This window comes from Malus sylvestris, chromosome 7 (assembly GCF_916048215.2).
Source record: "Malus sylvestris chromosome 7, drMalSylv7.2, whole genome shotgun sequence".
Classification (NCBI taxonomy): domain Eukaryota; kingdom Viridiplantae; phylum Streptophyta; class Magnoliopsida; order Rosales; family Rosaceae; genus Malus; species Malus sylvestris.
The window spans coordinates 18,024,765-18,167,999 of record NC_062266.1 but is presented as its reverse complement, the minus strand read 5'-3'; the positions used below and the strand labels follow the sequence as shown (position 1 = coordinate 18,167,999).

The 143,235-nt window shown below is 37.7% G+C and overlaps 9 protein-coding genes and 1 long non-coding RNA gene across 25 annotated transcripts; 2 read left to right on the top strand and 8 right to left on the bottom strand.

Moving 5' to 3' along the window:
* Nucleotides 1-10,089: 10,089 nt before the first annotated feature.
* Nucleotides 10,090-11,993, bottom strand: LOC126630436 ((+)-neomenthol dehydrogenase-like). Its single transcript, XM_050300570.1, has 4 exons — nt 11,752-11,993; nt 11,402-11,648; nt 10,982-11,053; nt 10,090-10,809 (listed from the first exon to the last, which is right to left on the bottom strand). The coding sequence occupies exons 1-4, from the start codon at nt 11,769-11,771 to the stop codon at nt 10,258-10,260; spliced, it is 891 nt and encodes a 296-aa protein (XP_050156527.1). The 5' UTR covers nt 11,772-11,993; the 3' UTR covers nt 10,090-10,257.
* A 17,197-nt stretch (nt 11,994-29,190) lies between these two features.
* LOC126629316 (NAD-dependent malic enzyme 59 kDa isoform, mitochondrial-like) lies at nt 29,191-35,740 on the bottom strand. Of its 2 annotated transcripts, XM_050299331.1 has the most exons (19): nt 35,320-35,739; nt 34,897-34,993; nt 34,612-34,730; nt 34,350-34,517; nt 33,974-34,102; nt 33,780-33,840; nt 33,212-33,315; nt 33,046-33,129; nt 32,820-32,926; nt 32,600-32,702; nt 32,224-32,331; nt 32,023-32,088; nt 31,355-31,427; nt 31,177-31,263; nt 31,017-31,071; nt 30,860-30,931; nt 30,216-30,278; nt 30,004-30,118; nt 29,191-29,527 (listed from the first exon to the last, which is right to left on the bottom strand). In XM_050299331.1, the coding sequence occupies exons 1-19, from the start codon at nt 35,452-35,454 to the stop codon at nt 29,456-29,458; spliced, it is 1,818 nt and encodes a 605-aa protein (XP_050155288.1). In that variant the 5' UTR covers nt 35,455-35,739; the 3' UTR covers nt 29,191-29,455. The 2 variants fall into 2 exon arrangements, with proteins under 2 accessions (XP_050155288.1, XP_050155287.1); XM_050299330.1 differs by having other exon boundaries at nt 29,474-30,118; nt 35,320-35,740.
* Nucleotides 35,741-39,858: 4,118 nt separating this feature from the next.
* LOC126629355 (uncharacterized) lies at nt 39,859-44,866 on the bottom strand. Its single transcript, XM_050299379.1, has 3 exons — nt 44,712-44,866; nt 44,363-44,577; nt 39,859-40,163 (listed from the first exon to the last, which is right to left on the bottom strand). The coding sequence occupies exons 2-3, from the start codon at nt 44,543-44,545 to the stop codon at nt 40,089-40,091; spliced, it is 258 nt and encodes an 85-aa protein (XP_050155336.1). The 5' UTR covers nt 44,546-44,577; nt 44,712-44,866; the 3' UTR covers nt 39,859-40,088.
* Nucleotides 44,867-45,506: 640 nt separating this feature from the next.
* On the bottom strand, nt 45,507-49,012 carry LOC126629354 (uncharacterized). Its single transcript, XM_050299378.1, has 6 exons — nt 48,479-49,012; nt 47,829-47,988; nt 46,738-46,925; nt 46,424-46,547; nt 46,142-46,272; nt 45,507-45,883 (listed from the first exon to the last, which is right to left on the bottom strand). The coding sequence occupies exons 1-6, from the start codon at nt 48,716-48,718 to the stop codon at nt 45,749-45,751; spliced, it is 978 nt and encodes a 325-aa protein (XP_050155335.1). The 5' UTR covers nt 48,719-49,012; the 3' UTR covers nt 45,507-45,748.
* A 10,456-nt stretch (nt 49,013-59,468) lies between these two features.
* LOC126628903 (ribosomal RNA small subunit methyltransferase, chloroplastic-like) lies at nt 59,469-66,306 on the top strand. 7 transcript variants are annotated; one of them, XR_007625619.1, is made up of 12 exons: nt 59,473-59,790; nt 60,076-60,225; nt 60,367-60,423; nt 60,642-60,740; nt 60,891-60,986; nt 61,371-61,455; nt 61,751-61,803; nt 61,969-62,052; nt 62,442-62,552; nt 62,675-62,858; nt 62,985-63,127; nt 65,625-65,897. XR_007625619.1 is itself a non-coding variant. In XM_050298765.1 (10 exons), exons 1-10 carry the CDS (start codon nt 59,515-59,517, stop codon nt 66,077-66,079), a joined length of 1,110 nt encoding a protein of 369 aa, XP_050154722.1. In that variant the 5' UTR covers nt 59,471-59,514; the 3' UTR covers nt 66,080-66,306. The 7 variants fall into 7 exon arrangements, 3 of the variants coding, with proteins under 3 accessions (XP_050154724.1, XP_050154722.1, XP_050154723.1); XR_007625621.1 differs by lacking the exon at nt 65,625-65,897 and adding an exon at nt 63,198-63,231; XR_007625620.1 differs by lacking the exon at nt 65,625-65,897 and having other exon boundaries at nt 62,992-63,231.
* On the bottom strand, nt 63,164-67,427 carry LOC126628910 (uncharacterized). 5 transcript variants are annotated; one of them, XM_050298782.1, is made up of 4 exons: nt 66,531-67,427; nt 64,900-65,772; nt 64,658-64,780; nt 63,164-64,446 (listed from the first exon to the last, which is right to left on the bottom strand). In XM_050298782.1, the coding sequence occupies exon 1, from the start codon at nt 67,166-67,168 to the stop codon at nt 66,629-66,631; it is 540 nt and encodes a 179-aa protein (XP_050154739.1). In that variant the 5' UTR covers nt 67,169-67,427; the 3' UTR covers nt 63,164-64,446; nt 64,658-64,780; nt 64,900-65,772; nt 66,531-66,628. The 5 variants fall into 5 exon arrangements, with proteins under 5 accessions (XP_050154739.1, XP_050154740.1, XP_050154742.1 ...); XM_050298783.1 differs by having other exon boundaries at nt 63,164-63,694; XM_050298785.1 differs by having other exon boundaries at nt 65,290-65,772.
* Nucleotides 63,164-117,711, bottom strand: LOC126628914 (uncharacterized). The gene is made up of 2 exons (XR_007625624.1): nt 117,649-117,711; nt 63,164-64,398 (listed from the first exon to the last, which is right to left on the bottom strand). It is a non-coding gene; the product is annotated as an uncharacterized LOC126628914 (long non-coding RNA).
* On the bottom strand, nt 70,297-73,857 carry LOC126628906 (protein-ribulosamine 3-kinase, chloroplastic). Of its 2 annotated transcripts, none has more exons than XM_050298770.1 (9): nt 73,610-73,854; nt 72,845-72,998; nt 72,634-72,724; nt 72,454-72,528; nt 72,283-72,371; nt 72,043-72,161; nt 71,741-71,881; nt 71,222-71,298; nt 70,297-70,504 (listed from the first exon to the last, which is right to left on the bottom strand). In XM_050298770.1, the coding sequence occupies exons 1-9, from the start codon at nt 73,710-73,712 to the stop codon at nt 70,358-70,360; spliced, it is 996 nt and encodes a 331-aa protein (XP_050154727.1). In that variant the 5' UTR covers nt 73,713-73,854; the 3' UTR covers nt 70,297-70,357. The 2 variants fall into 2 exon arrangements, with proteins under 2 accessions (XP_050154727.1, XP_050154728.1); XM_050298771.1 differs by lacking the exon at nt 70,297-70,504 and adding an exon at nt 70,803-70,862 and having other exon boundaries at nt 73,610-73,857.
* Nucleotides 75,239-78,139, bottom strand: LOC126628909 (RING-H2 finger protein ATL39-like). Its single transcript, XM_050298781.1, has 3 exons — nt 77,435-78,139; nt 76,150-76,247; nt 75,239-75,950 (listed from the first exon to the last, which is right to left on the bottom strand). Exons 1-3 carry the CDS (start codon nt 77,591-77,593, stop codon nt 75,593-75,595), a joined length of 615 nt encoding a protein of 204 aa, XP_050154738.1. The 5' UTR covers nt 77,594-78,139; the 3' UTR covers nt 75,239-75,592.
* On the top strand, nt 109,123-113,350 carry LOC126628907 (serine/arginine-rich splicing factor RS41-like). Of its 4 annotated transcripts, XM_050298775.1 has the most exons (7): nt 109,524-109,659; nt 110,505-110,687; nt 110,771-111,011; nt 111,213-111,325; nt 111,733-111,965; nt 112,327-112,737; nt 112,981-113,350. In XM_050298775.1, exons 3-7 carry the CDS (start codon nt 110,987-110,989, stop codon nt 113,015-113,017), a joined length of 819 nt encoding a protein of 272 aa, XP_050154732.1. In that variant the 5' UTR covers nt 109,524-109,659; nt 110,505-110,687; nt 110,771-110,986; the 3' UTR covers nt 113,018-113,350. The 4 variants fall into 4 exon arrangements, with proteins under 4 accessions (XP_050154729.1, XP_050154730.1, XP_050154732.1 ...); XM_050298772.1 differs by lacking the exons at nt 110,505-110,687; nt 110,771-111,011 and adding an exon at nt 109,123-109,282 and having other exon boundaries at nt 109,527-109,659; XM_050298773.1 differs by lacking the exons at nt 110,505-110,687; nt 110,771-111,011 and adding an exon at nt 109,136-109,282 and having other exon boundaries at nt 109,534-109,659.
* Nucleotides 117,712-143,235: the final 25,524 nt, after the last annotated feature.

Sequence of the window (143,235 nt, the reverse complement as noted above, 5' to 3'; positions counted from 1 at the left end):
TAGTAATCCTAAATTGCTAATTGGTAGTTCAAAAAAAAAAATTGCTAATTGGTACCAGTGGTTCCTTTGGGTACCATCTGGTACGTGGGACGGGACGGGACGGAACGGGACGAGCCGTTCCGTCCCACGTTTGGTGCGCCTAAAAACTGTGGAACGGGTTGTCCCATGGGACGAAATTTGGCTAATTTTTCGTTCCACCTCTTCTCCTTGGAACGACCCGTTCCACATCCGTGGAACACAAATTTATGACATTTTATGGCAAAATTTCTCCTTTATCTTTTTCAATATTTAAATCATCTGTTCCGTCCCGTCTCGTCCTGTTCCGTCCCGTCTGCGTACCAAACGGTACCTTGGTGTCAGTATTTAATATTTATAGATGTATTCATAGACGTAATTAATTTTGGGTCCGAATGTCGTGTTTTTCGTGTTCATGTCATTCTCATGACATACCCAATATCTTAACGGTGGTTTCGTGTGACACCCTTTAAATGAACGGATAATATGACCCGACCCGCACTAGACCCGCCAATATTAACAGTAAAATGACTCAACCCATTATCCATTAAAGAAAAAATATATTCTAAATAAATAAATAATCAAGAGCGATTCCAAATTTTTTGGGTTTGTAACGTGCCGACCCGAAACTCATTATTTTTGGGTAGTTTCGAGTCGGGTGAATCTGTCGTGTAAGAAATGTCAGGTCTAAGAGCGATTCCAAATCTAGGGTTCACATGATATAAGGTTCAAGTGATATTTTTTAGACTATTACAGTCCGTGTGCTAAGATTTTAGCAAATATAACATTCCGAATCCTTCTTTTAAAATCATATATCCAACGAAACTGATTTAATTTCAATCCGGGTATGCCAAGAGTTGTAATGAGATTAACATTATGTTACATCACTAACGATATTTAGCGATGTGACTTCTTGTGAAATTTAATGTTGATGGAATGGTACGTAGCACGGATTAGTGGAGTGCAATTTATAGCATGTGAACCTGACCTTAGCGTGGTGGTTCTGTAGTCCTGGTTTATGACTCAAAGGCGATGAACACGGTTTGGCCATGACTTCAAGTCACGACGGGTGCCATATTTTGTACTAGAAATAGACCATCAATAAAGTGGATCTAAGAAAGTTGTCTGAACTGCCAACTATATGGAGATCGAGGAATAAACCATTAATTCGAAAGGAATGGATAATCGTGACTTACCATCAGTTGTTCTCCTTTTAAAGAAAAAAAAACCCCCAAATTCCTCATGCAACATTACGCTATGGCCCAACAATATGTGGCCAGAATTTGCTACATTTTTCTTGAGCAACGTATGTAATATTAATCAACGTGAGAAACATCAAGATTGCTTCCTTGCTAGGCCAGAAGCTAGCTTGTAAGTTAGCTTGATATGAGATTAGGAAAATAAGATTTTATAGTATATACTCCGGGCACTCTATATACTCCGAGATTTTTAACTATTATATCATTGCTCAAAGATACAATGACAAATATTTAACGGTTAACAATTTAGAGTATATGATAATCCGGAGCATCATAAAATTTTCAGAATATTATTAACAGAATGAGATTGCTTTGGGTTGGAAACAATCCTAGAGCTTCTGTTCATTTTTCAAATAACCAGTTAATCACCAGCCTCTTGGGAACCAAAATCTCATGATGGAATTCAAAACCCGCCATGATAATGGGAACTTCAATAGTACAAAGGCACAAAATAGTAGTTCAAACATTTGGTCCAATAGGCTACCTATGCCTTTTATATTATAATCATGCATGCTAGGTCTTTCTAAATTGTTGTAGTATTTTTTTCTCTCCTTACAGTCTCTTTTACAAGAAACTTTTTAGTATATTAGAAATACGGCTTGGTACACCAAGTGTTATAATACAAGTAATTGAAAGTTATTTTTCTCAAGTATCTAACTACTTGTATTATAACAGTTGGTGTACCAATTGCGTCCCAGCACACTGAATATCTCTCTTCTTTTACAGTTATACTACCAAATTTTGTTTAAAATTTAAGTTTGGGTAAATTACATTTTACCCCCTCAGGTTTGGGGTCAATTTCAATTCCTTACAACATTTTTAAAACATTTCAATTTCATACATTTACTTATCATTTTATTTCAATTTCATACATCCGTTAGAAAATCCGTTAAGTAAACCATTAATTGATGACGTAGCTGCCAAATTAATGCCATGTGGCAAAAAATTAATTTTTTATGCATTTAAAATATTATAATAATTTATCCTATTAAAAAAAAAACCCATCTTCTTCCCGAGCACATCCATCCCACCCCACCCCACATGCAACCCCCCCCCCCATGTCCCCCACCCTCGGGCACCGGAACGCCATGTAGAAAACGGAGTTGAAAATCTGTGCATCACTTCTTACGAATATGGCCAAACTTGTAAATATTGAAATTTCGGCGAAATAATTGTTCATCAACAAATTAGATTTTGACCCGGCAAAGGTTATGTGGCGCACATCATGGGTCCCACAAATTACACACATGAGATGTGACTCATCAAAATTGAATGAGTTATCAAAAGTGACATGTGTCAACATATGAAACTTTCTCAAGCAAATCAAATCAAAAATGTAATTTACCCTTTAAGTTTTGATATGTTGCACTGTACATAGAATTTTCTTTTGTTTGTTCTGATCTCTTGATATTTAGTTTTTGAGGGCCTTTTCCAACATGAATAAATCACTCTTTGAATGCTACGTATTGAGATCTTTGCAGTGCCCTCTTCGCTTTTAACTTTGTCGTGCTTATGTTGTTGGGCAAAGAGCCAGGAATTATTTGTTGCGTGGGCTAAATTAAAATTATTATTACGAAATCAAATTTGAAGTAAGAAATTATATTAGATGTCTGGTGAGGATCATGAGGCTGCTCAGTTGATACTGGTGCGATATCATTAGATGCAAAAGGTATATCACTCTCTAATTTATCATCATCATCTCTTTTTCTAAAGAATGAATCAATAGTTCTTAACCTCTTAACAGACATTGACCTAACAAATTGAAAAACAATAAACAAGTTTATATAATAAATTATATTTTTAAGAAATCTATCAGAAAAAAAATATATTAAATTTGAGATTGAACTTTTCAAGTACAAACTCTTAAAATTCAAACAATAAACAAATAAACTCATCAAGAATTAAGAATAAAGTAGTAAAAAAATCAATAAACTTTCACAATTGTAGGCTCAGTTTCTATGAATTGTACACGAATATCACCAAAGCTTTATGAAAAGTGAAAAAATTGGCTACTATTATAGCCTTCAAAAGCCAAAAATACAGTATTAAGAAACGTGTAAGTACTCATTAAAATGAATAAAATAATAAAAGTTAATAATTACTCCTAAAAACCTAGAACCGTGTGTGATTACTCCCAATGAAACCTAAAATAATAAAATATTAAAACCTAGTTTTTAAAACCGTGTGACTACTCCCAATGAAACCTAAAATAATAAAATATTAAAACCTAGTTTTTAAAACCGTGTGACTACTCCCTAGGAAATCTATAAATAATAAAATATTAAAGCTTATAGACTACTCCCTAGCAAACCTAGAAAACGTGTTTAGAACTTTCACTAAAGCAAACAATTTATTTAATATTTTTTAACTCTTTCTTTTTCTAAAAGTAGTCTTACTGTCATAACTTTTAGTTATTGGGTGGGCTATAATAATTAAAAATAATAAAATAGTCTAAACTATTAGTATTTTTAAGTCCAAACAATTAAAACTCTCCCTATGCTAAAGCGCAGCCTAGCCTTGTTACTACCTCCGCCGTTGAGTAGGTGGCTTTCATTTACTCATCAGTGTGAAGTGACTTGACTCGTAGCCTGTAACGGCCCGTTCCCAATTTTACGGTTTTTATAATTTTAATAAGTGAATTTACAAAAATGCCCTTTGAGGCAAATACGTTGACTTTTGTTGACTGCCATGTCGTGCCACGTAAGACTCATTTTCTTGGCGTATCCTCGTAGTACTCGTCGCTACGAACGCGTAGGCGCAAACAGAGCATAATTTGGAGTTATAACGAAGACTCTACGAACCTTTAAACGTCAAGAGCATTTTGGTAAATTGACAATTGAACATGTGATATTGGTTGTGTGCCACGTGGGACCCACAGATTGATCCCCATTTTTCTGGATTCTTCTTTTCCTCTTCTCCTTCTTTCTCCCATGACTCTCTTCTCAACTCACATATCTCTCTTTCACCCTCAACTCCCTACCCATGACACTTAAGTACTAATCCACCTTCCTGATGAATTAACGACTTGAAAATCACCATATTCTTACTCTCCTCAGACCTATAAGCCTGAATCAAAATTTGGTTTCTCGGAATACTGTGCACAAATGCCATTTCAAGAACCTTCATTGGAGTCGTGGGTTTCCCTTCAGTTTCAAACAATTTCAGCCATCTTTTGAACTCAAAACAGGTATAAATCGATTCCTCTCGTCGATTAGATAAATTTCCATGTTTGGATTGTTTAATTTAGTGAAGAAATGAGAAAGTTATAACGATTTAAAGTTTACCCAGTTTCCGACGACCTCCGCCACTTTCGAGGCTTTTTACGGCCAAACCATAGCTATTTATCAGTCGTGCAAGGTACCAATCTCTTCGTCTCGTTGAGAACTATGATTTCCATTTTGAATCACTTGATTTCTTTAAGTATTGACAAAGTTATGGACGTTGAAATGTTACCCAAAAAGTCTAGCGAATTTCCCTGTTTCCAGCGGACAGCAGTCTTTCAGGCCATCTCTGACGACCATTTGGACTCCAAGCAAGTATAATTTTGTTCTACACTTCTCTAGCTTCAATTTGGTATATTATGGGTCGAATTTGGTTGAGAAACAAGTGAGATATGGAGTTCTAAAGATTGCCTAGGAAATCCGCAAAATCTGCAGAATCCGACAAAATTTCATTAAGGACCGCCACTTGAATAGTATAGAAATCGACGATCCAACTGTTGGATCATCACTAAATGTTAATACATTATAGCACGTAATATTTCAGGACCATAGGAACTTACAAATCGGGAATTCGACGTACGGATCTTCCCAAATTGGATTTGCAAATTCGTAAAATAAAACGTCGGCCGCCACTTAATTTTGGCAATTGGCGAGGATCCGACTGTCGGATCATGGTAAGATTTTAGTATGTTATTCTAGAAAACTAATGTGGATCTTTGGAAGTTATGGATCACAAATTTGAGATGCAGATCTTCCGGATTGAATTACGTAGGGTTATGGACCCTACTGTCGATCTTTGATCAACGGTTAACTTTTGGTCAATGGGTCTCAAATCATTCTAGAATGTCCTTGGGGATGTGTTTTATGTAAGTTACATGTTCTATTGATAAGGATTATGAGACGTGGGTTGATAATTGTTCTAGGCACCGATCGTTCGTGACGCCTCGATATTTGTACTAGGGAGTTGTAGCGCAGACTCTAGGTGAGTAGGCTTTTGGTTTTCTATATATACGTATATATGTTTTCCATTTTCCCAGAAATGGTTTTAAATGGATTTACATTTTTAAATGTCATGTCAATTGCATTATATTTTTGTATATGCATTAGTATAGATATACATATTATTGCATGACGCTGCGGATGCCCAGGTAAGCTTCAGGTGAGTGCATATTCATGATAGTAATTGCAGTGTGTATGGTTATGTTTAGATGCTCATTATCCAGCACCCCCGTGTTAGTGCTCCTGTTCGTGGCCAGGGCATAGTCGTTCACGTGATGTTCACCTCCTGCACTGCACGCTCACCTTGGATCCAAGTTTGGTGCATAGCCTTATCGTACATACCACATTAGGTGGGTCCGACTCGTAGGTGACCCGCGATTATTCGCATAGCCTTCACGTGATCGTAGCACTTGAGAGTACTTATTTACATCCAGCCCTGTCGTACATACCACATTAAGTGGTTTCAACTCGTGTGCAGGAATTGGTAAATGAGCTATAGGCTCAGCCGTACAGGTCACGTTAGGTGACTCCGGCTGACATATCAGTTTACATTGATTTATTTCACCTGGTTTACTTATTTCATTGCTGGAATACTTGACATGGCATATACTTGGTTTTCACTACTCTCGAGCATGATTTCTACATACGTATGTATTACTATTTTATGGGAAATTATACGGGTTTTACAGTGAGGGGTTATTATGTTCAGAAAAGAGAAATGTGTTTTCAAACATTTTGTTTTTGCCCACTCGCCCTTCTGTTTTTCGCCCCTTCAGGTTTTAGCTGCTGAAAGTTTGTATTGACGAGGATTCTTGGCGAATCTCAGTATAGGTGGTTACCTCTGAAGGTACGATCTTTACCCATACTACTGTACTTTACTTATGTTATGACGTCGAGTATGAAATGGGTTCATTCCCGCTCACAACGCACTCTTGTCTTTAGGCACTTTTAGGTTTAAATTTATTCACATTTTCCACATCACTACACTTTATGGCTTCATCACCTTTCAGGTGTCGGCCAGCACAGTTCGATTCGAAGTCCTAGTGGACATACCGAGTTGGGGTGTGTCACAGCCTCTTCTGCACACAATGCAAATGCAAAGTTGTAAAAGATTTCCTACATCAAATAAAACAAGACACGTGTACGAAACAACTTTTTGTATTAATGAATGTTTAGGGTTACATTTTTATGGTGTAATCTCTTAAAAGAATATTTCTCTAATTTGTATTTCCAATATTGAGATTTGATCCCATGGTGCCAAACACTTGATCTTGAACCAGGATGTGATTTGGTCAAAAACCGTCGAGACTTGATCTTAAACAAATTGGGACCACAAGTAGTGTCATGTGGTGGGCGATCTTCGGTTTTAGTGGTTAATGATTCGGAACGTGTTTGTTGCGCTCGTTGATTCTCCACAAGTTTGATGAAGAACACAAGAGTGTTTGTGAGTTTGGAGTTTGCTTTGGCAAGAGAGCTTTCTAGTTCCTCCAAAGGATTGGACTTGCTTCGTTTCTCTCTTTCATAGCTTGAAAATGAACATAGTATTTATAGGCAAGGGATTGAGTCTTAGTTTAGAAATCCCAATATGAATCCCGTGATTTGTGGGATTAAATTTATGATTTGATAACTTGAGCTAATTATTTAATTTAGCTTTTAATTTTATCAAAATCTTTAATAGGAAATTAAATCTTAATTGATATAATTTGATCAAATTAGGTTAATTTGTCACCTTTTGTACCTATTACTGGTGTAGGATTTACATAGAAAAGTGTTCAACTATTGGGATTACATATTGACCCAAAAGGTGAATAGCTATATAATGAATAATATTTGCAACACTCCTCCTTGGATGTTCACCAATCAATAATAGTTGCCTCGATAAAACCTTGCTTGGAAAAACCAGTGGGACAAACCAAAGCAAAGGAGAAAAATCAAGCACAACTTAGAAAACATTGATAAGGTTTTGGGCACGCAAAATGTTGCCTCTCTAAAATTAATCTTGACAGGAAAAACTTAGTGGGATAAAAACCTAGTTGAAGGGAAAAGAGCACAAAGCGCTTGTATGTCCATTATAGCATATTGTTGAAGATTCCCTTTGATGAATAAATTTGCTAAATAAGTGACTCCTCCTAATGGTCTTGATTCGACTAGTCATCATTGTCAAGTGTGAAGTAATGTGCTTCAGTATTAAGTTTGGTTAGGGCTTGACCTGGGGAAGTGGGAAGTTTATCGGCAGTTGAGAAAGACCAAATACAAAATAAAAACTAGGAATTAAAATAAACAAAGATTAGTATAAAGCTCCATGGTAAATGTAAATTATATGTACAAATATCCTTGAAGGCTCTTCAAGAGTCATACTAAAACTCTTAACTCTTTTAAGGGTATGTTGCAACAATATAATTCAGTTCAAACTAACAAATGTACTTGTTGAGGCAATTTATACCCAATTTATCTAGAATAGGTATCGAGTACATATTTTGAGCTTTATGCTCTTCATTTGAAATCTTTGATAAAGAATTTCATGGCACTCTATTCTTTATGAAATTGCTCAGAGAGAGAGAGATCAAAACTTAAAATCTCAAGTATTATGCAGTCTCCACATGCTAGAAGTCTCACGTTTCAAATAACACTGCACTTATAAAAATGTGGTTGCTCCTACAATAGTAGACTATGTCTCTACCAAGAAGCGTTATGCCATAGTGATTTATTTCACTTCATCACATGCACCCAAGAATACCATTTGGGTTTACTATAGGTTTCCTTATTCCACATTTTTCAGTGGCTCTCAAAAATGGATTATGCATCTTTCCAATTTGACCAACCCTTTACTTTGTCGACATTAATGGTAAAACGTGATTGAATAGCCCTTGATGATATGAGTAACTACTATAATCAAAATTATCGAGTATCATTAATTTGTGATCCAATCATTCTCATTTTCATGCGGATGCTTAATTTATAAATATTCTCAATGCTTGAGTACAAGTGCCTCTTCGGGGCTTACACAGTCATGACAAACAAATGGAGATGAATTACTTAGAGAATTGGATCACAACCTATGGAGCGTCATTTAAATCGGACTTGAAATCATCAATCTTCACTTTTGGGGATTTTAAAGTTTGGAACCTATATATTTGTCATGTTTCAAGCATGCAACAGATTAATCCACATCACTTATGAGACAAGAGCGGATGTATCAACGCTGATTCATGACATTATTTGAATCCAATTTGTCACACGGTGCGAAAAATTGTCTCATCAAAAGTCACAAGCCACAAAACTATGGTGAATATATATAAGCACAACTGAAAAATACATCGACTTGAATTCATTTTTAATGGATGAAAACCATCTTTTTGTACACAGTTACTTGTTGGTTGAAAAATATAACCAAGCAAATCATGATGATGCATATGATCAAGATGCATCTCCCAAGCAAAAATCAATTAGCAATGAATAAAATGCTTAGAGCTTCTGGTGAGCCATGAGAAGTTGTGTGCTTAAATCGATAGTATAACCGGCAGTATTTGTCATAGAGGTATATAGGTGAAGCGAAATAAGATCTACTAAATTAATTTGTTAACCAAGAAAACTGTAATATGAATATTAGTAGAAACATAAGATGTAGACGCAGAGAGAGAGAGAGAGAGAGCATACTCTTTGTGGATTAATACCTGCTGCAGCAAACATACATATTAAGTTTTCCAATGGAATTCCAATTCCCTGAACTCCAAGGTCCCCTAGGCCAAGGATACGACTGCCATCTGTGAGGACGATCATGTCTACCTGCAATATAGAGTGGAAAATGAAGACCAACTACAAACTGAAAGGACTTAGAAACATAGGAAACCTTCAAAATCAAGAATAATCCCAACAGAGAAGCATCAAGATATGCTGCATTTTGACAGCACAACAGAGAGTTTGTGTGTCTTTGGACGGAGATCTCAACCACATAATACAAGCTATATAGATGAGGTGAAAGAGTGCATCGGTATGTTGTGCAACCATCGTAAACCACAAAATCTCAAGAAAAAAGTTTATAGAACGAAAATAAGGTCAACAATGCAGCACGGAATGTTAGGCGGTCAAGCATAAACTCGTGCAAAAAATGAGTGTTGCGGAGATGAGAATTCTTCGTTGTATGTGTGGGCACACGAGAAATGACAGGATTAAAAATGAAGATATCTAAGGTAAGTAGTAGGAGGGGTCGCAATTGAAGATAAGATTAGAAAAAATCGGTTAAGGTGTTTTGGAACGAAACCTACACATGTTTCAGTTAAAAAATGCAATTATGAGACAAGCTCAGAGAAAAGAAGTAGAGGATGACCTAGGAAGATGTGGACAAAGACTTCAAGAAAAAATAGAGTTCTTGGAGCTAATCCAAGACTTGGTGCAAAACCGAACAGTGGTATTATTCTAGAATTCATAAGTCTACCTCATTTAGTGGGATAAGATTTTGGTACTATATGAGTAGAGTGAGACTAAATGAAAATTCTGAAATTCAATCATATTGCAATGTGAGATGGAAATGGTTGCACGTCAGACTGAAAATGTATTCCAAGTAGGAAAAAAATAAAAAATAAAAAACATCAATGTTGCACAACTGATTGAATATATATTCCAAGTAGGAAATAAAACATTATACAGAAGGTACTTTGTTACAAATATAGATTGTTCCAAGTATACTTAACAAGTTCAAGCTGCTACCCAAATAAAGGACATACATTGGCAACATTTGCATTATAATATAAAATCTTCTTCAATCAAAAATCTGTCACTTCATTCTGAGAAAAGAAGGAGCCAGAGGGGCCATCATTGGGCAGGAATGCTAACTTCACAACCCTTGCTGCACCTTCTTCGACAGGCAAGACGCCGGAATTGGAGTTTATATCTGTTTTGACAAATCCAGGGCAGACACAATTGATACGAAAATCGGGGTACTTCCTGGCTAGAACACGTGTATATGCATTCATTGCTGCCTTTGAGAGTATATAGCTAGACATATGAGAAGGCCAGCCCTTGCTCTCAAGTGAACCCTCCTTGTAGTCTTCTAGAAACTGAGTCAGCATCTCGTCTATTCGCTCTTCTGTTAGGTTCTCGACATCACTGAAAACTCCTTTAACCCTGTCACTAGGTATTCTGTTTAACATGCCCATGGAGGATGAAACGTTAACAATTCTTGGTGATTCGGATAACTGGAGGAGTGGAATAAGCGCTTCGGTTGTTCGTTTAGCACCGTAATAGTTTATTTGCACGCATTCTTTTGCTAACTCATAATTTTCAGTCATCACTTTATCCCAATCAATTGTTTCTTTCTGCATCACACACGCCCCAAACATCAGTCATCAATCTATCACAGTGAAAATATTGTCCAGAATAATATTACACATAATCATTTAATTTGCTAGTAAAATGGCTAGTATGTTATCCAGTGCAATTCTAGCCACAAAAGGTGGCCTTGTGAGAAGAATTATGTCAAACACTTACCCAACCAGAAGCTAATGCAGCTTTAAAAGCATCACCATCCAGAATGGATCCACCAACCCCTGCATTGTTCACCTGTGCAGAGCACAAATCTTTCAATATTTGTTTTACTTCAGCAACTCAAACTATTGAAAAGTAAGAAATTCTAGAAAATGGAAATTAAAGGGTCAGTTTGGGTAGATCCTTAGATGTTCTTTATAACCAACTCAAAATCCAATGCCATTTATAGAGCCAGCTTTGAGGCCTAAGGAGTATGCTACACTGCAAAACCCTAAAGTCCAGCGACTAATCTAATTAATGAGTTAGAGAAACTTAATTTGATTCAAACGATATTCTAATTAATCTAATCTAAAAACTTGGCTACGCCCAAAAGCCCAAGTGTTCAAAGACAAAAACTTTTTAAGAAATGAGCTATGATCGTACCAAGATATCGAGTTTCCCGAACTGGGTTTTAATGAACTCCGCGAGAGGAGCAATGGTTGAAGGGTTAGCCACATCAAGTTGATGAAAAACCACTTCACCTGCCAAGCCGGACTGTTTGAGTTTCTCAACAGCTTCAAGACCCCTCCTCTCATCTCTAGCTGTTAAGACCACTGTTATTCCGTCTGATGCCAACTGCTTGACAATCCCTAATCCTATTCCTTTGTTTGCCCCTGTCACAACTGCATACCTGAAAAATTCACACGCATAACAAACACCAAATTCACAACAAATTCACAACAACAAAATAAGAAACAAAAACAAAGAGCGAGAAATTGTTATCGAGTGGCCACCGCTTTGTTGCTTCTGCCATTGATAATGATTCGATATCGATCGGGTTGATCAGTAGGTAGTTAGATAATCGTTTGCGTGCTTATATAGAGTGTTTGAGTTTTGTTTTGTATGTTCAGATAAAAATTAGAAGAAAATTGTTCGTTGGCATCTTCCAACTACTGAAGTATTGTATATAGCAGAAAGTGGACTTTTCTTTGCACAACGAAAAGAACCTTGGGTGATGCAATTGCCCACGTTATCCAAAATTTTTGTGGTGTAAGTCGAATGAGGGGTTCCTTTTCGGATTCTTTCCCGATAAATCATGAATCATATTTGTTTATTGTACAGTAGAAGAAAATTGTTCGTTGGCAACTACCGAAGTATTGTATCTAGCAGAAAGTGGACTTTTCTTTGCACAACGAAAAGAACCTTGGGTGATGCAATTGCCCACGTTATCCAAAATTTTTGTGGTGTAAGTCGAATGAGGGGTTCCTTTTCGGATTCTTTCCCGATAAATCATGAATCACATTTGTTTATTGTACATTATACGGCTAATTTTCATCAGATACTATTTATGTTCAATTTTAAATAAAATTTTTAAAATTTTCTTTTATCATACAATATATAATGAATAGACACAATTTACATATCTTCGAAATCCTTACAAAGATTATCTATAGAGGATCCTCATTCGTGTTAATCAACCATCAGCAAAGACAATTGGAATTTTAGTGTTGACTATTTGTAAATACATATTCCAAAATATCCAATCAATTTGATTCTCGATGCATGAAGAAATTTTTTTATGTGCTTGAAACATAAGCCGGTACATCAGGACCGGCCCTGAGGGTGTGCGAGGTATGCAACCGCACAGGGCCCCGTTTTTATGGGGCGCGGAAATTTTAATAACCTATATGGTAGATACATATATTAAAAATAAAAACGTAAACATAATTAACAAAATTCCCATAGCGGAGTTGGCAGATGCTAGTTTTTCTAGTTACATAGCACGGGTTCAACCCCTACTTAGACCTAGTAGTTTCTGATACGACATGAAAATAATTGGTTTCAGATCAACACGATAACTAATCGGATCATTATCAGGTGACCCGTTAAGAACCCATTAATAACAGATTCTTAACGGGTATACACGCGAGTAACACGTGGGTAACCCGTTTCGATCTATTAAGAACAAAATTATTTTGATAATTTTAAAGTTTAATTACTAAAAGATTTATTATAAATACAACAGTCGTATGAATATATACAATATATTCTATATTAAATATATAGTTTTGTGTTATTATTCTATATAAATTTTAAAAAAAAAAGTTTTAGTCATTATTTATTTTTATTATGAGAGTTCCTTGTTATCATTACTAGGATACATTTTACTTAACATGTTGTTGTCCAAAATTAAAATAAACTAGTATAGTATTTGTATAGGCAAGAACTAAGAAGACATACAAGTATGAAAAATGTAAAAGAATATATAAACACTCGTGATTCATCATTATTCATCCACGAGTAGATAATGGTTACATTTACATTATCATTTAGATTTTTAAAATCCTCCAAACCCTCATGAATAATGTTTTTTATTTAAGGGAAAAATTAATAAAATTAATAATAATTATTGTAGAAGTGTAAAAAATGGCTTCGAAATCTAACACTATAATCCATAAACCTTAAATTTATATTTAATCGTCGATTGTCATTTACGCTTTATTCTTCATACTGAATTTCATTTTTAAAATTTTCTTTTTTGAAAACATGATCATCTGGCGGATATAAGAAGATGAACAGTTCAGATCTTTGATATCACGTTTCGATATTTACGGTAAATTGAAATATGAGTCGGTGTCATATAGTTTGTAGAAACTTTATAAACATCAAGCAACATTTTCACTAACCGTAAAACTCTGAATATAATATCAACGATCCAAACCGTTCATCTTCCTTCATCCTCTAATAGATCATGTTTTCAAAAAAGAAAATCCAAAAAAAACAAAATTTGATCAGAAAAATGAAGCGTAAATGTAAACAACAATCAACGGTTAAATTTTGATCTATGATTTATATGATTATAGTGACAAATTTCGAAGTTAAGCTTTTCATGAAAATTGTAAAGCTTGTCATTACGAATGTTTATATATTTTTTTTCTATATTTTTTTTACACTTCTACATTAATTAAAAAACTATTAAAGACTTTAAGTAAGTGAAAATATACTTGAAAGAAAAATATGATTTTATGTTTTGACTGTGACAATATGGTATGTATATACTTATTTAGTATTATGTTTTTCATTTGATTATTTATTGATTTAAAATATAGGGGTGTGCTATCCACACACCCCATTTTATTTCGAATTTAAGCTCTCCACGAAAGTTGTAAAGCTTGTCATTACGAGCGTTTATATATTTTTCCTATATGTTTTACACTTCTACATTAATTAAAAAACTATTAAAGAAAATGTGCAAGGTTCCAATGTTCTAATGCTCTAATGTTTTTTTTTTATTATGCTCTTATTTTGGGTATATAAATATATACCTAAAAGAAAATTGCGTTTTTATGTTTTGAATGTGACAATATGGTATGTATATACTTATTTAGTATTATGTTTTTCATTTGATTATTTATTGGTTTAAAATATATTTTCCTTAACGGGTAAAGGGTCAGATCATATTACATGTTAATATTATCGGATAGATTTCAGGTCGAGTCATTTTACCCATTTATTTTAACGGGTGTTACACGACACGACTCGTTAAGATATCGAGTATAACACGAAAACGACATGAATACGAAAAACACGACACGAATGCCAGGTCTACCTTTACCTTCACATATCTTTTAGGGTAAAAAACTATTTACAACCCTCATATTTTGTGGTTTTCAACATTTAGTACATCAAGTTTTTTTCGTCTCAGATTTATACTTTAAGTATAAATTTTGGGACAGTCTCGTACATCCGTTAGTAAAACTGTTAAATCTGTCGTTAATTGTGACTGGGCGCCACGTGTCATCCATGTTTTTTTTTTCTTCTACCTTCTTCTTCTTCCTTCTGCAATTTTTTTTTTCTTCCTCCTCCTTCTTCCTTCCTCCTTCTTCCTTCCCCTTCTTCTCCTTCTTACTTCTTCTTCCTTTTCCTTCTCATTCTTCTTCTTCTTCCTCCGAATCTTGGGAATTTTTTTTTTCTTCTTTCTTCTTCTTCCTCCTTCTTCCTCTTTCTTCTTCTTCTTCTTCCTTCGACTGCAACTTCTTCTTTTTTTTTTCTTCCTCCTTCTTTTCCTTCTTCCTTCCCCTTCTTCTCCTTCTTCTTTCTTCTTCCTTCTTCTTCTTCCTCGAATCTGGGGAAGATGAAGGTTTTTTTTTTTTTTTTTTGAGGAAGATGAAGAAGAAGGAAGAAGGAAGAAAGAGAAGAATGGGAAGGAAGAAGGAGGAAGAAAAAAAAAAGTTGCAGTCGGAGGAAGAAGAAGAAGAAGAAGAAGAAGGAAGAAGAAGGAAGAAGAAGGAAGAAGGAGGAGGAAGAAGAAGAAAGAAGGAAGGAGAAAGAAGAAGAAAAAAAAAACCTTCATCTTCCCCAGATTCAGAGGAAGAAGAAGAAGAAGGAAGAAGAAGAAGAAGAAGGGGAAGGAAGAAGGATAAGAAAGAGAAGGAGGAAGAAAAAAAAAAAAACCTTCATCTTCCCCAAATTCGGAGGATGAAGAAGAAGAAGGAAGAAGGAAGAAGGAGAAGAAGGGGAAGGAAGAAGGAGAAGGAGGAAGAAAAAATAAAAAAATAAAAAAATAAGTTGCAGTCGGAGGAAGGAGAAGAAGAAGAAAGAGGAAGAAGGAGAATGAAGAAGGAAGAAGAAAAAAGAAAAAAGAAAAAAGAAAAAAAGAAGAAGAAGAAGTTGCAGTCAGATGAAGAAGAAGAAGAAGAAAGAAGAAAAAAAAAATTCCCCAGATTCGGAGGAAGAAGAAGAAGAAGGAGAAGGAGAAGGAAGAAGGAAGAAGGAGAAGAAGGGGAAGGAAGAAGGAGGAGGAAGAAAAAAAAATTGCAGAAGAAGGAAGAAGAAGAAAGAAAAAAAGAAAAAAAAACGTGGATGACATGTGACGCCCAATCATGGTGCCACGTCACAATTAACGGCAGATTTAACAGTTTGACTAACGGATGTATGAGACTGTCCAAAAATTTATACTTTAGGTATGAATCTGAGACGAAAAAAACTTGATGTACTAAATGTTGAAAACCACAAAATATGAGGATAGTAAACAGTCTTTTACCCTATCTTTTAATTATGAGTTTTATTTGGGGGTAACCATTCTGGGCCTTTTTAGCTAGACTCTTTTCATGCTACACTTTTACCAAAAGAAAAATCTTTTTCTTGCTACACTATTTTTTTTTCTTCTTGTTTTAAATATAAGCAGTTAATTTCTTTCATTATAAAAGATCACTTTTGCTAATAAATGTATAATTAGGAATATCATAATAAATTAGAATTCTTAAAAGATTGAAGATATAATCTTTAAAAGCCCCCCATTTTTTTATACGATATCATTTAATCGTTTATTTTGTCATTGTTTAAACGTCACACCCCTAAAGTCCCCCATTGATTACCGTTATGTTAATTTGGTTTAATTGATTTAAGACACGAATTCGAAATTTTGACAAATCTAACAACAATCAACTAGGGCGGGGTGAGAAACATCCTTACTTTAGGAGGTGAGCAAAAATGCACTAAAAAACCGACAATTCATCATAAGCATGCTACTTATATCATAATCTGTGATTTGTTTAATACATAATTTTTTCTTGAGATGAACTCTAGTGATAATAAAAGCAAGAATGGTCCTATTACAATATTCGTACAGTAATATGTTTGCTACATAGCCACCACACCATGCTTTTTGTACTAAAAACTAAGGAGTTTTGAACCCAAAAACATAGGGGAAGCACATAAGTACATAGCCACCACATCATGCTTCATTTTTATTTATTTTATTTTGCACTATATCAATTTATACACAATGAAATATAAAAGAAAATATAGCAACAAAAATTCTAGACCATGTGAGGGCCTCTATTTGAGTTTTACACAGGGTCTCTAAAATCTCAAGACCGGTTCCTCCACTTACCGACTCATATTTCGGACAGATTAAAAAAATTCTCCAACGCATGAGATCCTGTAGTTGGATTTTTTCTCTCAATATTACTTATCGAGGCGTTAAGAACATGTTTAGTTGTTTAGTACGGGGTTAAGATTGGTTTCGTTTTCAATGTTACTTGTAGAATTAATATAACTAGAGATTTTGAACTAAATTATTTTTTAAATTTAACTTTATTCATAGGTCCATGGAATTGAATCATCGAGAATAAAATTCAATCGGTTATTGTTCTATGAAAATCTTCAACCACTCCAAAAAAAAATATGTTTGAATTTTAAGTAGATGTAGCATGCCAAAAGATGTTTGGAAACATAGACACTGAAATTATGAATTTAGTAAGTAGAAGGCCTTCTTTCTGGACAGGTTTTTCAATGTACGGAAAACACAACTGGTACATCAAGTCGTGTTCTCAATACATTGAAAGTTTTCTCTTATTTATGTTGCATTCAATGTCTTTTAATTCTTTCAGCTTGTAAATTACAAGGGTAAACCAAAAATAAATAGGTTGCTAGACTACAAAACTATTATAGCCTATTTGGTACTCTACTTGAATCCAGCTTTTTAAACTCAAAAACAATTTTCAGGTTTTGTGTCTTAAAACTTGTTTGGTATGACTATTTTTAAAAACTAAACTCAAGACTAACTCAAAAATATAGTCTATTCTCTAAAAACAAGAAGTGAGTTTTGAGAGTGTTTAAACTTAAACTCACTCATTTCTTTTCTCTCCCTCATCTCCTCTTACTTCAAATCTATCTGTCTCTTTTCTTCTTTCTATCTCCCCCTTCTCTTTCTTTTTTGTACCTTTTTCGTCTCTTCTTCAATCCGCTCTCATCATTCTCTCGGTTCTTTCTCTCACTCGTCTTCCTCTCTATCTCCTCCGATCCTGTCTCTTCTTTTTCTTTCCTCCAATCATGTCTTACTTTCTTTTCTTCCCTCTCCTCTTTCTCCTTTGACCTCTTCTTTTTGGATCTCTTTGTCCAATTTAAGTTGTAAGATTTAAAATTTTTAAATCGCATACCAAATAAATTTTTGAGTTTTAAAGAAAATTGCTTTCAAGAAAAATTCTTAAGAAATGTTTTGAGAAATGATAAAAACTTTCAAATAGGATACCTAACAAACCTCTAATGTCTGAGTTGCAAAAAATATAGCATTTGACCACGACGTATCGCCGCTATCGCGTGTGGTGGAGCACCGATGCCTCATTTTTTTTATGAACAAGAGGACCGTAAACTGGAACACATTGCGAGTCACATTCAAAATAGATTATGTTTAATAACTTTCGGGAACTCACTTGTAGTTTGCTGGTTTTAATTACTCTCTTTGTGAGAGTTTGTTTAATTTGTCTCTGTAGGAGAGTTCTTTCATTTTAATTTCATTTCAGTTTGCAAAACCTTTTTCATATCTATGTGTGAAGGTTTAAGTTGTTTTCTTTGGTGAATCTACTTCATTTGGTGTTCTGGGATCTTGGTTGATGATTACGTGATGCGACTAGACCCATGTGCATTGTACTCTTTGTCTTAATATGATTTGAGAGTTTTTGTTCTCATATGATCTCCATGTAATACAAAGACTTAAAACGGTTTTATTAATTTCTGTAATCTTGTGGTTCCCCCAATGAGCTTGGCTTTTAGCGATTGCTTGAAGCATGCAACATTATAATTTTTTAGATCTAGTTTGCAAGTACCCTTTTGGAACTTAAATCTTTATGAATATGTATATTAATGCCTTTTCTTCAATAAATGGAATTTCATACTTCTTTAAAAAAAAATGCTCATTTGATTTGTTCAATCTATGGGGCATAATAAACAAAAATTAGTAGAGAAGAAAATTAGTGTATGAAAATCAAATAGAAGCCATTTGTTTTATTCAATCTAGGGGACATAATAAACAAAATTGAACAGCAAAGAAAAATAGTGTATAGTTGTGATATTAATTTTAGGGTAAAAGACTGTTTACTACCCTCATGTTTTGTGGTTTTCAACATTTAGTATATCAAGTTTTTTTCTTCTCAGATTCATACCTAAAGTGTAAATTTTGGGACAGTCTCATACATCCGTTAGTCAAACTGTTAAATCTGCCGTTAATTGTGACGTGACGCCATGACTGGGCGCCACGTGTCATCCACGTTTTTTCTTTTCTTTTCTTTTTTTTTCTTTTCTTCTTTCTTCTTCGTCCTTCTTCTGCAACTTTTTTTTTTCTTCCTCCTTCTCCTTCTCCTTCTCCTTCATCTTTTTCTTCCTCCGAATCTGGGGATTTTTTTTTTTTTTTCTTCTTTCTTCTTTTTCCTCTTTCTTCTTCTTCTTCTTCTTCCTCCGACTGCAACTTTTTTTTTTCTTCCTCATTCTCCTTCTTCTTTCCTCCTTCTTCCTTCCCCTTCTTCTCCTTCTTCCTTCTTCTTCTTCTTCTTCTTCCTCTGAATCTGGGGAAGATGAAGGTTTTTTTTTTCTTCCTCCTTCTTCTCCTTCTTCTTGTTCTTCCTTCCTCCTTCTTCCTTCCCCTTCTTCTTCTTCTTCTTCTTCCTTCTTCTTCCTCCAAATTTGGGGAAGATGAAGGTTTTTTTCTTCTTTTTTCTTCTTTCTTCTTCTTCCTCCTTATTCCTCCTTCTTCTTCCTTCTTCTTCTTCTTCCTCCAACTGTAACTTTTTTTTTCTTCCTTCTTTTTCTTCCTCCTTCTTCCTCCTTCTTCTTCTCCTTCTTCCTTCCCCTTCTTCTCCTTCTTCCTTCTTCCTTCTTCTTCATCTTCCTCAAAAAAAAAAAAAAACCTTCATCTTCCCCTGATTCGAGGAAGAAGAAGAAGAAGAAGGAAGAAGGAGAAGAAAGGGAAGGAAGAAGGAAAAGAAGGAGGAAGAAAAAAAAATACAAAACTTCCCCAGATTCAGAGGAAGAAGAAGAAGAAGAAGAAGGAGAAGGAAGAAGAAGGAAGAAGGAGAAGGAGGAAGGAAGGAGGAGGAAGAAAAAAAAAATTGCAGAAGAAGGAAGAAGAAGAAGGAAGAAGAAGAAAGAAGAAAGAAGAAAAGAAAAAAAAAAGAAAAAAAAAGAAAAAAACGTGGATGACACGTGGCGTCCAGTCATGGCGCCACATCACAATTAACGGCAGATTTAACAGTATGACTAACGGATGTATGAGACTGTCCCAAAATTTACACTTTAGGTATGAAGACGAAAAAAACTTGATGTACTAAATGTTGAAAACCACAAAACATGAGGGTAGTAAACAGTTTTTTACCCTTAATTTTAACATGTGTGATTGTGTAAATCACTAGTATATTGTATTTAAGATACTAGAAGATTCTATTCCTTTATGATTGTATTACTTTCAAAGCAAGAAATCTTATCTAATTTATTACAAATAAATGCATATAGGATACTAGATTATATTAATTATAGCAAATGTGTGAATCACTAGTAGCTTGCATATAGGATTCTAGATAATGATCCCTTTATGATTGTATTACTTGCAAGGCAAGAAGCCTTTTCCACTTTACTTAACTAAAGGCACTAGGCATGAGGAATAAACATAATTCCTCGAGCTCTTCTCCATTCCTCTTTGTTGTGCTTTCTCTCTCCCTTCTGTAAAATAGACCCTAACATGTATGAAAATCAATTGGGGTTTTCTTTGACACAATTGTCATCACTACATTGTAGTAGACAAGGATTAAAATATTGGCAAAATTTTCAAAATGTTGGAAATTTCCGAGTAATGACGAAGGAAACAGGTGTAATGCAATGTTTGTCCGACTTTCGATTAAATTTGGACGAAATATTGGCTATGTCTGTGATGTTGCTCAAATATTCTGTGCGGATCAGTTTCAGTTTTGCCTAATGATTTGTTCTCGAGTTGACGAAGAGGTAGAAGTTCAGACCACTGTGATTCCATCTGATGCCAACTGCTTGACAACTTCTAATCATATTCCTTTGTTTACTCTGGTCACAACAGCAAACCTAAAAAATATTCACCGAAACTACAAATTTAGAAACAAACACCAAACAAAATACAAAGTAAGAAACTGTTGTGGAATTATGGACCTATCACAACTGCATACCTGATAAATACCTCAAAAATATGTATTTAGTAACAATGTCTCTTTGTTATTTGCATATTATCTCTTAATGTAATTTTCTTTACATTAGAGGGAATTATGGACCTATCATAACTCTAACTCGTTATCGGACCCTCTTTTGTCATTTAGATGGCTCAACTCAAACGTTACCCTATGTTTGGATAAAAGTTTCATACAAATAAGGCTAAATTTGTTAGAAATGTATTACAAAAATTAGATCAACGTCTTGGATAACAAATTCCTTTTGTTTGGTGGTGTCTTTATAATGCATTTTCAATGTTTAGGTCGTAGTTTTTTAGCACTTCGTTAATTCATTGGTTGGTAATATTCTTATAATATATTTTTAACAAATGACTGTAAATATTCCTTGGCACTTTAAGTCCTCATCCAAATGGTAACTGTAATGGAAATGTCAAATATTATGGTTTACACCTCTGGTCCGTGATTCATTGTTCAAACCTTTATCTGAACATCCTCCACATGAAATATGAACCTTCAAAGATTTTATCAAACTTTACCATTTTCTCTTCCATGGTATGTGATTCAAAAAAATCCAACAATTCGATCTTGCATGTAAGGATCTAATAGATCTTTGCAACAGTTAAATCTTTCTTAGAACCTATATCACTATGTGGTACATACTAGGGCTAAAAAAAAAGCAAAAAAAACAAAAACTCAAACCTGACTTGTGAAAACCAAACCCAAGAATCCAGAACCATTCGGTTGCCAAAAGCGAACAATTCTTGAAATTTTGGTACGGGATCGAGACCACAGTGATGTATGTTCAGTAATACCGAACTGAACAAAATATAATTATATGTCTATATTTTTTAATTATAATTATATAAAATAAAATTTTAAATAATTCTAGTCTTCGAAAGTTGAGATTAGATCTCAACCGTTCATAAAACATAAAACTCACTCTCTCACTCAGAATCCTCCCAAACTCCCAATCCCTCTCCTTGACGACTCCGACCCTCTCTCGTGACTCTAACCCTCTATCTCTCTCTTGTTCTTCTTCGGTCACACCACACCTCCAAAATTCATCTTCTTCGGCGACATCGCACCGTCAAATTCATCGCCTAGTCCCACAAAATTCATCTTCCATCTTCAGCTTGCACAAACTCTCTCTCCTTCTCAACCCTCCACCACTCATTCCTCTATAAGGTAGTAGTCGACCAACTCTCTCTTCATCAGCCCACAGCTCGCCAAAAACCACTTTCATTTTAGCCGTCGAGGTAGAGCTCCATCAATTCTCAACTTGATATGCACCAATTCTCAGGTTTCCTAACTCAACCTGCAAGTAGCGATAGCAATGGCAAAATACAAGTAAGGAGAAGCTAGAGAGAGAGAGGTATTTGTAATATATTTCTTTCTTAATATAACAGTTGTCCATTTTATTTCACAATTGGCTACATATATTGTTCCCCAAACACTCGCCAGCTGGCATAACTAAGCATTTAACAACTTAATTAAAATACTTATTTAATAGCTAAACTGCGATTAAGATAATCATAGCTATAACATTGCCCCACTCTTCAATTAAACCTTGTCCTCAAGGTTGCAATTAGAACTTGAAGTCTGAAAATCTTGCAGTAAACTCATCAGTCTTCCCATGTCGATTCTTCAACATTTTTGTTCTTCTAGTGGATAAGCAATTGAACCCCATGCATTGTTCTTCTTGTAAACCCTTCTTTGTAGCACTACTTCAGGCTTTTGAGCTTGTAGACCATCATTAGTAACCAATGGTAATAGTGGCACAGGATTAACATCAGGACCTAAATGTTTCTTCAAGCAACTGACATGGAAGACTGGGTGTATCTTGGAAGTCTAAGGTAACTTCAACTTGTCGGCCACATTACCAATTTTCTAAAGCACTTCAAATGGGCAATAGAACTTAGGGTGAAGCTTGTGATAGGCATGAGTTGCAAGTGACTGCAATTGATAAGGGATAAGCTTCAGGTAGGCCAAATCTCCCACATTAAAAGTTCTCTCACTCCTATGCTTATCTACTTTCACTTTCATCTTGTTTTGAGCAATGACCAAGTTAGTTTTAAGCATCTTCAACATTCTGTATCTAGCAATCAGGTCTTGTTTCACGCTCTTTAATTTAGCAAAACCACGTTCATAAAAGGCAATGTGTGGAGGAAGGAAGTCATAGACAATCAAACGGAGTGAACTTAAAGGCGGTGTGAAAGGAAGTGTTATAACTCCATTCAGCCCAATGAAGCCATTGGAGCCACTTCTTGGGTTTACAACTTGTACAGCATCTTAGATAGGTTTCTAAACACCTATTAACCACCTCTGTCTGGCCATCAATTTGGGGGTGGTACCCCGAACTTATGCATAATTTTGATCCTTGTAGTTTAAAAAACTCTCTCCAAAAGGCACTAAGGAAAATAGTATCCCTGTCACTTACAATGGTCAATGGAATGCCATGCAGTTTAAAAATGTTTTCCACAAGTTCTTGGGCTACCATGCTAGCAGTGTATGGATGTCCCAAGGCTGTAAAATATGCATACTTCAATAGCCTATCCACCACCACTAAAATCACATATTTCCCTTTGCAAGAGGGCAAGCCATAAATGAAATCCATACTTATATCCGTCCATGCTTACCGAGGTATTTGAAGAGGCTGCATTAACCTAGGTGGTGAGATAGTCTCATACTTATTCTATTGACAAATCCTGCATTCAACTACCCAAGCTTTTAGGTCTCTCTTCATTCCAATCCAATAGAAGCCTATTTTCAATCTTTGGTAAGTCTTCAACACCCCTTCATGACCTGTCATGGGTGTGGAGTGGTGCTCCTCAAACATTTTTTTCCTCCAAATAGAATCAACACCTAGGACAATTCTACCCTTGTATTTCAAAAAGCCATTGTCAATGTGGTACTTAGAGGCAACAACATTAGTTCCCGGAGCTTGATCTTGTGCTTCTATTTCTTGCTTCTTCACTTTAACCCAAGTATCATGTCAACCAACCAAAATATGGATAGGTGATAGCTAGAACCTTTCCCTTATTTTCCAAAGGTAGCTCGGAAAGAAGCTTAGAACCTGGTGCTATAGAAAGAGCATTTGCCACAATGTTCTCCTTGCCATGTCTATATTGCACTTCATAATCAAACCCCAGCAGCTTGGATACCCAATTTTGTTGAAATGGGGTATTTGTTCTTTGGCTCAAGAAATATTTCAAGCTGTTGTGGTCTATTTTAATAATGAAATGGCGCCCTTGGAGATAATTTTGCCATTTTTTAACTGCATACACAATTGCAATCAGTTCCCCTTCATAAGTTGATAAAGCCTAGTATCTTGGGCCTAGAGTTTGACTTGCAAAAGTAATAGGTCTTCCTCCTTGCTGCAAAACTGCTCCAATGCCTAAACTATAAGCATCACATTCTACAATGAAAGGTTCTGCAAAGTTGGGTAAAGCTAGTAGTTGGGGTGAAGTCATGGTTTGTTTTAATTGCTGGAAAGCTACCTCGGTTGCTTGTGTCCAAATAAACCCTTCATTACCAGTGAGTTCGTACAATGGTTGGCAAATTTTGCCATAACCAAGTACAAACTTTATGTAATAACCAGTTAAACCTAGAAATTCCCTCAAATCCTTCACATTCTTAAGGGTAGCCCAATCCACTATAGCTTGAATTTTGGCAGGATCTACAGAAAACCCCTCATTGGAGACTATGTGGCCCAGGTACTCTACTTGGTGCTACCTAAAGGAACATTTCTGTTTCTTGAGAAACAGTTGGTGCTTTTGTAACAACTTCATTGTTTTCTACAGATGAACTAGATGCTCCTCCCAATAGTGACTATAAATTAAAATGTCATCAAAGAACACAAGGATAAAATTTCTCAGATAAGGCTTGAAGATGTCATTCATGAGATTTTAAATGTTGCAGGGGCATTAGTGAAGCCAAAAGGCATTACAAGGAACTTATAGTGCCCTTCATAAGTTCTAAAAGCTATTTTTTCAATGTCATCCTCGCGCATCCTAATTTAATGGTAACTGAACCTGAGATCAAGCTTAGAAAAATACTTAGCCCCATATAATTCATCAAGAAGATCATCAATCAATGGAATAGGATACTTGTCCTTGATTGTAAGGATGTTCAATTCTCTATAATCTATGCATAATCTCCATGTTCCTTCGTTCTTCTTTACCAACATCACTAGAAAGGAGAATGGGCTATGACTAGGCCTGATGAACCCTGAATTGAGAAGTTCTTACACTGCCTTCTTAATCTCATCTTTTTTGTGCAGGTCCATAATGATAGGTTTAATACTTGGGGGCTTAGTACCTGGGATAAGTGGAATTTTGTGATCATATGCCCTATGTGGAGGCAACTGTGAAGGTAATTGAAACAATGTCTTAAATTACTTTAGAACTGCTTGTAACTCCTCCATTTGCTGAGAACTAAGGGTGCGTTTGTTGCATCGGACTGTCTTGTACTAGACTAGCTGTAGGGACTAAGATGGATTAGCTTGGCTTGGACTAAGATGGATTAGCTTGGCTTGGACTAAGTTGGATAAGAATTATGAAGCGTTTGGTGCAGCACCAAACTAAGAAACAGGACAATAAAATGTTCATTTTATTTATTATTAAATTATTATTTTGTAGTTATTTCGATAGTCTAAACATCTAGTTAATTCTAAAAAATATTGTTTGACCATTTATTAATTTACTTTTGTCCTTAGAAAAACTAAAAAGTAAGGAAAATAAATAAATTAACACTAGTCATCAGCCCTTCTTCCTTGTAGAGAGATACAAAATCATGTCCATTAAGCAAGACCATTGTTTCTTTCTCAAAGTCGTTCTTCTTCTTCGGGAAGCAAAACCCATGAAAATATTTGATTACCATGGAACAAATGGGAGAGAACCTAGAAACTAATCAAACCCAAAGTCATCCCATAAAATTTCTTGCCATAGAACATAAGATAGAACATTTTCGTCATTCTGCAGTATTTAATCAATGGGTTTCAGAGTTAGTAATGAGACAGAAAAAAGTTGATGGTTGATGGCTTTCAGATCTAGGGTGTAAGCAACTTTCAGTCTGACCTGGTTCTACAAAAGATCATAAAGGAGTCAGTGATGTTGAAGTCAACAGCAGAGGACTACAACAAATGCTGCTCTATGCGAAAGCATGAAGTTGTAAGCAAGGATGGTCCTAGCTAATACCAAGCATTCACTCCGGATTAGCTAACGCAACTTAGTGAGGCGTTTAGTCAACACGAGTCGGACATAGCATCATTTATGTCAGTCCCGTCTTACGCCAAACGTGGGATTGCTGTCCCAGCTAAGCTAGTCTCCACTAAGAATGCCTAATAAAGGAGGCCTAAGTGTACTAGTATCCCTTGAATTAGATTCCAAGGAGTACAATAATACCCCCAAATTGGATTGATAGAACTCCCTGTCAAGTTGGTGGAATGACATTTCTTGCACTGCAAGTTGTGGTGGTGTACTATGGGACAATTTAAACTCGTCTTTGCCCACTTAGAACTCTATTGTGAGCAACTAGAAATCCCAGAGTACAGGACTCACTGTGGACAACCATTGCACTCCCAATACCAAGTCACAAGCCCCAATGGGAATGCAAATAAATTAGTGTGACAATGATATCCTCCCACATCCAATGGTATGCGCCTACATTACCCTTGGCTTTTGATTTTCCCTCAATCGGCAATCATCACTTCAAAAGGTTTGGTTGTTTTCAAGGACCACCCCAATGTCTTAATAAGCCTAGAATCAATGAAATTGTGTGTAATTCCCGAGTCTAAGAAGATTCTCACAGAGTGGTGGTTGGCAATGCTAAAAACCTTCATAGTTTGTAAGGACTGTGTGGCATGCACCCCATAAAATGCACATTCACTTAGTGTCATTCCTTGTAATTCAGCATGTACTACTTCATCAGACTCTTCACAGAAGTCTCCCTCATCACTCGCATCTAACAAAAGTAACTGTTTATGGACGCACTTATGCCCCCTTACCCACTTCTCAATGCAAAACCAACATTCCTTTTTTTCTTTCTTGCGCTGAACTTCCTCAGGAGTAAGCTTGCGATATGGTAACATAATGGTTCTAGGCCGAGGAGGCAATATGGGTAGTAGAGTTATTTTAGCTGCATATAGGGTTCTAGGATTGAAAACCCGTAAGCTTAGCATCACCTTGAATAGCTATAGATATGGCATCATGGACCGTTACATGCCTTAACAACTTGACATCATAAATCAATTCCCATTTTAAACCTCTAAGGAAGCAGCTCTTGAGGAGCATATGACCAACATCTAAAGCACAATTAGCAAGCTTACGAAATTCAGTCACATAATCTTTAAGTGTACCTATTTGGCGCAATTTGAAGAGTGCCTCAGTACAATCCTCGAACTCGGAGGGCCCAAACTCCTTACAGAGTGCATTGGTAAATTCCTCATAAGGATGTAATTGCGCCATTTGAACCACTACATCGCTTCGTTTTCCAAGTAAAAGGAGGCTGTAAGGACCTTCTGAGGATCTGGAGTGTTGTAACAAGCAAAGTATTGGTCAGCCTTATAGATCCAAGTGAGAGGATGGTCGCCATCGGAAAATTAGGGAAAATCTTCCCGTTATTGCCATGGAGGCCTTAGAGCTCCGCCTCCGGTGTCAAACTAATCGCGACGAGGTGGGCGAGAAGTCTCCAAATGAAAATCGGTGACGATCGGCTGGATTGGAAGATCCGACACCCCCTAGAAAGAATTGTACATGCCAAAGTTGTTCAAAGGAAAAAAGCTAACTTAGCCTCGAAATCAGCGGAGAGTTTGGCCGAGACCTCAACATTTGCAGTGGCGATGGACGTTCGAAGGAAGTTGGGAAGGTCCGCCAGAGTTTCTTCAACAGTAGTGAGACGGGCATCCATGGTGGTTAATCGAGTCGTCGGAGCGTGATGGGGCATACAAGAGGGAATCGAGGATCAAGAAGGATGATACCAATTGATATAAAATGATATGCACCAATTCTCATGTTTCCTAACTCAACCTGCAAGTAGCAACAGCAATGGCAGAATAGCAAGGAAGGAGAAGATAGAGAGAGAGATATATATTTTTGTAATATATTTCTTTTTTAATATAACCGTTGTCCATTTTCTTTCCCAATTGGCTTCATATATTGTTCCCCAAACACCCTAAGCTAGCTGGCATAACTAATCATTTAACAACTTAATTAAAATACTTATTTAATAGCTGAATTGCGATTAAGATAATCACTACTATAACATAACTAATTCTCATGATTCTACCATCAATCTCTCTCTCTCTCTCTCTCTCTCTCTCTCTCTCTCTCTCTCTCTCTCTCTCTCTCTCTCTAACTCGCTCCTGCTCTTTCAGAATTTATGGTTTTGATTTTCAAACTGGAGGATGATTTTCAAATTGCGCAAAGGAATTTCAGTTTCCCAAACCTGAAAAAATAAGGAAAAAATAAGGAATTACTGATTTTTTCGGTTTGAGAGTTTTTTTCTCTTACTCCAATATTTGAGGCTGGGTTTTCAACATGGTCTAAAATATCCATATTATCCCGATATTTCCATCGAAATTTCCGTGTTTTTGAACTACCGATATTTTTTTGGACTACCAATATTTCCGATATCATCGATATTTTAGACCTTACTAAGTCACTCATGTATTTTACCATGTAATGTATAAAGTGTAAAATATTGTACTAATTCATTATATATAAATGGTTATGGTGTGTTTAAACTTCTTTCATTAATTACTACATATTTTCTACACTTACAATGTTTGCCAACTCGTTATATAATCAACTTAAATCAATTATATCTATCATGCAATGTATTTCCTTCCAATTTTTTGTGATAAACTAATAGATAATTGACTAAATAAACATCCTGCAAAGTTTCAATAAAAATTTCCAAGTTTTTCTTACAATTTCCGTAGTTTTTATTCAATTTTTATCGATATTGATAATATCCCGATATTTCCATCGAAATTTCCGTGTTTTTTTACTACCGATATTTCCGATATTATCGATATTTTATACCTTGGTTTTCAGTAATCGGTTCGTTTACCAAACCGAACCAACCCTACTTGATACCATGGTGGCCCGACCCATTTATTCATAGGTCAGTGAAATTAAAGAATCCAGGATACATTCCAATCAATTTACTTTTGTACGAAAATCTTCACCCACTCGAGAACCGAAGATGTTTGAATAGTAAGTTGACGTGGCATGTCAAAAGATGTTTGGAAACAAAAACACACACTGCTCTAATATTTTTTGATCACACAAATCACTGCATACGTTCAAACAGATTGGTTTGTAATTTCTATGTTCTTATCAGTTTAGTAAAAGGAGTGCTTTATTTCTGTTCCCTTCACTGTCTACTAATTCTCCGAGCTTCTAAATTATGAATTTACAAAGACAGAACAAGAATAAGTTGCTTGACTGCAGAACTACCGATGCCTGCCTGAGCTACAAAAAATATAGCCTCTGACCGCAACGTATCGAGCGTGGTACAGCACAAAGCCTCATTTTTCGTGAACTAGAGGGCTGTAAACCGGGAACCACATACTGCGACTCACATACTCCACAGTCTCCTCCTGCGCGGAAAAGATAAAAACAAAATAGATTCAAGAGACTTTAGAACTTGCATTTGAAATCAGCCTCGGTAATAACAAGAGCTTGTATGAATATGTACTAGGCATTAAATTTTCCATCTAGATTGCCAGCTCCTGAGTTCTATGATTCCGACATTCCTTTGATTTCAACAAAGAAAATTTAATTTTTTAAAGTCGTGAGCAGGGGCTCGACAGAGTTCGTTCTAATCAAGATATACTGAAGGCAATGAGGGTTTGGGACCCTACATGCTAAGGTACTCGGTTATGGTTGTTCTATTAGATTCTTATTAGAGTAGCATTATCCGGATGTGTGTGTTTCCACCTAATTTGTCCTCTTTTCTTTATGTTAAAATTGTGTAACATTTTCGAGTTTGCTTTCTAAATCTACTCACTTTCCTTGTGCAACTGTTTGTAAAAGATCGTTTGAATTTTGTATATGATAGAAGATCAGTTCTTACTTTGCACATGTTCATGAGCTCTTTGGGCCCAACTTCACAGTGTCCCTCTGCCAGTTCTTCTGCAACAGCTGCCCGCAGGACAGCAGCTCCAACCTCCGCGGTTATATTCCGGATACTGCACAATGTTTGATATGAAGTCAGACCAATTTCCCATCCTGTTTGACATGCTATAATAATAAAACGAAATGCGTAAATAAGGTGAGAAATATTACCAATCAATAGATGGGTACAAGATGCCCTTCTGGATATCTACATCTGTTATGTATGAAGCGAGGCTGGACAGAATCAATGTGTCAGAAATTAATTGCAAAATCAAGCTCAAATGATGTTCTCGTTTAACATTTCTTATTGCAGCGACACTTAATCAGTTTGTAATGTGAGGTATCATATTGCTTTTAATTCACGGCACAGTAACGAGTTTCCTGAATGCATGCAAATTAGAGATTGGGAATAAAACATTACAAACCACCCCCAAATTGACATATACCCTACCACGTTACAGCCTACGGGATATAATTAGGTGCAAGATGCAATGAGAACGGAAGAAGTCTTATAACCAGAATCCTATGTATACAATATAACTGGCCGTGGAGTTCCATATCGCTTGGCTAGTAGAACTAATAATTCCAGCTATTCAGGTGCAGACAACCAAATGCATTTTAATTTCTTTAACCGGTAAAGAATTACTTCCTAAAGACTGTTACGAGGCCATGTTCATAAATCTTCAAGACCACCGTTTTATGTGATCTTGGACTCAGTCTGATGGAACATTGTAAACATGGATGAAAAGAGAGTACAGAAGCTGCTTGTAACATGCCACGTTTAGGTTCGAGCTAGGAAGTAGCCAAGTTATTACCATTCAGAAGCTGCTTGTAACATGCCATCTGATATAATACGAGCTCCTGAGAGAAGTGCTCCTAAACCAATCCTGAATTGAAGGCAACCAAAATACCATATTAGTATCTTGAAGTATAAGCATAGTTAGTTCAAATCATATGATATAGGAAACTAACCCTGGAAACAGATACATGTTATTTGCTTGATTTACATGGCCTACTTTTCCGTTGCCTGCCAACATAATTAGAACAGTTAATGGTCAAAATACTCAGGTAGAAGAAAAACAAATATTCAGAAGTTGCGGTACAATAAGGACATTTCTAACAAGGAAAATACCAAGGTCAACATTATCAAGGGGGCTTCCACTTCCAAAGACGATGCTTTCACCAGCATGCTTAAAAGCATCTTCAGCAGTGCATTCAGCTGTTCCAATTTTAAAGGGGAAAAAGAGTCAGCCACAAAGCTAGGTGCCATAAGGTAATTGTGAGGTTTGATGAGGTGCAGAGGAACAAACCATTCATGGTTGGATTTGACATAGCAAAAATGGCAGGTTTAGTTGAATCTGATTCTTGCATTGCTTTAAGTACCTAAATGAATGTCAAGCAATACCTGTAAGAAACTAAATTACAAGAAATGAAACCACAACATTTTCCATAAACAAAGAGTAGAGCAATGAATTTTTCAAATGTTATGTAATATAAACCATCATGTATCTATATCATGATTAGAATAAAAAGTACTGAGTCATCAAATGATAAATCTTAGTCTGAATCAGTAACACTGAAAATTAAAGTCTGATTTCGAGGGAAGAAACTTGGAAATCTACGGCATGTACATGCACAAGCTTATCTCTCTTGGATTCTACTATTCCAAAGAATTGTTTAACAACATACCAATTAGTGCAAGGCCGGATGGTCTCAAAACAACAAACATTAACAGAATCAAATCATCTTTAGTAAACTGATCTATTTTAAGAGATGATTATAAAATACAAGAAAAACTAATGAAAAAGGCTTGAAAACTTTGAGTTTTAATTATAAGGACAAAATAAAGGGTAAAGTGAATAGTACCAGGATTGACCTTTTAGTGTAAAAATGTGGTTTTTCGTTAAAGTGAACAGTACCGGGTGCTTTTCGTTAAAGTTCCCTAAATATAACCAAATGTTATTGAGAAAGTATCCACCTCATGATTGAAAACACCACCAACTCCAGACAAACCAAGAAGCACATGTGGCTTGACCTTCTTAACCTGCATGAAATTGAGCTCTAGACAATTAAAGTGTATAATTATGATATATAAGCTAAGCAAGGTGATCCGACTCTCTTATATCGAAATCTTTTCGCTTTCTGTAATAGAGGGTACAATGAAGTCCTTGAGATTTACCACTTCAAGTAGACTAGCTCCCTCCCTAAGTCCATCAATTGCTCCCGGTTCTTTAGCAAAGGGTGCAGCCATGGGGTCAAGATTATTTCTCTCTTTTGTAACTAGACCCTGCAGCCAAACAACTTTTCTTAGTGATTCCTCAGATAAACTTAGACTTCAAATACATTCAGAGGGCAAAATAGTTTCAAGAACACAGCTGATTCTATGTCACTTTTCTTTATACCAGGAGGGTAGCAATATCGACAAAAATGTGTGTGTAACTATAGTAAATAGTTGACAAAGCCATAAAGTTGTCATATAATAAATTTGCTGCACACGTATGTAATCTGTTTAACATAATGGTGGTTAATCTTAAAGCAAAAACATAGAGCCATACATCTTTATCAATCAGGAAAAAATTATTTTTTGCAGCAGCTTCACCGTTCCCTGACATTCTTGCAACAGCCTGTACAGCCATGTTAAGAACTCCAAGTCCCGCACTGAAAAGCAAAAGAACAGTGGATTAAAAGGATGAACAGAGAGCCAAGAACATGCACAGGCAACCAGTGAATAGCCTATATATGGATCATTCAGAGTGAGCGAGCCGTGTCAAGTACCTTCCGGCTCCCACAACAACTATCTTTTGTTTAGCAAAGTCACTCAATGGTCGACCTTGCACTCTTACAGTTCCTAATAGTCCTGCAAGTGCAACACCGGCAGTTCCCTACAAGACATGGAAGTGCTACCATCAGAGGTACTTTTTAGGTCAGCAGAAATCTGTATTCCACTGCATATACCTCTCAAATCCATAAAAGACAGAAAGCCACCACAATATGTAATTACCTGTATGTCATCATTGAACGTGCAAAACCTTTTACGATAGCGTTGCAGTGTTTCAAAAGCCCACTTCATTTGAAAATCCTCAAACTGATGAAAGTAAAAACAATCAAGTTACTAAAGAAATAGAAACCCAACTGAAATAAAAAGTTCATACACCTCAAAAATAGACCTGCACAATGGCCTTGGGCCAACGTGTATGAACAGCTTCCATGAATTCATCAACAATTGATATGTACTCTTCTCCTTCCAACCTAGGTTGTCGAAGTCCTAAATCTATCAAATTAAAATCATGAGAAAAGGTATCCTCATGATGTAAACTATAAAACTTTGAAGCATTAAGTCCGGTCCTCCAGTGTAAAGATGGAAAATAAGCCAGGAATAAATTCGGAAAATATATATAACAATAATATTATTAACAGAAATGCATTAAATATTAAAAATTTAAATAAATATTGATAAACTTTAACATGAACTAGTCAAACTACATAATTTTTATGATTCATATTTTCAGAGTATAACTTTTAATAAGGTAAAGTCAGGCTTGAGAAAAAGTAAAAAGTTGCTATCATTACAATTTTCCCTCAAGGACTTAAATGTTTTGAAACACTATAGCAAGAGTTGTGTTTGGTTGAATATAATAATCAGGAAATACAATATCAAAATATTTTAAAACAAAGGAAGAAAGAATCACGCTATTAACAGAAGATCTTGAATTCAGATATCAGTATATTACTTACAAAGACGGTCTTCAAGTAGCTTTTGGTTGTTAGTACCAACATCTAGCATAACCGGTAGTATCTGTCATAGAGGAGGTATATAGGTGAACCGATATATGATCTACCAGAATAATTTATTAACCAAGAAAACTGTAACGTGAATATTAGTAGAAACATAAGATGTAGACTCTAAGAGAGAGAGAGAAAGAGCATACTCTTTGTGGATTAATACCAGCTGCAGCAACATACATATCAAGTTTTCCAATTGGAATTCCAATTCCCTGAACTCCAAGGTCCCCTAGGCCAAGGATACGACTGCCATCTGTGAGGACAATCATGTCTACCTGTAATATAGAGTGGAAAATGAAGACCAACTACAAACTGGACTTAGAAACATAGGAAATCTTCAAAATCAAGGACAATCCCAACAGAGAAGCATCAAGATATGCTGCATTTGGACAGCACGAGAGAGTTTGTGTGAGTGTGTATTGGGTCCTCTAACAGACCAACAAGATTAAGGAGTTAAAATTATAGATCATGGGAGGTCATCAGAATTTATAAGGGAGAAAAATAAAAGATGGTAGCATTTACCTGATGTGCTGGCCAGTTGTAGATCATAGACATCATCTCCCCTTTATCCTTTGCACTGAAATACATTCCACGGGGACGTCTAAATAAACCAGAATAATTTTGACATACTAATCCTACTGTAGGAGTGTAAATTATGGGAGCAAAATCTTGGATGTTGTCAATAAGGACCTGAAAATGAGAGTAATCCAAAACCACATCAGACGATGATAGATTACACAAAGTTGTTCATATCAACAAGCTGGACATTCAAAACCAAACTTACACGGTAGTACAAGGTCTCGTTCCTGTCATGCAGTCTATTTAAGATCCTCCATTTAGCCAAGGCCACAACACCCTCTGGCTGGCCCTTAGTATTTTTCTCTAGGGAACGATAGGACTCCACTACAAATTATGCCACATGGTAATGTCATTACATAAATAACGCCTCAACGCCAATAATAAAGAACTCACAAAAACATCTCCTCAAGGGCTAGAACATAAGTTTCACAGTCAAACAAGGTACAAATATGTTCTACTTGGAGAGAATATGTTAAAAAAAAAAACTCACTGAAACGAGCATATTGCTGCTCGAATGATATGACACGAGGTGGGAGGAGACCGCGAAGTCCTAATCGATCTCTTTCAGTCAACGGAAATCCAGTGTCCTGCTCTTGGCAAAACACCAAAACACCAAGAACAGAGAATTAAACAATATAGAAAACAAAAAAATTCATCAAATTCTACAGTTCAACAAAATTCAGCAAATTTTGAGCACCCTCCACTTCACCAATTGAAACAAAAAGCATCCTTTCAATCCATTCAACTTCTACATCATTTCCAGAACTCAAATTTCTTCGAACCGACACGAAAAACTCCACCTTCACTATATAATATCATCACAAAGACTGTTCCTTTTTTTTTAAATAAAAATTATTCAACTCAAATCACAGTGCAGAAAGTTTACAAATAAAAAACGGTGAATCGAACCAACCTTGTTAAACCATGGATCGTGGAGAATATCGGCGCCGCGCTTGTGAACGATACAGGGGGCGGGAATCGCCGTCGAGAACCGCCTCGTCGACCGGCTGCTCAACCGCGAGGCGGCGAATCGCGCTGCCTTCCACATTATGCGAACCCAAACAAACGAACAAAACCGACGCTTTCTTACTACTGAGTGCCACTTCAGATCAATTTATAGGATCACAAATTTTTTTTTTTTTTAATTTTCGATTTATTGAATTATTTTTATTTCCATTTTTGTCTGTGGAAAAGAAGCTGTTGAAGAAGCCGTTGAAATTGAAAGAGGAGAATGTGTGAGCGCTGGACCGGGATTTTCGGGCAGCGGGGAGTGTACGCGGAAGTGCGACTGTGAGTGGCCACGGAAGAGCGGGGAAGGCTGCCCAGATGGACAGCGGGCAGCGAGGGATATTTATACAAGGAACGTGGGGTTTTTATTAAGTGTGGGGTAGGGAGGCAAGTGGACGAGTTTGACTAGTGGGAATTGGGGATCGGGTTAACAGGTTCCGGTGCTTTTGGACCACTGATCATTGGTGATCTCCTTGTTCGGATTTTGCCACGTGGACGTTCCGTTTACTATTGAGTATGTGCGACAATATGATAGCGTCGGCTGCCAGTGATGTTCTTCTATCCGCTGATTATTGAGAGTCTCATGATGATTTTTACGATGAAATTGTCTCAATAAGGATGTTGATGATTAGGAAATAAAAAAGTATTTTGAGATTGATCACTTACATAGTATTATACTTTATGTCCTAAATTATCTCCTAAGTCTTTATGAGGGAATAATATCTAGATTTTTTTTTATCTAGTGGATTTATATTTTCTTGTTCAATTATGATTGATTTGTTTTTCTATTTTTAGTTAGTCTTGTATCTTATTTTCTCTTAAATACCTCATTACAACGAAGAATGAAAAAGTATATGTAAAATTATGAAAAAAAAATATTCAAATACTTGGATAACTCAACAAATACCAAAAGGTAATCAACCAACATAAAGATGACCATGCGCTTCTCACGTCTTTAATTTTAACAAACAATATTATCTACATTAAGGAGGTGAGAGAGTGGGTTAAACCTCCTCATGGGCTAGCAATAATGTGGTTCAAATTCACCTTTGGCAAAAATCGAACCTAAAACATCTCACTTATAAGTGAAGAGAAATATCAATAAACCGTAATACTATGTGACATCTCATGTATGTAATTTAGACGAAAAATTTTCTTACATGCGTAATCTAGACGATGAAACCGGGTAGGACCAAAACTCTAATTTAATCATAATTCAGACTCATATTTAGTTGATAATCAAAAGGTATAAAATGTGAAAGTTGTTTTTTCTAAAATTACTTGCAGTAACTTGTGTAAAGTATGTTTGTGTTGGCAAATACAAGAGTTGAATGATGACAACGAAGGGAGAAATGTCAAATCAAACTTTGTTGCTATTTTCGTAAGTCTCGAGTCAATAAGTCATGACAAGTTTAAAATCAATAATGATAGACAATGATCGGATCGAATTGACAAAAGACCAAACTAACTATGGTGGCTTTTTTTTTTTTTTTTTTCTAACAAACAATATTATTTAAATTAAAGAAAATAAGGTGACAATAGCGATTTTTAGGCCATTTAAATAAATTATTTCCCCATTTGGAATAATAAGTTTTTCGTTTGATCCAAAACTAGAAAATAATTTTACTATGTAAAGCTAATTATTCTTTTCGCCATGAAAATGCTTCTCTAAAATCTACTTTTATTTGTAAGTGTTAAGAGAATGTTCATCGGTTGGTGGAAGGCAAGGTTAAGGGTCCAAAAGATGATTTCTAACTGAAAAAGTCATCTCCGCTAGTCCAAATTAACAAGGACAACCCGGCAGTTTCTGACACGACACGAAAATAACGGGTTTCGAATCAACACGATAACTTATCGGGTCATTATCGGGTGATCCGTTAAGAATCCGTTAATAACGGGTTCTTAACGGGTATACACACGGGTAACATGTGTGTAACCCGTTTCAACTCGTTAAGAAAAAATTTATTTTGATAATTTTAAAGTTTAATTACTAAAAGATTTATTATAAAATACAATAGCCATATTAATATATACAATATAATCTATATTAAATATATAGTTTTGTATTATTATTTTATATAAGTTTTAAAAAAAAAGTTTTAGTGAGTATTTATTTTTATTATGAGAGTTCCTTATTATCATTACTATGATAAATTTTACTTAACAAGCTGTTGTCTGAAATTAAAATAAACTAATATAGTATTTGTACAGGCAAGAACTAAGAAGACATACATACAAGTATGAAAAATGTGAAAGAATATATAAACACTCGTGATTCATCACTATTCCTCCACAAGTAGATAATGGTTACACTTACATTATCGTTTAGATTTTTAAAATCCTCCAAACCTTCATGAATAATGTTTTTTATTTGAGGGTAAAATTAATAAAATTAATAATAATTATTGTAGAAGTGTAAAAAATGTAAAAAAAAAAAAAATATACAATTACTCATAGTGACAAACTTTACAATTTTCTTGAAGGAGTCAGCTTCAAAATCCAACACTATAATTCATAAACCTTAAATTTATATTTAACCGTCGATTGTCATTTACGCTTTATTCTTCTTACTGAATTTCATTTAATTTTTTTTTTTTTTAAAACATGATCATCTGGCGAATGTAAGAAAATGAACGGTTTAGATTTTTGATATCATGTTTCGATATTTTATGATTAACTGAAATATGAGTTGATGTCATATAATTTCTAGAAACTTTATAAACATCAAGCAATATTTTCACTAACCGTAAAACTCTGAATATAATATCAACGATCCAAACCGTTCATCTTCCTGCATCCTCTAATAGATCAAGTTTTCAAAAAAGAAAATCCAAAAAAAAACAAAATTTGATCAGAAAAATGAAGCATAAATGTAAACAACAATCAACGGTTAAATTTTGATCTATGATTTATATGATTATAGTGGCGAATTTCGAAGTTAAGTTTTTCATGAAAGTTGTAAAGCTTGTCATTACGAGCATTTATATATATTTTTCTATATTATTTTACACTTCTACATTAATTAAAAAACTATTAAAGACTTTAGGCAAGTGAAAATATTCTTAAAAGAAAAATACGTTTTTGTGTTTTGGATGTGATAATATGGTATGTACATACTTATTTAGTATTATGTTTTTCATTTGATTATTTATTGGTTTAAAATATATTTTCTTTAACAGGTAACGAGTTGGATCATATTACCTGTTAATATTATCGAGTCGATTTCGGATCTGGTCATTTTACCCGTTTATTTTAATAGATGTTACACGACACGACCCATTAAGATATCGGGTATGACACAAAAACGATACGAACACGAAAAACACGATACGAATGTCAGGTCTACGGTTTAGCACTGCCCATCCAAAGCCCGAGCAAGCTAAGCTCAGCCTTGTGCAAGGGGAAGATGATGTCAGCATGATATCATGCTGACACCAACCACTTTTTTAATTTTTTTTTTTTTATGTTAGGCACGCGTAAGTGTAACACACGCGCGAAAATGATGAGTGGCTAACATCAACAGACAAAGATTGTCTGCCCTCTTTGTTTCCGTGCCATTCTGTTTTGAGTGATCACGTTAAACCACGTCAACATTTTATATTGTTTTTTTTATAAAAATAATAAGATAAAAATAAATAGTAATATAAAATATTAACGTGTCTTAACGGCAATGATAGATCCTGCTGCAGGCTGACTCTACTGTAGGGGTGAGCCCTGCTGCGGCATGCCAATAGCAGAGACCCAACAGCTGGCGAACGTGGCTCTGTGAGGGCCGTTCCAAACGTGGCTTTGAAATCAGACAAATATTTTATTTTCATAGCATAAATTACAACGCATGCATATATATATATATATATAGATTTATTTATTTGTGATTGGTAATTTCTCTTGCTCTTGCCCTTTTCAAACGGGGAGAGTTGCACATAAGCAAGTACAGTAAGGGCAACATTACTACGGCATGTTTCAAATTGCTCATAAAAGCGTTTTATGGAGAAGTACTTTCCAAATGCTTTTCTAAGAAGCACTTTGATATTTAACAAAAATTCCAACGTGTTTATTCCAAAACCTGCCCAGATAGACCGCAAGCGATGGATTTTTGGAGGAAATCTAAAATAAAAAGTGCAAGAACCTCCACAAAAAAGTAATATAAAAACCAAAGAAAGTAAATCTGGGAATAAATCCAGGAGGCTTCATATGGTCAAAATTCACGTAACCTACCCATGCTGCCAAATCAAAGGCAAGAAAATTGGAATTTGATTCCATTTCCATTTGAGCGCTTCAAACAGAAGAAAGGACTTCTTCCATCTTACCTGGAACAAAATCTTTCGGCATAATTCGCCCCCTGTGGCAGCCAGAAATCGTGTAATCCCTTTCACTTAGATCGACACAAGGATGGAACAATATCAGCAAAACAAGTATGACCGAGATCAAAATATTCAACGAATCGCTAGAAAAAGAGTCAGACAATTTATTATGGTGATTGATAGAATAGCAAGCCAATACCTCGCAAAACAATTGAGTCATGGACTCGATACTATGAAAACATGAACACAAATGTCTTAAAAGGCTGCTCATAATTCTCCACAAACATCTACAAGGAATAATTCGCATTCCAGAAGATTTAGATATCCAACCTCCATGGGTACTTCTTTCACCGGATGGTCCTAAAGAAACTCAGTAATCTTTCTTTCCAAAGTTCTTGCACCAGAGTTGTGAAGGAATTGGGCGAACAGGATTATGTGGCCGTTGCTGCAATAAATATACAAGTCCTCTTAGAACTAATCATGACCATAGTTATGCAAATTTCAGTCATTCGACCATACAAAGGGAGTGGCACAAATCAATTCAAGATGAACAGCATCTAATCCCACCAGAACTGTTTGCCTTTTTGAACAAGTAATTAAAAAATTTCAGCTCATGTTCATGCATTGTCAAGGAATATTTTTAGAATAGTAGCAATATTAATGAATATCAAGTATAAGGAGCATCCGAAAGAAATAATATAACAAAGACAACTTTTTGCAAATACAAAGGAACTAAAAAAGCTAACAGACAAGTAACTTCCTTTAGTTGCACAAAGTTTCATGACATATAAAAAGTATGTGTTGACCCTAGAAACTACCAAGCCTACGTGGCGCGCAGGCCGAGTAATCTATAAGCTAACTACGTCCTTCGGTGAATGCGGGGCGTGCCAACTCGTCGGCCGAGCTCAGCCGAGGAGTAAATTTTGTTGATGTTGCGTTGGGTGCGCGGCTGACTTCTGCGTCTTGCGATTGCGGCCGAGAAAGGAACACGTCTCGGCCTCTTGGGCTCTCGAACCTGAAGACAAGGTTACTATTCTTACGAAGTTCACGAGTCGTCGTCGTCGGATTCAGTCACAGTGATGTTATTCGTCAGAGTAAACTCACGCCGAATCGACACCAGAGTGTAAGGGCACAAATACTCAAAGCAAATATAAGTTTTAATGGTGAACGTGGTTCGGCCGTCCGAATGCCGAACTCTAAATCCCACTCGGGAATCCAATCATAAAATAACTCGGCGAGCAAAGCGCCGAGCTCGATATACCGTAACACCTCACTTCGCCGAGAAGGCTAATGAGATGACCTCAATCAATAAGGATCCGGAAATCCTCCTTGACCGAGACTTGGATAAGTAATCAACCGTTCTCGCCGCAGTGCTGTTGATGCCAACGGAAGATACTGCGAGATCGACTGATTCTACGGTGACAGAGCTATCTATGCCGACTTAAGATATCACCGGTTGCTTTCACAGTGCTGTTGATGCCAACGGAAGATGTGTCAGCGAAAAAAAAAGAAAAATCTCAAGTTGTTGAGTTTGCGCAGGGCAGTTTTGTATTGATTTGCAGGGGCTTTGAATGATGCGCAGCCTCTTCTATTTATAGCAAAGGCTCCCCCCAAGGTCGAGTTAAAAACCTACTCGGACTAGGTCTTCTTCTCCTGATCAGCACCAACTCGACCAGTCCTACTTTCACTAGGATTGTGAACCTAGTCCTTAACCGAGCCGGATTCGCTTCCGGGTCCTGCCGAGACTCCTCATTGCACTAGGACTCGACTTCTTGCGTTATGACCTAGCCGACCTAGGTTTGGAGGCCCACGTACTGAACGATCCATGGTATTCTTGTCGCAAGGCCTTCCGGGCCAAGAATGATTCTATACTCGGCCCAAACTATTATTTTGGGCCCAAACAGTATGACATAGCTAACTGACTAACAAACAATTCCTTCGATCCCGCTATATCTGAGGCACTAAAAATCTGTATGCAAACATGGATACATCTTGTCACACTTCAAAAAGGCCATGTATCTGCATAATCCTTAGCCTAAGGGCTTCAGCTAGAATGCACCATTTATTATTGACTGGCAGTCTAAAGCACCACATAAGGTTTACTCCCATGACAAGGAAACTTGCACTTTAGCCTAATTTTCAATAGCTTAAAGTATCAAACAAGCCTCGTAATTACTATTAGCAAGGTTTTGTATTTGAGTTTTCAACAGTTTAGCATACTAACCAAGCATAATGACCCCAAAATTGTCACATGTAAACTTCCAAATATGCAGAGAGTTTTTTTCAGAAACAAAAAAGAAAAGAGGATAAACCGCAACACCAGTACATCAATTAGAGGCATTTAATAACCAAAAAAATTAACCGGGCACATAGTTATGAACATAAGCAAGAAGCAAGATAATTTATCTAAGTCACAACTCACAAGTTACATCTTTGCGCACAATGTTTTTTATACTTAAAACAGTTAGTGACAGAAAATTTGCTGTTCCTGAACGTAGGTAATTAATGAAACTCAAGGCTTCATATGAAAAATAGAAAGGAAGAAACTAAACTATTCTTCTGGCCAATTGTCTGGAAAAAATAAAATAAAATAAACTTAGGGTGCGTTTGTTGCACTAGACTATCTCGGACTGGATTAGCATCAAGGACTAACCTAAACTAGCTTGGCATGGACTAAGTAGTACTAGAATTGTGAAACGTTTAGTGCGGTGCTGGACTAGGTAGGACTAGATTTTTATTTTTAATTATAAGAACTTCCACTTTCTTGTCTAAAAAACTAGAATACACTCTATAATAAAAAAAATAAAAAATAAAAAATAAAATCAAAGCCAAAAATCAGATCTTATGCTGAATACCAAAGAATCAAAATCTTGAATTTTCTATCTTTCCCGTCAAAGAGTTGAGTTGCAGCAATATACAAGGCCAAATTGACAAATAATTGCAGTGAAAAAAAATTAAAAAAATGCAGAGACAATGCTACATCCCATAAAAAAACAAAAGTGATGGGAGAGGTTGCAGAAGAAGAAGAAGAAGAAACTTGGAAAGGATGGAGCAGTTTTCTTGACGGATTTGATCAGAAAAAATTGTTCAGGCGTGTTAAAAATGGTGGGGGAGACCAAATTGGGAGTGGGTATTGGAGGCCTTGATGCATTGTGGGCTGAAGCATTGGGATTTGAAGCTTGCAAGAGCTTGGCATCCATGGCGGTCACGACGACGACCGAAGCAAATAGTTGCCACAACGCCCTTTTCCTCCCAACAATCTGCAGATCCGACGCGAATCCCATCTGAGATTCAAAAACAACAAAGACCAGAACTCGCAGGGGGTGAAGCAAGGAGGAGGAAGAAGCCAGTTTTGAAAATGGATGTCGAAGTGGGGAAGAAGAAGTAGATGCGAGGGGCGAAGCAAAGAACCAGAGAACCAGAGATGGTCTTAGCAAGTCCCGTGGTCTGGGGAGGGAACTTCTAGCGAGGCCTCTAGTCCATGCAAGTTCCCTTTAGTCTCATTTAAGTTAGTCCCAACACGGACCAAACATGGGACTATATTAGTATGTAGTCCAATCCAGTCCAGTCAAACTTAGAGAGCCCAAACAAACACACCCTTAGGGCTTAAACATCTTCTTTTTTTTTTCCACGTACAGAGGCTTAAACATCTTACGGTTCATTAAAAAAGGAAAATCATTTCTAGTATAAGGGTATCTCACACTAGGCTTGTTAACAGAGCATACTTATGTAGAAAATCATTAAGGGAAACCCAAGAACAAATAGACCAGACCAGCTTCAAGTTACAAAACCTCATATCTTCAAACAAAAAATGTTATAAAAAACATTTCACTGCAAAGCCAACTTAAGTAAAGAGAAAACTAGGTAATCCTTTTAAGCGGATCTTAACCCAATTCTCTAAATTATCTCAAACGCTAGTTTTCATGGGTTTTCCTTCATGTTTGAGCATTGTCAATTTCTGAATCCTTCATCACAACCTCTACCAGCATCTTCTAAATCATTCAAAACACTCTTCTCATAACAATCTGTATCTAAGACACAGTTGTAGTATTGTACCAAACTCACAGCTGCTATGAATATTTCAATTGACCTAATCCCTTGTTAGTAGCCCTTACTTAACCTAAATTTACTGTTTTCTCAACATTTTAAACCAAGGGCCTCCCACCCACAAGTTAACAAACCTACAGTGCCAGATCACAATGGCGATCTTCAACCCTGAATAGAATCAGTAATAACCAAAATCTGAAACACGTTGTATATAATCCACTATAACCAAACAACAACAAAGCTAAGTGGGGTCGGTTATAGGAATCCTAGAACGCCACTGCGCTCAATTTTGTGCCATGTCTTCAATATAATCCACTATAACCATGGAAAAAAGCAGCTGAGAGTTTCACCAAATATATCTGAAAGGTACGCTTAATTTCACAAAGTGAAAATCTAAACCTCAACTAAATCCAAACAATTCATGAGAACCTCAGTTCAGTCAAGCTTATAGTGCATTCTGATCCTAACAATTTTACAATCCAAGCTCCAAAACTCTACCTTCTTAAATTTTCTCGGTAACCAAACGAAAGTCTAACAAAATGAATACCAACAAAATAACAGAAACATAAAGCGATGAATGAGTTGATTGAGAAAGACCTCGAGCTCGGCAGATTTCATGGCGATAGGAATGCAGACAAGGAAGATGCCGGCCATGGCAATGGCGGTGTTGCGCTTCCAGTGCTTGGGCCTACAGTATGGCCCACCACTCATGCTCCACACCTTGGCCCTGAAGTCACCGCCGTGGGCCCCATCTCCGTGTGCGTGCTCACCTCCTCCCATGCTCGATCACAGATACTCTCGCCTCTCTTTCTCTGTTGCGCAATTACAGGAAAATGGATCAGATACGAAACAATTGAAACCCTAATCAGACCAAATACACAAAAATATATATAGGTTGTGAGTGCGAATGGAAGGATTGGGGGGTTTTGGTTGAAAGTGAACGAACCAGAGTGAAAGGGTTGTGAAGTTTGATTCAGGCGAAGAAGATGACAGAGGGCTGTGTTTGGCTGCTCAGTCTCAGTGTTATTGGTCGTCGTTTCGAACTATGGATTGGAAGTTACAAAGTTTCGGGTTGGCCCAAATGTTTTGATGGGTTAGGAGCCCAACTGGTTAGGGTGGCAAATGTTGAAATATATCACATTGACCGTAACTATGAGAAAAGAAGAGTTTAAATATCCTAACCTTACTCTAACGTATCTCTGGGAAAAGAAGAGTTTAAATATCCTAACCTCACTTTAACTAATACCGAGACTTTTTGTGATAAAACCTCACACCTGACAACCAAGTTGGGGACAAACATCGATGTTGTTGCAAGTGGTCATTTGGCCCATCTCTGATAATTTGACCACAAATTGAGGTGTTTCGTGTTTATTTTCCTCGAATACTTATAACTCTAAGGTGAGAGAAACAACTTGTGCCACTTCCACATGACATCCTATGGCAATGAGATAAAATGTGTGTAAATTTTTGTTCACAAATCCTTATTTCATTTGCACGGGAATGCTACCATGGTCATATACCCGGTCCATGTAAGTCCTTCTCATAAGGTGGAGGCTTTCGAATTTGAGAGCTCTTTGACTATGCAGTCTAACTGAGACATTATTGTCGAGTTTCTGACCAAAACATTAGGCATTCCATCCCCAGAGAGAAGTGCTTTGTCGTGCTGAGTCAGTGATCGCCAACTCACCGACATTCTGTCATTAGTTGACCCCAAGAAGGATTAAATAGAAGCGATGAACAGTGAGAAGAAAGGTAACACGAGTTATATTTCGTTTCATCGACCACGTATCTTGTGAGCCAGAAATTCAGAAGTAGCAAATTTGGTACAATATATTGGTAGTATAACATCTCAAGTTTCTTGGGTTGAATAATAGTTGCTCTCTCAACAATTTGAACAGCATTTCTTTTCCAATCAAGTATGGCAGAAAGGGATGATTATTCCTGGTGCTACAACTAGGAAGCAATTTACAGTACTTCAGGCCATCAAGACGACTTAGCCTCAGTTTCAAGCGTCAATCTGACACCGTCTCTAAATGAAGTTGGAGCAATACCAAGTGTCCGAACCAGCTTAGTTATATCCATGGATATGTCGGCAGGAGACATTACTCCACGATCGACCTGAAATTACAAATGCAATACACCGCTATCCCGTAAGTTTGCAGAAAGAGGAGAAAGAAAATGGCTGGACAATATAATTGTGTGTTTTTTATGTTATTTATCGTTGTCAACGCAAGGCAATGTGGAAATCAAGTCATCAGAATCAACTTGAAACTGATGGGCCATATATTTGTCATTTAGAAAGTGATCTAATAAACGTGCTGATCACTACGTAACTCACACATAGCAAAAACAACAAATGGTATAAGCTCTACGTACTGATGATGCAGACACTGATTTGATTAATGAGGGGTTGTATCCTCCAACATTGGCAACAATCTCAGCCATTTGAAGGCGGGATACCCTATCTGGTCCACCGACATTTAGTAGCACCTTTGTTTGCTTACTTTCTGCGGATTTACCACACATACCACAACCATGGAGACATAGGTAAAAGCCCCAGAGAGAATAGAACGTAAAAACACCATAGAAACATTTTATAGGTCCACAGATTTTGCCGGTTCAACAAGTATGAAAGCATGAAAGTTAGGAACTTCATACCATATATCCATCTCTTGGACAAAGCTAATATGACAGCTACAACATCTTTTACATACACTGGACACCGGAACTCGTCATGGAAAAACTCGCTCGTCTTTCCTTTGGAGAGGACACCATCTATCCACTACATTCACATGCAAATCATTGATTAGACTCAAACATAACCTATCGATCGAATTTATTACGCTGTCTTTATCATCTTTATATTAATTTGTATTCTCTGGTGGGAATTTATTAGTTAGGTGAGCTTGTAAACTACAACAACAAACTAGCAAAAATTCAACCTAAGGAATGTCTTCTATGTACCTGCCTACCTGGATTGGAAGAGATTTTGGAACCGGTGAGATTGTCTGTGGCCCAAAGATGATGCTGCTTCTCAAAATTGCAAAGTTTGAGCATTTTTCGGATATGAACTGCTCTGCTGCCACTTTCGAATTCCCATATACATTTACGGGAGCAGTTTCATCATCTTCCTTGTAAAAGGACTTCACCCCTTCATAAACTGAGAGAAAATCACGTCAGTCATGAATCACGATCTAGGAATAGATGACTCATATGAGCATAAAAATAATAATACAAGGATAAGTGGCTCAATTAGAGAAATTAATGTCTTAAATGTGGATGCATATATGCTGAAATAACAAAGAGAAGTACCAGATCGTGAATCGAATGTTGAAAAAGGTCCTGCATGCTAAACGTTCTCGTACTGAAATAAGTCGTTCAGGTCATTAAGCCTAACTCATAGAATAGAAAGTGGATGAAAACCGCCATAATTAAAAGGTTCTTCCATTCAGGGATTAATTTATGAGATGAACAACTTCAGATACCAAAGATTCCTTTTGCAAAGCATAAGGAGGCTGGAAAGTCAACCCTTAAAAATCATAATCATCTGACACGGATACCCATGATCCTCAATATGCAGGACCTATTTCTTCACTTGGGGACATTTGAACATCGATTTTAAACAATGAAGTTTTTATAAATACAACAATTCATCAAAAGTAACCCCTCCCCCCGTTTTGTTCTCCATCTAGTGTAGACAAAGAGCACACTTGAATACAAGTCCTAAAGTATACATATAGTGCATGCTTTAACGCAACAATATCTATCCTAATTTGTAGACATTGTCTGCCTCAACTGGCAAACCACAAGAATCTCAGAATACAACACTTTCACGACTGGGGAGAATCAAAGTGTCGTTTAGATTTTTATGAATGCTCTTAAAAAAGAAGTTGTGTTGGCAGCAGTGGAGACTACTATCTGCTATTATTGTTCCTCCATTTCCATTTTCTTTTCTTATTTTTTCTCTTGTCTGGTTTTGTTGAGCCATTCTTACTCACAACAGCTTAAATAGATATGTATACTAATACGAATCTAACACTGAAACAGCTAAGAGGGACTTAACCTTGATCAGTTGACAAATGGATCAGAAGAGAACTACTCTCTTCAAAGCTTGATAACCAGTTCACAAGAGAAGATGGAACATTCACAGACATAGCAGCAGCAGGATCCATTTCACAGGCACGAGGTACGGATAGTGCAGCGCAGTTTATGACCACATCAGGCTGCAAATTCAACCAATACACTCCTCAGCATTTAAAGGTTCAATATTTGAGTTAAGTACTTGAAATCTAACTCATATGTTCATTCAACAACTATACAAAAGCGTGTATACAAAGACGAGCTGTTTGATATTTTTAGACATTGTAAGTTTCCCTAAACAATTAATGGCTTCCACATGGACAGCGTCCTAAGCAATTATCTCAAAGATTCAAAGACCCCGTATGATAGCCAAGTAAATTTAGCAGCAAAAATGAAAAAACAGTGCAACCCACAACAGGAAAAAGCAAGAAAAACCCATTCAGCAAGCACATTGCATTTTAGCTGAAAATTTTGAAACCCAGTTTACCAAAATTAATATTCCATAGAACCCACTACTCCAAATTGCAGATTCCCCAGATTGAAACTTGAAAACCACGGATCAAAATCAGCATAATTAAGTAAAATTAAATTAACTAGTATTTAAAGAAGTGGAGTAGTGGGACGAGAACTGACCCGGCCAAACGTCTGAGAAATGGCTTGAAATCCATGGCCGGTCTTCAAATCGACTTGGAAAGGCAGCAAATGTGCGTCGAGCAACGCCTGGGGGGGAGGATTGGAGTGGTGGGTAAAGGCCAGATCGAAAGGGGAGGTTGATGTGATCCCTTTCCCTTCAATCTGTGAGAACCCTTGCAGTACATGCTGGCCCAAGTAACCTGTTCCCCCAACTACCAGAACTCTCTTCTTACTCGTCATGAAATCCCACTCTCTCTCTTGGTGTGGAAATTGGAAATGGTGGCGATTTGGGTTTTGGAGGGAGTGGTGGCGGGTACGTGTTCTTGGGTCGGAACTTGGAAGGTGGTACTTGTACGGTTTATGAGGAAATTTCTGCTGTCGGTTGTCACTTGTTCGAAAGAAGCATATTTTCCTCTGTTTTCTTCGTGTGCTTGATTTTAAAGCCGAAGAAAACGAAGTTTGAGGGGTGGGAAGAGCCGCTTGCTTAAAATGAATCACAGTAATATATTGTCGCGATTCATTTTAAGTTCTTGATGGTGAGATTCAACATTCATTGTTTTCTCGTAGATGATTTTAAAACACTTATTTTCTTATATGTGCACTCCTTTTCTTTTTCTTCCGAACGAAGATTTTGTTAGATTAATTATTGTCAGAGTTCGAATACACATCATCTTGCAAAGGCTTAAATCAAATTCAGAAATAAATAAGGATCTGCACCTTTAAAAAAAAAAATAGCAATATGAGCTAAGTTTTATGCCATTTGCCTAAGCAATGAAGCAATGTCAATATGCTCACCTGTACATGTATCTTGACCAATTAACAAAATTTCTAAACGATGGCATATATCCTAAAGAGATTCTTCCATTTGAACTTCTCTCCAATCCATACTAGATGACTACAACTTCTCCTTTTTGTCTTTTCTTTTTAACAAACGATAGCATTTACACTAAGAGAGTGAGGAAGTGAATTAAGTCTTATAATGAGCTTGCCATAATAATATGGTTCAACTTCGCATTTAGCGATAATCGAATCTAAGATCTCACTTATAGTGAAGAGAAATATCACTCAACCGCAGTACTAAGTGGCTCTTTCATGTCTTCTTTAATCTTTCTAGTGTGTTTATTTATTATTTTTTTTTTAGAAAGTATATGTTTCTTGTGAGAAATACAAAATGAGATTTTAAAGAGCTAATAATTGTTTTCTTCTTTTAACGTTGATAATTTTACTTAATAAACTAATTTGTAGCCGAAAGAAGGAAACGAAATAGTGATGGTGAGAGAAAAGGTGAGATAATGGAGAGTTCTAGTAGTCAGGTTGGGTGTGAAAGTCATGAGAAGGAAGAAAAGTCAAGCAACCAACAAGAAAAACAACAACCTCTACTTTGCAATAAGAAATGCTCTCATTCACACGTCCAAGAAGGGTCGATCATGAGAAATTGGGGGCTCTACGCGAGCCTTTGAAGTGGGATTCTAAAGTTCTTTGATATCCTACCCATTGTACATTTATATGTATATAAAATAAATAAATAAAGTTTCGTTAACTACATGAAAAAATTTATTTCTGCATAACAAATCATTAGAATTAATATCAAAAGAAGAAATATATGCAAATATTATTTAAATATTGCATTTCTCGAGTTTTTAGATGTAAATATTCTAATTAAGTTTACATAATCTAACTTTTCAACTAATTCTTTTTCAACAGACAAAATAACCAACCCATGCAATCTTTCTTGTGACATAGTTGATTGAAGATACGATTTGATCAACTTTAATTTTGAGAAACTTCTTTTTGTAAAGACAATTGTAACTGATACGGTTAACAAAATACGATAACCAACCCATGCATACAGAAAACAACCATCAATTTGTCTCAAATATTTCAACACATCCGTTGCCCGATTTATTTCCTTCGGTAAAGTTTCTCCCAAGATTCTTAGCTCTATAAATAATTATTTCCCATCAATATCAGAATGCTTACCATGATTCAGAAATCCTTCAAGATTGATACAAAAACTCTTCAAGCTATTATTGTCTGCATCTTTTAACTTCTTCAAATTAAACAAAAGCCCAAAAATTTCTTTGTATTTCTGAAATTGTTCAAATCTAATATCAAATGAAGTACAAGCTTGATCAACTATATAAATGAAGTAATCAACTTTAAAAGCTTCAATAGCTGATTGTTTTACCACTTCACTATCACTCTATTCAACTGTTTATTTCTTCGAATAATGTGTTTCTCACAAAAAACAGGTTCATTCCCCATCTCTCTTGACATTTTCTTAGCTTCAGTTGTTGCCTCCTCAAATCCAATTTCTTTGTACTGATCAAGAACGAATATAAGTCATTTCAATTAATCAGTAGCAACATCAATATGCATGCCTTCTTTTTGAAGAGTTTCGCTAACAATATTAATAGCAAACAACAAGTCATGCCTTCTCCAACTCATGAATTGCTAAGGATTTGACTTCACTCTTTAACTTAGGATCTTCATTAGTATTTGCCAAGTGAATTAAAGCATCTCTTATCTGTTGAGCGCTTTCTCTTATGGGTTTAACATTTTTGATATGACTTTCCCAATGAGTTTGTGACAACGGTTTGAGGGTGTGATTTCCTTGCACATGATCTGTAAAAACTTTTCATCGCTTTGTAGAGGATGAAAACTTCATAAAAAACTCAAAATCAAAATCAAAATCAAACATGCAAGAATAAAAATTAAATAAAATATGTTGATGCACAAAATCGGAGGTCTTAGAACAACGTAAATCCGACTGTGAATCTGCAAGAAATGTAAATAACACAAGAGTTATCGTGGTTCACCCCCAAGGTTTGGGCTACGTCCACACTGATTGTATTATATTTATCTGAGAAGTGAGGGAGAGAAAGCTCTGAGAGTGAGAGCTTTGAGAGGGATGAGGAGAGACCCTCCTTGTTTGTGAGGGTGAGGAGGCCCTTTTATAGAATAAGGGCTCCTCCCCTAATTACATATTTGCCCCTTCCTTTATTACATAATTACATTTAAGTCCCCCGAGTATTTATACGAGGTTTAAATACGAGGCCCTAAATATGGTATAAACAGTAGTCCCCTAAGTCTTCAGTCAAGAGAGTCTTTTGGCTGGAGACTTGAAATTCAGTCCATGTGTGGGCCGAAGTAACTAGATGTTGTCTTGAACTAATGCTCGATATGAGGTAGTGCTCAATCTGAAATGACGCTCAACTAGAAGTAGCACACGCTGTAAGACTGCTCGGCTCGTGGCTTATGTTGCCTTGGTTGGCTCGGCTTGCGGCATTTAAAGGTGAGGGAGTCCCTTTTATAGAATAAAGGCTCGCTCCTCAATACATGAATGATGGGCTATAGTTGATGCTCTTTAATGATGGTGAGGGAGTCCCTTTTATAGAATAAGGGCTCGTTCCTCAATACATAAATGATGGGCTAGAGTTGATGCTCGTGGCGAGGCGGTTGCTTAGTAGGCGACGATGCTCGTGGCGAGGTGGTTGCTCAGTAGGCGACGATGCTCTCTAATGGTGGTGATAGAGTCCCTAAAATAAGGGCTCGCTCCTCAGTACATGAACAATGGGTGCTCTCTAATGAAAGTGAGGGAGTCCCTTTTATAAAATAAGGGCTCGCTCCTTAATACATAAATAATGGGCTAAGTCCCCCAAGTATTTTTCATGAGGCCCAATATATGGTATATAATATAGTCCCCCAAGTCTTCAGTCAATAGAGTCTGTTGGCTGGAGACTTCAAATTGAATCCATGTATGGGCCGAAGTGGCGGTTGTTCGGAGACGATATTTGTATACCCTGCACTGAAGCTTGGTAGGTGAAGCTTTGCAAGTGAAGCTTTGAAGCTAGAGTTCTGTAAATGAAACTTTCAAAGCTGGAGTTTTTGTAAATGAAGCTTTTAAAACTGATTGACATAAGTGATGCTCATGAATGTTTATGTTGATTGACATGAGTGATGCTCATGAATATTTATGTATGATTGTCATAAGTGATGCTCATGAATGTTTATGTATGAATGACATGAGTAATGCTCATGTATAATTTGAAGTAATAGGCGTACTTTTGATCACCTGGTTGGTGGCATGAAGGAGAGTACGGGTTGTACATTTCATCACCTGGTTGGTAGCATGAATGGCTAGTTGCCAAATTAGAGTACAAAACGGGTTGTACATCTCATCACCTGGTTGGTGGCATGAATGACTAGTTGCCAAATTAGAGTACGGGTTGTACATTTCATCACCTGGTTGGTGGCATGAATGGCTAGGTGCCAAATGATATTAGAGTACGGGTTGTACATTTCATCACCTGGTTGGTGGCATGAATGGCTAGTTGCCAAATGATATTAGAGTACGGGTTGTACATTTCATCACCTGGTTGGTGGTATGAATGGCTAGTTGCCAAATGATATTAGAGTACGGGTTGTACATTTCATCACCTGGTTGGTGGTAATAGCGGCAGGTTGCCGAATAATTTTTTGGAATACTGGGCGTACTTTTGGTCACCTGGTTGGTGATAATAGCGGCGGGTTGCCGAATAATTTTGGAAGTAATGGGCGTACTTTTGGGCTTATGGGCCTTCGCTCTCTACACAACATTCCAGCCCATTTATTTTGGGCTTTTTTTTTTTTTTTTTTTACCCTCTGATGGGGTTTATACTAGGGCTGGGCACGGGCCGGGCCGGACCTAATTTTCAAGGAACCGGAGGTTAAAAGAAACGGGCCGGGCCGAGTCGGGTACATCATATTTCATTACAGGAATCGGACCGAACCCGGCCCGTTTGAAACGGGCCGGTCCGGGCCGGGTCCACCGGTCCTTGGTTTTTTTTTTTTTTTTTTTTGTTTTTGCGAAACCGCTACGGAAAGGACTCCAGAACCACCGCCATGCTGCCTTCGTCGTCGCACCACAGCTTCTCCACCGAGCCCCGCGCCGGCACCGCCACGTTTCTCACCATGGCCAACATCCTCACAAGCAACACCTCCATGCTTACTCTGAGTCGTAGTATATGTACCCTTTACCTGGTAATCCTTCTGAACACTTGTTCGTGAGACATGAGCCAACTGCCTCCATCACTGCCCGATAAGTAAAATTTTCCTCACTTAACCCATTGTCTACAAAACTGCTTCCATTACCTGTAAATCAAATAATACAATTAATGAACAAGTCAGACATAATTCCTGCTACTAACCAATGATTCCTTTCATACTACATCCGAAGTTGGGAATAACATATGGTTTTATTAAAGATTTTATTAAAGATGTCTATTCATAAGGATGATTTTGTCATAGAACTAAGCAATGAAATTCTGTAGTTAAAATAAGTACGCAGAGCATCGAATCCAAGCAATATAATGAAATTCTGTAGTTGTTTCGATTTTTATATTTCTTAAGAGAAACTGAAATCAAAATTAATATTAAAACACCATAAAGTTTAAAAAAACCAGAACCATTCCTGCCATAGAATTCTCAGAACATAAATTTACATGCAATCTAATACAATTTACAAATGTAAACATAAATAACTAGAAGTTACTGATATCAGTTCAAAGGTTGGAGTATAATTACCGCCAATTTCAGGGATAGGCACAGAGACAGAAGAGGACGGCCTTCCAGCAACCAAACTTCCTTCAATGTAAGAAGAAGACCTAACGGGCTTCACACAATGAGATTCGCCCATGCCCACCCAGAGTACAAAATTATTGGTTGATTTGGAACTCAGAAAAGCGAGATCGAGAATTGAGAGGGAGAAGATCGAGAATCGACAGATTCGAAAGGGAGGACTAAGGAGAGGAGAGTCTTTGTGGCGATGAGATCGTCTTCGTGTCGTCGTTGTCTAGGGGGAGAATAGTGTGGGTGGGAGGAAGGAAGTCTCAAGTCGAGGACTTGAGTGGGGATCAGTGGACTCGAAGGCGGCGGATGGACGAAGAAGAAAGGGGACGAAGGATGACGAGGAAGAAGGGGGACGGATGAGGGAGTGAATCATGGATAATGGATTAGGGTTAGAGACCATAGTTAGAAACAGGCCATCCGGGGCCCTGTTTTTCTATACCCCTAAACCCGGCCCGCCCCTAAAATTTCAAAACCCCGGCCCGCCCCGCCCCGTTTCACTTATGAAAAAATTGGAACCGGCCCGTACCCGCCCCGAACCTTGATTACCCGCCCCTACCCGCGGTTCCTGTACCCGTTTGCCCACCCCTAGTTTATACAGATATCTCCGAAAGATAATAAAAATAAATTACATCATTTGGGTGGGGTGTTGATTCCTTGCTTTTGCAGTGTTTTTCTGCTGCTTTCTGAAATATTCTCCTAACGCCATGATCTTTTTTTTCTTTTTGATTTGCTTTTCCTTTTTTGATCAAGTACCTAACAGCTTGAAATATATTGTAATCAAGTGACCAGGGAGTAGGACTAGTGGATCCCTCTCTTCTGTTTTTCTTTTCCTTTTGGCTTATGGCAGACAACACAAAGGAGAATAATAATAGGAATTTTGTAAGAAAACTTATCTTCTTCCTGTTTTCCACCACACCTCTGCCTCTGTCTCTGTCTTTGTGCTTTCAGTCTTGTCAAAACGTAATCTGGCACCAAAGTAGAAAACCACCGAAAGCAACCATGCGCCGCTGTGCACAGCTACCAGAGACAACCAGTCATTTTCTTGCATTTTTCAACAAACAGAGAGAGATCAAGCGACAGGGAGAGAGAGGGAGGGAGAGCAACCAATTTGAATTAGGTGGAGCAGCGGTGGAGCAAGCCGTGGTCGTGGGTTCATCGTGACTTGGTTCTTGGTCGCATCGTCGATCAGACTTGCGGTGTCGGTAAAAGCCACAACAGACGGCGTCGTCCTGTTACCCTGATCGTTGGCGATGATCTCCACGTGATCGTGTTGCCAAACACCGCACGAGTAAGCCCTTCTCTCGTATACAAATCGGACCTGGACGTCGGACTCGAACCCAAATCTAGAACCCGGCCTTCGGGCAAAACCGAGAGCTGGAATCTGACCCAGTAAGTCTTCTCTCTAGATCTGTGTTCAGTGGTGGCAGCTTTGAAGCTGGTAGGGAGCACGAGACCCAATGGTGACACCATAGCTGTCAGTCTCGGCAAGTTTCTGGCCCTCATTAAGCCCGTCGCCGATGTGAAGTTTTCGTAGTAGGTGCTTCATCTTCGGCATCGATCATTAATGGAAATTCTGAAATCCTCCACTCTCTCTTTCTCTCTATCTTTCTCCTCCCTGTTGATTCGACTGGATCGAAGGCCGCCGCAGTGAACTGGATCGAAGGCCGCGACAAGTCAGTGGTCTGCAAGGCTGTGATCGAGGGCGATGTGGGTTCGTCTGAAGTGGGTTTGTCCTCCTTTGACACATCAATGGAGTTTGCAGACAACTTGTGGGGTTTTGAGGGGAAAATGGTTGAGAGGTGGAAAGAAAAGGTGGGTCTTGTCGTTGCACAAGCCATGGATGTCTTTAATTCCTCTCTGTGTTTTGTTTGCAACTCTCAGAGCTCCTTTGTTGTTGATAATTATACTGCAGATAGTGGCTCTGATAATTATATTGATCTAATCTTTTGATTCTAGAATTGGAATTCGGGGTACTCGAATAAGAGTAAGGTCGAGAAGGGTTGATTTCAACTGTTTTGATAGGATCTCTCTGATCAAACGAAGCTCTGCCTGGATTGATCTCATGTTGCCTTCTTCTTGTCCAACCATCAAGCAAATTAAATTTCTCCTCTAACTCCTCATGCTCACCAGCCTCTTCGTCGCTGCTACCACTACTCAATTTCTGGCTAGAGAAGAAATAAGCAAGGCTGGTACTCCCTTCACGTTTCAAGGCAGTTTGCTTGGTTTGCTGTTGATATTTAGAAAGAGAACTTCAATTTTCTGTAACATTGCTTGGTTCTCTTTCATTTTGCCTCCGAGTGAGGTGAGGTAAGTGGAGAAAGCAGGGACGAAATACTGGCATGGTCTTGGAGACAGGTTGGACGAAATAGTTGTTGACCCAGTCATTGCCTCCGAGAGTTATGAGCACAAATGCACTGTTCACTAGCCGTGTTACCTTTTTTTGCTCCAACAAGAGCAGTCAGTCGTTGCTGGTATTGTTGGAACAATTCAAACTGCCTGAAGATCCTTATAATAGTAAGCAGGAAGAGGAGGAGGCCCAGATCTGATGGCGCCACGATCTGGTGGGCGATGCTGACCGTCTACATGTAAGGAGATGAACCCAGATCCACCGTCGTGAGTGGAAGCAAGAGCGAAGCTGGAGCTGGTGACAAAATCTCCATCAGTGGTACATTCCAAGTTTTCGAGGCTTCGGCCAAAACAGCGACGGATGGTTCGAGTTCAGGAGCCGGAGAGTCAAGGCGAAGTGAGCCACAGGCTTCCAATTCGAAGCTCGACGACAGGGTTTCGTTCACTTCCATATTCAACCCAGGCCGTTGATTTGGATGACCAAGTCAACCCGGTTCATGATTCGGAGGATCCGATTCCTGTGATGGATCTCCAGAGCCTGAAACTTGGAGAAGCTTGACATCGATGAGATCAGGGATGCCAAAGATGCACTGATGGACTGAAGCTGGTGCTTGTGTCGTTTTTCTGGGTGTCTGATCTCACAGAGGCGGCGGGAGCTAGGAGCTGCGAAAAAGATCTCGTCCTCTTCGTTGGGGACGTCGACAGCGATCGGACGATGGAAAGATTGGGGTGCGGCGGAGGATTGGTGGGGCTGCGGAGCAGATGATGATGATGGTTGAGACGATGGAATCTCTTTCTTTTTCTTCTGGATCTTTTTTTTTGTTTTTGCTGAGGGATTAGATTAGAGAGAGAGACAGACAAAGTGTGTCTGTGTATCGAGAAGTGGGGTTTTTGTTTAGCTTCAATGTGTTTTCCATAGAGAGAGATGAGTGATTTTGAGATCTGAATCTTTTCTGTTTCTGGGTTTTTGCATATTTTTGCAGACTCACAGTGGTGAGATGAAAAATTGAAAGAGAATTGACATAGCTTTTCGTGTCGTTTCCCACAGACGGCGCCAAATGTTGATGCACAAAATCGGAGGTCTTAGAACAACGTAAATCCGACTGTGAATCTACAAGAAATGTAAATAACACAAGAGTTATCGTGGTTCACCCCAAGGTTTGGGCTACGTCCACACTGATTGTATTATATTTATCTGAGAAGTGAGGGAGAGAAAGCTCTGAGAGTGAGAGCTTTGAGAGGGATGAGGAGAGACCCTCCTTGTTTGTGAGGGTGAGGAGGCCATTTTATAGAATAAGGGCTCCTCCCCTAATTACATATTTGCCCCTTCTTTTATTACATAATTACATTTAAGTCCCCCGAGTATTTATATGAGGTTTAAATACGAGGCCCTAAATATGGTATAAACAAAATAATTACCACTTTTCTTCCACCATCTTCTTCTCCGGATCCTCAGATTGCAAAACATGTATTCCAATACCATACCCAAATAACCTACAACACAACATATGAGGCACATTCAGCATAACCTCATAAAAATGTTAATTTGTTGGGTAAAAAATTCCCACCAATGCATTCTTATACAAAAATTTCTTTAAATATTGATTTCATGCAATCCAATAACTAAATGCTTAACTCAGGAAGAGACAAAAACTTTTGCACTATATTTCTAACATAACTTAAGCCCTACAAATTTCTTAAACCCAAAAATGATATCTTAAGCAAAACCCATGAATGAATCCAATTCAAAAATTATATCTTCCAAATAACATCTCAAACAATAGCCAAGTGATTAGACAACCTCAATCAAAATGTGGAAGCAGTGTAACAAAAATAACTAAATGCAAGTGTTTAAGAACAAGGGTTTATTAGGTTAGCTTATCACTGGTAATCTAATTATTCTAGACTGGTTGTCTAGGGCTCTGATAATAGCTTGCTTGCTTGATTCACCAGTAGACGTACGTTGATAACTTCCATCCTCGCTTATGATCAAACTTCTCTGCCCCTCGAAGAAGCCAAATGCTCCCTTCCTGCATAAATAGATTAGTTTGTTGAAGAACTTACGGAAAGTGTTGGATGAAAGTAAAAAAATGTAAGAACCTGAATCAGGTCTTGAAAGCTTAACCATTTGCCTTGATAACTGCTGGCAACGTAGACAATAAGTCCCCGGTAGCTCCTAATGATCTTTTCTTATGACTTTCTTTTCTTACAAAGCACCTTTAAAGAAGCCTGCTTTAATGTTGTCGCTGGTGCTAGACAACGTACCAATCAAACATTGAACAAAGAAAATTATCCTCTTAGACTAGCTAATGATCATTGCTTTGTAAGTCATTGTCTCATCAACTACCTAATTAAAGGAAGAGTCCACATACACTTCTAATTAGCTAGTTGATGAGACAATAGCTTATTAGATGTGACTTGTGAGCCTATATATTGACTATTGCCTTGATAAACCTATTGATCCGTCGACCATGCTAGCCCTTTTCTTTTGTGTTGTAATTTATATGTAATTATAATTGATGAGTTAATGGATATCCATATTGATCCTTCAATTATTTGTAAACATACCATGAGAAATAACTGCTTGAAAATGGATTGCAGTTTCATTTGAGTTGGTTAATAGGTAGTTTAAGTTCATTAATTTGTCAGAGTCTGACCATTTGTTTGTGGGGAAATGATAAACACATCTCTCGCACACTTCTACTTAATTTTAGCCGTTGTTTTCATTTGATTTATTCAAATCGACAATAAAAAATAAATCAGCTTTAAAAAACTAAAAATGATGTGTGAAAATCACCTCCGTTGTTTGTTCTAGTTTGGGCTTTGTTCTTGAAAGGGGTGTGATATCCACACACCCCTTTTAACTTCCCACACATTCTTTTAAATTTCGGCCGTCAGATGAGATGAATTAAAGAATATCAAATGACAAAAATTATTAAAGAATGTATGAGAAGTAAAAAAAGATGTGTGAATTGCACACCCATTTTTGAAATTGGTTTCCTCTTTTGGGCTTAATAAAATTTTATTTCAAAAAATGAAAAAAAAACTAAAATACAGAAGATATTCACTGCCGGCGCACAATGGCACCCATGAACTCGGCACCTCTTCTTCTTCGGCAATCTCTCCCGCCAATATCATCCCCAACCGAAACTCTGAAACCGAAAACTCCACTGCCAGTGCACAATAGCACGCTCGGCGCACGAACACCTGCATATTCACCTTGTTATATAAGAGTTTGCACTGGTAAAACAACCAGAGGAAGTGGAAGAGGAAGCAGAAGAAACCCAGATGACTACCATGCCACTCTCACAGCTCTCAATTCCAAAGGCCGATTTCCCAGAAAATCCCTCGGCCAGGTTTCTCATTTCCTTCTCTCTCTCTCTCTCTCTCTCTCTCTCTCTCTCTTTTCCCAGAAAATCAAATTTTTCTTTCTTTCTTTTCAAATTTTATGTTTGGGTGCTGAGAAAATGTATGGAATTGATAGGATTTTAAGATGTGGGTTTTGTTCCAATTATGTTTTCGTATATGTTTGCCAAAATTTATTGTGTGTAGTAAGCTAGAAAGGGTAAGCAGCATCTGATTTGTTATAATATATTTGGTTCTGAATTTATTTAGTTTGTTAAATTTTGGTGTATTTGCAGCATTATATGTTGGACTCTGAGATCAACGATGAGCTCACTGCTGCGGCCGATGTTGGGGAAGGTGATGTGGTGTTAGAAATTGGGCCGGGAACAGGTTCTTTGACTAATACTCTTATTAGTGCTGGTGCAGTTGTGCTCGCAATCGAAAAGGTTGTATTTGTGTATGTGTTTCTTCTTTCGTATGCAATGGGTCTTTGAATTTGAAATTCTGCGAAAAGAGTGGTATTTGTCGCAATGTCAAATTGTTTTGGTGTTGTGTACTGATTTGGAATAATGTTTTATGTGCTTTAGGATTCACACATGGCTACTCTTGTGAGTGAAAGATTTGCGCAGACTGACCGGTTGAAGGTAAACCACATTGTGTTCACAAATGTCCTCAGAATGTTATATTTTGTCGAGCATTCTAGAGGACCTTGGTAGTAGTACATTTCTAAAAGTACTCCTGATCTGGAGCAAGATCCTATGGATTCTGGACATAATGGAATTTAAATGTTTATGCTACTCCTTATGTTTACTGCTGATGCCATTGTGAATAGAAACTCAAGTTCTTCAACTGAAACCTGTAGGTTTTGAATGAGGACTTTGTAAAATGCCACATTCACTCACATATGTCGTCCTTATTGGGAAGTATAGAGCCATCTGGTCCAAATTCAAGACTTGCAAAAGTGAGAACCCTGCTTGATTGCTTAGAATGAATTTGACTTCCTAATGACCTTCTAATTTCTCAACGATGCATGCTCAAATGAAAACAGTTAGTCTTTTTACATGTTTACAAGTTTACAAGAATCTAAAATAGCTCATTCTCTTCATTGCAGGTAGTCGCTAATATACCCTTTAATATAAGTACAGATGTTGTCAAACAACTTCTCCCAATGGGGGACATCTTTTCTGAAGTTGTTCTCTTACTCCAGGTTGGAATTCTTTATTAATCTTTGATTGTAAAGGTTTTGGTTTTCACTTAAATGTTATCTGGATTGTATATCTCATCCGAACATAGCATGAAGCTAAAAGCTTAATAGGATAGGGAAATGGGGGATAGTAATAAATTTGGATCTTTTAGGGCGACTCCGGGTTTAAGTTGTGGAAACAGCCTCTTTGCAAAGCGAGGGTAAGGCTGCGTATGGTAGACGTTCCTTCCCCCCCCGACCCTCGCAAAGTGGGGAGCCTTATTGGCTTGGGGCCGCCCTTTTAGGAGTGGAACAAATCAAACTGGATCCATAGACTTCTGAATCTATGGATCTGATATGGGTCATAATTTGGTTCCTTCCATCACTATAATGGTAATGTTATTTCAGGAGGAGGCAGCTTTGCGCTTGGTGGAACCATCTTTGCGGACATCCGAGTACCGGCCCATCAGTATCTTCGTCAATTTCTTTTCAGGTATCTCTATCTTTGTATTTAAGTTGTACATAGTAGGCTGTTGATCATTTAATTTAATTAAATTTTACTGAAAGACTGAGATGAGTTAGACTTACGGTCTGATAAATGTCATGTTATTCCTCCTTTAACCACTGTTGGTAATCGAGTATTAGTATTCGTAGGAGATATACAAGATAACAAGGAGAAGACATCAATGTTTGTTACTGAAGAGTTCTGGCGCCGTACCAAGTTACTTTCAAATTATTCACATATTCTTTTTTCTGACCTGGGTTCTGTTTGTCATTTCCCTTTTCAGATCCTGAATTCATAATGAAGGTCCCAAGGACAAAATTTTTTCCTCAGCCTAATGTAAGAATTTATAATCCCCTAGAGGAAAAAATTATGCCTTCTAACGATGTCAATTGTAATTTGCTTGATGAATTGAGAACATAACAGACCAATTTTTTTTAAAAGACTTCAACCGAATAGTAACTAACCACAAATGCAGATTGACTGATTTTGCTTATGTTGCAGGTTGATGCTGCCGTTGTTAAATTTAAACTGAAGCAACCTGTAGACTACCCCCCAGTTTCCTCTACTAAAAGCTTCTTCTCAATGGTTTGTTCAATTTCTGTAGTCGGTATCATTCTTTTAGACTATCATTACAGATTTTCATTGCATTAAGTGCATTCGTCCTCTAACGTCCGCAAGCAACAGAAGCTGAAATTTCAATCTTATTAATATCTGACACACAGTAGTACGGGGTTAGGATTTGAATAGTCATTCTAGTCAAAATATCAATATTGTGTCTAAGATGAAAAAAATGGTCAATCTCTTGTTATTTCCATGTATTATTCCATTATTTCATCTCTCCCGCAATACACAAGCTAAGCTTTGAAACCGTTGTCAAGTGTACACGATTTGATTGCCAGCGAGATTAATTAGAACACTGCCCTTCTCCTTTTTGCCCCCGTTATAGGATACCTTGTTTGCATTTGCTGATACAGGTCAATTCTGCTTTTAATGGGAAACGAAAGATGTTGCGGAGATCACTCCAGCACATATGCACTCCCATGGAGATTGAAAATGCTTTGGGAACGGTTGGTCGTCCAGCCACGGTATTGATTTGCTATTTTCCTTTTCCTGTGCACAAAGTATGTGGGAAAAGGTTCTCTAAGCTCCTGCCTCAGAATCTATTCTACTAACTTCATTCTTATTCTTATTTTTTTTTCATTTCCAGTCAAGACCAGAGGAGCTATCCACGGATGATTTTGTGAAGTTGCACAATTTGATCACGAAACAATAAGATTTGTGCTCTCCCTGGAGTATAGTTTTCCCATTTATGCAAGCGGGGTTAAAATAGTTTTAAGGGGGCGTAGCTGTAAGCCAAAGCATCATTTTTTGCCCATGAACCATATGACAAGGTTCATAATGATTAATGCATTGTTTAAGGTGTAATATGATCCAACGGAGTCGTAAATTTGTGTATTCTTTTTTTTTTAAGATTACCAAATTGTATGTTATTTGTTATGTCTTTGTTTTTGTGGTAGGATACAGTAAGAGGATCATATCAAATGAAGTTTATGGAAATCATTCAAGATTAGGGAAGTCTGGTTCGGAAGATCGGATAGAAAGCCTTTGGCAGGGAGACTCCTCTTCACTCATTCAAGCATCCCAAAAGTCGGAGTGCCGGGTAAGTAGTAAGAGACTAATGCTAGAAATATTAAGGTTGATGTTGATCCATGTGGTGCTAACTTTTGAAGGTAAATGAGTAAACAAAGTTTTACATTCATTGAATCACCCAAATCTTGCAACCACAAGGGAAGCATCAACCGTCGATTCATAGTTGATCTTATTGTGCGCCCCTGCTGCTTTCTGTTGCCAGCTTAACCCTTCATGTACCATGTAGACGCCATATATCACGTTTACGTTCTGTGAGTCGACTCGAGATGATAAACCATCTTATTTTTCAGAGATAAACATCGATAAGAGACTTCAAACCAAGTGTATTGAGTGATGTTATAGTGAGTGAACCCAACAACCAATTCTGATTCGCTATGCTCTTTGCCGGCAATAGTGGCCATCATCAGCGTATCGAACATGAGTTGGGTTTCAATTGATTTCTTATCCACCATCTTCTTGGTACCTACATGGTTCACAGTTATGTCTATGATGATAATCATCTTCCTTCCCTCATTTTCGCTCAGAAACATTCTCCGCAGCGCATGCGCCGTGGCTAACCAGGTCCAGAACTCAGGATCTGCTCTGGTATTTTCAAAAAGATGAGATTGCAAGTATGCAGGAATATCATGACCCAATAAGCCATACTTGCAACCCAAAATTTTCTTTCATCTTGAGGGGAATTTGACGAACTATCATGAACGATGTGGGGATAATACTTGTAACTATACAGTCCTCACTAGAATTAGAAGCAAGTGAAAAGAGAATTGGGGAACGATGTGAAGAGAAATGAAGAGAAGATCATCGGCTTCCACAATCATTACTATTAATAGAACATGCACAATTATAGTAAATTAGTAAGTAACATTAGCACCAAGTCTCCCCCTAAAAACCATTTCCATGGCTTAATTCATTACTTCAAAGTACATTAAAAGTGTGATGCATATGGAAATTTGAGAAAGCAAAAACCCGCTTTGTTTGCGTTTCAAAGTAACTTTTAAGTCGAAATAAGTTTTAGATGCTCACTTATTATGATTTTTGGCTAAGGTCATTCGTTGTCATTTCTCCCTGTCATTTCTCCAATATCTTCTCTCTTTTTGAGCTAAAAAATTGAAGTCCAGACACAGAATTCAGGATTATTTTTTTGTGTTTTTGAAGTTTCTGTTACGATAGAGGTCGCACTTGGTGCGATGGCAAGTGCCTTCGCCCATGAGCGGTAGGTCTCGGGTTCGAGACTTGGGAGCAGCCTCTCCATAAATGAGGGTAAGGCTAGCCGACATTCACCTCTCCCAAACCCTGCGTAAAGCGGGAGCCTTGTGCACTGGATACAACCTGAAGTTTCTGTTACGATGAATTACTAATTATGCAACAACGAACACCCAATTTTCATAATTTAAAATGACAACTTACTTTAATGATCATGCAAGACTAAACAATAGTAAGGTAGTAACACATGAAAATTCGTAGTCATTGAGAATCTGATTAGTTTTGCCGATGCAAACAAGAAGAAGGATATAGCACTAAGAATCCAAGTTTTACTCACCCTCCTCAATCAGTAGAGTCAGAAAACCCTTGAACCTGCAGTCCATGAACTGGGGCGGAGCTGTTCCAGTGTTAACTTCTAATTCGAAAGGCTTGAATTTCATACCTTGACTGCAAGGTGAAACTATATCAAAAAAGGAGAAATATAATCAGTCTTTCAACCAAACAATTGTTCTACCTGATGAAATTTTTTGAAAGGCGAAAGAATACATAAATCCGTTATAGTTCAAGTTAGCGAACAACCACATGGTGCTAGGCACTGAGAGACCTTGACCCTTTACATCCGGTCTGGCTACATATGCTCTGGGCACTAAACTACCTTTTTTCAGTGAAAAATGCAAGATTAAAAGGCACGAGTTTACAAATTGTTACCTGGCTTGGCATGCGAAAACGTTACAACGACCTTATTACAGGACTACTACTTCCCCACCTAAATCCTACTTGACACTGCAGCATCAAATAAGAAAATAGTTTTAAGTGCTTTAGCAGCGACGACTTGAAGAAAAACTTATACGCAAGACCATTCTGTATATAAATAATCAGACTCATAACGTAACTGTAATAAGAGCAGTGTGTATACACATATTAGTCAAAGGAAGAAGGTTACAGAAACAGTAAGGCTGGGATGATTACCTTGTTCCAGAATGATATATCAATTGCTAGGAAAGAGGATATATGCTCATCGGTTGTACCGATGCCCCCTAAGGGTCTGAAAGGAGGCTGAAACCTTTATAAAGAGAGGGGGAAAGAACAAGAACTACCATTGCCGCATTGCGTATGGTTTTTCTTTCTTTTAACTTTTAAGTAACAGAAAAAGAGAGGAATGCAATTCTTCAGTTACAGGGAAGAAAGTCTATCATTAGTTTGTTTGAAATTGAGAACATAACAGAACAATTCCATCAAAACTGTAATCTATTACTGATTTACCACGAGTACTGGAGATTGATGTATTTTTTCTTGTGCTGCAGATCGATGGTTGTTTCGATTTCCACACTCAAGATCATGCTTTTCAGAACATATCAAAAATTTCTTGGCAAAAAGTCAAGATAAACTTGTTCCTGCCATGAAGCAAGGGGCATAATTACTGCAGTCTCAACCTTATTGGTATCCAGCGCACTGTAACGAGGATTAGAGTAGTCATTCTCCAACAACACATGAGTTATGCTTTGGATTCTTTCCTACGTGTAGATGATATCATTCTGCATTTAATGGGAAATCTAAGATGTTGCGGTTCAGTACAATGCACTCCCATGATGATTGAAAATGCGTTGGAAAATGTTGGTCAATTATATTCTGCCAACTCAACGTTACGATTTATCAGCAGTCAAGACCAGAAGATCAATCCAGGGATGATCTTGTGGAGTTTCACAATTTGCATTTACAGTATCACAATATAGAGAGCATAGCCTGTTCTAGCACATGAGCTGAAGGATTGCAGCATTTTTCACTCAAACGCAAATGCAACAACACGTACAAGGAGCTGGAAAAACTCCATCAAAGTGTTCCTAGGAAAAAAACTAAACATCGGCAGACTTGTTAGAAGCAGCATATATGACCGATAAACTATGTTCAAAGGTTAGACAGTGATTAAGATTTGTACACTGCATAATGCTGCAATACTACGAAATTAAGAAAATATATTATCACTCGTGTCGTTGTGTTTGTTACAAGTCCCAGTAAAAAGGTTGCCCCCAATTAATTTTTTTGCAGAGATATTGACAAGTAGAACAATTTTCTCATTCAACATATTACTACTGATACTTTCCTATCAATCGACGAAAATCCATAACCATCGAGTCCACAATCATACATTTCTATTCCATCACATAAACAAAACCATACATTAGAACAAATAGTAACCACAAAAAACTCACTGTATTCACGTCCTTGTGAATCGTCGGATTCATTGCAGTGCAAAACGCAACAGAACTCCTCTGTAGTTTCCCCTGTTTTTGCTCTGTTTCCACCCAGCTCAGCCATGAAACTGGTACACAAGCTCCAAAGCCCTCTCCTTTGAGCCATGAGGATCAAAACCCTTCACACTCCCCACAAACCCATCACCGTTCATCCGCCTCTCCTCCGCCAGGGCCGCCGCAGAAGGCGAAAGCCGCCTCTTGGGCCGCTTGTTCTTGATGAAGCAATCCCTCATCTGCTCCTCAACCATGTCAATTGTGGGCCTGGAATCCCCTTCTCCAAAGCCATCACAATCATCGTCGCCATCGCCATCGCCGACTTGCATGGGCTCGTTGCCGGTGGCGGAGGAGAGGGAGTTCTGCCGCTGGGGCTGGGGCAATTTGTGTGTGGAGAGAAAATTGGAGAGGTGCAGGTGGGCTTGGTGGAGGGAGGAATGGATGTGGAGGAGGTGAGTGGGGTCGGCGGTGCAAGGGAGCTGTTTGGCCATAAGGGTTGCTTGTTCTAGGGAGAGGATAAGGTCGGACAGTGGTGGCGGTGGTGGTGGTGGTGGGAATGGTGGCGGCGGTGGTTCTGGGTCTGCTTCTGCCATGGATTCCATTGGAGAAGTCTCAATCTTTGCAGTGATCAGTATCTGTAGAAATCAATCAATCAATCAATCTGTTGTTTAACTGGAAAGTAATGAAAGCTGCTTCTGCTTCTCCAAGAAGTTGTTTGCTTAACGGGATGACGACACTCGGAGATTCTAAGGATCAGAGACGGCGTTATGAGTTCGGGTTTTTGTTTTGTTTCTCCAACATAACTGGTTACTTCTTCTGTTTGCTTAGACTGCGTGTCGTCACTTCTCAATCCTTCCAGTTAAGAAGCCGGGCGTTTATGTAAAAACCTTCTTTTTGGTACGGTCCATCCTTAAAATTAGAGACGGGTACTCTTCAGGTTTAGGTTAAAATTGATATATATCGTCGATATTATTAACATATTTATTAAATATCAGAAAACTCTTATATTTCGTCTAAACTAAGATTTGATATATCCAAAGTTTCATTTTAAATTTCCATCATTTCCATAAAAAACAACTAATGTCAATATTTCTACAAATTTGAATATCAATATTTCTACACATACCAAAATTTTAAATTGCTTGTGATTTACTTTTTATTTTTTATTTGATTTTTTGAACTTTTATGGCTTTAAAACTTTTTAATTTTTAAGAGAAAATTGTAGTAAAGGTTCCTTAACTAAATATCCATTATCATTGGTCCATAAACTCATCAAAACGTGCAGCTATGTTCATTTTCGTTAGAATTTTGTTAAAATGAGTTATGTTAGAATGACCATTGCTACAATTTGATTAAAGTTGCGGGATCATTTCTCCAATTGGGTTAAAGTTGAGTTACCCTTTCTATAATTTTCTCATTTGGTTTTCCATATTTGTCTCTCGATCCAGCCTCGTGTGTGGCACGACCCATTTTGACAAAAGTTCTATCGGAGTTGAAGAAAATGATCATAATTGCAGGTCTTGAAAAGTTTAGGGATCAATGATCGTGAATTTTTAGTTGATGCACCATTATTTTAATTAAATTAAAATTAAAGAACCATTGATGCAATTTCCTCTTTTTAATTGCAACGATATATTAAACTGTGGCGTATGCAAAGCCAACCAAATAGGGAAATGTTGATTACAGCCCAACCAAACCAATACGTACCAGCAAATCATAGCCCAGAATCCCATCAATGTAAAATTGGAATTCACTGTTTTCTTTACCTTTTCCTCAGGTCGTGAGATAAATACTCTTAACCGCGTAGGCTTCAAGCAATTTATAAAATATCGATGATATCGGAAATATCGGTAGTTTAAAAATACGAAAATTTCGATGGAAATATCGGGATATTATCGATATCGATAAAAATTGAATAAAAACCACGGAAATTGTAAGAAAAACTTGGAAATTTTTATTGAAACTTTACAGAATGTTTATTTAGTCAAGTATCTATTAGTTTATCACAAAAAATTGGAAGGAAATGTATTATATGATGGATTTAACTGATTTAAGTTGATTATATAGCGAGCTGGCAAACATTGTGAGTGTAGAAAATATGTGGTAATTAATAAAAGAAGTTTAAACATGTCACATCCCAGCCCGGGTCCAACACATTTAGTCAATTATCTATTAGTTTATCACAAAAAAATGGAAGGAAATGTATTATATGATGGATTTAACTGATTTAAGTTGATTATATAGCGAGCTGGCAAACATTGTGAGTGTAGAAAATATGTGGTAATTAATAAAAGAAGTTTAAACATGTCACATCCCAGCCCGAGTCCAACACATCCCAGGCCCGTTCCACCACTGTAGTACGATATTGTCCGCTTTGGGCTTACCATTCCCTCACGGTTTTGTTTTTAGGAACTCACGAGCAACTTCCCAATGGGTCACCCATCATGGGAGTGCTTTGGCCTCCTTCTCGCTTAACTTCGGAGTTCCTAGGGAACCCGAAGCCAATGACCTCCTAAAAGGCCCCGTGCTAGGTAGGGATGAGAATATACATTTAAGGATCACTCCCCTAGACGATGTGAGATGTTACAAAACACACCATAATCATTTATATATAATGAATTAGTACAATATTTTACACTTTATACATTACATGGTAAGATACATGAGTGACTTATTACCCTTTATTTTTTTTATTTAAGAATTATATGGTTGTGAGTGTTTTATTTAAAATTTATATTGAAGATGCTTTTAAATTATGTAAAATTGTGATCGAAAACAATAATTTATAATTTATATAAGATATATATACACACACACACAATATATATATATATATATATATTTATTTATTCCACTTTATAAACCGTCCACCTCACCTAGCTCTTTCTCATCACCCATCCACCTTGGGTGGTTTTCATGATTAAAACCATCACAGAGTCCATGGTTTTCAATTTTTAAACCATCCAAAACGTCAACCTCATATACTATCTCACATTACCCAATTTTTTGAGTCCTCAACTTGCACAACCACCGCATATTCTTCGCACTCTCTCATCTCTGCTCTCACTCACTCTCTCTCTCTTCGCACTTTTTCATCTCCGCCTCCGCCTCCCTCACCGATCCCATCGACAACAACCCCACCTTTGTCGTTGACTCCAGCGACGACCACCACGACCTCCAATTGCTCCCAAACCCCAGCCTCAACCTCCACAACAACCACCCATTCTCCTCATCCCCCCCCCTCCGGAGCCTACCCCGCCATCACCGCGCTCGCCTCCGTCTCTGTTCCACGTCTGCTTCAAGCAAGACCACGCCTGCTTCGTCGTGGGGACAAACCACGGGTTATGGATCTACAACTGCGATCCGTTCCGCAAGCTCTTTTGCCGTGACTTCGACAATGGCGGCAAAATTGGCGTCGTTGAGGCTCAGATCTTGGGTCTGAGCCTAGATTGCAGAGAGAGATCTAGGCAGCTGCGACAACGCAGCCTAGGCTACCTTTCCGACGACGGAGCCACGACGACTGTTTCGATAATATCGAATATATCGCAATATTATCGATAATATCGCGATATTTTGATCATAATTAGGGGATATGTGGAAAAATATCGGTCTCTCTGAAAAACGATAATATCGACGATATTTCGCCGATATTATCGATATTTTAGTCATTGGCTACAAGACCCTTGCACTATAATGACAAAGGAAACGACCAAGACCAAGCAGCGACATATACAGATGAACTCGACTTGTTTCCACAGAGAACACTAAAAGTAAAAGGTTATACACAATGTCTAAGCTTTCAACATCCGAAGATAATCGTCTATTATAGACATTGAAGACGAACGATAACCCGAACCAAAGAGGTTATAATGATTCAAGTAATGATACAACAGATATAACTCCTTCCTCTTATCAAATCCTGGTTGTTTTGGCATCACCTGGACACACATAGGAACTCATTAATTAAGAAATGAAAATAAAAATTAAACTGGCGAATAAATTGTAGCAATGATCCTTAACTTTAACTCAATTGGAGCAATAGTCCATCAACTAAAAACCATTACCATTGGTCCCTCAACTCATTAAAACATGCAACTATGGTCCCTCAACTAAAAATCCATTACAATTGGTCCCTCAACTTTAATCCAACTAGAGAAATGGTCCCTCAACTTTAACCCAATTGTAGTAATGGTCATTCCAACATAACTCATTTTGACAAAATTTTGACAAAGTTGACGAAAAAGATCATAGCTACAAGTTTTGATGAGTTGAGGGATCCCAATTGTAGCAATAGTCCTTCCAACATAACTCATTAATTAAGAAATGAAAAAAAAAAAAATGAAACTGGCAAATGAAAGCTTAGACCAAGACACTGGGAAACAACTTCGGTTTGCTAGGTCGGACTTACGTGTTCAATTGAAACCTCAGACCAAGTGCATTCATCAATGCCAAATCCTACTTAAAGTTCTAGTTATGATCTTCTCCTTTGAAAGTTATGTCCTACCGATGACTCTCTAACATGTTTGTATGAATATAGGCGCAGGAGTACGTAAACCAGAAACGGAACAGAGATTAACTATATGCATGATACTTCATTGCTTCGAATTGGTTTCCTGTTTTATCCACAAGAAGAGAAGGGTGAAAAAAGGATCTACCTCGAAATAGGAACTGTAGAAAGATCCTCCAAAGCCAGCACACCACGACATTCCAAATTCTGCCTCGTTATGTCCATCTATACGAAAAGCAGCTGACAGTACTTAGAATTTAAAAAAATAAATACTACATCATTTTCCGCGATTCGAGCAATGCAAAATATATTGCAACTATCAGTTTTTCAATCTCAAAACCAAAACAAGAGTCTGCATGTTTCTGTCTGTTGATAATCATCAGAGCCAACTTCTATCATAAGATATACAAACCATGCTGTATAATTTTGTATATCAAAGCACGTGGTGGGATTTGGATTGATTTCATACTTTCAACTCACCGTCTCTCCCCGAAGATATATGAAAATATCTTACGCTTATATGAAAATATCTTATGCTCCATGATAGTATTTCATTTCAAACGACAAGTATAGGCCAGCCTTCAACAGTAACAGTTAGAAGCAACACAGTTCAATTTTAAGATGCTCTATCCTGACAGAATCTGATAACCGAACTAACTTAACTTACAGTAACATGCTGGATCAAGTATAACAGGCTCGCCATTCTTATCAGCGCTGATATTTCCGCTCCATAAGTCCCCATGTAACAAACATGGCTCTATTGCTATGTTATCAAAGAGCGATCCCATACTCTTAATCAATCTTTGTCCTGTTATATACGATCAACCAGTAACTAACACATTCAATAATAATACAATAAATGGTGCAAACTCATGATTTATTCTTGGCCAATCGATCCAAATAAATCATCCTCAAAGGTACGTAAAAGCAGCCATGATACAAAATCAACCATAGGAAGACTATATATACCTTTTTCATATATGGTACTATCACCGTACTGGTCTAATGCCAGCTGCAACTGATAACCCAGTCTATGCTCCCCATAGAACTGAATCCAATCTGATGACCAAGTGTTTATCTGTGGAGTGCTGCAAGGAAAAATTGGTTTCATATACCTCATTTTTATTAAAAGTGTTTATCCTCAAACTCAAGAATTGTGTGTGCGGATATCAGCATGTGTGACTGCACATGATTAGAATGCCCGCCGACCTGCCTACAGTGTTGTCAACTTCAAAACCAAAACCTTTTTCAGATTTTCCAGCTTTATGCATTTCAGCAAGCTTCCTGCCTAGAACAGACTGAATACAAATATACCATTAGAATTCAATTACAAGTCATCGCCACCTATATCAAATACATAAAAAATTCACCTATCCTCACCTGATTACCTCTAAATGAACCAAATTCAATAAATTCCATAATGATGTAAGACCCACCAGTAGGTAGGGGCCCGAACTGCAATACATAAGAGCAGGTTATCTAAGTTTTCAAGCATTGCCATGGAGGTCATGTTCACTTTTACTATTACACGATAAATTAACAACTTTAAAACTTCCGCACCTTGAATGGCTTAGGGACACGAATTGACCCAGTTTCATACATGGCACCTAAACCAAGAGCCTCTCCCTCAAACATCGATGGCCCAATGCTCCTGATTCAATGATTCAACTAAACATATTTATGACTTTGAAATGGAGATAAGGATTTAAAAAGAGCATATGCAGTTGAAAATTCCAAAATTAGAAACATCAAACGTAGAATGTAGCCAAACCTGTTTGTTTTAACAAAGAAAGAACCAGCATCAGTGTCGTAACGATTAGCACGATTGATGCAGCCGCCCCCTACAGGACTAATTCTTGTTATCTGTGTTGCATTTCCTTCTGAGAGAATCCATTCACGAACCGGATCATCACACAGTGCCGCCACTGCCAAATAAGTATGACTGGTGAATTCAACACAACTCAATAGAGGATCAGCTAATACATACTGGCATATGCCCATTTCAGTGAGAATCAGCTTCATCAAAGTTTCAATCAACTATAGCCTCAAACTCAACCAACTACTTATAAAATCGATAACACACCCGCCATTGACTTGAAACAACCTAGTTTCCTTCGGTTTCTTGTTCAAATTATGTATTCAACAGCAAGACCTCATCACAACACAAATGAAAAACCAAGAAAATACAAATCAAAACTCTTTCAAAGTGGCTTTCCAGAAGAAAGAAACCGGAAAAAAAAAAAAAAAACTACAGTTCAACGCTTTCACAGAAAATAAAGTGCAAAAACCAAATCTTTTAGCCAAAATATCCGATAAACCTTAAAAAGAAGATGGGTAATTACCATAATTTTCTTTAACCAAAGAAATAACACTCATTTCGCTCGCAAATGCATCAAATAAGTTCAATAAGTAATGGGTAATTCTACAATTCTCAAATAATTACCCCATTAGAGCTCGAATCAGCCATGCAAATATAAAATTAAGCTAAAATAAAACCTGGGATTTTGATTTTGTTGACAGCTTATGCCATACTTACTGGTAGTAAAAGGTCTGTGCTTGGAGGAGGGGAGACGAGGAAGACGAGTCGGAGAAGGAAAGCAAGGAGAAAAGAGCGATATGAGTCCCACATGTGCCACCATTATCGACCTTCTGTGTACAATTTTGATGTGATTTAATGGTTGGTTAGGTGGGAATTTTTGTCCATATGGTCTCTAGCTTCTATCGGTTTCCTGAGTTTTGTGGTCGATTTGGTGGCCGTGCGTTTCATGGAATTTTGTAAGGCTTTCAGGCGTATGTGCTCCACGTGTATTCTTTGATGCCATGCCCATTTGAAGGGATTCTTGGTACAACCGGGGATCTAGTCTCCACATTAGTATTTCTTTCGTCACATGATATATCTTTCTCTTCCTCTCTTATAAATTGTAACAATAATACTTCATCTTTAACTTAGTTGGAGCAATGGTTTATCAACTAAAAATTCATTATCATTGGTCACTCAACTCATCAAAATGTGTAGCTATAATCCTTTTAGCCAACTCCGTTAGAACTTCTGTCAAATTCAGTCAGGTGTAATGTACGTGAAGCTAAATCAAGGGGCAAATATGGAAAATCAAATAAGAAAAATTGTATCAATGGTCCCTCAACTTTAATTCAACTGGAGAAATGTTCGCTCAATTTTAACTCAATTGGAGCAATGATCCCTCAACTTTAACCCAAAACCTAATTGTAGCAATGGTCCTTCAAACATACCTTATTTTGACATAATTTTGACGAAGTTGACAAAAATGACTATATCTACACATTTTAATGAGTTGAGGGACCATTACTCCAATTTGATTAAAATTGAGGGACTATTGCTACAATTTACTCATATCTCTCATTTGACTTTGTAATGCTCTAAGGTGATCCTGAGGGCGCATTGTGTTGCTCTTTAATATTTTTAGTATTCAGTTTGTGTGGTGCATGAAAATTGAATTCAGATACATTATCTTTATTAAATTTAGTTTAATTAGTTCATGTTGAAGACTAGATTTAGGTTTTGCTTTGGCGAGAACTGATTATTTAAACCAACACTTGATACTTTATATGTAAAGAGTTGTTCCTCCTTATATGATGATGTAGTATTAATCTATCATACAAATGTGTAAACCCCACCATTTATTATCTGTCATCCAAAGATTATTCCTAGAAATTCATTTACTTTGAAGATCTTTTAGCTGTCTATATGCGTTGAGCAAATTGATGATTATGGTAACAAGTAATAACGTTATCTAACTTTTTTTATTCATATGGATACAATTTTCAAGCCGAATGAATTTTCTAAAGATGATCTTTAAATAACAAAGAGAATGCATCGTTTGAATTATAACGCATGTACGGTGAAACGATTTCACTCAGTCATGTAAGGAGGATCCCAAATTGGAAACCGGAACCCCGCTCCCTTCCCCTCCCTTGTCTATCATGTCGGCTTTACTATTCTGTCTATTATATCATATGAGAAATGTACTTTTAAGCAAACCATCTGTAGTTTTTTTTTTCGCTCCACAGAAGATCCTGCAACAAAACCCGAGAAATAATTCTCCCTTTAGCAGAAACAAACCTCTAACTGATGGACATAGCTATGGTATATGCATTTACTTAATACACGGTCAAACAGCCAGATGAGTTATCAGAAGAATTGCCAAATTCAGGAACTTGGTATGCTGAAGCAAATACATCAAAGTTGAAAAGATGCAGTGATAGTGACTAACTTACATACAACAATCAAATTATATTTGTAAGTTTCAAACTTTCTACTAAAAAATTCAGAGTTCTGTCGCACAATTTCCGTTTGTACCATCGACAACAGATGGTAGCATTCTATGCAAGGTATGAGAATTCTCCGATCAAACCTACCCAGCCTACCATGTGAAACAACTCCCCGCTGAAGGGGAAGGAAAAAGAAAAGGGAAGTCACCTATTGCAGGCTTGCTGGAAGCAAATGCATGTCTGGTTCCTTGGACCAATCTCTTTGATTTTATCATTGCCTTGTTTCTGGTTCTCTAGATGGGGTCGGTTCGGAAGGGTTTCCTGGAGCAGAATCTAAATGCCCTTGGTTGCTAATGTTGCCAGCCGAATGCTCAGTGGCGCCAGGTAATAGCCACTGCTGAGAATGTTCGGTTGAAATCTCAGACTCGTCAAAAGATCGAGCCACGCTAAACGTTGCTGACCTCACATGTTTTGTTCCAAGGGATTCTTTTAATGGTAAACGGCAAACTGGGCAAGTAGACTGTTTCCTCAGCCATGTATCGATGCAAGACAGATGAAAACTGTGGCCACATTTGGGCATGATTCGCAGTACTTCTTTCTCTTGGTACTCCCCCAAACAGATTGAGCACCTGCAAAAGAATATGGATTAGACTTACTCACCAGTGTCCAAAACGCATGAGTACCAAAGCTCAAGAAAATCTCACAAAAAAAGCACAGAAAACTAACATCCTCTAACTTTATGATATATTTCAATTAATAGTAAATATTTAAGATTCAAAGCAAATGAGAGTTGTTAGGCACCAGGAGAAATGAAACTGTGAAGCTTACTGTGCATCTTCTAAGGAACTGAAAGCCTCTTGATCGTACTTCATCGTAGGGATTGCAGAAACCACAACTTGTTCAAGGCCACTAACCTGATGCTCTGGCTGCCAGAAAACAATGCAAACTTAGAAGTTAGAACCCGTTGCTTAAAACTTAAGTTACTGTTGACAATATTAAAATCTCTCAAGTTACAATTGAGTGACATCAATCTCAATATCAGTTGACACAAATGCAAAGGGGCACGAAGGAAAAGTAAAGTAGGTTTCTTTTTCTAGTTTATGTTCCTTATGATCTCTTTCATTCCTCCCTCCTCCTCCCACAACCCTGCTGTAGAATTATCAGAGAGAGGCTGAAGGCCCCACATCTAACAATACTGATATTGTCCCCAAATTGGTAATTGCCACCTGCATAATCTGTGGGGTTTTATCACAAAAGGCCTCGGTATTAGATGGAGTGGGGTTAGGATATTTAAACTCTTCTTTCCTTCTTTCTACGGCCGATGTAGGATATATCAACACCTCCCTCCACCATTCTTTATCCCTCACTTCTCTCCCATTGCTCAAAACTTAAGTTACTATTGAGAAAGTCAAAAACTCTCAAGTTTTAGTGGAATGACATCAATCTCCACCATAGCAGGGAATAAAAGTACAAAGGGGCGTGAATGAAAAATCTAGTCTTTGGGTTATCAGAAACACAAAGCATGAAATTTCAGAACACCTTAATATGGTGCAACAAAGAACAATCAAATGTCAAAGTTATTGAGCAAGCAGCCTCCCCAGTTATGAATGCTGATAAGAAAACAAATAAAGAATGATTCCCAAACTACCCCGTCATCTTTTATGCATCCTTCCTTATCCAGTAACTGCATTTTCTGAATACAACAGAAAACTAGTACATTGCAACATCTATTGTTTTTATTATCATTTCTTCCTTATCTCAAAGTTGACTCTCAACTGCAGCAAAGTTGACATGAAAAACTAGAACACATCAAGCATGATCATATCTTTAAACGCATAAAAGCTTGAATCCCCGTCCTCGTAAATTAGAGTAGTTTAGAATAGTATACCGCTTTGTCAAAATAAATACACGCATAAAAGCTCACCCAAGTAAGCTACTGAGATGCTAAACTGGGAAGTAGTGATCCCAGTTACCAAACAATCAATCAATCATACATAACCAACTGAAAACAGAAACTCATACAGAAAAAAAAAGCCCAAAACTGGGAAAATTACCCAAATCAGATAATTCTAAGCTGAGAAAACAAATATAGCAGAGGGAATCCATTACATACCTGCTCAAGATCAACCCTTGATTCAATCTCGAACATAGGCCTCGATTCTCTACCTCGCAGCCTCCCAAAGATGATTCTTGTGCAAACAAACACAATAAATGTTGCACTCATACCAAAACCTATCACAGTAGTAATCAAGTTCATAACCGAACCCATCATCTGCAAATTCCCAACTTCTCACAGAATCCCCAATCACTTTAAAAAACTGAAAACCCCCACTAAAATGCTAAATAAATGAAAAACCACAACTTAAAAAATCAAAAGAATGGTGAAAACTAATGGAAAATGAAGAATCACAGAGAACCCAGATCAGGATTTATCCAGAAATGGCTGGTTTTCGAAAGATAGATTCAGGAAGAGCAGTCAGAAGCTAAAAACAAAAGGTCACCCATTTGGAATCTGAACCGCTTTGGGTGAACTCAAAGCGAAAACAAAGTGGGGAGGGAGGGTTTGAATATAAAGTGCAGGAGATGAAAAAAGAGAGTTGGAGAAGGAAGCAGCAGGCAGCTCCTTGTCTTGCTCTTTGGAATCGTATTCATGGGGTCCTTTCAATGGGACCCAACAAGTATTAACAGGCGGTTGTACATGATCCGACGGTTGAGAAAGATTGGAAATTTTGATTGGTAAGATTCTCGTATGTTTGTTTAAGGTAGAGAGGACTTTCGGAGGAGAAAGAAGAGAATCTGTATTGCCTCTTGCCTTTGCATCTCCTTGTGCTTTCTTAAACCATACTACTTCTGGATAAGGCTTGGATTTGGTCCAAAATACTAGTTTCTTTTTATTTATTTAATTAAAATATCAAAAATAAACATATATGTGCGGAGACACTCGGTACTAGTAGTATTCCTCTTCACTTGAAGTGAAAGTTTTTAGATTCGAATCTCGTGGATAACGAATTTGATACCAAATTAGGTTACCCATTGTATAACTTAGCCGAACACTCATTCATCTTAATGTAAAAATATATGATGTATTAAAAAACATATATGTGCATAATAAGTGATTTTCACAAATATTTTTTTAGCTTGTCACATAATTTTTTTGATTTTTTTGTCATTAAATTAAATAATCAAGCAAAGACAAAAACAAAATTAAATAAAAGTGTGCGAGACTAAAAAAAATAAAAAATTGTGTGTTTATCAAATCATCTTTCAAATAAGTATCCAAAAATCATTTCTGTTTATAATTTTTTATAAGGTTAATAATTTAAATTTTCAATTAGGTGGCAAGATTTCTTTTGAGTTTGTTGAATTTTGTTGATGCACAAAATCAGTGAGGACTTTGGCACAATAGAAAGTGTTAAGTTTGTGACTTTCGCTAGATTGCTCCGGTCACTAATGTGGATAAGTATGCAAATGGATAGAGCTAGGGAAGCAAACACAAGATGTACGTGGTTCACCCAGATTGGCTACGTCCACGGAGTAAAGGAGTTCTCATTAATTGTGAAGGGTTTACACAAGTACATAGGTTCAAGCTCTCCTTTAGTGAGTACTAGTGAATGATTTAGTACAAATGACATTAGGAAATATTGTGAGAGAATGATCTCTATTTATAGAAGAGGGTTTCTAGTTTCATTCTGACATTAACATGTGTCGTGCTGTGATTGGCCTCTGATGTCGACACGTGTCACGTTATGATTGGTCTCTGATGTTGACATGTATCGTGTTGTGATTGGCCTCCTGGTTGGAGGGAGACTTTTATGGGTCCTTGGCGGTATAATGTTGATCGGTGCTTAGTAGTTTCGGGGTTGGTCAAGTATGGTACAAACAATGCTCCCCTAAGTTCCCGAGTGAGAGAAGCTCTTCGGTTGGGGACTTGCAAGATCCAAGCCATTGAGTAATCACGAAACTTCTAAGTACTGAAGTGTGGTATCATTTTCATTTGCCTTATCTGTCTCATATGTAGATATGACATCTTCTTTGGAAGTACTTTTCCTCCATCCAGGGGTGGTATCTTTAACCAATGAAGATGCACAAGGAAATGTATCAATTTCACTTGAAGCTTACTTGTAGTTTCGGGCTTGGTCAAGTGCGATACAAACCCTATAGTAGGAGTCCCCCAAGTCGCCGAGCTAGGAGATTTGCCGAATGAGGTAACAGACATAGTAAGCAATCAGACTTCCAAGCAAGTAACCTGGATCATAGGTTCGACTTCGGCTTCCGGTTGATTGTTCTATTTCTCCTTGTGTTGTAAACAGCAACAATGATAAGGAGAAGCAAATGGAGAAGAGATGATATAAGATACTTTTGCTTTTGAAGAAGTAACTTTCCACAGACTTATTCTTGAACTGGGCTGGAGGGTTTTCTAGTTTCCTCCAAAGTATAAGGCAGACTCAAGAATTTAAAGGTCAAAACAAGTCAATTAAATCTAGAGTACGTTCGACCCTGAATATACGGGATGCTTTTGCTGTTGACAAAGTAGTGGATGTATCGACACGTGTTCTGTTACGCTTGTCTCTACATGCTTCCTTGTATCTTTCTCACTTGCCCTATCTGTTCCTCAGGCAGATGTGGTATCTTTTCTGGAAGCATAAGATGTTGAAGATGAGTACTCGAGAGCAATGTTAGGTAAGTAATCAGGCAAGGGGTTCCAGGCAGTCAATTCCTGACTGGAAGCTTGCTTCCAAATGCTGATTGATTGCTCTCTTTCTCCTTGTCTTGCAGGTAAGAATAAGGCTAAAGGAAAATACAGGGAAAAACATGATATGAGATATTCTTACTTTTAACCCTGATGATATGAGATACTCTTGCTCTGGTGTGGCTTGTAGAGGTATTATTGGGGGGAAAAGAAGCTGAGTATTTCGAGAAACTCTGCTGAGAGTGCCCTCTCGAATGTAAAGAAAAGTTGAGCATTTTTTTTATTTGCAGGTCTGCCTGGTTGTGGAGGATGAAGGTCGACATATATATGAATTGTCCCAATAGCGAGTGGTAACGCTGTTCCTTTACACTTCTCAGTCATAGCAATATAGTGGGAGCTGCAAGATTCACGTATTTTAACTTTGTCAGAGCACTTTGAAAAAGTGGTCTGTGGTATTTGGAAAGCTGATGTTACGTGTGAAGATTGCAGACAAGCTTTATCCAAGGAAATCTAGCTCTCGAAGTTCGGAGAGCGGTGCCTCTTCGGTTTCAGAGAACGGTGCCTCTTCGATTTTTGAGAAAGCAATCATGTTAGGAGTCTGGCTCTTAAGATTCGGAGAGTAGTGTCTCTTAGATTTTTGAGCAAGTAATCCTATTGGGAGTCTAGCTCTCGAGATTCGGAAGGCGGTTCCTCTTCGATTTTTGATCAAGTAATTATGTTGGGAGTCTGGCTCTCGATATTCGGAGAGCTGTGACTCTTTGATTTTTGAGCAAGCAATCTTGTTGGGAGTATTTTCTCGAATGTGAGTAAAGGTTAGACATTTTTGCCAATCTGCCTTGCCACGGAGCACGAAGGTTGACACACATAGGGACTTTCCACTTATCAAACAATGGTGTTGTTCCTTTACCCTTGTGGGTAATAGTAAGGTAACTGGACCTTCAAAATTTATGTGTCTAAACTTTGTCAAAGATCTTTCGCAAAGTTATTTGTGGTACCCGAAGAGCTGATGTTGCGCGTGGGGATTGTCGACATATTTTACTCAAGAAAATCTGCTTCTCGAAATTCAGAAAGTGGTGCCTCTTCGATTTTTGAACCAACGGCCCTGTTGCCTTTTTTTTATAGGGGCACCAATTGTGTGCAAGAAGTACGTTCAGAGAGTTATTGCTTATAGGAATTTCCCCCCTTATTTTTGTACTTCAGAGATTTATTGCACCTCATTTCTCTTTCATCCATCCGACCGTCGTTTTGACTTGAACTTTGGTGAAGAGGCAGCCATGCCCTCTCAAGACAACATATAACACCCATCCTTCTTATCCCCTACTAGTCATCTTACCGTTGGGGACTCTGTGATGAAGAATGATATGACAGCTACGGTGGTGGCTAGGAACCTTCTCACTCCCAAAGATAACAGACTACTTTCCAAACGGTCTGATGAGTTGGCTGTTAGGGATTTTCTGGCTCTCAGTGTTCAGTGTGCAGGTTTTGTGTCTCATATGGCCTAACGCCTATTTGCTCGAATCTGCCAAGTTGAATCATTGGTGGCTGAAGTGATAAGTCTCAAACAAGAGATCAGAGGGCTCAAGCATGAGAATAAACAGTTGCATAGGCTTGCACATGACTATGCTACAAACATGAAGAGGAAGCTCGACCAACTGCAGGAATCTGATGGTCAGATTTTACTTGATCATCAGAGGTTTGTGGGTTTGTTCCAAAGGCATTTATTGCCTTCGTCGTCTAGGGCTGTACCGCGTAATGAAGCTCCAAATGATCAACCTTTGGTGCCTCATCCTTCGAGGGTTCTGCCTAGTACTGAGACTCCGAATAATCACCATCCGGTGCCTCATCTTTCTAGGGTTCTGCAGACTACTGAGTCTTCTTCTGAGCAACCTTTGTGAAGGTTCCCTCTTGTTTGTTTATATTGATTCATGTATATGTACATATTTGTAATTTAGCGGAGATATCAATAAACAAGCTTTGCTTCATTTCAACGTACTGTGTTAAATACACCAAGGCCTTCTTCACTAAGTTCTTTGAGTTTTTTCTTTTGTTGAAGCTTGTATGTTGAAGCTTAGTGAGTGAAGCATGTATGTTGAGGTAGTGCTCCCTTAATTTCTCGAGTGAAGAAAACTTCTCGGTTGGAGACTTGAAAAATCCAAGTCACTGAGTGGTCGTGAGACTTCCGAGTATCAAGGTGCAGTAGCATATGGTAGGAGTCCCCCAAGTCTCTAGTCGAAGGAGTTGACGAATGAAGCATTTCCTTTCTAAGTGGTAGCCCAAAACTCCTTCTTCATATATATTTGTTATGAAAGTTGTTAGGCCCAAAGAAGAGGAGGCCTGGCAATTTTTATTTTTGAATTTTTTTTTTTGAATTTTTTTTTCAAATTTTCGAATTTTTGTATTTTTGAATTTTTGAATTTCCAAAAATATATATATATTTTAAGCTTTGTAGGTGAAGTTTTGGTGTTGAAGCTTTGTAGGTGAAGCTTTGAGATTGAAGCTTTGTTGGGTACCATGAATTGATTTTGCTTCACACTATCTTGATCAAGATAGTGTGAAGCTTATAAGAATTTGTAGTTGTCCTCCATTGGTGAAGCTCTGTTGAATTTTTTTTTTTTTTTTGGGAAACTAGAAATTTGAAAATGTGGGAGAGACAACATATACAAATTTTGCTTCCACATTGTTGAGCAAGAGATTGTGATGCAAGCCACACCTTGTAATAGTCGAAGGTTTGGACGAACCATATAAATTGAATTTGATTCGAACAATCTTGATTAAGAGTGTGTGAAGCTTTCTACGAGTTATAGTTGCCCTTCATTGATAAAGCTTTTGTTGACACCATAAATTGGTTTTGCTTCACACTGTCTTGATCAAGAGTGTGTGAAGCTTTTGAGAATTGTGGTTGCCCCTCCTTTGATGAAGCTCTTGTTGGCACCATAAATTGGTTTTGCTTCACACTGTTTTGACCAAGAGTGTGTGAAGCTTTTGAGAATTGTGGTTGCCCTCCATTGATGAAGCTCTTGTTGGCACCATAAATTTGTTTTGCTTCACGCTGTCTTGATCAAGAGTGTGTGAAACTTTTGAGAATTGTGGTTGAACTCTTTTGATGAAGCTCTTGTTGGCACCATAAATTGGTTTTGCTTCACACTGTCTTGATCAAGAGTGTGTGAAGCTTTTGAGAATTGTGGTTGCCCTTCACTGATAAAGCTCTTGTTGGCACCATAAATTGGTTTTGCTTCACATTATCTTGATCAAGAGTGTGTGAAGCTTTTGAGAATTATGGTTGTCCTTCTTTGATGAAGCTCTTGTTGGCACCATAAATTGGTTTTGCTTCGCACTGTCTTGATCAAGAATGTGTGAAGCTTTCTATGAGTTATAGTGTTTACATTGTTACAGAGGGGAAATGTCTGAAGCAAATGCAAGAGGGCTGAATAGCTTGATCTTCGTATGCCATGCACTGAAGTTGTTGTTGGCTTGCACTATGACTTTGTTGGTGACTATAACTCTTGTTGGGCATAAGTGTTCCCCTAGTTGAGTTGTTAAGCTTGATGGTTTTTGATTATTTGTGAATGCTATGAGTTCACATGTACAAGTTGTACCGCTCGTCTTCTGGTAGGTGGAATGAATGGTGAGTTGCTTTCATCACTTGGTTGGTGGTACAAATATGAGTTCCTTCATCACCTTTCATCACATTTCATCACCTGGTTGGTGGCACGAGGATGAGTTCTTTCTTCACCTGGTTGGTGGCATGAATGGTAAGTTGCCAAATGATATTAGAGTACGGGGTTGTACATATCATCACCTGGTTGGTGGCATGAAGGAGAGTACGGGTTGTACATTTCATCACCTGGTTGGTGGCATGAGTGGCAAGTTGCCAAATGATATTAGAGTACGGGTTGTACATTTTATCACCTGGTTGGTGGCATGAATGGCAAGTTGCCAAATGATATTAGAGTATGGGTTGTACATTTCATCACCTGGTTGGTGGCATGAAGGAGAGTACAGGTTGTACATTTCATCACCTGGTTGATGGCATGAAGATGAGTTCCTTCTTCACCTGGTTGGTGGCATGAGTGGCAAGTTGCTAAATGATATTAGAGTACGGGTTGTACATTTCATCACCTGGTTGGTGGCATGAAGGAGAGTACAAGTTGTACATTTCATCACCTGGTTAGTGGCATGAAGATGAGTTCCTTCTTCACATTTCATCACATGGTTGGTGAGAATAAGGGCAAGGTGTCGAGGCACATTGTAGCAAGTGTCGAATGACACAAAGTATGTTAAACCCTTTCGAAGCACAGTTGACTTATGTATGAATGTGTTGGAATGTATGATTGAACGAATATACTGTGAAGCTGTTCATTTATTTATATAGTCTTGTTGATATAAACTTTGTTTCATGTTGGAAGCATTCATGTTGAAGCTTTAAACCTGAGTGTTTCATTGCTAGGAATGTAAGAGGATTAGGACCGAGTTGTCTAAATCACCTCTTTATTGAATTCATGCCAAATAGTCTTTGTTACATAGGATGCCGAACGGCTGAAGTTTAACACTTGTACAATGTGAGTTTACTTGTAATAGTACTTCAAGTGATCAGCGTTCTATGGATAGCCAAAGGTCTTGCCATCGGAGCTTCTAAGCTTGTAGAAGCCAAGGCGACTGATGCCAACAACTTCAAACGGTCCATCCCAGTTTGGACTAAGTGTTCATTCATTTAGGACTCTGTTGCAGAGTAATCTTTTCTTCAATACCCAGTCCTCCACTTTGAAAGAACGAGGTTTGACCCTTGAGTCATAGTAGTTGGAGATGCGCTGCTTGTAGGCGACATTCCTCAAGTGAGCTTGGTTTCTGTGTTCCTCGACTAGATCTAAGTTGAGGGTAAGTTGTTTGTCATTTTCGCTTTGAACGTAGTTCTGGACTCGGAATGTTGCTTGCTCAACCTCAACTGGGACAACTGCCTCTGTACCAAAGGCAAGTGAAAATGGGGTTTCTTCTGTTGATGTCCAATACGAAGTACGGTATGACCAAAGAACTTGGGGTACAAATTCTGGCCAACAACCTTTAGCCTTGTCCAAGCTGGTTTTCAAAGTTCGCTTGATTATTTTGTTGATGGTTTCAACTTGTCCATTAGACTGGGGATAAGCTGGGGAGGCAAAACATAAGTTGATGTTGAACTTAGAGCAGAACATCCTGAACTTATTGTTGTCGAACTGTCACCCGTTGTCAGTGACTATCGCTTTGGGAATACCGAATCTACAAAGGATGTTCTTCCATACGAAGTCTTCTATTTTTGCCTCAGTAATGGTTGCCAAGGGTTCTACTTCAGCCCACTTTGTGAAGTAGTCAATTGCAACGATTGCATAACAGACCTTACCCTTCCCTGTAGGCATTGGGTCGATCAAATCAAGTCCCCATTGGGCGAAGGGCCAAGGGCTGATCGTAGAAGTGAGCGGCTCGGGAGGGGAGTGATGAATAGTTATGTAGAGTTGACACTTATCACATAAGCGAGATATTCTGATGGCATCTTGGTGGAGTGTTGGCCAGTAATAACCTTGGCGAAAAGCCTTGTGTACTAGGGATCGAGATCCAGCATGATCTCCGCAGACTCCTTCATGTATTTCCCGAAGGACAATTTCTGCCTTTACGAGCGTAAGACATCTTAGGTATGATAGGTTAAAACCCCGCTTGTAGAGTTGGTCATTAATGATCAAGTAACGGGTAGCCTTGTATCGAATCTACTTAGCTTGGACTTTGTCATTTGGAAGGGTGCCATGAGCAAGGAATCTATAAATCGGGCTAATCCAACTATCCCCCTGTTGTCAGTTGCACACTTCCGTAGCCATGGTGCTTGGTGCTGCCAACAATTCGACCTGAATTTTTCTCCCAATCTTGTCTTCCACTGCTGAGGCGAGGCGAGCCAAAACATCTGCATGATTGTTTACCACTCAAGGAATTTAGGTGATCTGGTAGTGGAAGTGCTTGAGCAACAATTGTGTTTGTGCTAGATATGCTGCCATGGAGCTATCCTTAGTGTCAAAGTTGTTGGTGACTTGGTTAACCATCAATTGGGAGTCACTGAAGATATCAATTAGTTTAACCCCAAGGTGTTTGGCTAAACGTAAGCCTGCTAGGAGGGCTTCATATTCGGCCTCATTGTTCGACGCCTTGAATTTGAAATGAAGAGCATACTCCATCGCCACTTTGTCAAGGGTCGTAAGGACTAGTCCTGCTCCACAACCTTGTTGGTAGGACGAGCCATCAACATATAGACTCCATGCTGGAGCTGTTGGTTCTATTTTCTGAGCTTCCGAGGGTAATGAAACGACTTCTTTGGGCGTAGAAACAATGTCAACAGGATATGTGAAGTCGGCGATGAAGTTTACCACTGCTTGGCCCTTCTCAGCTGGCTTTGGTTGGTAGGAGATGTCAAACTCACCCAATGCTATCGTCCATTTTATCATTCGCCCCGAAATGTCAGGACTTTGGAGTATTTATCAAAGAGGATGATTAGTAAGCACGATGACGTAGTGTGCTTGGAAGTAAGGGCGAAGTTTTCGAGCATACATGACCAATGCTATAGCCAATTTCTTAATGTTGGAATATCGTGTTTCATCTTGTAAGGTCTTGCTAGCGTAGTAGACAGGCCGTTCGACATTACCATCCTTTCGAATGAGAACGGAACTTACTGCTGAAGCCGATACCGATAGATAGATAATGAGAGTGTCACTAACCTCAGGTTTGGAGAGTAGATGGGCTTTACTCATGTAGTCTTTGAGGTTCTTGAATGCCTCGACACATTCATCAGTTCATGTAATGTACTTCTTACTTCCCTTTAAGTGCTTTGAAGAAATGAGCACATTTGTTTATAGCCTTAGAGATGAACCTAGTTAAGGCTGCCACCTTACTAGTAAGGCTCTGGATGTCTTTTAAAGTTACCAGTTCCTTCATGTCGAGGATTGTTTTGATCTTCTCGGGATTAGCCTCAATGCCTCGTTGGCTTATCATGAAGCCAAAGAATTTGCCAGAGCTTACGCGGAAGGCACATTTGTTGGGGTTCAACCTCATTCGATACCTTTTTCAGAATGGTGAAAGTTTCAAATGGGTTAGTGATGTGTTGGTCAGCATGTTTGCTCTTGACTAACATATCATCAACGTAAACTTCCATGCTCTTCCCAATATATTTGATGAACATTGAATTGACTAGTCTCTGATAAGTCGCTTTTGCATTCTTTAGGCCGAAGGGCATGACTTTGTAGCAATATAGTCCCCTGTCAGTAGTGAAGGCTGTGTGTTCTTGGTCTAGAGGGTTCATGAGGATTTGGTTGTATCCTGAGTAAGCATCCATAAAGCTCAGGAGTTCACACCCTGCCATAGAGTCTATAAGTTTGTTAATGAGAGGAAGATGAAAACTATCATTCGGGCATCCTTTGTTTAGGTCGGTGTAGTCGACACACATTCTCCACAAGACCTTTTGGAGCAAGAGACTTTCTTTGGTCGGATTTTTCTTAACAAGGACCACATTTGCTGTTAGATTAAATATAAAAATATAGAGAATAATCCAAATGATGACTTTGAGGTACGACTTGAATCGTTTCCTTAAAGTGTTATTTTCCCCCCTCGAATGAGTTTGCTAAAGGGTTCTTGGCAAATTACTTCCAAGATACAACAAAGTATGGAATATTCGATTAGCAAAACTGAATTGTATTCCCTTAGAAATAACTAGAAAGAAATTGTATGAATATGATAATGAGAGAAAAGAGAGCAAAGAAATTATGTAGACAACAAATTTCTGAATTGTATTTCTCTTCTACCAATTTACCATTATATAGGGGAGATTGCACTTGTTAGACATATCCTTTGGTTTTGGATATGATTTCTCGCCATAGGATACAACTGAATTAATATTATAGAAATATGCCAATTCGCATGTCTAATGCAAAGCATCAATTACATATATGATACAAAGCATTAATTACCGAAGGTTGTGTTTGTTAGTAAATTATGCACTAGTCAGACATGGATAATGTCTTTTAGTAAAGTTTGAAAAGTCACAATTCTTTAATCTGATGAAAAGCAAATGTTGGGTAAATACCCAACTTCTTCCATTCGAATATATTAATATAGTATTAAAATATTCAACATTTGCTACCCATGTTGGGTAATTGACTTCGCGGACGAAGCCTATGCCTTTGAGTTTTTCAACTTCTACCTTCATTGCTTCGTATCATTTAGCCTCATAAGATCTTCACTTCTGTCTCTCCGGCTTAGTCTTGGGGTCAATACTCAAGCGATGACATATGATATCGGGAGAGATGCCTGACATGTCCTCGTATGACCAGGCCAAGACCTCAGTGTTCTCTTGCAAAAAAGAGATCAATGCCAACCGAATGGATGGTGACAAGGTGGTGCCAATCTTCACCATGCGATCTGGATAATCTTTTGATATAGAAACCTTTTCCAGCTCTTCAGCGGGTTGTGCTTGCTGGGTGAAAGAGTCATCTCGAGGATCGTCAGGTTGATTGTTGCCACCATGAAGATCCAAGTTGGCTTCGTCCGGGCTTGTCTTTATGACTTGGTCATATATAGAAAAGGTTTCCTTGGGCACAGGCAGGTGTTGTTGCTTGATCGAAGTGTTATAACATGACCGTGCACTAAGTTGATCTCCTCTGATGTAACCATTGCCATAGCGAGTTGGAAATTTCATCAACAACATATGTGTGGATATCATGGCCTTGAGATCATTGATGCATGTGCGTCCAAATATGACATTGTATACCGTTGGGCAATCAATTACCAGGAAGTTAGTGGTAATGGTAGCTGTGTAAGGGCCTGTACCAATGGTGAAAGGTAAGTGTATGCTCCCTATAGGTTGCACGATATCACCGGAGAAGCCTATCAGAGGAGAAATCGAGCAATCAAGCAAGTGTTCAGCTACATTAAGTGCCCTGAAAGCTTCAGTAAACATGATATTGACCGAAGCGGGTCTACCAGGATTCGTCTTACTTCAAAGTTGGCTATGTGTGCCTCTACGATCAGTGGGTCATTGTGAAGGTAGATGATACCTCTTTCTTCCTCAGGGTAGAAACATATTGGATCCCAGTTAGGCTTTTGATACTTGCCTCCCCTGATGTCTTCCACGTGAAACACTTAGTGGCCAGGCCTTAAAGCTCGTTCACTGTTTTTCATGGCCCTATTGGAAGATTTAGATATGGGTGTGCGCCGCTTATGGAATATATCACATTCACTTGGCGTTGGTTACGGTTATCCCTTAAAGGGTGAAGAAGGAATCAATCAATTTTTCTTTCACGCGCCAAAGCTTCAACATGATCCCAAATGGTGATACAATTCTCGCCGTCATAGCCATTATGCTCGTGGTAGCAGCAAAACGTGCTCGTGTTCTTCGTGGGCTTGTAACCCGACTGCCTCGGCATTGGCTTTGGTATCAAGTGTGTTATGCTGGGGTAAATGGCCAAACATGTGGCGTTCAAAGATGTGTAAGTCTCATACCTCGGGGTAGGGCCTCCTGACACGTGTTTGGCCCACTTTGTTGACTGCTTGGGGGCGAGCATTATCGTGGCGATACCCTTGGTTATCACGATAGTGTCCCTTACTCCTTTTACTAAAATGAGACTGGTGAGGATGGAAATCTTTCCTTTTGCCCTGAGATTGATATGTCTGTTAACTTGGCGAAGTATTAAGTAAGGTAGGGGGAGGCACCGCTGCCATTTGGAAGGTCGAGATTTTCTCATTTGGTTGGATCTAGCTTCCACTCTCTACTTGTTGATAAGGGGTGGCTGTGGGGGGTTTCCCTTGATATGTCCTTGCCTCGACGGAGGCATGGTTATAAGCCTGTGCCATCACCTCAGAGTAAGTCTTCCAAGTGTTAGCATTGATCATGTACTTGAAGAAACAATCACGTAGGCCTTGAGGGCGGTCTTGTCATCTGCCTCAGCACAGCGAGAATACTCATGGCTGAAGCGATCAGCATACTTTCATAGTGACTCGTCCGGCTTCTAACGAATAGTATACAAGTCATCCGCAGAATGCAAGCGATCGGTCTGAAAGATGTGTTGAGAGACAAACAGTTTCCTCAGTTCCTCAAATGAGTCTACTGTCTCAGGTGAAAGAAGGCAATACCAGTTTAGAGCTCCGCCAGTAAGGGTGGAGGAGAAAAGAAGACATCGTTCTTCGTCAGTGTGCATCCAGTATGCCATGGTGGACTCAAAGAGGTTAAGGTGTTCAATAAGGTCCTCATTTCCAGTATAGAGTTGCAAGCCAAGCTTCTGCTTTGTCTTTGCTTGAAGGGGGTGTTGAGGATCCTGCTTGTAAGAGGCCTAGGTTGGTTCTAATCAGGTATCTCAGCTTGTCGTTCGGCCTTCAACTTGTTTACTTCCTTAAGAAGTTGTAGGACAAGAGGGTTCTGAGCGGAGTCATGTACCACTGGAGCTTTCTTTTGTAAATTTTCATATCCTCTTGGAAGTAGGAAGGTTTGATCAAGAGTATGTGATTTTTCCCTGGACTTGCTGTACTGACTTTCAAGGTATGTTTGTCGGAACATCTCTGAGTCCTCGATACCTTCGTGTTCCTCTAGGACTTGTTTCCCCTTCCCCAAATTAGTAGCTGGCCTGGGACATGGGAGGGGATCGAGTCTTTCAGAGACCCTTGGGTCATTGATCTTCGAGCTTACATGGATAAGATTGTCTCGATGTTGCTTTAGGAAGTTTCGACAGTCGCGAAAGATAGCTTTTGATCCTTCCACTCCTTCTGTAAGGAGGTGCATTCCTCCACTTCTCCTGCTTAGAGTCGAAGCAGCTTGGTTGAGAGAAGTCTCATGTTGGTCGCCATTTCAATGAGTAGCTCGCTCTTCAACAGGGATACCTATGTCGAGGGCAAATGACCCTCCCAGTTGATGGTTGACTTTCACAAGGGTGATGAGGTCGTGTGTTTTAGTATATCTAGCCTCGTGGAGCATCTCGCAGACTTTCTCATACTGCTCTTGGAGAATCTCATTCTTCATCGCTATCTTGTTATTCTAAGCCTCCAGCTTATCTACTTTAGCTTGAAGAGCAAACTTCTTTTGCTCATTCTTTCGTTGCTTCGCATCAGGTGCAAGAGGGGTGTCATTCTATGTGCTGTGGCTTCCTTCGCTCCCCATGTTAGAAAGGGATGTCTAGTAAAAAAAGAGTGTACGAATGGTGGAAACCAGCTTAACAAAGTTGAAGAGAGTGGGAATAAGTGTCGTTCCTATTGATAGCGCTAAATGTTGATGCACAAAATCAGTGAGGATTTTGGCACAACAGAAAATGTTAAGTTTGTGGCCTTCGCTAGATTGCTTCGGTCACTAGTGTGGATAAGTATGCAAATGGATAGAGACAAGGAAGCAAACTACAGATGTACATGGTTTAACCAGATTGGCTACGTCTACAGAGTAGAAGAGTTCTTATTAATTGTGAAGGGTTTACATAAGTACATAGGTTTAAGCTCTCATTTAGTGAGTACTAGTGAATGATTTAGTACAAATGACATTAGGAAATATTGTGAGATAATGATCTCTATTTATAGAAGAGAGTTTCTAGTTTCATTCTGACATTGACACGTGTCGTGTTGTGATTGACCTCTGATGTCGACACATGTCGCGTTATGATTGGCTTCTGATGTTGACATGTGTCGTGTTGTGATTGGTCTCCTGGTTGGAGGGAGACTCTTGTGGGTCATTGATGGTATAATGTTGACCGGTGCTTAGTAGTTTCGGGGTTGGTCAAGTATGGTACAAACAAATTTGATATTTTCATTCAATCATTGTCATAGTTGTGGTTCAACTATGACAAAGAGAAAAAAAAAAGGCACAGTTGCAGTTCAACGGCTGGGAAGAAGCATTGCTTGCTACTTGTTTGTAGGGCTGGTTCGGGATATGAATCCAGTACCGACCGATTCCCAACCCAATAATTTTCGGGACGGTATTTTACAACCCGAAACCAAACCGAAATTTCGGGATTTCGGGACGCGTTTGGAATTTGTATAAAACCAAAAAATTCATACCAATTGCAGAAAATTTATACCAATTGCAGAAAATTCAAAATTGTTATAAACCCAGAAAAGCAGATGAGCAAAGAAAGCAGACTCCACCTATCTCCTTCCTCCTTTACCCCAGCATCATCAAATGAATTATGGCCAAATTTAGTGGGCCATTGGTTGTTTTTGGTTCCCATCCGTCTCATGCTTTCGGTTCCCATTCAAAAAGCTAAGGAAAAAAAAAATGAAATGGTGCATAACAAAAAGAAAAGCAAACTGAAAAAAAAAGAAGTAAGGTAAATACCTCATCGGAGCTCCGTCGACACTAAAACCCGCCATTCACTTCGTATACACCATTGTAGAAGCCCCAATTCAAAGCCCCATTTCGAAACCCTAACCCTAACCCGAAACCCCACACACAGAAACCTAATTCGAAACCCCATTGCAAAAGCCCCAATTCGAACCCCCAAATCAAAATCCTAACCCTAACTCGAAACCCCACAAATAGAGAGAGAATCAATGACAGTCTCAAAGAGAAAATCGCGACAGAGAATCATGAGAGAGAGGGTTGGCTGTGTGACTGTGTGACTGTGTGTGGTGGAGGGAGGGTGAAGGGTCGGAGATTGTGTGGTTGTGAGGTGTGGTGGTGGCCGAAGTCAAGAGAGTTTGTCGAAAGAATTCAAGTGAGATTGTGGGAGGGTGTGTTGGTCTAATTTGAGAAGGAGAGACTCAGATAGAGTTTGAGTGAAGAAGGGAGGGCTATTGAAATGAAATGAGACAGAGAGTGGGTAGGGCTGGAGACCCCTAACAAAGAATGGACGACCCAAATTGTTTTGAAACAATCCAATGGTTGCAAACTTGCAATTATTCTATATATAATTACATATATATATAAAATATATTTTCGGGATTTTCGGGATTCCCAAACTTAGAATGAGCAATCCCGAATCCCATACCAAATGATTCAGGATCGATTCGGGATTTTCGGAATCGGTTCTGGAATTTTCGGTTTGGAATCGGGATTTTTTCGGTTTGGTTCGGGATTTTTGGGAATTTTTGATATCCTATTTGAAATTAAGGGAATACAGGGGGATATTAAGCGAATTTTTGATATCCTATTTGAAATTTTTTATCATTTCTTAAAACATTTCTTAAAAACATTTTTTGAAAACAATTTTCTTTAAGATTGAAAAATTTGATTGGTTTGCGATTTTAAAATTTTAAATTTTATGACTTAAACTAGACAAAGAGATCTAAAAAGAGGGGTCACAAGAGAGGGAGAAAGAGGAGAAATGAGGAAAGAAAGTAAGAGATGATTGAAGGAAAGAGAAAGAAGGGAGAGGATCTGACGAGATAGGAATGAAGATGAGTGCGAGAAATAACCGAGAGAATGAAGAAAACAGATTGAAGGAGAGGAAAACTAATGAAAATGGCTTGAAAACTTTGATCTTTAACAATAAGGACAAAGTAAAGGGAAAAGTGAGTGGTACCATAATTGACATTTAGTGTAAAAATGTGTTTTTTCGTTAAAGTGAACAATACTGGGAGTTTTTCGTTAAAGTTCCCTATAGACGAAGAAGGTAAAAAAAAAAAAAAGGAAAGAGAAAGAAGAAAAGAGAGAGATAGATTTGGAGTGAGAGGGAATGAGAGAAAATAAATGAATGAATTTAAGTTTAAAAACTCACTTTTTATGTTTTTAGATATTAGACTATATTTTTTAGTTAGTCTTGAGTTCAATTTTTGAAAATAGTCTTACCAAAGAAGTTTTTAAAGCCTAAAACTTGAAAATTGTTTTTTAATTTAAATTTTTTTTATTCAAATAGAATATCAAACAGATCCTAAGCTACTTGTTCTCTGCACTAGATTCTCATATGAGCACCTATTTTCTGTTTCTTTGTTTTTGTTACGAGATATTAAATATAGTCGTCACGTGCGTCAAACAGTTGACGATGCAGATATCTAACAGCTTTGCTAAAATATCTTTTTTTCTTTGTAGCTAAACATATATACACACTACAGTTTTATTGATTTGTTGGTTCTGGAAGACCATCAATTGTCTTTATCTTAGGTTTAGTTGGAAGGAGCAAAGGTAGGAATGAATCTTTGGACATAAAGCATTTCTTCAAAGTCTAATCATCTTTTGAATGGAATCGTGGAACACATGATTGGCATCCAATTAGTACTAGTCATCATCCATGGAAGAAAATGTCGATAATATTGGCGATATTTTGCCGATATTATCGGTTTTTTGCGCAATGGATATTTAAATAGGTATTCAAATGGTTTTCGTCAAAATATCGCGATATTATCGATAATATTGTGATATTTTAGAAATATCGCGATATTTTTTGAATTGATACTTGGAGAAGAACGCCGGAGCTTCTACAGCTCCGGCCGACTGTAAAACAGGACCCTAGACTCCGATCTAGGGGGTCCGAGACTTGTCGGAGGAGGAAGACGAGGAGGCGGAGCAGTCGACACGGACGACAACGTTTTCGACTTGGGGGACAAGGGAGTGGAAGCGGCGGGAAACGACGCAGCAGCGACCAAGGGCGGCGGTTGCTGCTGCGGCGACGGATTTTGATTCCCGGTGGAAGCCATGGGAGGAGGAGCAGCAGATCTATAAATATGTGTGTGGGTTTTGTATGTGAATGAAAAAGATGAGATTTTGATTCCCTGACGGAATGGATTTTAGAGAGAGAGAGAGAGGGGTGATCGGGAATTTGGGATTTGCAGAGAGAGTGGGATCTGAAGAGAGTGACGAGCAGGGAGGAGAGAGAGAGAGAGACAGCGAAAAATAATTAAAAGTTGTGGGAATGAGGAAGGAGGGAGAAGGGAGAACAGAGAAGGGAGAAGGGACTAAGGTCTCTGTGTTGTGTCTGTGACTTGGCACCATCTGCAAAGAAGAAGAAAAAGAAGGGCTTTTGGATTGGTGCGTTGGCACCATCTGAAAAGAAGAAGAAAAAGAAGTGGTGCGTTGGCACCATCTGAAAACAAGAAGAAAAAATGTTTGCAAAAAAAAAAACAAAAAATGAAGAAGAAGAAATAATAATAAAAAAAAAGGTTTTGGAATGGTGTGCTACGTCATGTGAAAAGTGTAAAATATTGTACTAATTCATTATATATAAATGATTATGGTGTGTTTAGACTTCTTTCATTAATTACTACATATTTTCTACACTCACAATATTTGTCAGCTCGCTATATAATCAACTTGCTAATGTTAAATCCATCATGCAATGCATTTCCTTCCAATTTTTTGTGATAAACTAATAGATAATTGACTAAATAAACATCCTGCAAAGTTTCAATAAAAATTTCCAAGTTTTTCTTACAATTTCCGTGGTTTCCATGTAATTTTTATCGATATCGATATTATCCCGATATTTCCATCGATATTTTCGTGTTTTCAAACTACCGATATTTCCAATATTACCGATATTTAATACCTTGTCATCATCTACATATAGATATATACACACACACACACACACACACACACATATATATATATTGATATGTATGTACTCTTTGGCGCATAAAGGGAAAAACAAATAGGGATGAGAACAAAATTATTATTTGCATTCTAATTAAAATGTTATTTGCACTCTAATACAACAGTGGGGTCCCAAAAATTAAAATAAATAAAAACAAAGATTAGATATTTAATAGGAACTTTAATGAAAATCTCTCGGTACTGTTCGCTTTAACCAAAAATCACATTTTTACACTAAAAAGTCAATCCTAATACTATTTAATTTACCCCTTATTTTGTTATTTTCATTAAAACTCAAAGTTTTCAAGTCATTTTCATTATTTTTTTCTTATTTAATATTCGAGTCCCACACTAAAAACCAGTTTGTATAAGTTTAATGGTTTTGGTTGTGGCAGGCCATAAGATCTTAATCAGTTGTTATATAAAAATGCCACCGGTCATACCTATCAAATTTGAACCACCACGAGATGGTCCAATGGTTGGCGGTGAACTTCATGTATATATTTCACACGATACGTCTTAAGTTCGATTGCTGATGTTGATGAATTGCACCATGGTGGTCTGTAAGTCTTTCCGTCCTCAAAAAGATAGACTATCGTAACAAAACCACCAACTCGTTTCTTGTAAAAAAAATAAAATAAAATAAGTACCTACCAAATTCACCTCACTTTGAAAAGTTTCTATTTCCTCTGAACTTTTTTAGGATGCAATGTATTTTTTCGTAAATTTGGATTAAGTAGGGGTTTACAAGTTTGAATACCAATCTGAAAATAATTCTGTAGCTTGAAGGTTATCCGTACTTAACTTTTTCTGTTTCATTTTTTTTTTAAGAAAACTAATGAAAGGGTTTGAAAACTTTGAGTTTTAACGATAAAAAGACAAAATAAAAGGTCAAGTGTACTATGATTGACTTTTTAGTGTAAAAATGTGATTTTTTATTAAAGTAAACAATATCAAGAGATTTTCGTTAAAGTTTATTTATTTTTTGTCATAATTTTTTCTATTTCTAAAAAGTAGAAAAGTGTGTGTTTTCTACTTTTCCTAGACGAGTCCATGGGAAATGTACATCCACTTAGAGCTTAAGTTTTCATCCTAAATAATTAAGCGACAGAAAAAGACGTGTACAAGTTTTTTCTAGGGTAATGCTTTGGATAAAGAAAGAACACATATTCTCTATGTCAATGATACTTTGCTTGGCTATTTTCCTCACGCCTGCCGAAGGATGACTTAGACGGCACAAAATAGATAAATGATATGAAAACTTCTATGCAGTTTCTTTGCGCATTCAGCCAAAATCTTTTAAACACACTGGAAATTTTTATGTGTACTTGAAATATAAAGTAGTATATTATGTTTTATACTATATATAAATAACAGAGTTGATATGTCATACTTTATGATATATTTTTTAATATTTCTTTACTTATATTATAATACATGGTGTGCCATCTTATATTCTGCACTAAAAAATCTCTCAAGACAGACCAATTAAATTAAAAAGTTTTATGCCCTCAGCTCCTGTGGTTAATTACAAAAATAATTACAGCAAGAAATTATTGTAAAGACCCTTTTATTATTTTCGCCCTTATATTTTCCTTTCCTGCACTTTTTTTTTCATTCTCCTAGCATTCGGAGTTTGGATTGAAAAAGCAAAATAAAAATAAAAAAAACAAGCAAATAAGTGCAAAGGGAGAAACGAGAATGTGAAAATTGTAAATTACCGTCCAAAATACACGTAAATTTTTACACAGGCCTTTCAACTTATAAAGTACCAAAGCGAGGACTGCAAAATGTAAGGATTTTCCTATTACCTGCTTATTGTACTTCCAAGTTCCAACCAAAAATTCCAACAAAGATAGAAATCCGGCCACAAATTACAATCAAGAGCATCATCCATAAGTCTTTCAATCTACTTACAGATTCCACCATCTAATTAGTCTCAGTTTTAACACGGATTATTAAGTAAAGTTCCTAAAACGAAAAGAAAACCAATGAAAACAGACTGAAATCAGAAGGCAGATAGCAAGATAAGCAAATCGAAAGAATTATTTAGTAGAGAAACAAAAACTCTACCCACACATGAAAATCCAGATCAATCAAGTTACTTACATTTATAGAGGTGACATTCAAAGTAGCAGCGTAAAACAGTGCGATTGGCAGCATGATGGAACGAGGATACCCTTCATGTCAAGCAAAACAAATGTGAAGGTCCCATTAATAGACAACATGGATATAATACATCATGGACAAGTACATGATTGATCGGAAACAAGCTACTTTTTTAAATCAACGAAGCATATATCTCACTTTATGACACCATTTTGTGCAGCCATACAGCATAACAGCCAGAAGAATAGCCCTACTTTAAAGTAAGCACGAGTACTTGGTGCCATCAGTCTGCGTGCTCTGGGGATGAAGACGCATGACACTGCGCAACTAGTTAACTCCCATCTATTTTTATCTTCGAACTAATTAGAAATTCAGCCAACTTTGCCAATTTGAGGAAAACATCTACTAACCCAACTGATATATCACCATTCATTTGATCTACTTGTGAATAAATGGACTATAGTTTCCTTCTCCGCCAAGCAAAATCACGTAAAACAGATTAAAAAATAAACAAGTGCGTAAAATTAACACCACTTCCTCAGTCCACGAGTTCAAGCAGAACAAACACAAATGCAGATCATTCATGGACAGAGCCAATGAAGGCTCACTGGAGACAGATGCCCCTACTCAAGTAATTTGTTTATTAAGTTGTAAATTACAATTATATAATATACACGCATTATATTTGAAAAAGAATATATGTATCTAATATCCAACATACTTTCATATTAGTTATACTCCATATCAAAAATATACGAGCAAAAGTACTATTGTTATGTCATTTAAACCAAAAATCCCTCCCCGCCTATCATGTGTTAGTATTTTTTTCTTCACTTTGTCATTTTCCACTACTACACTGAAATTTTTGTTAATATTGAAATTGTAATACATCATCATTTGAGATCATTTCTATTATTATATTGAGTATATGCTGTAATAAGGATTTCTTAATTATTTTTAAGGTTGCTCAAACTAAATGAAATTTTTAGTTCCGTCATTGAGAACATTCATCAAAATTGCATGAAGCAACCGACCCACATTCCCAATCTGGCAAACCAACATAACAACAACAACACCAATTCCTTCCTTCCATGAACATCCAGAAACCAAATACCCGCCATTTTATTCACATTTCCAAACCACCCAACTTTCCCAAACCCCAAAAAAACCTCAATCCTCCGTGGTATCACAATTTAGTTAGGATTAGTCACTACCTTGCAACCTTTTGGGTTTTAAGCATCATTATATTCTAAACAGTTAACACTACCATATCATCTCTACTATAGAGACAATCAATTAGATTACTATAATCCAATTTCTTTGGTAGTTCATATGAGGAAGTAAGTATTATCTGCTTTCGCAGAGATTTATATCTTATTCACGTTCCGTATGTGAAGCACCTTTTTCTTCTCTCATATATCTTCTACTTCTTATTAGTCACATTTTTACAACGATTTGTAAAACATTGTTACTAATACGGAATCATACATTCAAGTAGAAGAACCAACTGTTTTGAACTATTCAAGAACAATTTACAACACCTTCGAAAGGTGTGTTCTTGACACTTGCAAGACATTTCTTGCAAATACCCCTTCCAATATCCATCCTTTCATAAAGAAAGTTTGTTCCCTTGGAGTTATTTATCTTCTTTATTTGACTTTCACATTTGACTACATTAGTCATGGTCCCTAAACTCCCACTATCTCTCTTGAAACCTTTTTTTCAATTGTGTTATACACATCAAACAATTTGGAGAGTATGTGGTTATTGTTCACTACATAGTTTACAATATACTTAGTGAAGCATTAGGATAGGGAAACAAAGGTGAAGTCCTTGCCTAGTTTCCATCTCGTTAAGTGGTTTAACACTTCAACACCCAATGATTTAAAATCATCATAAGTCCATGTTATTGGACTATTTTTGTCAACCAACCATTATGTTCTAAACATAATTACAAACTTTCAAGAGTTGTACAAGGCAACTCTCAATTCTTCATACAACATTTGGAAGTGAAGAATCATGGCACATTAAGTGTCCAAGCCTTTGTGCTTTCTTCTCAAGTTCCTTGTTCATGTAACAAAGAAACAAGCACTAAGTGTTTGCATTGATTAAGGGTTGTTCAAAGCAACTCTTATTTCTTCATACAACAATTTGTAATTGAAGAATTATAACATTAAAAGTGTTGTCCTCTTTATGATAGACCTATTCTAACATATTCCTCTAATGATACATTATCAATAGGAAGATTGTGAGGATGAGACTACTTAGGTACATTTACAAGCCATTAAAGACAATCTATGGTTTTGTAGTACCAAGTCCGTAAACTAAACGTTCGGCTTTTATTTGTCAAGTGTTGGATAGCGTTTGCAAATATATTGGTAAACAAATACATAACGAATATAAATTGATTGATTTTAAGCCATTTGATTTGGGTCTTTAAATCAAATAGCACCACCCACTATTTTTGGCAAATTCCATATCCCTCATTGGAATTCGAGAGTTTTGGTGGAAACTCTTAGTAGGGTATGGGAGACTCACTATTACCAAGCCCACCTCACAATGATATGATGTTGGCTAGCATTAATAATAATGAGAGAGTACGCTTACTCATTTGCATCTCTTGCAAGTACCCATCTTATTTGGCCTCTAGAGAATGTCACCTCACAATGATATGATGTTGGCTCCATTGCACTTAGTTAAGTCATTCCCACCATGCTTAGTTCGTGAAGGGGTTCAAGAATAGCCTCACGATGATACGATGTCGGCCATCCTCGTTGCCTACACTCACCTCATCAAGTATGCATATAGAACTCCTCCGAGTGTAAGCACGCACTTTGTACTCCCCCATGATAGGGTGAAGCCGGTGTACGAGTCACAAACATCGGAGCCTACCACGGTGGAAGGCCACGAAAGAGTGTTCAAAGCACTCTCACGCTTATCAACTTAATAATGATTTGGTTGAGGGTTTTAGGTCTCATCACATATATGAATATACATTTTAATCTTTATTAAAACAATTTTTGGTCCTATTACAACTATTGGTCCATATGATTGTTTTAGTTGTACATAATACTCCCACTATGCTTTTAAAACGGTTTTTAAAGCAAGAGTATATGTTACTACTAACATAAGGTTTGCATTCATTTAATGGACTATATAGTTGCCTTAGGGCCTTAGGATGACTATGAACCTTTGTTTAGATTCAACACGAGCCTTGTGTTGAATCTCGGTCTAGGGATGGAGATTGATTTTAGTTACGCGTTCAATCACATTAAGGCGTGTTGTCTTAGGGCGTTGGACCCAACTACTTCATTTCATGCATATCAAATAAAGCAAGAAAGAAGTACTTCAAAGTAAATATGAGCTTATGCTCTTTACAACAATTGAATATAACTAATTACTTTAAAGTAAAGAAGAGCTTATGCCCTTTTACAACATTTGATCAAATCAAATTACAACCAAAATTTAATCTACACATTCCCATGGTTCAAACAAATTTGAAACGCCTTTCACATAGCTCAATTATATTAGGCTTAGGTTCATAATCATCCTTTAATTAATTAACGCTTTAACTAATTAATTGAATGCAACATTTTCATTTGGTTTTTGTATCCATAAAATTGATTTAAGTGGAGCTAAATAAAATGAAAATCCAATTCTCATTTAAAGAGACAAAACAATTTTGTTCTCATCCTATTTGGGCCATCATGCAATAACCACAACTTTTTGGGCCATATTGCGAAAACATAAACTTTTGGGGTCACTTTGTAAAAACACAAAAGTCACTACTTCATGTAAATACAACTAGAACCCAAAATTTAAATAAATTCAAAACTTCATTAAAGGAGCAAAACAATTTGTCCTTTAGCGTTTTTAGGCCTTAACGTCAAAACGTAAACTTTCGGGTCAAAGTACAAATACACAAAAGTATCAAAACTTTATGTAATTGCATAAAAGCCCCAAAAATACCCTATTTTATTAGGGTGGCCGGTTTTTAGGGATAAAAAGGAGTGGTGGGTGTTTTGATTTATTAGTTTTGTCAAAAAACAATCAAGTAGTGCTTTCACCTTTCATAAAAAAAAAATATATGTTTTGATGATTGATGTTTCCATCATCATTTATACAAATATTTAACACTTTAAATACTTTCATAAAATTAATATATGTTTTGATGATTGATGTTTCCATCATCATTTATACAAATATTTAACACTTTAAATACTTTCATAAATCATTTGAAAAACATATATCATAAACTTTATGAAATAAATCAAAACTTTGAATCAAAACACAAACCTTTGTGTTCTTGGCAAGAACATCAAGAACATATGAAGAACATCCATGAAAACCCATAAGAGCTCCATGAATGTTTTCATGCAATAAAACTCAAATTTTTATCATTCAAAATGAGGCTAACATCCTAGGGTACTTAGGGGTTCCAAAATTCACCTTAAAACCATTTTAACAAGACAAACATGAACCCAAAAAATCACCTTTTGGATTTGGCCGAAAATCCCTAAAATCATGGCACCAAATTTTAGCTCCAATATTCATCCTCATATGAACTACATCTACAACATTTGAGATGGCAAATTTTCAAACAAAATTTACATTCAAAGAAGCAAGAATAAAGCTTGTAACAATTACAACTTTTAAATCATAAACTTATGAACTACAAAACCCAAAAGGATTCACCAACTACTAGACCTAGGCTCTGATACCACTTGAAGGAATTATTTTGAAAAACATGTTCATTTGAGCAACATCATATAGCATGCAATTAACAATTAAAGGCGGAATCATGCTTGTATGCACTCAAAAACAAAACATTACCATGAAATTCAAAGCCTAGTAGATTGGTGAACCAATTATCATCTCAAAACAAAGTGAGTTGAAATTATTACCTTTGTAGATTCCTCCTTGCATAAGCAAAGGCTAATCACCCAAAGAGAGGGCCTTCATTCCTTGCATCTAAAATCTATGGATTTGGTTGGATGAATAGGTTTCTCCAAGTTCCCAAAATTGAGAACCTCTAAGTCTCTTCACCAAGGTTAGATTGTAGAAGAAATGAGTGACCTTGGAGTAGTAGGATTGCTAGATGTACCCTCCAAGGTGTTGGCCTCTTTAGAGAGAAAATGGAGAGACAATTCTCACCAATTTTCCCAAAATTAAACCCTTATTTTTCCTTAATGAATTTTTAGTTATAAAGTCATTTATATAGTCACTTCTTTAAGTGACCTAAACAACCAAAACCCTAATTCATCACATACATGGCCGGCCATTTAGGGAATTTGGGCCTTTTGGGCTTTAATGAATCTTTATTCATTAAATTGTCATACAACTTAAGTTAATGGGCTTGACGTTCGAAGCCCATTGGGCCTTAAGGTCCAAAACTATCCCGAGGTCTTTAACGAACTTATTCGTTTGATTAATTAACATATTAATTAATCCTTGCCATAAATAAATGATTAAACCATTTAATCATTCTTACTCATTTCCGTTTAATCTTCAATCTCCACCTTTTATGGTGTGCGATCCATTAGGTTCCTTTTAGCGAGGTAGTGGGCGATTAAAACCATTTTACATCGATTGTGAATTGAAACTATTTTCAATTCTCCCTTTAGTGATTACACACGTTTAGGGCTTCCACAAACCATGAGTGATACCTAGCAGCATATCATGGTTACCCAAGCTAATCAGAAGAGGATAGAGAACCTATTCAGTTCGGGATTACAAATGCAATACGGTCTTTCTCTAATCTAATACTCTTGACCACATTGTTTGGTATGATAGTTTATTTACTCATGTCTACTATCCAATATGAATCGTTTGCTTATATGATTTCCTTGAATGTGATTTGGAACGCATTCCCTAATCTCATTCATACTCTGGCCAGAGATTCCAAATCATATCACAGAGTATTCTCCCTCAACTGTTTGAAGGTTAGAGATCCCTTGTTGCGCATTCACTTGTCTCCATAGCTAAGTGGCTTAACCCCAACGATGCCGTGGACACCCCGAGGGGGTGACTTTGACATAATCAAAGATCAAGGACTTAACCACAAGACAACTGTGATGCCTCATGTCAAAGGACTACTTTGCATTATCCCAACCATGAGTTCTTATGTGACATGGAATATGAGAACTCTTCGTTGATCACGTTCAGTGTATTCATTCTCTATTGAGCACCTACGTACTTGTCTTGATGTCACACACACCAATGACTCGAGACTAATCACTCTCCCTGAGAGAAGACATAGTACGTACCGATCTTTACGGACTGTCAATGCCCAATTGACAATCCTATGACCAGGAACATTTAGGATGTGTCTACGAAAGAATGGTCTCATGAATCTAACTTCATTAGATTACATTCTCCCAATCACATATTCCTTGGACTTTATCGTTTAAGCATATAACATTTATATGAAACGGCTCAAACAATAATCTTTGCCCTTTATATGTAAAACTAGATTAGTTTAACATGTGAAATGTCCGTAAAGTATCATCATATGATTGGTTTTAGGGCACATTTCCAACAGTTTCATGCGAACTCCAGATACGATCGCATGCCTATACACCTCAAAGAAATCTCGAAACAGCTTATTCGAATTGATCGTGACGTGAGTAGCCTTGGATGACCCATTTACCGAAAAATCCGCCTTGATGATACAAAGGCGGATTATATTCATCACCTCTAAGACTGGAGGGAGACATACTCGAAGAATTCCTGCATGGAAGGCTTAAGAAAAATATTCAAAAGGGTCATAGCATAGCACGTTACGACCCAGGCCTCTCCCTCTCTTTCTTCTCTTTCGGTGTAGCAAGGCATGTCACACCTCGACCTAGACGTACGTCCAGGATCGGCTTGTGACGTCACCAAGAACCCGTATCTCTAACATGTCCCACATCTAGGATATGGACAAAGCACAACTCAAGATTTGGATTGCGTAGTAATTTTCGTATACTTTATGGTTGCATCTAACCTCCTTGTTAGACTGCCTAGTACCCTAAATAGGGATCAAACCATTCGTAGTTCACCATTTGTTAAACTCTAAACTTTCTGTAATCACTTCCTAGTATAAAACATAGAGTACCACACTACACATCAACCATAAGCCAAACAACAGTTGTCATCTTGCCATTCACACACAGATATGCTTTCCAACACTATTCCACAATCACATCAATCAATAACATTTACAACACACCAAAATGCAGGGCTAGAGCGACATAGTTCGGTTGAAGCCTACATCTTTGAAGAATGTGATTTCAGACCACTCAACAAAATCCAACAACATCGGGTTCCGGACCATTCAATTGAATAAAAAAACCAAGCAGGATTCCGGACCACTCAACGAAATCCAAACCAGGATACGATTTCAGACCAATTAACGAGATCGCTGAGTATAAGAGATTTCGGACCTCTTAATGAAATTCGAGTGGATACCATTCCGGACCACTCAATAGAATAACAGAGTACAATGGATATATTACCAATTAACGAAATTTTAGGCAGGATACGATTTCGGACCATTCAACGGAATCGCAGAGTACAAGGAATTCCGGACCACTTAACGGAATCTAGATAGAGAGGGAACATGACCACTTAACGGAACCCCAGCGGAACCCAGTTTTGGATCACTCAATGGAACTGAGCGGAAGTCCATGGAGCATAACAATGGCTTGAAGAAACAAAATATGAATTAAGTTACTCAATTTACAAAAGCTCAACGAAATGAAACAAAGCACAAGTACTAAATTTAGAACGGGTCAACGAAACGAGAAATAAAACAATGAAACGAGATATGAAACAAGCTTCAAAGCAACAAACCCCATGACAATGGTTAACGGTCCACTACTAGCCTTCACATTTCATCAAACAAATCAATCAAGCACTTCAAATTACATTTCACAAACATCATCAATACACAAGTCAAATCACATTTAATAAACATAGATCAATGGCTAAATATATATAAATCACATTTCAATAGAATCACATTTATAAAATCAAGTGCTATCCACAAATGATACTAAATACGAAATCAGGTAATAATCGTATCACATATCTTAAAGTCACTCACTAATCTATGTAGACCCACTAGACTTCACTTAGTCTCTAGTAATATTAGTTTTAGTATTTAAAACGATTCGAGACATGTTGACTAAAAGTCAACTCTCAGTCAATGGTTGGGTCCATAACCCCGATGTAATTCGATCCAGAATATCCGCCCATGAATTTTCGATCCATAACTTCCTAAGAGTATAATTTATCTTGTAGAACAATATCTTAAAATTTTGGAATGATCCAACAGTTGGATCTTCGCCAATTGCTATAATTAGGTGGCGGTCAACAATTAGTTTTACAAACTTAAAATTTCAATTCATCAAGATCCGTACGTTGGATTCCCAATCCGTTAGTTTCTAATGTCCTCAAATATTGCATGCTATAACGCATTAAAGTTTGGTGACGATCCAAAGGTTGGATCGTCAATGGTTATAATGATCAAGAGACGGATCCTAACGAAACTATGTTATGTTCGAACGATGGAATTTTGTCCATCGGATGTCACGTATGGAATCGGGGTATCAAATTTAGCCTAAAAGGGTCAAGTGGGTCCTCGGGCCACGTGCCGCCTAGACTCACTGGAAAATTTCACCCATGTCTAAAAATTACCAAAGTTTACAGGAATGTATAGCACAATAAGGGGAAGAACTTCCATACTTGGGACGAAGTCCAATTCACCTGGGAAACACCTAAAATCACCCTCGATTCGTCGAAAACCCATAAATGGGTGTTCATTGATTCGTCTTTGAACCGAACTCCGATGCCCCCAACCTTGTTTGAGGCATGTTCATGAGGTTTAAGGAGGACCTTTTATGGTGGCGGTGGAAGGAATAAGCTTTAGAAACGGTCGATCGCCACCGAATAACCCACAGACCCGTCAGTACGAACCTGAGGCCAAATCTTGTCAAATTTAAGTGGAAATGAAAGAGTGGTTGATTCCGAGTTGTTTTTAGGTGGCCTTGCGCTGTGAATTGCCAGAGAAATGTCAGAGATGGGGTCAGAGATGGCGTCAGAAATTTTCTACAAGAACCGGGCCGGGTCGTAGAGGGAAATCAGGCCAAGGAGATCCAGCTGGTTCCCCTCTTTCTTTCTTCCCTCATTTCCCTCATTTTCCCTCTCCTGATTCGGCAGCACCCCATTCTTTATCTCATTTCTCTCTTCCTTCTCCAATCATAGCCACACACATGGCACATCAAATTAATGCTCCAGTAAATATGGAGCCTTCCAAATAATGGTTAAATGACCATTTCATCCCTGTCCTTGCTCATCTATAACTTCTTCGTTATAATTCCAAATTACATTCCGTTTGCGCTCACACATTCATATTGACAAGTACTATCCAAATATATAAAGAAATCTGAAAAATCATGAAAGGATCAAATACGTCTGCAAGAAATTCTCTTTAATACAATAGGGGCAATTTCGTCATTTTACTTATCGAAAAAAAACTATACGCCGTAAATCAAAAGCGTCGAAACTACAAATACGAATACAAAATAGTAAGGAAACCAGCCAACGCTAGCACCCCTTCTCTTTCCTCTCAGATCAACAAGGCCCAACGACTCGTTTTCCTTTCCAGCACTGCAGGCCAACACATCATGCCCCTGGCCTTAAGAGCCCAACTCACATTGGCCCCTCTTTCTTTCTTTTTTTTTCTTCAGCAATAAGGGCTTAAGCCCATGCCTCACCTTCAAGACTGCTCATGCGAGCCCAAGGCACTAGAAAACTCGACCCACACCAGTCTGTCTTTTCCTCTCTTAATGAGTTTATGCCATGCAACCCGTATCAGGTGAAGGCCCAACTCGCATTGGCCTTCCTCCCTTTATCTAAGCGCCTTAACACTAGCCCATGTCATGGCTCCTTGCCACGCAGCTCATAGCCCCAACCAATTATCCTGCGCACCACCAGCAGTAGCCCTGCTACCCTCCACGACAGTTGGCTCGTGATCCACTGAAAAAAAAAAAAATAGAAGATTTTTTCAAATTTTCTTACCTTGGTGTGGCGCAGAGCAGATGACACAATGACAATCGACTCTTCGGAAAGGCAAGCACGCAAAGAAGAAAACTAAATGAGTACAATTTCCTTTAGCCTTTTCTCCCTTTCTTGTTAGGATAAAAATTGCTCTCTAAATTTATTTAACCCCTACTTAAGGTAGGCTTAAATAAGTTCTAGAGGTAATTGGTTTCCTTTTTCTAGAAGACTTAAACTCCAAGTCAATTTGGAGAATCTACATCAAATTAGGAAACAACTCTTTGTTTGCCTACTCAGCTTGGGATTTCTACACCTACTGCCCTTTTATGCCTATAATTTAGCAAGTGTGGGGGCATTTGTGGAACAAAAGTTTAGTCTCAAAAATCCAAAAGACGACACGTGGACTTTTTTTTCAAAAAGACAAGATTGCCCTTATTAAATGAGTAGAGCACACAAATATTGCTACACACAGCTCAACATCCCTGGAGGCCTGAGTAGTTACTACGACTACATCAAGCTCCCCTACTTGTGGCATGGAAAAGTCAAAAAGGCATTAAAGATAGAATTAATCACCAAATCCTATATTTAATATCCTGATTGAAGATCAACTCAAACAAGTAAAGATATCACATCAATCAAGGATACTTGCTTGATAATTCTATGATATTATCTCATAATTTATATCTTGGAATTATTCTTTCCTTATTCATCATAAGGAGGACTCACCTTGGCCAATTGGAAGTCGCCATGGTAGGGCAGAACCATACAATGTTTGGTCACCTCCCTATGAATATTCCATCTACGCCATTTACTGGTAAACTTTTGCTACAGACTTAAGCTCTAAACACTTACTCTTCTTAAAATTATTAACTTAAGCATCGGATATTCATTGGCCAAACCCCCACTTAGGGGTGGTTTGGGAGTGAGGTGCTTAAAAAAAAAGCACCCATGAAAAAAAGCTGTGAGGGTTTTAGGTGTTTGGTAAAATAAAAAAAAAGGGCTTATTTTGGAAGTTAATGTGAGAATAAGCTGAAATCAAAGGAAAAAACTGAAGCTGCTATTTGCAGCTTTGGAAAACTAGTTTTTTTTCAAAGCACACGGAGCTACAGTGCTCCTTTAATGAAAAGACTCACTATCAGATTACTTTTTTTTCTTTTCCAAAAGCACTTTTACAAAAAAGTTTACCAAACACTGCTGATTGATTTCACAGTCGTTTATTCTCATAGCACAGCCGCTTATTCTCACAACAATTTTTTATTAAAGCACAGTAATACCAAACCAACCCAAACTCTTCTCGAGTTTAACTTTCAGGGGTGCATGTAATAAAACCTTGTTGTTTTTCATTTTATTACTTTTTTTTCAGGGGTGCATGTAATAAAACCTTGTTGTTTTCCATTTTATTACTTTTTAATTTTATTTTTAAATCTCCTTTTGCGCTTATAAGAAATTGGTCCAGTAATTGTATCGCAATCATATTATACGTCGCCGCTCCACTGACTTTTCCTCTGTTTTAGGCAAAACTGCCCGAAAATACAAATCGATTCCGCAGACCCCTTTCCCAATTATTTCTAGGGCTAGGGTTTCTCAGACCTCTCTCCATCGCCAACAACTCAAAGGTACGAAAACGAAGCTCTGATACTTTCCCTTCAATGTCTTCAGCAGATCTAGGGTTTTACCATTTCAGAATCTTACTTTTGCTTAGTTCCCCTCCTTTGCTCTAGGGTATAACAATAATTATCCTTGCCCTCACTAATGGTACTCAATTTTCTACTGTTTGGAGTTGGAGAGCTCACCAAGTGTTTGTATAAATGCCGGTGAATCAACTTACTTACCTAACTGTCTAATTATTGCATCTGGAAGGGGTTAGAAAGTTTGAAGCTTGAAGAAATGAGGCCAATATTTTGCGGCAACTTGGATTTTGATGCGCGGCAGTCAGATGTTGAGCGGCTTTTCAAGCGATATGGGAAAGTTGAGAGGGTGGATATTAAGTCTGGTAAATATTGTTTCTGATTAAATAATTAAACTTTTGCTGCTTTTTCATAATGGTCTTTGTTAGTTTTTCCTTTTTTTTATTATCAAGAGTACTAGTTCCATTGGCTGTTGGCAGCATACTTATCGTACTGTGTTTGTTTCGTTTACTTTGGTTTTTCCTTTGTGTTTGTTGGCTGTGAATTTGGTGGCCAAGCTAAAGACTTGTAGATTTTCAAGCTGTTGTGGATGTTAGAGCTATATTATATGATTTGTTATGTTCAAGCTGTTGTACTTTTGGCTCCAATGTTATGTTCAAAAGTTTTGTTATGTTTATTGTGCTGAAATCTGAAGTGGTTCACTCGTTACTGAATCATCCTGCTGGGATATGGTCTTTATAGTTAGACGTTAGTGCAGATTGGAGTTTGAGCACCTTCTATTCATCCGTATGAGACGATAGGGATTTCGGGTAGAGAAATAAAAATATGTATTTTGGGGCTTAGCAGCAAGTCCTACTCCTACAGCAGCAGAGTTATTAACGCGGGACTTATACTTGCGCGCGAATGTGACAGCTACTACTTTCATGATTTTCTTCTGTGAACAAGAGTTTCCTCTTATGTTGAGTTATATTGGGGTTCCTGGATATGTCTAGAAAGGAAATGTGGTGTACAACCTGAAAAATGAAAATTGATTATTTTAAAATTTGGCTCATTGACCTTTTCGTATAGCAGCAAATACATGCAAAAAATATGAAGTCTGGTTTTCTCCCTTGGCCCTTTTTCTCCTATTCCTTTCAAAATCTTGATATACAGAAATGCTCATTCTCTATAAATTGAAAATGAGTGAGACGACTTTGTGGAAATACTGTAGGATGGGGTTGTTGTGCATTCATGCACATGACATCTCCTTCATGCTGAGAACTGAGAAGCCTGAGCTCTTTATCTGGGATGTTTGCTTGGAGTAAGTTCTAAGAGGAGATGTTGGTGCAGAAAAGATTTCATCTGTTATTCAAAAGGGTCACTACGTTATTCTTTAAAAATGTTGTTTGGATGGGTATGCTATTTTCCCATTCAGAGAAGCAGGTTACTTTTTTATTGCAGTGCAAACCCCTGTTCTCAAGAATTTCTTTGGCGCAGGATTACTTGGAATGTCCATGCTCTTCTTGGATGGATCTGCTTATCTGCATTTCTTTTGTAGCATGTGCCCAAGCATCACTTATTGTATTTTTCCAGAAGAATTAATTTGATCTGCCTTAGTCCTGCAATCCTACTTTCCCTCAGACACCATTGCTTTTTCATTCATCATGACTTTTGCTCCGTGTTCAATTTCCGACATGTTCCAACATAGATTCCATGATGATATCGCACCCACTGGCAGGTTTTGTGTTACTTCCTAACAGATGATTTTGTATGCATATAATATTTTAGTGTTTGGGACGTCAACATTTCCTCACATTTTAGACTGAATGCCTAACAAACTTGTTAGAAAAGAATGTTGTGGTAACTTTGGTGTACGGTCCTTGGTTACTTCACTCGGTGGTATTAATAGGATTGGTTCCATTTATATTGGTTTAAATAGGATTTGCTTTTGTCTATATGGACGACGAACGAGATGCTGAGTATGCAATTCGAAGACTTGACAGGACAGAATTTGGTAGGAAGGGACGCCGGCTTCGTATTGAGTGGACCAAGGTAAAGTTGGCAGTGTGGTCAGGTTTTGAAAAATTGATTTATGACGTTATGGTCAGTTGCATTGCATACTTGCTGAGCATGTGAATTCCTAACACGTACAAGTATAATACTAGAATTTGACATTGCTTTCTAGCATGTGAATTCTTACTTAAGCTGTTGCTTTTCATATTATTAATATTGTGATTGTGTCGATCAAAATCATATCCTCTACCTCCTTCCATTTTCTGAATTTATGCGTGCAACTGGTACATATGTTGATAACTGCTTCATGCTTCTTTTTCTCTTCTCTCAATTATGTAATTTTCTTTTACATGTGATCAAATGGATAAACTATGAGTGACAAGCTTTGCCTGATTATTTTATTGGAAGTTTTCACTCATTTAGTTTCACAATATTCTGTGTTGAAGCATGAAAGAGGGATTAGGAGACCTGATTCAAGAAGGCCTTCAGCTAACACGAAGCCCTCAAAAACCTTGTTTGTTATCAACTTTGATCCAGTCCATACCAGGACAAAGGATCTGGAGAGGCACTTTGATCCCTATGGGAAAATTACAAACGTAAGGATTAGAAGGAATTTTGCTTTCATTCAATATGAATCACAGGAGGATGCTACTAAAGCTTTGGAGGCAACAAATACAAGGTTCTGTTTTCATTGACAACTCCTATAGTGCTGTTGCTTGATTTACAAGTTCAAAGACTTTTGCCTTTGGTGATTGTTTGGAAGTGAATTCAAAGGGAGAATGTCTCCAACTTCTAGGAAATTCAGTTTTGTTTCCCTTACAAGTCATGTCATCAGTTCTTTAAAAACTATTTACTCCAAAGCTGATAGTACTTGCTTGTAAGGAAAATTAAATATGCTGATTTGGATTGTCATAAAAAGGTGTTAAAAGAAGAGAGAAATATTCAATGCTTTGGTTTGCAAAAGACTACTTAGTCTGAATTCGTAAAAAATTTGCAACTTGCTTTATTCTAACTTTAATCAACTTCTTTCTGAGGTACAGCAAGTTCATGGATAGGGTTATTTCTGTGGAATACGCTGCTCGTGATGATGATGATAAAAGAAATGGGCAGAGTCCTGACAGGAGGGGCCGTGATATGTCTCCTGAGAGAAGAGGCAATGATCGTGGGCGATCTCCAAGCCCGTACCGCAGAGATAGGGGAAGCCCTGATTATGGCCATGGTGCCCGCGTAAGTTCTAGAACTGAATCAAGAAGAAGTCCTGATTATGAGAGAGCTGCAAGCCCAGTCAATGATAGATCTCGTCCAAGTTCTAGACCTGATCCTAGAAGAAGTCCGGATTACGAGAGATCTGCAAGCCCAGTCAATGATCGATCTCGTCCAAGTTCTAGACCTGAACCAAGAAGTCCCAGTGATGAGGGAGCTATAAGCCCCGTCAACGATGGATACCGCAGGTTTGTGAGGTCAACTTTTCTCGATTTTATGATCTTTGATCTTTTCAGAGGTGTAGGGGTGTTCTAACATGTTAATGAAATTATGTTCAAGTGGGAGTTTAAATGCTAGAGGCCACCAACGTAGTTCATCTCTTTTAGCATGGTTTATTTTGGTTTGCATGATTTGGCAAAGTTGTATTTATATGTGAATGTATTACACATACTAGCACCATTCTGAGTATATTTGTATTGTTGATATTTCAGCCGTTCACCCCCACCCCGGGAAAGATCTCGTTCCTGAGAACCAGCAAGAATATGGAGCCTCTTTGTAGTGGTTAGCTGATCTTATCTTTGATTTGTAGTTGAGATTCTAAAGTTTGGTTATTCCCTTGTTATTAGTATTCGGATAAATGAGTTTAAACTTGAATGTGCTTTCAAAGTGACGAATTCGAAGTTTGTTTAGTAGCCAATCAATGGTTTATCGGGCATCTGTGTTCGATACCTAAATTGTTATTTTTCTGTGAGTTTGATGCACTAGCAGGGGTAACGGTGTAATCAAATTGTATTGGTGTAATTTCGTGAGCCTGGTTTTGGCGTGAATGTTGAATGCTGCACCTCATTTTAAAATTCGATATATGATCTGTGTTTTTCCTTTTTGAGAAGGCTCTGTTATGGCACTTTGCACTGGGATGGATTTCTTGGGTTTTGTTTGATTACATTATAGTTTATCTTCTAAGTTTTGAATTTGTTATTAGGTTTAATTTTAGCTATGGGGGCTCGATTTTGATTCCATTTTACCCCTATAACCACTTTACTCTCTAAAAATCAAAATTCGTTCTACATAATCATTTTTCGTTTTTTCTATCAAATTCGTTCCATTTAGATTCTAGTTTGCCCCTGAACTTGATTTTGATCATACTTTACTAGAAATTTAGAAATCGTCATTTTACTCAAACAAATTCAAAATTCGTTTGACATCGCATTGGTTATGTTAATTTTGTTCAAAAGCCATCAAATATGCCGACGCGGATTAAAAAAATGTATATATGAAAAAGAAAAGAGAGGAATATTATTAAAATGTTGAACCAAAACCCAAAATGAGAACGACTTCTTGGCGTCATTTATCTTACTAGTGCTGACCCCATCTCGCCGGTGAGAGTTCCCTCCTCTCTTGCTCACTATCAATCTAGTCTCTCCCTCTCATTCGCTCGAAGGTTGATTTACTACCCGTGGAATTGGAGCAATTCATTATGTGGGTCTGATTTAGGTGCATTAGGTTAATCGATATATATATTTTTTTTCCCCAGATTTTTGCAATTCAAGCACAACAACCCAAAAAAATTTCGATCTTTAATTTCTTCTTTCAAAGTTAATTGTTTCTTAGTGGAGATTTGTAAAATGATAACTTTTTAAGTTTTAGGGGACAAAGTGAGATTAAAATCGAATTTCAGTGGGCGTAGCTAAAAATATGTCTATAATATTACAATTTTACCCTTTCACGTCAGCAACTTTAATGACTATATGACAGAAGAAACGAAAACATAGTAAAGTGGAACGAATTTTAAGTTTTAAGGAATGGGGTCTCATTGAGTCCTCTAGTTCTGTTATGCCCCCTACTTAGTTCCTGCGAACGTTAGCAGCGTTGACGATCTTTTTTCCTCATATGACTACTATTTTGCTTGATTAGTCCTTGCACGACTCTTTTTCACGCTGACTTCACTCTGGTTCAGCCATTTATTGGTTGGATATCAATACCGTCTACTGATCATGGAAGGTAGTGTGGCCAATGCATCAGCAAACTGATTCTTTGTTCTAGTCAGATAATTGAATTCTAGCGGCGCAGCTAAAACTAAGCCTTGTTATTAATTAAAGTTGCTAATTGTTTATATTTTGGGTTTTGGGGTATCCAATGTCAGCCAAGTTTTAGACACTTTTGAAGCTACCTAGGTCCATGCCTCGAACCATCACTCTTGGGTTTTGTATGTTTGGTTTTTCTATTTGTGTCCAAATTCCACTTCTATTTTATACATTGACAAAATTTGAAAGTAAATTCCAGTAGTATTTCATCTTAATGTTGCTTGACTTGTACAGAGTTTATGAGCATGACTCCTACATATTGAATTCCGCATTCTTGTAATGGTTTTTTTCGCCTCTCTTTTTGATCAATGGGGAAGAAAGGATTCAAATTCGAACCTCTTCCGTCATTGGAAATAAGTACCACTAGAACAATAGCTAGTTGAGATCTCTTCTTATGAGTTGGGAAAGAGGAGGGTTGAAATCACTATTGTTCTCCGAAGGTGAGATATTCTTTTAACAAATAAAGAAAGAATCTAGACCGTAGAGTGTTGTAGTAGAAATTTAAATTCAGTTAGAGCATTTCCAACAATTTTTCTTAATGTGAAATGTGACTCTTCGAATGCAAATTCGTTGATTTGCATAGCAATTTGAAAACTAAAATTTGTTGATTTCCAATTATTCTCCAACACACTACATATTTTAGTACTTTTTAATTACTTTCATCATGTGGACTTTTGTCTAAGTATTTTATTTTTGAAAAAAAAAATTGACAAAGATTATCTCTACTAATTAATAAAACAGTCATTGTCAACCAAAATTCTATGAAATTACCAGTTTAACCCTCTAATTAAAATAGAACATGAATAAGAAATATGAGATAAAAATGTAATTTCACACAACCAAATTTTGGTGTTTTTTTTTCAAAGCCTCATTTACATGTAATCCTAACATATCTCTAATTAAAAAAATAATAATAATAAAAAAAAAACTTCACACTCTCACATTTTCTATCACTCTCTTCATCTCTCATTCTATTTCAAAAAAAAAAAATAAAAAAAAATAAAAATTTCACACACTTTGTGTATGCCCATATGCTAGTTTTAATAAAAAGAATGTTTGAAGAATGGGATGGGATAGAGGGTCCAAATTTAGAGTGCAACATATTTCTAATTTTGAAGAATCATTTGACAACTCTTTTAGAGCACAAAAAATCTTACGTAACACCTCAAATTTAATATAGCGGACTCTCTTAAAGATGCTCTTAGTTTGTCATTTGCCAAATTTCTGTTGTGCTTTGAGAATTGCATGTATTGGATGAACGAAGAGTTATCTATGCGGTCTAGGATCAAATGATCAAATATTTTGTGTGCATTATAATGCATACCAAAAAAACATATGCTGTTTGAACTATCATACACACCGACACGCAATAACATAGAATGGGAGGTCTAGTCTAGTAGTACTGATAGAGTGAGTGAGAAAAAGTGGAGTGCGAAAAGAACAAGAGAACGTGGTAGGACACGGACCAAGATCCTTTTTAGATTTTCTTTGTAAGAATTCGAGAATCAATTAATTATGTCCGTTTATCGTTAAATGTATGATCAATTTTTGTTAAATATTATTTATATTCATTTTAAATAAAAAATTTAAGTAATTTTTAATTACATAATATATGATGAATAAATACAATTAATTGATTTTTAGGATACACAAAAAGAAACCGAAGAAAATCCTAATCCGGAGGACACAAGTACAAAACTTAAAAAAAGAAGAAAAAAACAATCGACAGAAGAAACAATGTCACGTCGAGGCCACGCACCGCTGAAGCCTAAGGCCGTCTTGGTTCACTCAACGAGAGTAGGGAATAGGGACGCTCCCAAAAGCTGCCTACTTTGTATGTGTAGCCATTGCAGCTTACCACATTGAGAGCAACTCCACCCATGGTGGTTGCTCGGGGGACAGGCTCCAGGAAAGGGCCCGAGGGCCGGTGGGTAGGCCTCCAACCTTGGAGAGCCCGAGTGAAGGTGGGAGCCCGAGGGCCAGGCCCGTGGGGGATTGACAGGCCTGCTGCCCGAGGCCTGTGACGTCAGGCTGACGCAAGGCTTGCGTCCGGCCTTTTTTTTTTTAATTTTTTTTGTGTCAGGCGCGTGCCCCTCACTCGCGAGTGGGGGCGCGTCGCCCGACTGGAATTCAGGGCACGGGCCCGTGTGCCTCAGAAAACCCAGTGACCGTTAGGAAGCCACGTGGCTTCCCACGGTATGTTCGATCCCAACGGCTCTTTAATACGAGCCATCCGATTTGCAACGGTAATAAAAAAAAAGCTGATTTTATATCAACCGTTCGATCTGAGATCAATGGTTGATATTAATCTGCTTTATAAATTTAATTTTTTTTAAAATTAAGAAAAGTTACCGTTGTGACACGTGGCACAATCTGGAGTGTTGGAATTCAAATTTTTTAAAATCCAACGGCAGAGATTAATTATTTGAATAAAAATTTAAAAAAAATTGTAAAAAATCTGAAAAAAAATTTGTAAAAAATTGTTTTTACTTTTCTATAAATACCACTTCTTCTCCATCTACCTTACACCACAATTTCATATTTTCTCAACTACTTTCAATCAAATTCCTATCTTTCTCTCAAAGTTTCAATCCAATTTTTTTTCCACAAAATGACTACTGATGCAGGTACGAATTGGTTGCTTCTTGAAGATGTTGCATTGTGCACTAGCTGGGTTGAAGTTACTAATAATTCCCTTACGGGTAATGAGATGCAGTTGCGAGAAATGTGGAGTTTAATTCATACCAAATTTCTTGAGCAAATGGGTGGGAAAAGAACCAAAGAATCAATGTCCAGGCGTTGGAAAATACTTAGCCATTCCTTTAGTACGTGGAGAGATGCCTTGACACAAGCTAGTAGTAATGTTCGAAGTGGGGCAAATTATGCGGATGAGGTAAGAATATATTATAATTATTTGCTTGTATTATTATTTTGTTACCTACTTTGATTATAATTATTTGTTTGTATTATTTATTTGTTACCTAATTTCATTATTATTATTTTTTGTATTATTTATTTGTGACCTAAATGGGGGCAGCCTCTCCATAAATGGGGGTAAGGCTAGCCGACATTCACCTCTCCCAGACCCTGCGTAAAGCGGGAGCCTTGTGCACTGGGTACGACCTTTTTTATTTATTTGTGACCTAATTTCATTATTATTATTTGTTTGTATTATTTATTTGTTACCTAATAATTTCATTATTATTATTATTATTTGTTTGTATTATTTATTTGTTACCTAATGATTTCATTATTATTCATTTGTAGCAACTTCAAGCACAAGCATGGCATGCAGCCAAAATCAAATCAAGAAACAAATCATTCAACCGGTGGGAATGTTGAAATATTGTTAAAGATTGTCTTAAATTCAAAGTTGTGCCAGTTGGTCTAGAAGTATGCATGAACAACACCCCTCTACACAGCACCCCTCCACACTCTACACCCGATCATGGCTCCCATGTTGATGAAAAAGATGGAGAAGAAATGCCTGAAACGCCCATTCCTGAACAAGCGTCGGGGTCGACCCGTTATCCAATTAGGCCTCAAGGTAAGAAGGCTTAAAAGAGGAAAGGGAGTGCTTCCAAGAATGATTATGGAAAGTACATGCAAGAACTTGCTCGTCAAGGTGAATTGACGTTGGCGTGGGAATTGGCGAAATATGAGGTGATGCAAAAATTATCTTAACACACAAATTTAACCCTCTTTTGACAATTGTAGTACAAGTATAAGTAGGGATCGTTCTGGACTGGGGATTAGGAGGGCTTGCTAATAACCTCTAAACTGACTCAAAAGCATAAAACTAAACTTAAAAACATTTAACAAGACTCACAAGACTCAAAGCAAACTTAAAATACTCAAAACAGCTTAAAACAACCAAATAAACTTAAATTAGACACTAGGAATGACTTTGGACGAAAATTGACTTTTACTTGAATCAAAACACTTAAAAACACAAACTAAAACAGATTTGAAACACTTTGAAACAAGAAACGAAAAGGGGGGTTTTGATTTGGATGAAGTTGAAACAAACAAACAAGTATGAAAAACTAGACAGATTGTAAAACGAATGTGAGAAATAAGATGATGGATGGGATGGCTAGAGGCTTTTTCTCCACACATGATATGTATGCAAACAACTCGATTTCCAGTTACTACTTCATTGAACTATGAATGACAATGCTCCAAATTAATCGTGACATCACTAATTAACTCTCAGATTTTCCTTGTTTTATTGGATTTGATGACATCATTCAACAACCCAAAACATTCTTCAAAAGTTCCCTACATGACATCATAATAGAGATACAATCAAAGATCATTACGTTTAATGAAAATCATAAGCATTGACAAAGCACTTGCAACTATGACATCATGTCACTTATGCTAGGAATTGAACTTAATGTGATCGTTTATAAGTGACCTTCACTACATGTGAATATAAGTTTGTAACGATTATGTGAAACTTCCTTATATTCTAGCAACAGATTTATGCATGCCAATTATTTGTCGACCCTTAATTAACAAATACAAATAAGTTATCAATCAAATAGTTAAGCCAATTGCATTCATGATTCAAGAGTTCATAACTGGAATTTATCAAATTATATTGCACACATAATCATGGCTTTGAAATCACCCCTAGCCAAGAAGGGTTTAGCCACTCATATTTACAACAAAACAAAGGGAAATGAATTTAAAAATTAGAAACAAAAGAAACAAAAGAAAGAAAACACCTAAACGCTCCAACGATCCAAGTTGGACAGCAAGCACGTCCAAGCACTTTCCTTCCCTTCCTTTGCTACGGCACAAGGTATTGGTGAGTGTTTGAAGGTTTATTTGTATGGAAGAATGGATGTGAAGATGAATGGATGTGTTTGGATGAAGGTTGTGTTGAAATGGGAGTGAATGATCTAACCAAGTATCCACCCAATTTATGTTACACACACTTCCTTTTATAGAGGAAGTGCATGGCAATGGAGGGGAACATGGAGTGGTGTAGCAATTGAGTGCAATGATGCATGAAATCTGAAATGATGGAGGGAACAAGGAATGGTGTAGCAATTGAGTGCAATGAGTGGTGTTTGAAATGATTCAAAGGTGAAAGTGAAGTGATGATGTAAAGCATAGGGGTAAAATGGAGTGATGTTGCAGCTAGGGAACATGAATGATTGTGTACATGGTAGAGAAAGGAAAGGGAGGTGGAATGATGCAACAAATGAGTCAATGGAGGGAACATGGATGATGATGCACGGCATAAGAATCCAAAGGGAGTGTGATAGGAACATATTTATGCGACTTAGTTAGCTTGTTCTTGTGCATTTGTGTTGTTATTTCTTAGTTAATTATGTATTTTAAGCTATTTTTGTGTGTTTGTAGGTCATAATAACAAAGTTGGCAATAAAGTGCATTTTGAAGCATTTTAGAGCATTTTTGAGCCAAGATTGGATAGTGCAAGCATGGAGACATGAGGATGGACGTTTTTGAAGATTTGAAGGCTAGAAATCAACATGTGTGTGTGCAAGTGTGTTGACCTACAACTCCAAACACTCATCCACTACACCCATTACATCCACTCATTACCAAACATCCACCCACTACACCCATTACATCCACTCATTACCACAACACTCACCCACTACACCCATTAGATCCACTCATTACAACTCCATACACTTCTCTCCCTAGCTTATAAATACATCCACCTTTCACCATAATTTGGGGGCCATCATCCAAAGACACCACATCATCTACACAACTCTCCACCCTTCACCATAACTCACCTATGTCCATCCACCACCACAAGAGACCATCCATTCACCACTCACACCTTGGTGCCGCATATTTGCAAGGAAGGAGGATTGCTTGGAGTTTTGCTAGTCATTCAATTTGGATTGCTGGAGCATTCTAGGTGTATTCTACTTTGGTTTTCAATGTTTAATTTCAATTGTTTCTGTTTAATTGCAAGTATGAGGAACTAAACCTCTTTTGGCTAGAGGAGAATTCGAAATCATGAATATATTTGCAATATGAATTGATTTCTTCCAATTGTGATTTGATAAGTTGTGATTGCAATTCAATTACCTATTTTATTCATAACGGATTTGTGTATGTTTATTAAGGATGCATACTTAGTTTTCATGCATGAATTTGATGCTAGGATATAAATAAGTTTCACCTAATCGTTACAAGTTTATATTCATGAGTAGTGAAGGTTGCTTGTCACAATCGCTTTAATTGAATTCTTGGCAAACGTATCATGCATTTATAGTTACAATTGCCTCGTCAACGCTTATGATTTTCATGGAACTTAATGATCTTTAATTGTATCTCTATTATGCATTCATATAGGGGACTTTTAGAGAATGATTTGGGTTGTCGCATGCATTCATCCAATTCAATGAGTAAAGGAAAATATGAGGGTTAATTTGTGCATCACGGTTAATCTGGGGTGTTGAGCATCATAGTTTATTGAAAAGCAATTGGAGATTGATTCGTATGCAAGTGTGTCATGTGTGGAGAAAGACCTTCTAGCTAGCCCATCATCCATCCAAAACAACCAATTTCGTGCAAATCTGTTTAGTTCTAGTTTCTGTTTTGTTTTACTTTATTTTCGTCCAAAACCCAATCCCCCTTTACTTTAGTGTGTCTAATTAGTTAGAATCTGTTTTAGTTTGTGTTTTTAAGTGTTTTGAGTTTATATAGTCTAGTTAAGTGTTTTTAAGTTTTCTTTTTGTAAGTCAGTTTAGTTTAGATTAGCAATCCCTCATAATCCCCGGTCCAGAACGATCCCTACTTATACATATACTACAATTGTCAAAAGAGGGTTTAATTTGAGTGCTTAACTCTCATCGCATCAGAGTGCAACGGTGGTGCACGGCAATGATGGAAAGGTGAATGGTGGAGTGACACCCCTTTGTGGCTGAGCTCTTTGTCCTTTTTACATTAATTCTTCTTTCTCTTTAACACATTCCTAACCTCTTTAGTCTTCAATTTCGTCCATCCACCTTGCTCCATGCATGTGCTATCCATTCCAAGCCCAAAACTGCTCCAAAATGCACCAAAATGCATCTTATTGCTTTATAAGGCCTATGAACCTACAAACACACGAAAATAGCTTAAAATACATAATTAACTAAGAAATAACAACATAAATGCATGAGAACAAGCTAACTCAGCCGCATAATTATGCTCCTATCAAATTCCCCCACACTTAGCTTTTGCTAGTCCTCGAGCAAAACAAAAGAAACAAAACGAAACAAAACAAACAAAACAAACAAAACACAACCTATACCTTCCAACATTTGCCTTAGGGATTTTTAATGAAACATGACATGTTAAAAATCATCATTCCCACAGATTTTGGTCATCTTTACACTTGAGCACATACTTAATCACAGTCACCACTTACTAGTTCACAATTAACCAATTAAAATGATGTTGTGAATGTAGTAACATGCCTTAGAGAATTTGCTCAATTTCTTACAAGATACTCTCTATTTTCACATACATTTTCTGACCACACACCCTACATTAGTATATATGAGAAGATTAATGTAAACACGAAAGACTAGGACTCACATATGTTATAACAAAGAAAGCAATTTTCTGGAGTTATTAAGCATGTTTTAGATATGATCTCATGAATGGAATGCTACTACTTAGATGCAAGAACCAGTGACACCATATGCTCATACCAATTTCGAACTCCACAAATTGAAATGCACAACACTCAAGATTGAAGTCAAGGTTTGTAACAGGGCTTGGGGGTAATGGCTAACAAAGAAAGGATAGGAATAACAAACGTTCTTAAAGCAATAGCAAGCAAAGCAATGAAATAGACACTTGGAATTCACTTTAGAATGCAGAATCAACTTTTACATACAAAGGGAAGATTCATGCAACACTTAGGGCCAAATTCAATGTTTTGGACCCTTTAACAAACAACACTTTAGAGCTCTTTTTCATACTTTTTTTTTCTTTTCTCTACCCGTGCCTTATTAAGGACTCTAGTACACACACACACACAAGAATCACTTCCCCCACACTTGCTTTCTGCAATACATTGATAAAAAATGAGTTCATTTTAGGTCATGCTTTACTATGCTTCAAGAACAAGGGTATGGATGATCCTAAAACTAGGCTAGGTAAGGATAGTGTGGGTTAACAAAGAACATAGGCTTAACAAGGCTTAACGGGGTTAAACTTAAACACATAATGAAATAGGGGCACGGCAATTTGGCGTTGGTGGTCACTACACAACTTCATCTTGAATACGTGTTATGCAAATCAATAGCATGCTTTGAATGAAATATGCATGAGTTCTAGCATTTGGAACTAAATAATGAAACGCCTTCTATGTAGCAACCAAGCAAAGAATAATGAGATCATGCAACGACTTTAGAAAACAATGATGCACATATTATTAACTCTCCAAATAAACGTTTAGGCTCAAGTCTCACAAGGTTGTAGCGTTCATTTGAGTTCCTTCCTTCAAGCATGTTACAAAAACTGATTTTTTTTTATGATTGCATGTGAATTCATAAATTATAACCACAACCAAGCATACACCAAAGAGTAAATCAAATTTTTAACCATGTTTATAACTCTCTTTAACAATCATGTAATTAAAAACCAAATCCTCATCATTGTGTTGGAAGGTACCCTAAGACACAAATAAACACACAAAAACAACTCTTTTTGGGTTTTTCAAAACAATTTTTCAAATTTTTATGAGATTTTCGGATTTTTATGTCAAAACACACTAAAACACTCCAAAACAGCTTAAAAACACTTAAAAACAGCAAGGAACAACACTAGAAGTAATGGGTGATAAACTCCTACGAATTTCATGCAAAACAACTTGCTTACCCCCCCACACTTAAATCAAACATTGTCCTCAATGTTTCAAGCATAAACTCACACAAAAAAAAGCAAACAAACAACCAACGAATAAACATGACAAGTATGTGATGCGCAAATTAACTTAACACACAAATTAAACCCTCTTGTTGTCAAATTGTAGTATAAATGCAAGTAGGGATTGTTCTAAACCGGGGAATATGAGGGCTTGCTAAAACCTCTAAACTGACTTAAAAACATATAAACAAAGTTAAAAACACTAAACTAGACTCAAAGAACTTAAAACAAACTCAAAGGACTCAAAACAAGCTAAAAACGCTCAAATCTGCCTAAAAACACAAACTGGGCAGATTTGGACTCTAACACACTTTTGGAAGAATTTTGGTTTCAACTTGGTTCGAAATACTTAAAAGCACAAACTAAATCAGTTTCTAACTAATATGACTCAACAAGGTAAATGGGGGTTTTGGTTTTGACGAATTTGAAAACAAAACAAGTAAATTAAAGAACTAATGAAATCTGCACGAATTTGAGTAAATTGAATGGATGGAAGGCTAGCTAGGAGATTCTTCTCCACACATGACATACTTGCACATAAACTAATTTTCAGTTGTTCTTTCGATCAATCACGAAACTCAACACCCCAGGTTAATTAAGTCCGCTTAAATTAACCTTCAAGTTCTCCTTAAGTTATTGAATTGGATGGGAATTTTCGTCTCATAAAATCCAACTTCTTTGGGAATTTTCGTCTCAAATGTATCTTCTTTGATGAATTCTAGACATTCCCCATCCACTTCTTGTTCTTGATTCTTTGGAAAGGTTTCGAAGATGCCTTTCTCACCCTCTTCTTCCTTGGATTGCATGATCCTGCAAGGAATAAGGACATTTGGTGAAACGGGGTTAGGACAAATGGAATTTAGGCTTACCTTGGTTGTAGTGGATGGCATAAAAGGCATATGGGGCTGCGGCAAGGGTGGTTCTTCCCTTGCCATGGCCTTGTTATTCTCCTCTTCTTCGAGCAGCAGCTGTTCATCCATTTTTTGGCTTGGTTTGGATGTCTTGGGTTCACCTCCAACCTCCATAGCACTTCCCAAAGTGATAGCATCATGGATTTCAAAATCTTCTTTCAAATTTTCAATAGTTGAGTTTGAGAGTTCACTTTGCTCTTGAATTTGTGCCATGAACTCCATAATCTGCCCAATTTGCTTCTCCAATTCTCCCGTCTTCTTGGCTTGATTTTGCATTTCTTTGTTTCCATTTTCTACTTCCTGGTTCAAAGAGGTGAGTAACTTATTAAACATATCATTATCCAAAGACGTACTTGAATTGAATTGGGCAGATTGTTGTGGTGGCTGCATAGGTTTTGAATAGAATTCCTCTTCTTACTGCCAATGCCCATGTTGTTGGAATTGTTGTGGTTGTCCCCACATGTAATCTGAATAATCTCTCGAATCCGAATTGTAAGCGTTGGAAAACATGTTGTCCCATGATTGGCCATGACCTTGATAACCCCAAGCATCTTCATTCGCAGCGAATTGAGAACATTGATGAGTTGGATATCCTTGCCCATAGGACACACCATCTGTAGGGACACTTTGCATTGTGGTCCTTTCGACATATTGTGACAATTGAGAAGTAAGTTTCGCCAATTGAGCTTGAATGGTAGCAAAATCCATGTCTTACTTCTCTAGTACCTGAAATCAAGGAAACAAAACTAAATCAAATATCAAAAGTAAAAATAAAAGACACAAATAGAAAAAAAGTCGGTAACTAAAACAAAAGACATGAAAAAGAAACAACGGAGGATTAGCAAAGTTGCTAATCCCCGGCAACGGCGCAAAAATTTTGATGCGAAAATTAACTTAACACACAAATTAAACCCTCTTGTTGTCAAATTGTAGTATAAATGCAAGTAGGGATCGTTCTAAACCGGGGATTAGGAGGGCTTGCTAAAACCTCTAAACTGACTTAAAACATATAAACAAAGTTAAAAATACTAAACTAGACTCAAAGAACTTAAAACAAACTCAAAGGACTCAAAACAAGCTAAAAGCGCTCAAATCTGCCTAAAAACACAAACTGGGCAGATTTGGACTCTAACACACTTTTGGAAGAATTTTGGTTTCAACTTGGTTCGAAATACTTAAAAGCAAAAACTAAATCAGTTTCTAACTAATATGACTCAACAAGGTAAAAGGGGTTTTGGTTTTGATGAATTTGAAAACAAAACAAGTAAATTAAAGAACTAATGAAATCTGCACAAATTTGAGTAAATTGAATGGATGGAAGGCTAGCTAGGAGATTCTTCTCCACACATGACATACTTGCACATAAACTAATTTTCAGTTGTTCTTTCGATCAATCATGAAACTCAACATCCCAGGTTAATTAAGTCCGCTTAAATTAACCTTCAAGTTCTCCTTAAGTTATTGAATTGGATGGGAAAACGCATACAACAATTCAAGCATTCTTCAAAAGTTCTTTACGTGAATAGCATAATATAGATACAATCAAAGTTCATTAAGCATTATGAAAACTATAAGTATTGACGAGGCATTCGTTACTATGATGAGCATGAAACTCCTGCCAAGAATTTATTTAACACGATCGTTTATAAGCGACCTCCACTACTTGTGAATATAAGTTTGTAACTATTAGGTGAAACTCCCTTATACTCTAGCATCATATTCATGCATGCAAACTAAGTGTGCACTACTTGTGAATTCCTTCTTTCAAGCATGTTAAAAAACTGATTTTTCCTTTATGATTGCATGTGAATTCATAAATTATAACCACAACCAAGCATACACCAAAGAGTAAATCAAATTTTCATCCATGTTTATAACTCTCTTTAACAGTCATGTAATTAAAAACCAAATCCTCATCATTGTGTTGGAAGGTACCCTAAGACAAAAATAAACATACAAAAACAACTCTTTTTGGATTTTTCAAAACAATTTTTCAAATTTTTTTGAGATATTTGGATTTTTATGTCAAAACACACTGAAACACTCCAAAACAGCTTAAAAACACTTAAAACAGCAATGAACAACACTGGAAGTAATGGGTGATAAACTCCTACGAATTTCATGCAAAATAATGGTTACCCCCCATACTTAAATCAAACATTGTCCTCAATGTTTCAAGCATAAACTCACAAAAAAAAAAAAAAAAACAAGCAAACAAGCAAACAACGAATAAACATGACAAGTATGGCAAAGTAAAAACCAGACAGAGTAGAGTTTAAGAACGCAAATCTGGTTTTGGAGATAGATGATCTTGTTGTCTTTCCACAGCTTTGATCTCGAACTGGTTTGGAATTTTGAGCAAGGAATATGAGAGTTCCTTGGTTTCAATTCAGACTCCTTCTGCTGGGTTGATTTGATTGTGCAGTCTGCATTCTTCTCTGCTTGTTTCTTCTGCATAGCAGGCAGGCACAAGGTAGAGGTGTTGGTCTGTTTCTTTCTTCAATCTTTCCAAGTGCTGTTGGAAATGTGCCCTAAAACCAATCATATGATGATACTTTACAGACATTTCACATGTTAAACTAATCTAGTTTAATATCAAGGGCAAAGATTATTGTTTAAGCCGTCTCATATAAATGTTATATGCTTAAACGATAAGTCCAAGGAATATGTAATTAGAAGAATGTGATTTAAACAAGTTAGATTACTGAGACCATTCTCTTTCGTATACATATCCTAAACGTTCCTGATCATAGGATTGCCAATTGGGCATTGACAGTCCGTTAAGATCAGTACATGCTATGTCTTCTCTTAGTGAGAGTGACTAGTCTCGAGTCATTGGTGTGATTGACACCAAGACAAGCATGTAGGTGCTCAATAACGAATGAGTCCACTGAACACGATCAACGAGGAGTTCTCATACTCATGTCACATGAGAACTCATGGTTGGGATAATGCAAAGTAGTCCTTTGACCTGAGGCATCATAATTGTCTTGTGGTTAAGTCCTTGATCTTTGATTATGTCAAAGTCACTCCATCAGGAGGGTGTCCACGTCATAGTTGGGGTTAAGCCACTTAGCCATGGAGGCAAGTGAATGCGCAACAAGGGATCTCTAACCTTCAAACTGTTTGAGGGAGAATACTCTATGATATGATTAAGAATCTCTGGCCAAAGTATGAATGAGATTTAGGAAGTCATTCCAAATCACATTCAAGGTAATCATATAAGTAAATGAATCACATTGGATAGTAGACATGATTAAACTATCAAACCAAACAATGTGGTCAAGAGTATTGTATTAGAGAAAGACCGTATTGCATTGTAATCCTAAACTGAATAGGTTCTCCACCTCTTCTGATTAGCTTGGGTAACCATGACATACTGCTAGGTGTCACTCATGGTTTGTGGAAGCCCTAAACGTGTATAATCACTAAAGGGAGAATTGAAAGTAAGTTTCAATTCACAATCGATTTGAAAGTGTTCTAATCGCCCACTGCCTCGCTAAAAGGAACCTAATGGATCGTACACCGTGTAAGGCAGAGATTGAAGAAACAATGGAGATGAGTAAGAATAATTAAATGGTTTAATTATTTATGGGATTAATTAATATGTTAATTAATCAAACGAATCAAGTTCGTTAAAAGACCATGGGTTAGTTTTGGGCCTCAAGGCCCAATGGGCTTCGAACGTCAAGCCCATTGACTTAAGTTGTATGACAACTTAATGACAAATAATTCACAAAGGCCTTAAAAGCCCAATGAAACCCTATGGCCGGCCATTTAGTTAAAGGAGTGGGTTTTGGACTTAATTACAAGTTTGCCACTCAAATGAATGTAGGTATAAATATGACTTTATAGCCAAAATTCATTAAGGGTTTCTTTTGAGAAAATTGGAGAGAACACAAAGCTCTCCTTTCTCTCTAATGAGGCCGGCCACCCTTGGAGGGATTATCTAGTAATCTTTCTCTTCCAAGGTCACTCATCTCTTCTTCACATCTTACCTTGGTGTGGAGACTTAGAGGTTCTCTATTTTGAGAACTTAGAGAAACATATTCTTCCATCCAAATCCATGGATCTAAGAAGCAAGGAATGAAGGCCCTCTCCTTGGGTGATTAGCCTTTGCTTATGCAAAGAGGAATCTACAAAGGTATAAATTTCTCAACTCACTTTGATTTGAGTTGAGTCTTGGTTCACCAATCTACTAGGCTTTGAATTTCATGGTTAATGTTTTGTTTTTAAGTGCATACAAGCATGATTCCGCCTTTTAATTGTTAATTGCATGCTATAGATGTTGCTTAAATGAACATGTTTTTCACAAAATTTCCTTCAAGTGCCCACCTCTTGCTTTCTTTCTCCTTGTCCCTAGCTGAGGATGAATTGGCAAATTGTCTCCACATGCTTCGAGGTATCATTTTCACTTCCCTTATCTGTTCCCCAGGCAGATGTGGTAGATGAAGAGGAAGCATAAAATGATGAAGATGAGTACTCGAGAGCAAGACTAGGTAAGCAATTAGGAAGGGGTTCCAGGCAGTCGGTTCCAGATCGGAAGATTGATACCAAGTGCTGGTTGATTGCTCTTTTTCTCCTTGTCCCAAAACAACGACAAGGATAAGGACAGAGAGAAATCATGATATGAGATACTCTTGCTTTCAACCTTCATGATATGAAATACTTTTGCTTTGGATGAGTTGTTTACAGAGGTACCCCAATGAATAAGGAACACTGAGTGACTCGAGAGGGTTTGTTGGAATGGCATTCTCGGAGAAGAAGAAGGGTTATGTATGTCTGCCTTGCAATGGAGGGTGAAGGGTGACATTTATAGGAATTAATAACCGGTACTATTCTTTCACTCTTGTCAGCAACCGTTGGATGATTTAATAGTAAACTTCACGTGCTTTTTACTTCACAAGAGATCTTTGACAGATTGCCCGTAATTTCTGCAAGGCTGAGTGTGCATATGACAGGTGCTGACACGTCTGGAAAAACAAGTGCCTCTTCGATATCTGGAATCGACGCTCGACAAACTGCCCGTGATTTCCGCAAAGCTGACTCTGCATGTGACAGATGCTGACAAGTTTGAAAAAGCAGATGCCTCTCCGATATCTAAGCTTGCCTCTTCGATCTCTAAAATTCCGTCGAGTGCAGAGGTTGCATGTGACAAGTGCGGACAAATCTGGAAAAGAAGATTGGTCGTGGTTTCTGAGCAAGCCTAGCTTTTGAGAAAGCTAGCGCCTCTTCGATTTTGGAGTTGGCCTCTTCGATTTCTAAGCTCGCCTCTTCGATCTCTGAAATCCTGTCGAGTGCTGATTTTTATAGAGGTACACAGGACGTTCAAAGCACACTTCAATTTCTGCCTGTAGAAACTCCCTTCTTGCACTTCTACGATCTTGACTTGTCCGAACTCTTCTTTCTTTAACACCTCTGAAAATGTCTAGCCCCTTCGACCGTCGTTTTGACTTGAACCTTGGTGAAGAGGCAGTCCCGCCTTCTCCAGACAACATATGGCGCCCAACCTTTATATCCCCTACTGGTCCCCTTACCGTTGGGGATTCGATGATGAAGAATAATATGACAGCTGAATCATTGTGGTGGCCAGGAACTTTGTCACTCCCAAAGATAACAGACTACTTGCCAAATGGTCTGATGAGTTGGCTGTTAAGGATTCTCTGGCTTTCAGTGTGCAGTGTGCAGGTTCTGTGTCTAATATGGCCCAACGCCTATTTGCTCAAACTCGTCAAGTTGAATCATTGGCGGCTGAAGTGATGAGTCTCAAACAGGAGATTAGAGGGCTCAAGCATGAGAATAAACAGTTGCACATGCTCGCACATAACTATGCTACAAACATGAAGAGGAAGATTGACTAAATGCAGGAATCTGATGGTCAGATTTTACTTGATCATCAGAGGTTTGTGGGTTTGTTCCAACAATATTTGCCTTCGTCTTCTGCGGCTGTACCGCGTAATGAAGCTCCAAATGATCAACCTCCGATGCTTCCTCCTTCTGGGGCTCCGCTGACTGCTGAGGCTCCGCCGACTACTGAAACTTCTCCGAAGCAACCTTTGTGAAGGCTCCCTCTTGTAGCTTTTTTTCTGCTTAATGTTCCTTTTTTTGTTTTATGAAAATGAATGTAAAAATACCTTGCATAACTATCAGTGTTTAAAAAATAAACCCACACCAAAAACAATTAAACAAGCAACAAATAAAAATGACAATCATGGCAAAATAAAACTACAGGAAAAGAGAAGGTTTTTAGGAATGCAAAACCAATCGTGGAGCAATTCAAAAATCTTCCTTATTTGATTACATGGGTTGCCTCCTAAGAAGCGCTTGCTTTAACGTCTTCCAGCCAGAAGAAACTTCCTTCTAAACTTGGATAGGGCCCATAGCATGGAATTGGCCCTTGAATGGACGGTGATACTTGACGTGATCCGGCAATGGTTTAAATTCTAGTGTAGGTGCCTGAATCATCAAAATCAGCAAGTTAGTATATAATAAAATCGAAGTTGAAGAAGATGGCTTACTTGCTTGCTCCAACACAAACTCAATTACGAACACCACATCTTTGAAGGTTGCAGGGATATGGGATTTGGCCAGATTTGGTGTTTTGAGAGTTATGACTTGTCCCGTGTCATAAAATCCAACTTCTTTGGGAATTTTCGTCTCAAATGTATCTTCTTTGATGAATTCTAGACATTCCCCATCCACTTCTTGTTCTTGATTCTTTGGAAAGGTTTCGAAGATGCCTTTCTCACCCTCTTCTTCCTTGGATTGCATGATCCTGCAAGGAATAAGGACATTTGGTGAAACGGGGTTAGGACAAATGGAATTTAGGCTTACCTTGGTTGTAGTGGATGGCATAAAAGGCATATGGGGCTGCGGCAAGGGTGGTTCTTCCCTTGCCATGGCCTTGTTATTCTCCTCTTCTTCGAGCAGCAGCTGTTCATCCATTTTTTGGCTTGGTTTGGATGTCTTGGGTTCACCTCCAACCTCCATAGCACTTCCCAAAGTGATAGCATCATGGATTTCAAAATCTTCTTTCAAATTTTCAATAGTTGAGTTTGAGAGTTCACTTTGCTCTTGAATTTGTGCCATGAACTCCATAATCTGCCCAATTTGCTTCTCCAATTCTCCCGTCTTCTTGGCTTGATTTTGCATTTCTTTGTTTCCATTTTCTACTTCCTGGTTCAAAGAGGTGAGTAACTTATTAAACATATCATTATCCAAAGACGTACTTGAATTGAATTGGGCAGATTGTTGTGGTGGCTGCATAGGTTTTGAATAGAATTCCTCTTCTTACTGCCAATGCCCATGTTGTTGGAATTGTTGTGGTTGTCCCCACATGTAATCTGAATAATCTCTCGAATCCGAATTGTAAGCGTTGGAAAACATGTTGTCCCATGATTGGCCATGACCTTGATAACCCCAAGCATCTTCATTCGCAGCGAATTGAGAACATTGATGAGTTGGATATCCTTGCCCATAGGACACACCATCTGTAGGGACACTTTGCATTGTGGTCCTTTCGACATATTGTGACAATTGAGAAGTAAGTTTCGCCAATTGAGCTTGAATGGTAGCAAAATCCATGTCTTACTTCTCTAGTACCTGAAATCAAGGAAACAAAACTAAATCAAATATCAAAAGTAAAAATAAAAGACACAAATAGAAAAAAAGTCGGTAACTAAAACAAAAGACATGAAAAAGAAACAACGGAGGATTAGCAAAGTTGCTAATCCCCGGCAACGGCGCCAAAAATTTGATGCGAAAATTAACTTAACACACAAATTAAACCCTCTTGTTGTCAAATTGTAGTATAAATGCAAGTAGGGATCGTTCTAAACCGGGGATTAGGAGGGCTTGCTAAAACCTCTAAACTGACTTAAAACATATAAACAAAGTTAAAAATACTAAACTAGACTCAAAGAACTTAAAACAAACTCAAAGGACTCAAAACAATCTAAAAACTCTCAAATCTGCCTAAAAACACAAACTGGGCAGATTTGGACTCTAATACACTTTTGGAAGAATTTTGGTTTCAACTTGGTTCGAAATACTTAAAAGCAAAAACTAAATCAGTTTCTAACTAATATGACTCAACAAGGTAAAAGGGGTTTTGGTTTTGACGAATTTGAAAACAAAACAAGTAAATTAAAGAACTAATGAAATCTGCACAAATTTGAGTAAATTGAATGGATGGAAGGCTAGCTAGGAGATTCTTCTCCACACATGACATACTTGCACATAAACTAATTTTCAGTTGTTCTTTCGATCAATCATGAAACTCAACACCCCAGGTTAATTAAGTCCGCTTAAATTAACCTTCAAGTTCTCCTTAAGTTATTGAATTGGATGGGAAAACGCATACAACAATTCAAGCATTCTTCAAAAGTTCTTTACGTGAATAGCATAATAAAGATACAATCAAAGTTCATTAAGCATTATGAAAACTATAAGTATTGACGAGGCATTCGTTACTATGATGAGCATGAAACTCCCGCCAAGAATTTATTTAACACGATCGTTTATAAGCGACCTCCACTACTTGTGAATATAAGTTTGTAACTATTAGGTGAAACTCCCTTATACTCTAGCATCATATTCATGCATGCAAACTAAGTGTGCACTCTTAATAAACATACACGAATAAGTTATCAATCAAGCAGTTAAACAAATTGAATTCACAACTTATGAAATCACAACTGAAGGTAATCAAATCATATTGCAAGCATGAACATGGTTTCGAATTCCTCCTAGCTAAGGGGGGTTTAGTTCCTCATACTCACAAAGCAAGGATAAACAAATTTAGACATTAAAAACAAAAGAATGAAAACACCTAAAAACGCTCTAACAATCCAACTTGAATGGCAAGCACGTCCAAGGGTCCTCCTTATTCTCTTTGTTGCGGCACAAGGTGTGGTTTGATGGATGAGTGGTAAATTATGGTGGTGGATGGATATATGTTTGGTAATGAGTGGATGTAATGGGTGTAGTGGGTGAGTGTTTGGTAATGAGTGGATGTAATGGGTGTAGTGGATGGATGTTTGGTAATGAGTGGATGTAATGGGTGTAATGGATGAGTGTTTGTGGTAATGAGTGGATGTAATGGGTGTAGTGGATGAGTGTTTGGTAATGAGTGGATGTAATGGGTGTAGTCGATGAGTGTTTGTGGTAATGAATGGATGTAGTGGGTGTAGTGGATGAGTGTTTGTAGTTGTAGGTTAACACATTTGCACACACACATGCTGATTTCTAGCCTTCTAATCTTCAAAAACGTCCATCCTCATGTCTCCATGCTTGCACTATCCAATCTTGGCCCAAAAATGCTCCAAAGTGCTCCAAATAACACTTTGTTGCCAACTTTATTATTTGAACCTACAAACACACGAAAATAGCTTAAAGTACTAAAATAACTAGAATTAAACTAAGTAAATGCCAAGAAACAAGCTCACTAAGTTGCATAAATATGCTCCTATCAGTATGGTAAAGTAAAAACCTGACAAAGTAGAGTTTAAGAACGCAAATCTGGTTTTGAAGATAGAAGATCTTGGCGACTTTCCACAGCTTTGATCTCGAACTGGTTTGGAATTCTGAACGAGGAATATCAAAGTTCCTTGGTTTCAAATCAGACTTCTTCTGCTGGGTTGGTTTGGTTGTGCAGTCTGCATTCTTTTCTGCTTATTTCTTCTGCACGGCAGGCAGGTACGAGGTAGAGGTGATGGTCTGTTTCTTTCTTCAATCTTTCGAAGTGCCCTCAATTTTCTTTCTTTCTCCTTGTCCCTAGCTGAGGATGAATTAGCACATTGTCTCCACATGCTTCGAGGTATCATTTTCACTTCCCTTATATGTTCCCCAGGCAGATGTGGTAGACAAAGAAGAAACATAAGATGTTGAAGATGAGTACTTGAGAGCAAGGCTAGGTAAGCAATCAGGAGGGGTTCCAGGCAGTCGGTTCCAGATTAGAAGATTGATACCAAGTGCTGGCTGATTGCTCTTTTTCTCCTTATCCCGCAGATGAAAACAACGACAAGGAGAAGGACAGGGAGAAAGCATGATATGCGATACTCTTGCTTTTAACCTTCATGATATGAAAGACTTTTGCTTTGGATGAGTTGTTTGCAGAGGTACCCCAAGGAATAAGGAACACTGAGTGACTCGAGAGGCTTCGTTGGGATGGCATTCTCGGAGATGAAGAAAGGTTATGTATGTCTGCCTTGCAATGGAGGGTGAAGGTTGACATTTATAGGAATTAATAACCGGTACTATTCTTTCACTCTTGTCGGCAACCGTTGGATGATTTAACAGTAAACTTCACGTGCTTTCTACTTCACAAGAAATCTTCGACAGATTGCCCGTAATTTCCGCAAGGCTGAGTGTGCATGTGATAGGCGCTGACACATCTGGAAAAGCAAGTGCCTTTTCGATATCTGGAATCGGCGCTTCGACAAACTGCCCGTGATTTCCGCAAAGCTGAGTGTGCATGTGTCAGATGCTGACATGTCTGGAAAAGCAGATGCCTCTCCGATTTCTGAGCTTGCCTTTTTGAGTTCTGAGGTCGCCTCTTCGAGTTTTGAGCTCTGTCGAGTGCAGAGGTTGCATGTGACAAGTGCGGAAAAATCTGGAAAAGAAGATTGGCCCTTTGTTTCTGAGCAAGCCCGGCTTTTGAAAAAGCTAGCGCCTCTTCAATTTTTGAATTGGCCTCTTCGATTTCTGAGCTCGCCTTTCCGATCTTTGAAATCCCGTCGAGTGCTGGTTTTTATAGAGGCGTGCAGTACATTTCAGAGCACACTTGAATTTCTGCCTGTAGAAACTCTCTTCTTGCACTTCTACGATCTTGACTTGTCCGACCTCTTCTTTCTTCAACACCTTTTAAATTGTCTGGCCCCTCCGACCGTCGTTTTGACTTGAACCTTGGTGAAGAGGCAGCCATGCCTTATCCAGACAACATATGGTGCCCATCCTTCATATCCCCTACTAGTCATCTTACCGTTGGGGATTCGATGGTGAAGAATGATATGACCGCTGCGGTGGTGCCCCGGAACCTTGTCGCTCCCAAATATAACAGACTACTTTCCAAACTGTCTGATGGGTTGGCTGTTAAGGAATCTCTGGCTCTCAGTGTGCAGTGTGCAGGTTCTGTGTCTAATATGGCCCAACGCTTATTTGCTCGAACCCGTCAAGTTGAATCATTGGCGGCTGAAGTGATGAGTCTCAAACAGGAGATTAGAGGGCTCAAGCATTAGAATAAACAGTTGCACAAGCTCGCACATAACTATGCTACAAACATGGAGAGGAAGATTGACTAGATGCAGGAATCTGATGGTCAGATTTTACTTGATCATCAGAGGTTTGTGGGTTTGTTCCAACAGCATTTGCCTTCGTCTTCTAGGGCTGTACCGCATAATGAAGCTCTAAATGATCAACCTCCGATGCCTCCTCCTTCTGGGGCTCCGCCGATTGCTGAGGCTCCGCCAACTACTGAGACTTCTCCTAAGCAGCCTTTGTGAAGGCTTCCTCTTGTATTTTCTGCTTAATGTTCCTTTTTTTTCATGAAAATGAATGTAAAAATACCTTGCATATCTGTCAATGTTTCAAAAATAAACCCACACCAAAAACAATTAAACAAGCAACAAATAAAAATGACAGTCATGGAAAAATAAAACTGCAGAAAAAGGAAGCTTTTAGAAACGCAAAACTAATTGTGGAGCGATTCAAAAATCTTCCTCATTTGAATACATGGGTTGCCTCCTAAAAAGTGCTTGCTTTAACGTCTTCCAATCGGACGAAACTTCCTTCTAAACTTGGATAGGGCCTATAACATGGAATTGATCCTTGAATGGAAGGTGATACTTAACGTGATCCGGCAATGGTTTAAATTCTAGTGTAGGTGCCTGAATCATCAAAATTAGCAAGTTAGTATATAATAAAATCGAAGTTGGAGAAGATGGCTTACTTGCTTGCTCCGACACAAACTTAATTACGAACACCACATCTTTGAAGGTTGCAGGGATATGGGACTTGGCCAGATTTGGTGTTTTGAGAGTTATGACTTGTCCCGTGTCATAAAATCCAACTTCTTTGGGATTTTTTGTTTCAAGTGTATCTTCTTTGATGAATTCTAGACATTCCCCATCCACTTCTTGCTCTTGATTCTTTGGAAAGGTTTCGAAGATGCCTTTCTCACCCTTTTCTTCCTTGGATTGCATGATCCAGCAATGAATAAGGACATTTGGTGAAATGGGATCAAGACGAATTGAATTTAGGCTTACCTTGGTTGTAGTGGACAACATAGAGAGCATATGGGGCTGCGGCAAGGGTGGTTCTTCCCTTGCCATGGCCTTGTTATTCTCCTCTTCTTCGAGCAGCAGCTGTTCATCCATGTTTTGGCTTGGTTTGGATGTCTTGGGTTCACCTCCAACCTCCATAGCACTTCCCAAAGTGATAGCATCATGGATTTCAAAATCTTCCTTCAAATTTTCAATAGTTGAGTTGGAGAGTTCACTTTGCTCTTGAATTTGTGCCGTGAACTCCATAATCTCTTCAAATTGATTTTTCAATTCGCTCATCTCCTTAGCTTGATTGAGCATTGTTTCATTTTGATTTTGTTGCCCCTGCACCAAAGAGGTTAGTAATTGTAAAATTTGATCACTATCGGTGGACATAGTTGAATTTGATTGGAATTGTTGTAGGGGAAGCTGTGGTGGCTGCATAGGTGTTAAATAAAACTCTTCATATTGCTGCCAATATCCATCTTGTTGAGCCTTCTTGGTTTGATTTTGTGAGCCCTGCACCAAAGAATTTATTTCATCAAAAATTCGATCATAATCTATTGACAAACCTGAGTTTGATTGAGCATATTGTATATGAGGTTGTGATGGTTGCATAGGTCTTGAATGTAACTCCTCTTCTTGCTGCCAATATCCATCTTGTTAGAATTGTTGAGGTTCTATGTAATCTGAATAATCTATCCAATCCGAATTGTAAGCGTTGGAAAACATGTTGTCCCATGATTGGCTATGGCCTTGATAACCCCAAGCATCTTCATTTGCAACGAATTGAGAATATTGCTGAGTTGGATATCTTTGCCCATAGGACACACTACATGTAGGGACAATTTGCATTGTTGTCTTTTCGGCATATTGTGACAATTGAGAAGTAAGTTCCGCCAATTGAGCTTGAATGGTAGCAAAATCCATGTCTTACTTCTCTAGTACCTGAAATCAAGGAAACAAAACTAAATCAAATATCAAAAGTACAAAAAAAATAAAAAAAACACAAACAGAAACAAAGTCAGTAACTAAAAACAAAAGACACGAAAATAAACAAAAATAAATAACAAAGGATTAGCAAAGTTGCTAATCCCCGGCAACGGCGCCAAAAACTTGATGCGAAAATTATCTTAACACACAAATTTAACCCTCTTTTGACAATTGTAGTACAAGTATAAGTAGGAATCGTTCTGGACCGGGCATTAGGAGGGCTTGCTAATAACCTCTAAATTGACTCAAAAACATAAAACTAAACTTAAAATCATTTAACAAGACTCACAAGACTCAAAGCAAACTTAAAATACTCAAAACAGCTTAAAACAACCAAATAAACTTAAACTAGACACTAGGAATGACTTTGGACGAAAATTGACTTTTACTTGAATCAAAACACTTAAAAACACAAACTAAAACAGATTTGAAACACTTTGAAACAAGAAACTAGAAGGGGGGTTTTGATTTGGATGAAGTTGAAACAAACAAGTATGAAAAACTAGACAGATTGTAAAACGAATGTGAGAAATAAGATGATGGATGGGATGGCTAGAGGCTTTTTCTCCACACATGATATGTATGCAAACAACTCGATTTCCAGTTACTACTTCATTGAACTATGAATGACAATGCTCCAAATTAACCGTGACATCACTAATTAACTCTCAGATTTTCCTTGTTTTATTGGATTGGATGACATCATTCGACAACCCAAAACATTCTTCAAAAGTTCCCTACATGACATCATAATAGAGATACAATCAAAGATCATTACGTTTAATGAAAATCATAAGCATTGACAAAGCACTTGCAACTATGACATCATGTCACTCATGCTAGGAATTGAACTTAACGCGATCATTTATAAGCGACCATCACTACATGTGAATATAAGTTTGTAACGATTATGTGAAACTTTCTTATATTCTAGCAATGGATTTATGCATGCCAATTAAGTGTCGACCCTTAATTAACAAATACAAATAAGTTATCAATCAAATAGTTAAGCCAATTGCATTCACGATTCAAGAGTTCATAACTGGAATTTATCAAATTATATTGCACACATAATCATGGCTTTGAAATCACCCCTAGCTAAGAGGGGTTTAGCCACTCATATTTACAACAAAACGAAAGGAAATGAATTTAAAAATTAGAAACAAAAGAAAGAAAACACCTAAACGCTCCAACGATCCAAGTTGGACAGCAAGCACGTCCAAGCACTTTCCTTCCCTTCATTTGCTATGGCACAAGGTGTTGGTGAGTGTTTGAAGGTTTGTTTGTATGGAGGAATGGATGTGAAGATGAATGGATGTGTTTGGATGAAGGTTGTGTTGAAATGGGAGTGAATGATCTAACCAAGTATCCACCCAATTTATGTTACACACACTTCCTTTTATAGAGGAAGTGCATGGCAATGGAGGGGAACATGGAGTGGTGTAGCAATTGAGTGCAATGATGCATGAAATCTGAAATGATGGAGGGAACAAGGAATGGTGTAGCAATTGAGTGCAATGAGTGGTGTTTGAAATGATTCAAAGGTGAAAGTGAAGTGATGATGCAAAGCATGGGGGTAAAATGGAGTGGTGTTGTAGGTAGGGAACATGAATGATTATGTACATGGTAGAGAAAGGAAAGGGAGGTGGAATGATGCAACAAATGAGTCAATGGAGGGAACATGGATGATGATGCATTGCATAAGAATCCAAAGGGAGTGCAATGGTGGTGCACGGCAATGATTGAAAGGTGAATGGTGGAGTGACACCCCTTTGTGGCTAAGCTCTTTGTCATTTTTGCATTAATTCTTCTTTCTCTTTAACACATTCCTAGCCTCTTTAGTCTTCAATTTCATCCATCCACCTTGCTCCATGCACGTGCTATCCATTCCAAGCCCAAAACTGCTCCAAAATGCACCAAAATGCATCTTATTGCTTTATAAGGCCTATGGACCTACAAACACACGAAAATAGCTTAAAATACATAATTAACTAAGAAATAACAACATAAATGCATGAGAACAAGCTAACTTAGTCGCATAATTATGCTCCTATCATAAGGCTGAAAAGGCTAGAGATGAGGGGCAAAAGCTGCAGCTATTCAACAAACATTTCAAGCTGAACAGAGGGAAAGAGAGCTACTTAGGCAAGAAAGGGAGTTGCTTAGAGAAGAAAGAATTGCACAACGAGATTGTGACATTATGAACATGCGTTTAGAAGGGATGTCTCCAAATTCTAAATATTTTTGGCAGTCGGAGAAAGCGAATGTGGTGCAAAGGAGGTGTGCAATAGAAGCGAGATCAAGACAAGATGGTCCTAGCACAACAAGACAAGATGATCCTAGCACCACAAATTGGTTAAGTGATGATGAATAGGGTACTTTTTGTAATCGGAGCCCATAGTTTTCCAATCACTTTGGGTTGTAATTTATTATTTATGTTGTTTCCAATTTATTGAAGTTGGTACTTTATTTAAAGTGAGAGTACATTTATTTAATTTCGTAATATATTTATCCTAATAATAGAATCTTTATTCATCAAATTGTTCACGTATAATGAAATTATAAAACACACCAAATAAAACTAAAAAACTCACCAAATGGAATTAATTAAACACACCAAATAAAATTACAGAAACATACCAAATAATAAAAAACTCACTACAAAAAACACACCAAATAAAATTAAATAAACACACCAAATACAAACAAACATACTAAATAAACTTAAGTATCTTTAGCTTGTTTCAATGCCCACTGGTGCTCTATCAAGTCAATTTGCCGATCATTGTGCATAGATGACCTTTGAAGTGCAGTATATCGTTGAATGACCCTTTCATTGTAACGTCCATCCCTTTCTAATGGCTCGTGTTGCACGGGTTCTTCGGTGGCATCATGCGCACAATATATCCGTGTTATTGAATTGTTCATCTTGTCTGGCTCTGACTCATATTCATCAACCGCATCATAATTGACTTACAGAAACTGGCCGAACTTTGACCTTGAAGAAGTGACCCATTATCAAACCTTAGTCCCTACTTTTGGTCGATCAAAAGATCCTTGTGAATTTTGAATATTCCCATCCACTCACATGCATTTATTGAGCATGATCTCCTACCTCGCATGTCAGTCTTTAAACATCGTAAATGTTTAACACGCGACAACTTCTCATTGCGGCTGTCTGGCTTCGGTGACATTTGTACCCTCCGTTTGAGGTACGTAGACGTTGAAACTCATAATGATCACACCTTAAAACTTGCAATCACACACAATCGTGCAACTCTGATTCGCGTGTTTTTCGGCCTCTTCGCCTAGGTTTTTAAATTTTGGAATGATTGCAAAATATTTCGGCTGGATTTACCCCTCAACTTTCAAATTTCAAATCGTCGATCTTCTTCTCCAGTTGCCTATAAATATCACTTCTGGCCTCATTCCAACTTTAGGCTTCCAAAATTCTCAAAACTTTTGCCATTTTGCTTTAAGCTTTCAAAACCCAGAAAAGACCAACCTTTGAAACCCAAACAAAAACCTCCAAACTTTTGCTTTAATGGCTGCCAATAACTTTATCACCAAGCTCACTGAGGATATCAATAAGTGTCGCGATTTCATTGACCAAAATGCCATCAAGCCATTATGCTTTGAAGGAGACATGGTTGCCACTCACCAGATGTTGGGCCCTCTGTTCAAAAACGAGGTTCCAGAAATCATCACTGAGATGTTGAAGGCCCATTGCTTAAGTTATCTCTCCCAGGGTCATGATTGGTCGGAATGGGAGTCGACCAAACGATAGGCAGTTGACCCTATGCCCTGGGTTGCTTGGGTAACCGATTAAAGCCTCACTTCAGCGATGCCTAGAAATCACTTGGCATATTTGACATTATCAAGTTCTCGACCATCAAAATTAGCATGGATAAAGAATTCCTGATAGCTGCTTTGAACTTCTGGTGCTCAGCCACCAACACTATGGTACTTCATCTCGGCCACATTGGACTAACCTTTCTTGATAACGGCCATCTTCAGCACATCTTCTTCTGGTCTTCCAGTTGATATCGCCCTAACTTGGTATCAATTCAACTTAGATCTAAAAATGGTATTCAAAGAGCGCGATGTCAAGGTCTTGAGGAAAAACATTCAAGAGGAAGTACGGAAGGACGAAGTGAACAAGCTGCCCAAAAATTTCTTTAATTACATCACACTTATCAATCACTTCGCTAGCCAAGAAAAAGAAAGCCTTAAGAAAGGAGAACACGAGGCTTTCTTGTTCTATTGGTATAATAAGTTCATATTTTGTACCAAGTCAAACAAATGCCTCATCGAGAATATGCCAGTGGTCATCACTTAGCCCTTAGTCTTACCATCCTTACCAACCTTACGCACTGTCTGGTCGAGGCTACTGTCGAGAAAATTGATCCGCACCAAAACGGCCCACTCTGCGTCTTTCAACTCTGGTTGTAAGTCTACTTAGCCAATTTGAGGCTAGAGAGTTTCAGTTTTGATTCCTCTAAAGTAATGGGCCTCCAACTACCCTCACGCCCCACTCTAGCTCACTCAGCCGAAGAAATTTTCAAATTCTTCTTCAGCATCGACGACCTCACAAATTATGAATTCTTTGTCGTCAAATAGACTACCTTTCCTTCCTCGATCTTCAACAGAATTGGGGATTGTTCATGTTGGCTTGCGATCTCTCATTTGATTATGACGCTCGGCGGGCCAGTTGGGAGTTTTACCACCCTCACTTTGTGGCTTGATAGCTTGGCTATCTCCAGGGTTGCCTAGTGTCTTTGCTTACTTTTCACTCTCTTTTGAGCTAAAAATGAATCTTTGGTTCCTCAAAGGGAAAATGTGAAGACGCAGAGGAGGAGTTTCAGGAGTGGTGTAAAAAATTCCACCTTCAATCGAATGTTCCTGAGACCTACGACACCAGCACCTTTGTCGACTGGTGGGATATCTACATTAAAGATTCTTTCAGCACGTTGGTTGAAAAGATCACAAATAAAATATTTGACGATCAACTGAAGAAAGGGGCTAAAGTAGTTGCGATGGTTGTGGCCAAGAGAAAACTCGCCCCTTAAAAAAAAAATTGTTGTTGTCCCAACCACTTTTCCCCAGGTCACATCGGCCCTTCCAACCCCCCACAAACATTGCCGCTGAGAAGGCCACTACCATATCGACCATTCCTCGCAAGGTGGCTTTGACTTCGCCAAAGCCAGCAGACACTGCTATTGGGTCAACAACGATAGTTAAACGGTCTCATCCTTCGACAAAGGAAACTAGCATCATAGCGCAACCCTCAAAACGGGTGAAGAGAAAGGCTAAAAAAGGGGAGTGTGATATTTTCGTTATTTTGAGCTAAGACACATGAGCCACTATTCCTAAAATCTCATATCCTGGTATGGTGGAGGCATCTATGGGAATGCTACCAGACTTCCCAACCCCAACTGCTGATCAACTTTCCATTGCACAACCAATGGCACAACTTGCTAACTTGGTTGATCAGTTGGTACAAAACCTGGTAATCGAGGAACCTGTAGTTTATCCTATGATCGATCCATAACCTGACGTAACCGTTATTGCTATAAGGCCTA

Coding starts and splice junctions, on each gene's coding strand:
- LOC126630436 (XM_050300570.1), bottom strand. CDS start 11,771: ATGGCAGAAGCAACAAAGCG. Junction 11,649..11,751: donor ATGGCAGAAGCAACAAAGCG/GTGGCCACTCGA, acceptor TGAATTTTTCAG/GTATGCAGTTGTGACAGGGG. Junction 11,054..11,401: donor TCGGGAAACTCGATATCTTG/GTACGATCATAG, acceptor TGCTCTGCACAG/GTGAACAATGCAGGGGTTGG.
- LOC126629316 (XM_050299330.1), bottom strand. CDS start 35,454: ATGTGGAAGGCAGCGCGATTCGCCGCCTCGCGGTTGAGCAGCCGGTCG. Junction 34,731..34,896: donor GCAGCAATATGCTCGTTTCA/GTGAGTTTTTTT, acceptor CATAATTTGTAG/TGGAGTCCTATCGTTCCCTA. Junction 31,264..31,354: donor GTCAAATCCAACCATGAATG/GTTTGTTCCTCT, acceptor AAATTGGAACAG/CTGAATGCACTGCTGAAGAT.
- LOC126629355 (XM_050299379.1), bottom strand. CDS start 44,545: ATGGGAGGAGGTGAGCACGCACACGGAGATGGGGCCCACGGCGGTGAC. Junction 40,164..44,362: donor TGAAATCTGCCGAGCTCGAG/GTCTTTCTCAAT, acceptor TATTTATTGCAG/CAACGGCCACATAATCCTGT.
- LOC126629354 (XM_050299378.1), bottom strand. CDS start 48,718: ATGACGAGTAAGAAGAGAGTTCTGGTAGTTGGGGGAACAGGTTACTTG. Junction 46,273..46,423: donor GTCCAAGAGATGGATATATG/GTATGAAGTTCC, acceptor GTAAATCCGCAG/AAAGTAAGCAAACAAAGGTG. Junction 45,884..46,141: donor AATCAGTGTCTGCATCATCA/GTACGTAGAGCT, acceptor TTGTAATTTCAG/GTCGATCGTGGAGTAATGTC.
- LOC126628903 (XM_050298765.1), top strand. CDS start 59,515: ATGGCACCCATGAACTCGGCACCTCTTCTTCTTCGGCAATCTCTCCCG. Junction 61,456..61,750: donor CTTCGTCAATTTCTTTTCAG/GTATCTCTATCT, acceptor TTCCCTTTTCAG/ATCCTGAATTCATAATGAAG. Junction 61,804..61,968: donor AATTTTTTCCTCAGCCTAAT/GTAAGAATTTAT, acceptor CTTATGTTGCAG/GTTGATGCTGCCGTTGTTAA.
- LOC126628910 (XM_050298782.1), bottom strand. CDS start 67,168: ATGGAATCCATGGCAGAAGCAGACCCAGAACCACCGCCGCCACCATTC.
- LOC126628906 (XM_050298770.1), bottom strand. CDS start 73,712: ATGGTGGCACATGTGGGACTCATATCGCTCTTTTCTCCTTGCTTTCCT. Junction 72,999..73,609: donor GCACAGACCTTTTACTACCA/GTAAGTATGGCA, acceptor CTTATTTGGCAG/TGGCGGCACTGTGTGATGAT. Junction 70,505..71,221: donor TCTACAGTTCCTATTTCGAG/GTAGATCCTTTT, acceptor ATGTGTGTCCAG/GTGATGCCAAAACAACCAGG.
- LOC126628909 (XM_050298781.1), bottom strand. CDS start 77,593: ATGATGGGTTCGGTTATGAACTTGATTACTACTGTGATAGGTTTTGGT. Junction 76,248..77,434: donor CAAGGGTTGATCTTGAGCAG/GTATGTAATGGA, acceptor GTTTTCTGGCAG/CCAGAGCATCAGGTTAGTGG. Junction 75,951..76,149: donor AGTTCCTTAGAAGATGCACA/GTAAGCTTCACA, acceptor ATTCTTTTGCAG/GTGCTCAATCTGTTTGGGGG.
- LOC126628907 (XM_050298772.1), top strand. CDS start 109,554: ATGAGGCCAATATTTTGCGGCAACTTGGATTTTGATGCGCGGCAGTCA. Junction 111,966..112,326: donor TTGGAGGCAACAAATACAAG/GTTCTGTTTTCA, acceptor TCTGAGGTACAG/CAAGTTCATGGATAGGGTTA. Junction 112,738..112,980: donor GTCAACGATGGATACCGCAG/GTTTGTGAGGTC, acceptor TTGATATTTCAG/CCGTTCACCCCCACCCCGGG.